This window comes from Artemia franciscana, chromosome 2 (assembly GCF_032884065.1).
Source record: "Artemia franciscana chromosome 2, ASM3288406v1, whole genome shotgun sequence".
Lineage (NCBI taxonomy): Eukaryota > Metazoa > Arthropoda > Branchiopoda > Anostraca > Artemiidae > Artemia > Artemia franciscana.
The window spans coordinates 45,281,037-45,422,893 of NC_088864.1; the positions used below are offsets into that span (position 1 = coordinate 45,281,037).

At 35.2% G+C, this 141,857-nt stretch overlaps 2 protein-coding genes across 3 annotated transcripts; one reads left to right on the forward strand and one right to left on the reverse strand.

Moving 5' to 3' along the window:
• Nucleotides 1-36,358: 36,358 nt before the first annotated feature.
• On the forward strand, nucleotides 36,359-112,090 carry LOC136042612 (E3 ubiquitin-protein ligase TRIM33-like). Of its 2 annotated transcripts, none has more exons than XM_065727586.1 (13): nucleotides 36,359-36,458; nucleotides 46,427-46,568; nucleotides 52,156-52,866; nucleotides 57,923-58,461; nucleotides 62,498-62,607; nucleotides 65,551-65,729; nucleotides 85,345-85,661; nucleotides 96,337-96,559; nucleotides 98,695-99,605; nucleotides 101,695-101,929; nucleotides 103,212-103,358; nucleotides 108,080-108,258; nucleotides 111,320-112,090. In XM_065727586.1, exons 2-13 carry the CDS (start codon nucleotides 46,494-46,496, stop codon nucleotides 111,387-111,389), a joined length of 3,696 nt encoding a protein of 1,231 aa, XP_065583658.1. In that variant the 5' UTR covers nucleotides 36,359-36,458; nucleotides 46,427-46,493; the 3' UTR covers nucleotides 111,390-112,090. The 2 variants fall into 2 exon arrangements, with proteins under 2 accessions (XP_065583658.1, XP_065583653.1); XM_065727581.1 differs by having other exon boundaries at nucleotides 36,363-36,458; nucleotides 46,427-46,598.
• LOC136042626 (sodium- and chloride-dependent glycine transporter 2-like) lies at nucleotides 72,143-74,129 on the reverse strand. The gene has a single exon (XM_065727594.1). It carries the CDS (start codon nucleotides 74,057-74,059, stop codon nucleotides 72,260-72,262), a length of 1,800 nt encoding a protein of 599 aa, XP_065583666.1. The 5' UTR covers nucleotides 74,060-74,129; the 3' UTR covers nucleotides 72,143-72,259.
• Nucleotides 112,091-141,857: the final 29,767 nt, after the last annotated feature.

Sequence of the window (141,857 nt, forward strand, 5' to 3'; positions counted from 1 at the left end):
TGAAAACTTTTTTGAATAAGTTTTGCAGCTATTTTTACTAGTCAAAATCAAGGTTATTATACATTTTTAATTCTTATGTGCTTATTGTTTTTATTTTATTTCTTCATTCTCTTGTCTCTTTTCATATTTTTCATTCTTATGTGGAATCTTTGTTTATTATATTTTAGTGTTAGTCTGATAAAAAATGAAATAACTCTACATTGCATAACATTTAATGTCGGGCATTTTTTAGTAGGGAAATCCCTTTATTTTCATTTGAAATAGAGCATGTGTGGACATCTTTTTTTTAGTAGTAGATGATTTAAAATTGTGAAAGCGAAGTATTTATTTTTAAAAACTAATTAAAGTGAAATGAAAGACAAATAGTAGTGGTTAACCTTTTAATTAAGACTGGTATTCTCCGTCTTAATTAAAGGTTTTAGCCATTAATATATTTTCATTTTGTTATAAGTATAAATGAATAGGAAGCTTGGTCTAAGAAGTTTATATATCTCTAAATGAAGGCAGAGACTGGGATCTCAATGTTAATGTTTACATCCAAGACTTCCATTTAGATGTTTTGATATCTTCCGACTGCCACATTCTACGGCCACCTATAGTGGCCGGTTGCTACATTGAACTAGAAACAAAGTTAAAATGATCTCAAGTTGTCTCAAATCTGTTCCTTTGCCATGAATTCCATTATGTAATCAATTATCTTCAAGACTTAGATTTGGTAGTTTGGATTTTTACCACCTCCTATGGCCAACTGGTGTGGTCTGATATGGCATTTAAATATAACCATGATTAAATTGAAGCCAAGTTGTCAACAAATCTATTCACCTAACCACCTACCAGTTCTTATGACCAACCGGTGTGGCGTGATGCGGCACTTAACTAGAACTCTAGTTACACTGATGCCAAATTGTCAATAAATCTATTCCCTTAGACTAACGTTTTGGGTTGATGTTCACCACCTACCATTCCTGTTGCCACCCATTCTGGCCTGCTGCTACCTAAAACTGGAACTATAGTTAAATTCAAGTATTCAGAAAATATATTCCCTTAGTCAAATATCTAGTTGTTTCTCTGTGTATTTGTGTCCAGTTACATGATTGATTTTAGTCATGTTTCTTTGAAAAAAAAGAAAAAGAAAAAAATTACGTAAGAAGGCTTTCATATTGGTTGTGTAAAGCTAATTGATCGCCTATTGACGTTATTTTGCGTAATTTGTGGCGGAGTAGACCCAAGTGTATTGAGGCCCAAGCCGTAAAGGTCCATTGCCACCACATCTTAGAAGGCTGGGCTTCCCAATTCATACCACCCCGTCACACACCAGGAATTGAGATTGCCATCACTGGGAATAGAACCCTCATCCTGAAGGACATAGGATAGCATGTTCTGTGTGGTTGGTATCCATTTGGTTGGGATGGTTCTAGTCTATTGACGTTAGTATTAAAATGATAAATAACTTCTAATGATAAATAATTTCCTTCAAGACCTTCTCTCGACCGTCCTCAGTGCACAAAAGTAAATAAACAGTAAAGAGAATACACCAATGACATTCCTAAGGACAAATTGAAACGAATTAACGCTTAATTAAAAGAGGCCCTCTCAAAACAACGGTGATATTTTATTATTGTTGCTTTTGTTTTGTCTTCTGTAAATGAAGGATTTGACAAATATTTCTCTGTCTTTTTTGTTATAACGAGTTTTTAATAAATAAATAATTATTTGGAGATATTTATATGAAAATTTCTTTCCATTATAATTGATATTTATAGGCGGCGGAAATGCTCAAAATCTAACACCAATGGTACAGCCATCCTTTCAGATGATGCAAAGTGGAACACCATCAAGGAATTGTATCCAGCCGATGGTAGAGTCTCAGACACGATCAATGTATGTATAGCCCATATCTCTTGCTCTTCCACCTCACATTACAAATCAACTTCCTCATGTCTGGTCACCACCTCCTTTGACAATTGGTCATCAGTCACCCTCCCTCTACCCAGTAAGATCTAATTTCTAAATATGTTAAATTTTGTACAATTCGACTAAGAATATAGGATATAATTGTGGACATACGTCATTGTTTATAAGTGTTCTTATCATTTCTGTGGTTTTTATGGCACTTGGTATTAACCAAATGACATATAGCGATCGCTAATTCTGTCGGTCTGTCTGTCTGTTCCGGTTTTGCTACTTTAGGCACTTCCAGGTAAGCTAGGACGATGAAAATTGGCAGGCGTATCAGGGACCGGACTAGATTAAATTAGAAATAGTCGTTTTCCCGATTTGACAATCTGGGCGGGGAGTGGGGGGCTGATTAATTCGGAAAAATAGAAAAATGAACTATTTTTAACTTACGAACGGGTGATGAGATCTTAATGAAATTTGATATTTGGAAGGATACTGTGTCTCAGAGCTCTTATTTTAAATCCCAACCAGATCTGGTGACATTGGGAGGAGTTGGAGAGGGGGAACCTAAAATCTTGGAAAACGCTTAGAGTGGAAGGATCGGGATGAAACTTGATGGGAAAAATAACCAGAAGTCCTAGATAAGTGATTGACATAACCAGAACGGATCTGCTCTTTTTGGGGGAGTTAATTCTGAAAAATTAGAAAGAATGAGGTATTTTTAACTTACGAAGGAGTGATCGGATCTTAATGAAATTTGAAGTTTGGAAGGATATCGTGTCTCAGAGCTCTTATTTTAAATCCCGACCCGATCCGGTGACATTGGGGAGAGTTGGTGGGGGGAACCTAAAATCTTGGAAAACGCTTAGAGTGGAGGGATCGGGATGAAACTTGACGGGAAAAATAAGCACAAGTCCTGGATATGTGATTGACATAACCGGAACGGATCCACGCTCTTTGGAGGAGTCGGGGGGGGAGGGTTAGTTCTGAAAATTAGAAAAAATGAGATATGTTTAACTTACGAAGGAGAGATCGGATCTTAATGAAATTTGATGTTTGGAAGGATATCATGTCTCAGAGCTCTTATTTTAAATCCCGACAAGATCTGATGACATTGGGGGGAGTTGGTGGGGGGAACCTAAAATCTTGGAGAACGCTTACAGTGGAGGGATCAGGATGATACTAGGTGGTAAAAATAATCATAAGTCCTAGATACGTGATTGACATAACCAGAACAGGTCTGCTCTCTTCGGGGGAGTTGGAGGGAGAAGGGTTAATTCTGAAAAAAGAGGTATTTTTAACTTACGAAGGAGGGATCGGACCTTAATGAAATTTGATGTTTGGAAGGATATCGTGCCTCGGAGCTCTTATTTTAAATCCCGACCGTATCTGGTAACATTGGAGGGAGTTGGGAAGACCTAAAATCTTGGAAAACGCTTAGAGTGGGGGGATCGGAATGAAACATGATGGGAAAAATATTTGTAAGTCCTAGATACGTGATTGACATAACCAGAACGGATCCGCTCTCTTTGGGGGAGTTGGGGGGAGGAGGGTTAATTCTGAAAAAAAGAGGTATTTTTAACTTACGAAGGAGTGATGGGGATCTTAATGAAATTTGATGATTGGAACGATATTGTGCCTTGGAACTCTTACTTTAAATCCCGACCAGATCTGGTGATATTGGGGGGAGTTGGGGGGACCTAAAATCTTGAAAAACGCTTAGAGTGGAGGGATCGGAATGAGACTTGATGGGAAAAATATTTATAAGTCCTGGATACGTGATTGAGATAACCAGAACGAATCCGCTCTCTTTGGGTGAGTTTGGGGGAGGGGGGGTTAATTCTGAAAAATTAGAAAAATGAGGTATTTTTAACTTACGGAAGAGTGATCGGATGTTAATGAAATTTGATGTTTGGAAGGATATAATGTCTCAAAGCTCTTATTTAAAATCTCGACCGGACCCGGTAATGGGAGAGTTGGGGGGGGGGCTAAAATCTTGGAAAATGCTTAGAGTGGAGGGATCGGGATGAAACTTGGTAGAAAAAATAAGCACAAGTCCTAGATACGGCACTGACATAACCGGAACGGATCTACTCTCTTTGGGGGAGTTGGGGGAGGGTTAATTCTAAAAAAAAAAAAATGACGTATTTTTAAATTACGAAAGAGTGATCGTATCTTAATGAAATTTCATATTTAGAAGGACCTCGAAACTCAGATCTCTTATTTTAAATCCCGACTGGATACAGTGTCATTAGGGGGGGGGGGCAGAAACATTGGAAAACGCTTAAATCCCGACCAGATCCGGTGATATTGATGTTAGTTGGAGGGGGAAACCGGAATTCTTTGAAAACGTGAAAATCGAGGCATCTTACGAATGTGTGATCGAATCTTAATGAATTTTGATATTTAGAAGGACCTCGTGACTCACAGCTCTTATTTTAAATCCCGACCGACATTAAGCCTCTGATTTTCCTTTTAAAGCAATCTATTGATATTTTGAATTTTGCTAGAGCTTATACCATATGAGTTCTTGGCTCTTCCGACCTCGTCACAAGTGCCATATGAGCTCTTAACTCTTGTTTTTTTTTTTGTGACTTTAAGACTCAGAAACCTCGATGCTTTTATTATAATCCAGCTTCTAAATTCCGGTCTGGTTTAAGTATTGAAGTGCACAAACACAAGAACACAATCTGGGAACAACTATACTTGAATGAATAGCCATTCTTGTATGAACAACTATCCTTGTATGACAGCCAATGGTGCTAATTCAACCAATTTAAATGTTGGGTTGAGGGGACAAAATGTAAAAATCTGGGAACAACTATACTTGAATGAATAGCCATTCTTGTATGAACAACTATCCCTGTATGAACAACCATCCTTTTATGACAGCCAATGGTGCCTATTCAACCAGTTTAAATGTTGGGTTGTGGGAACAAAATGTATTAAATCTAGGAACAACTATAGTTTTAATAACAACTATCATTATATGAACAACCATCCTGGTATGAACAACCATCCTTGTTTGAACAATTGTTTGAACTTGTACGAACAATTATCCTTAAATGACGGCTAGTGGCGCCAATTCAACTAACTGAAATGCTGGATTTAAGGGACTAAATGTATTAAATCTTGAAGGGGGAAGGCAATTTGTCTATTTTTCCGTTTTTTTCAACAGAATGCCAAAAAAATTTTTTTTTTTTTTTTTTTTTTAATCTGAGGGGTGGAAGATGACCTTCTCATAGAACAGTACAGAAAGATCTACCATCCTATGGGAATGTATCTACCATCTTTGCAAATATTCTTTTTTTTCACTACTACAAGCCTTGGAAAGCTCAATACTTAGGTACATTTCAATTTAGCAAACTTTCAAATAATTTGGTTTAAGATACCATGGCATACTCTAACCCATCTTCTAAAATAACTTGAAATTTGACTTTTACTAATTTATTTACTACACTGTGTTTTTTTCTTTAATACTGAATTCCTTTTTTTTAATTTTGTGGATTGGAAATTCTTGAAAATGTTGATTTGCTTTATTCAATTATGGCATCTTTGGCTGTTTATGTTCTGTTAGACTACAAGGGCTTCTTCGAAATCACCACCTTTAGACATACAGATCTATCAATATGTTGCAATGTCTGCAAAAAAATATAGGTAAGTTAGAGAAGGACATGGATAATTTGTAACATTTTTTTCTTAAAATGTTAAATGCTGACTTTCAAACAGTTCGTGGTAACGAACTGTAGTAAGGAGCGACCCGGCTCAATAGTAACCAAAACTCTAAAAAATGGAATTTTGATGCCAAAAGCTACATCAAAAGAATCGCATTTTAATGCTGATTTTGAATATATAAGTTCCATCAAGTTTAGACTTACCCATCAAAAGTTACGAGCCTGAGAAAATTTGCGTAATTTTAGAAAATAGGGGGAAACACCCCCTAAAAGTCATAGAATCGTAACAAAAATCACACCATCAGATTCAGCGTATCAGAGAACCCTATTGTAGAAGTTTCAAGCTCCTATCTACAAAAATGTGGAATTTTGTATTTTTTGCCAGAAGACAGATCACGGATGCGTGTTTATTTGTTTGTTTGTTTTGTTTTTTTTCCCAGGGGTGATCGTATCGACCCAGTTGTCCTATAATATTGCAAGAAAACTCATTCTAATGGAAATGAACAGTTCTAGTGCCCTTTTAAAGTGACAAAAAAATTAGAGGGCACCTAGGCCCCCTCCCACACTAATTATTTTCCCAAAGTCACCAACTCAAAATTCTGAGATAGCCATTTTATTCAGCGTAGTCGAAAAACCTTATAACTATGTCTTTGGGGACGACTTACTCACCCACAGTCCCCGTGGGAGGGGCTACAAGTTACAAACTTTGACCAGTGCTTACATATAGTAATAGTTAATGGGAAGTGTACAGGCGTTTTCAGGCAAATTTTTTGTTTGGGGGGAGGGGTTGAGAAGAGGGGGATATGCTGGGGGAACTTTCCATCGAGGAATTTGTCACGGGGGAAGAAAATTTCCATGAACGGAGCGCAGGATTTACTAGCATTATTAAAAAAAATGAAAAAATAAATACGAAAAAGTTTTTTTCAGCTGGAACTAAGGAGCAGCATTAAACCTTAAAACGAACAAAAATTATTACCCATATAAGGGGTATCACCTCCTCCCAATACCTCGCTCTTTACGCGAGCGAGCAAAGCATTTTTAGTAATTTCAACTATTTATTCTACGGCTTTTGTGATTCAGGGGTCATTCTTAATGAATTGGGACAAAATTTAAGCTTTAATGTAAAGAGCAAGGTACTGACGAAGGGACGAACCCCCTCATATATGTAATAAAAACATAAGAATACAAAAGTTCTTTACGTAAGCTAAATTATAAGTTACGTATATCTTTTACTTGTAAAAAGATTCGTAAAAAAATAAAAGTTCTAGTTGCCTTTTTAATTAACCAAAAAATCGGAGGGCAACTAGGCTTCCTCTCCTGCTCTTTTTCACTCAAAACCATTCGATCAAAATTATGAGAAAGCCATTTGGCCAAAAAAAATATATGCAAATTTCGTTTTAATTCTCTGCGGAGAGCCAAAATCAAAACATGCATTGATTCAAAAACGTTCAGAAATTAAATAAAAAAAAAAACAAGTTTTTTTTTACCTGAAAGGAAGGAGCGACATTAAAACTTAAAACGAACGGAAATTACATTGTATATGAAAGGGGCTGCTTCCTCATCAACACCACGCTCTTTACGCTAAAGTTTTTTGCTGTTTTAAAAAAAAGAGTTGAGAGAAAGAGTCCAACTTTAGCGTAAAGAGCTCAATACTTACCCATATAAGGGGCTCACCTCCTCCCAATACCTCGCTCTTTACACTAAAGCATTTTTAGTAATTTCAACTATTTATTCTACGGCTTTTGTGATTCATTGATGAGGAAGCAGCCCCTTTCATATACGAAGTAATTTCTGTTCGTTATAAGTTTTAATGTCGCTCTTTACTTTCAGTTAAAAAACTATTTTTTATTTAATTTCTTACTGGCTCAAGGCATTTTTCAACACTATCTTGAGCATTTTACGCTCTAAAATGTCATCAACATCTAAAGCATCATTTTCTAACTCATCCAACCGATCCTTCTGGTATAACAGTAATACTAATTACTAAGAAATAAAAACAATATAAACTGTACTGATTCATTTTGAAAAACAAAATTAATAATAATAATAATAAAAAATAATAATACATAAAAAAATAAGAACAATCTAAGCGACATCTTGCAACGACCATAGACGACGGGGGAAAGCATCACTCGCAAGGCGTATATAAATACGACCTTGATCGGACCACACTTGTTTATTTCCGTATTTTTCACGTGCTAAGTTCAGAATGTCCCGTCTCTGCTTTGTTAAGTTTTCTGATACAAATACATCTGTGTGCGCCAACTTCGACTTAAGCTTAAAAACTTTCTGGGTAATTTCTTTCGACTGGAATTTGACTAGGACTGGAGCTATGGCATCTTGACGAGTTGTAGAACTATTTAGTTTAAATCTTCTCACTTCCACAATATCACCATCAGATACTCCAGATATTTCCATTTTATTGCAAATCACATCCCCAATTACTGACCTGAGGTCACTACTTGGAGGCTGTTTGATACCGTTGAAAAGAAGACTGTCTAGCCTATCTAGGCTAGACATATCTAGTTTTTGCTCTGCAGTCTTAATTCTCTCCTCAAGAAATATTATCTGATTTCTTAGAAATTTCAGCTCGTTACTGAGGGCTAGGAATTTCGGTTCAAACTCAACAATCAAAGTTGAGTAAACCTCACTGACGATAGTTGAGCTCTTAGCTTTTATGGCATTCAAAGTGTCACTGGATAGAGACTGCCTACCAGCGGATAAACTTCAATCATTAATGAGCCCAACCTTGCACCTCTAACATTTTTTTCCACTTTGCATATTTTCTCATTCTCTTTTTAAGTCGCTCTGTCAAAAATATTTCCAAATTAAATAATAAATGTTTCATTCGCAAAACCCTGCATTTGACAAAATTTGGCAATTTGCCAATAGTTTTTCATCTAGCTTCTTGTCTATTTTTCAGCAAAATTTTCCATCAGACTTTGGATTCTGTTCTGTGGCGGAAATGCGAGTAATAATAGCCGACGATACCGCTATAGTTTGTTGCCCAGGAATTGGAATTTTAGTTTTTAGCTTATCTTTGCAAAGTTCTATATAAATGTTTGGTTGATGGATAAACTCCTCAAATGCTCTTTTTACACCCTTGCTAGTAGATTTCATAGCTTCAGCCTTATTTGCCTTAAACTGCATAAGCTGTGACTCGAGAACAAACTGGGTGTCATGAGACTTATAGCAAAAAAACAGATACTTAAAGGTTCTTGACTTTGAGTTCACAGTCTTTGGATCCAAAACCTCAATAATACGAACTGGCCAATCAGGGAATCCTCGAAACTTTGCTAGAGCCGTAGCTCAAATTTATCAAGTGTAATTTACAATCGTTGCCAACAAAACCTCGTACCTGTTAGAGGGGCAGGCCCACGTCAGAAGTGACAATCGCCGTTTGACAGGGGGCCAAGTGAAACGCAGAACTTGCTAACTGATTTCTTCACCATATCCTCAAAAAAATCCTAATATCCGAGCATCCAAAATACTCATGCCAATAATTACACGTCACTAATTATAAGAGCTCGCGAAATACAACTGCATTGAGTGAATGCTAGATCTGAACAAAATAGGCTAAAAAGTCCTTTGGCCAGAAGAGAATATCCAATTTCGTTTATAAACCCATTTCACTCCACTTGGCTAGTAAACAGACCCAAAAATGCAGCTGTAATTTAGCTTCAATTGTCAATGTACCTTATGCTTGTAGTCAGCACGCCAGTAAACCAAAACAATTTTTTTCTATTATTTCTAGCTTGATATCCCGAAATCCAAATCTCCAATTTCCTTTACATATTTTTATCCTTCCTGTATAATAAACTTAGGATTTTCGGAACGATTATTTTTACATAAAAATTACTCCAAGCAGCAGTTTAGATACTGTCCCCTTCCGCTCCTATAACCATAAAAGTTTTAAAGTCAATTGCATCACTTGCATTTTACTGAAAACTTTTTGTATTTTGAACAGTTGTCTTTCAAAACATCAACTATAAATAAAAAAAATCACTATAATAATCAAGATGAATGAAAAGAACTAATGAAAATAAACTTAATATTTAATATATAAGGATATTAATCATTGGAAACTCAGCAATTCAAGATTTTCTTTTTTACTTTCATTAAAGCACAAATGACATAACAGGCTTTAGAGATTCTGCGGTTAGAGGAGGAGGAAGGGGACAGTAGCTAAACTCCATCTTGAAGTAATTTTACTCATTTTAAATTTGGCTTGAATATTCAATTTAGCTTTCACTCTTTTTAAGATTTATTTATTCATCTATATCAGTATCTATTATTTTTATGTTTGATATGATTAGTTGTTTTAATTTCTTTTTGTTTTGGATTTCATTTATTCTTTAATTGTAATGCATTGTCTTTTCAAGTTTGAATTGCTATTGGATTTTTCAGCTGATCTTAAGTTTGATATGGCTCTTTGCTTTTCTTTTTAAAAACTTCTTTTTGGGATTGTTTTTTTTTTTTTACTTTAATTTCTGTTTGGTTTTTGATAGCCAAAGTTTGCTATTGGTTAATATAATGAATATTTCCCCAGTTTTCATATCTTTGCCTTAAAAATTAAAATATTCTATGCTAATTTAGTAGGGCTAATTAGTGTATTTTTTGTTAATTTCAATAGCCATATAAACATTCCCTGGAGGGGAACGTTTATTCCCTTTTTTTGTGTGTTGTTCAACAGAGAACCAAAAATTAAAGACAAATAATCAATATAAAAAAAATACAACAATCAAACAGTTTGTGCTAACAAACTGTAGTAAGGAGCAACCGGGCTCAATAGTAACCAAAACTCTAAAAAAATGGAATTTTGATACCAATAGTTACATAAAAAGAATTGCATTTTTATGCTGAATTTATATAAATATAAGTTTCATGAAGTTTAGTCTTACCCACCAAAAGTTACGATCCTGAGAAAATTTGCTTTGCCTTATTTTAGAAAATAGGGGTAACGCCCCCTAAAATTCATTGAATGTTAACAAAAATCACACCATCAGATTCGGCGTATCAGATAATCCTGCTGTAGAAGTTTCAAGCTCCTCTCTACAAAAAATTTTAATTTCGTATCATTTGCCAGAAGACAGATCACAGATACATGTTTATTGGTTTTTTTGTCCTTTCTTCCCAGAGGTGATTGTATTGACCCGGTGATCCTAGAATGTCATGAGAGGGCTCATTCTAACGGAAATTAAAAGTTCTAGTGCTCTTTTTAAGTGGCCAACGAAATTGGAGGGCGCCTAGGAGCCCTCCTATGCTCTTTTTTCCCAAAGTCACCGGCTCAAAATTCTGAGATAGCCATTTTGTTCAGCATAGTCAAAAACCCTAAAATAATGTCTTTCAGGACAAATTAATCCCCCACAGTCCCCAGGAAAGGGGCTGCAAGTTACAAACTTTGACCATTGTTTACATATAGTAAGGGTTATTGGGAAGTAAACAGAAGTTTTCAGGGGGACTTTTTTTGTGTTGAGGGGGGGGGCGGGGTGGAAGTGGGTCAGGGGCTAAGTGGGAGGATCTTTCCATGGAGGAATTTATCACAAGGGAAGAAAATTTCCATGAAGGGGCTGCAGGATTTTCTAGCATTATTAAAAAAAAAACACAAAAAACAATGAGGAAAAAAAATCCAGCAGGAAGTAAGGAGGAGCATTAAAAACTAAAGCCAGCAGAAATTATTACATATATAAAGGGATCTGTCTCCTCCATAATACCTTGCTCTTTGCACTAAATTATTTTTAGTAATTTCAACTATTTATTATATGGCCTTTGTGATTCAGGGGTCATTCTTAAAGAATTGGGACAAAATTAAAACATTAGTGTAAAGAGCCAGGTATTGACGAGGGGGTGAACCCCCTCATATACATAATAAGAATATACAAATATAGAAGTTCGTTACGAAAGTTTATTTGTAAGTTATACATATTTATTACTAATAAAAACGTTTGTAAAAAAAAAAATTCTACTCACCTTTTTAGGTAACCAAAAATTGGAGGGAAACTAGGCCACCTCCTCCACCTCTTTTTATCAAAAGTGTCCAATCAAAATTATGAGACAGCCATTTAGCCAAAATAAAAACATGGATTAATTCATAAACGTTCAAAAATTTAAAAAAGTTTTTTCAACTGAAAGTAAAGAGCAACATTAAAACTTAAAACCAAGAGAAATTATTCCATATATGAAAGGGGTTGTCCCCTCCTCTACGCCTCACTCTTTACGCTAAAGTTTTCTATTGTTTTAAAAAGTAGAGTTGTGCAAAAGAGTCAAACTTTAGTGCAAAGAGCAAGGCACTGAGGAGAGGACAACCCTTTTCATATACAGAATAATTTCTGTTTGTTTTAAGTTTTAATGTTGCTCCTTACTTTTAGTTGAAAAAACCTGTTTGTTTTTTTATTTCATACAAAGAATTACTATTTGCATCTATTCCAAAAATAATAGATCTATTCAAAATTATTAGTTGTCACGAAAAATAAACTTGTTTCATCTAGTTGTGTTGCAAGAGCAACACTTTGGTTTTGTCCCGTTTTTTGTTTTTCCTACGCTGCCAATGTCGGCTTATTCCTGGAAACTGGTAAGGGTCTAACCTGTGTGGTTTTTATGGAAAGTGTGGACCTCAGGCCGGATTGATGAATATGGCATTACATTTTGGAAAGCTCTGCGGAACTCTTGCCTGGGGCCAAAAAGGATGGTTTTTGTTTGTCCACAAGCCAGAGCCTATGGTGTGCGAAGTGAAGTGGAGTTATGTAGCCTATGTCAGAGAGGAGTATCTAGAGTTGTGCAGCCAAGCTTTCGTTTCATCAAACCATGTTTCTGCTTTCGAGTGGAAAGCTCTGTTCTAGCAGGCAAGCAGGCAGGCACCATTTTCAAATTGAAGATGGACTAAAATATGTAAGTGTTAAATATATGCGGCAGTTACCCGGCCCCACAGCCACTATATCTTCTTTGAGTGATTTTCCCATGGGTCTGAAAGTGCTGTAATGATTTTTGCTGGGTTTATCATTTGTTTTTTTCAGACTTGGGATTGAGGTAGAGAAATGTTATCAGTTGTACCTCTTAAACTTTAAAAGTTCTCTCATTGCTAAAGAAATTGGAGCTTATCCTTTGCTCCTTTCTAAGTAGTGATGTTAGAAAGTTGGCCTACAGCAAAAAAATCAACTTTTGAACTAAGACTGATAGAATATTTTTATGGCAATTGATAGCTCCTGATGAGCTGATCAAAGTATATGTCATCCATTTTTTGATACAAAAATTTCTTCATGAGATATACTAGTTTGAAAGTTTCAAGGGGTTGACAACTTCAGTAGTAGGGTACACACTGAAACCAAAAATAAGCCGATACCAATTGCGAGACATGTAGGGGACTTGTACGGAAAGGTCAGCTGTTAGCTCATAATCATCTTCGGCAGTAATGGGTTTGCAAATTCTGCTATTTGGTGTGCCTATTATTTGTTTCCAGTATATTTGATGATAAGACCAAGTTGATTCCAGTGGTAAGACATGTAGGGGACTTGTAAGTAATAATCGTCTGTTAGGCTACAATCTTCTTTAGTGAAGAGGGGTTTGTAACTTTTGCTAGTTGGTGTAGCCTACCCATACTCACTGAAAACCTAGAATTAAGTGTTTACACAATGGGTACAAACAATAACATAAAACAACAAGGCAGTTTCGTAATAATTAACAGAGTGTCATCTATGGTATTTTGATCCTGAAAAGTTAGGGATAGCTTTATAATATCAACTAGATTATATAAGATATTGTTCCAAGTCTTGATCTGTCAAGATGTCTATGATTCCAATAGGAAACATATCTCCCTACGTAAACCAGGCAGACACTCAGTACCATACCTAGAGAATAACAGCTCAGTCTCTTCCTCCGCCTCCAGAAAAGCTAACCTTCTGAATAAGCAGTTTGCCTCAGTGTTTTCTAAGGATGACCTCCAATCAGCCCTCCCACCAGCAGAACATGCTCACACTCCCTTCCCAGTGTTACACTCACCAATCACAGTCAAAGAAGTAACCAAACAGCTTAAGGAACTTGATGCCAACAAATCGACTGGACATGATGGTCTGAGTCCACGACTGCTGAAGGAACTAAGTCCTGCTATTTCAGTGCCCCTGGTAAAATTATTTAACTTGTTGCTAACACAAGGGAAGCTTCCAAGGGATAATAGTCATTCCAATTCATAAGAAGGGTAGCAAAACTTCAGCAGCAAACTATAGACCTATCAGCCTTACCTGTGTGGCATGCAAGGTCATGGAGAGAATTGTGAACAAACGCATCATTAACCATCTTCATGCTAACTCACTCATCAGCAGCAGCCAGCATGGTTTTCGTTCTAAGAGATCAGTGGATACAAACCTTCTTGAGTCTTACGGTCTTGTAACTGACCTAGAAAGAAGGAGTACCAGTGGATATAATCCTGCAGGATCTAGCCAAAGCTTTTGACAAAGTTTGTCACCCCTACCTCATTCACAGGCAATGCACCCTGTCTCTTAGTCCAAAAGTGATCAGTTGGATCAAGGATTTTCTTAGGGACAGAATGCAGCAAGTGAAAGTGACCAATGGACCAAACAGTCATGCACTCTTTGATGAAGTCAAAGTCACCAGCAGGGTCCCCCAGGGCAGTGTCCTGGGCCCTACCCTGTTCAATATATATGTAAATGAGCTAGCTCTTTTCACCTGTAAGAAAACCACTCTCTATGCAGATGATTCAAAAGTCATAGGTCCTGCCAATACACCTTCTGCCTGCCAATCCCTCCAAACTGATCTCAACCACATGTGCTCCTGGGTCAAAAGATGGTTGCTGGAATTCAATGCTGAAAAATACAAGGTCATACACCTAATGACCCAAAACCCTGGAAGTCACCACATACTGGAGCATGCTCAGGAGAAGCAAAACCTTGGAGTTATTGTAGACTCCCAGTTGAAATCCAGCTCCCACTCACAGAAGATCTCAGCCAATGCTAGCAGAACCCTAGGTATCATTAAACACAGCATTACCAGCAGAAGTAGACATGTAATCACCAAGCTCTACAAAGGACTTGTGAGACCATGTTTGGAGGTGGGGACCATCCTGGCCACCCCTCAATTCAAAAAGGATAAGGTAGTACTTGAGCAAATCCGACAAAGGGCCACTAAGCTGATTGCCAGTATGGAAAACAAGCCCTACTGTGAACAGCTGAAGAAACTCAACCTCCCCCCTTTAGTCTACAGGCGAAAACGTGGGGATATGATCCAGGCACATAAAATCCTCTCTACCAATCAAGAAAATGAGCTCCTGGAGATTGACCCCTCCCACATAACACAAGGGCACCCAAAACAAATATGCAAACTTCATGCAAGGACTGGACCAAGACACAGCTTCTTCTTGAACCAGATTGTGAACCTCTGGAACAACCTCAAGGAGAACACTGTTTCTGCTGAATCAACAGATGTATTCAAATGCTGTCTGGATGCTGAGTGGAGTGACAAACCATGGAGATTTGACTGGGATGCACCGGAATCTTCCACCAGAATCTAATCAACCATGTATGCAACTGTCATCACAAGGAGTGTTTCAACAGGATCAAAAGTCCTTATTTCACTCCAAGCTGTGATTTAAGGTAATTGAAAAGGATAAAGGTCAACTGGCTGCAAAGTCAATTTAGTCCCTTCTTTTGATATTCTTTTGTTATTGTTGTTTTTTCAACGCTGAGGAATAGCCTTTGATCATCTGATTACTGATTGCATTCTTCTTTGAACATAACATTTTAAAAGCTTTGATAGGCTGACAACTTCAGTGTTTAACTGACAGCAAAGAAACAAAACCAAAGTGTTGCTCTTACAACACTTTATTTGGTGAAGCCGGACAAAGGTTGCTGCAACACTTCACATTGCTCAGGCAATGTAGGTCTAGTTTTTATTTTGAAGCCAAGATGTTATATATTTTTCTTTTAGCACAAGCTAGACCATGACAAATACAAGAGCGCCATCTATTTCAAAACAAAGATAACTTTTGAAGATTTGAAACATAGAATAACAATCTGGTGTCTTTCTTGCCATTGATAGCATTGTGCAGTCTGCATGCAATAGAATTTACTTGTAGCATTCTGTTTTGGACATTTTGCTAAACAGCTTAAATTCTTTGTACAAAATATTCTCTTCAATGGGGGCTGTTTACCTTGTATACAAAATGCTGCTAAAAATTATGCTCATATTCTGTTTTAGTTTTGTCTGACATCTACATTTTTTATTAATAAATAAGAGAATATAAGACAAAAGTAAGAGAATACATATTTTGTTTTGTGAGCAAATGATCTGAAAATCTATTTCACAAACGATATCCAAATTAATAACAAACAAATTAAGAATGAAAAAAAAAATATGTCTAATCTATGAAATTTAAAGCAGTTCATGGTTTCTTCATACTTACAGCACCATGTTTTATACCCCTTTCTAGATGCCTAAAATTTCAACCCCCTCCCCATTAGTATTTTAACATATTATCCCTCCTCCTACAGAGAAATGCAATAGGCAAGTCTGGGTTTAACTTGGCATTTACAAACTACCTTAAAACAATGCCAAATTTTGAATCAGACATAAACTAAAGTACTCACAATCCAAATTCAAAAGAGATCTAAACCCTAGAAAATTTACTTGGGTAATAAATCTAAATTTTGGCAGATGTATGGTGAAAGTGACTGCATACAAAATGGTCTTCTCAAGGAAATCAAGAAAGAGAGCATTTGCCCATAGCAATATCCTTTAATTATATCCAGGTTCAACTCTTGAAGTTTGGAAATTTTTATCTGAAGGTACTCTTAGCACTTATTTAAAACTTTACTGTTAAAAAAATTAACAGAATGAAATAATTATTCTGAATATTAGACAAGCAGTCTAAACTGGAAACTATACTGCAAAGTAGCATAGTTTCCAGTTTAGAGCACTTAGAAATGCTAATTCTAGAAGTGCATACATTTCTGGTTGACCCTCCCCCTCAATGGGGCAAGCTTAACTTGCTAATTCCAGTACTCCAGTACTAATTCCAGTCATCACTGGTAATTTCTGTATAGTAGGAAGTGGGAAGATAATTAAAAAACTCACACATCCATTGATGTTAATATTCACTTTCACTTTCGAGTTCAAACTAGTCAGCTATTTGAAGAAAACAAACATTCAATTTTGCTTATATATAACAGTACCTATAGAGTGAAGTAAATTAGTCCATGAGCCCCACAGGCAGCAAGGTGAGGTCTGTATTCTGATTGGTAGAATGTTAGTTGATGTTTATGACCTATTTTTTGTTTGCTCTTTCAGGCTTCAAGCCAAATAATTATTCAATAAATATAGAATACAGACTTCACCCTGTTGCCCACAAGGCTCATGGACTAATTTGCTTTGCTTTATAGGTAATGTTACCTCAGTATTCAACCCAATTTGTTTCACCAAGGCCTTCCCATAGCCAAAGTATCTTTTCAAACAAATTGGATCTCAAACTGAAAAAACTGTATAATCTCTATTCTATTGGAAGGCATTTCTTCAAATCAATAGAAAATAAACATAATATTTAACTAATTGCTCTAATTCACCAGTTCACTGGCTAGCTTCAACTAAAAAATGGAAGTGGATGATTAGCATCAGTGGATGCATAAGTTTTTTTTAATTATCTTTTGACTTGCTACTATACAGAAATTACCACTGATGACTGGAAATAGTAATTAAAATATAATTTCATTCATACTGTACAACCTCAACATTTCCCTTGGCTTCACAACCCTGCCCACTTTAGGCATTTTTTGTTTGTTGAAGGGGGGAATTTAGAAAGCTAAATAATGGATGTTAGAAAGCTAAAAAATGGATGTGCTTCTAGAATTAGCATTTCTAAGTGCTGTAAACTGGAAACTATGCTGCTTTGTGACAAAACTAAACATTTACTCAACAAAAAATAACTGTTTAAGGGACCCAAATGAAATTTTGAAAGAGATAATCTACAATTAGATTGTGAATTTTGCCAAACTTTGCCTTGAGGGGGAACTTATTAAGGATTATAGGTAAATTTATAGTTGACATCATAATTTAGCTCAGAAAAAATCATTATATCAATTGATAGATTAGGTTGGCTATAATCTTTCATAATGCAATAATCACTTATGAGGAAATTGTACATAGAGCCCTTAAAGGGCTAAAAGGAACCAAAATATGTAACAAATATAATATGATGTAGCAAAAAGTAACAGTTGTAACAAAAAGCTTAAAGTGGTAATTATTAGGCTATATTTGCTAGTGTTAGCCTAATAATAAATGCTGGTGTGAAAACAAATTTGCACAAAAATTAAAATGAGCCAGAAACCTGTCAAAATGACATCACTTTTCTGCTATGATGTTATTTTCAAGGGGTTTCAGGTTCTTTTAAAGAATCCAGCAAATTTGGTTTCAAAAAAAATTTAATTATTAGGACTAAGCAAAATGATAATCACCATTCCTGAATCAGCGATAAATGCCATTTTTTTTTATCACTGCAGCTGTTTCTTCCACCAAGAAGGAATTATTGAATTAGCTTATGACAGGACATAAACCAGCATCAAGTGATGCAGGCTATTCACTTTTAGCCTATGTAAATTATGTTGTAAACTACAAATTTAGCCTGATAAACTAATAATTTCCAAGAAAAATCATAGTGAAAAAGGTAAAATTCAAGTTTAGTGACTTCTTGCTATCTTGGAAAGGGGTTAGGAAAATGAAAAATTCAGGGATGGGTCTACAGGCTAAAGTATATTGCAGGAAGGTATTTTAAAGTACCCAACTCTACTCCTTCTTCAACTAGAGGGCCCTGAAATTTGCCTACATGATAGGTCTAATTTTTGACCAAACAACATTTTACCTTAATTTTCAGTTACCAGTTGCTTTTTCTCTGCCCTTAGTTATGAAAATGCAATTAGGCTACTGTTATTTGAGTAGAATTTTTAGCCATATCTGACCCATATCAATGTTCTTTTTCATGAGCAAAGTTGTGAAGCTGAAAGCAGTTTTGCTGTACTTCATTCAAGCAGATGATTTATTTTGCAAGCTTTCACTTATATAATACACATATTTTAAAAGGTCAGGACCCTCTAGAGGGAGAGGGAGAGGCGGTAGGTACTTCAAAATATCTTCCCAGGACATACTTCAGCCTGTAGACCCATCCCTGAAGGTTTCATTTTCCTAACCTTGCCTAACCCCTTTCTGAAATAGCAATAAGTCACTAAACTAGAATTTTATCATGAAAAATTTTAGGCATTGACTTTATGATATCTTGATTCATGACAAGATCCCAATAAAACTGGACTAGGCGGTCATAGCCTATATTGTATCCAATTTTTACACTGGGCTAGTCTATACACACAAAACAAAACTTCTAACTAGCCAGACCTTGCAATCAAGGCTGCCAAAATTTTTTTAAGGAGTGTGTCATATTTTTTCCGAAAATGTGCTTTTTGTGTCATCTCAGACTCCATAATGTGTCACAAAATGTGTCATTTTTTTGCTACAAGTGGTATCAAATTTAATTTTCAAATCTTTATTTAGAGTTTTGAATATATAATCTTTTCCAAATCAGTTCAAAAAGGAGTAAACTTAACCTTAAACTATTATCTTGGAATCGAGCCGTTTTTATGACGTCATGAAAGTAATAGGAATTATTGGGTTAAATCAATGTTACACGATGTGAATGTGTGTCTGGCAGCCAACGAGGAAAGTTTACATTTATAAAAGTTTTAGATACAATCAATTCCGACAGTAAATTAAAGACTTTTTGCATGAAGTCGTAATCGTAATCGGCTAAGCTTTAGTTGACACCCTTCGAAAATGGAAAAATATAAGACCACAGTAGGTGCGTTAAGCTTTTTTAGTTTGCGGGCATAAAACTTGTCCGAGACCTGGATTTAATCGAGAAGAAATTCGTAAAAATGAAGTTTAACGCCTGAACATACTTCCTTTTGTTTTAACATGCTTTGTGCCTATTTTTCTTCTCTTGTACAGTATGTCACTATGCCCTCATTAAAGCTTAGCTTGAACCAACAATACTACTAAGTCGTCTTCCTGTCTTAATGGTTACAATCGCAATTCTAATGGACCTAGAGGCCGAGGAAAAATGTAAGCCAAAATCAATCGCATACCTGTACTAAAAATTACAGATGAATATCAGATATATAAGCACTGAACAACTTGGTAGCCTCTTACACACAGACCCCCTCTCCAGAAATTCAAGTATATTCGACCCTGGTTATGTCTAGGGCTCATTGGTCTCTTCTTCTTTTTCCTTATACCAGGCCATAAAATTCTTCCACATATCGGAAGGAATTTCCTAGTCGTGCATGGTTCTTGAGATACAAGAGACCAGCTGCTTTGCATGCACCAGTGAGTATATCGTGTCGAGAAGTAGACTGTTCCTGAGTTTAGTTTTTATATTTAATAGAACTGGAAATTGACCTTCTGCAGCTGCACTGGAATGCGGAAGATCACACAGATTTAGTATGAAAAGGGACAGTTTTTTCGAACTGTGGCTTGCCTTGAGAATTTTTTGTATTCAATATTGTCTTCCAAAAGATCGAAGGAGACATTTCAGTTCCCATGGTTCTGATAATCTCATCCCTGTGCTCACTCATCAAGATCCACTGAGTCTCTATTACATTCCTTAACCTTTCCACTTCACCTTCATGTTTCCCAAGTAAGCTGCTGAACCGACCGGTCAGTCCCACTAGAGTGTCAACTTTTCCGCTCAAAGCAGTCACTGGGTCTAAAAGAGCCAGAGCTTTTAAAGTGGGATCAGAATTATCAATTCATTTCCTCATTTGTTTGATAGCTTCTACAAGGAAGCTCAGACGGTTCAACCTAAACTGTTTGAGATCATTCGATGGTATTACATCCTTATATTGTATATTATGCTATATATTATGGGCATGCACGTGTATTTCGGTATTTGGACCAAAAGAAATCTCGGAGATTTCCTTGAAACAACCGAGATCATGGGTATGACAAAAGCATCATCATTCTCTAAGATGTCAATTTTGACATAAGAGTTCATGATAGACTTCATGGTTGCCCTTGAGCTGGAAAGGAGTTTGTGAATGCGAGTGTCACTACTCTGGAAATCCACATTCAGGCAATTGATCTTGCTGACCTTTTTCATCATTTTTAAGTAAAACAAGGTAAGGTTAGAATGAAGTAATCTTGTTTGAAAATAGAAGTATGTTCAGTTAGAAATTTTGAAGCTATATGTATTTACTCAATATGTAAGCCATTCAACTAGCTTCAATCAAGTATTTTTGTCATATTTGTTGGTGCCTTTTTAAGCCAGATGGATTATTCTGAAGGAAAGACTTCTCTGAAAATTTGTAATCTTGTCCGAGGTGGGATACCCCTCCTTTACTCTTAAAAATGTGAGTTGCTGCTTATGCATACAACTTTGGTAAACTGCCCGCTGTTTACTTTTTACTATTCAAGGACGTACCAGTTGGCTACATCACATAGTTCAGACATTCAACGTGCATTTTGATTTGAAATTTCCACCTATGGCTGTTTTCTTCTCATGGTTTAAATTCTAAATATGATGATGGCATATGTTCTGTATTCCACACTGTTTGTGTACTACTGTCACCGTTAGATAGTGCTATTCCCATTTGTAGCTTTTCTGGAGGTAGAAAAATTAAATTTTACTTTTCTTTTATTACCATTTAAAAAACAAGACTTGGATGACAAAATTGTGTCATTTGTTTTTGAAAAATGTGTCATTTTCGTCGATTGTGTCATTTTTGATGGAAAAATGTGTCATTTGCGTCGATTGTGTCATCATTAAGACTGAATGTGTCATTGTGTCACGCAACATCAAATTGTGTCATTTTGACACAAAATGTGTCAATTTGGCAGCCTAGCTTGCAATTAATCATAAATATCTAACTTTTCTTTCTTCATTGATCTAGAATCTTTACAATCGGACATAAGGGAAACGGGTATTGCAAACCCAATATAAGATTATTCTATTAGATTTTTCATATTTTTAATATGTTGATGATTGTGAAGAAGGAATGTTTATTTTTTAAGATTTATAAATGATTATAGATGGTATGCTGATCAATATTTCGAATTTTCCTTTTGGGTATATAAGTTAGCTCCAGCCAACTAGACTGCCAAATTGACACATTTTGTGTCAAAATGACACAACTTGATGTTGCGTGACACAATGGCACATTCGGTCGAAATGATGACACAATCGACGAAAATGACACATTTTTCAAAAAAAATGACACGATTTGGTCATCCGTGTTTTTTAAATGGTAATAAAAGAAAAGTAAAATTCCAGTTTCTACCTCCAGAAAAGCTACAAATTAACGGAGGGGAATAACACTACCTAACGGTGGCAGCAGTACACAAACAGTGCAGAATACAGAACAGATGTCATCACCATAATTAAAATTTAAACCACGAGAAGAAAACAGCCATAGGTGGAAATTTCAAATCAAAATACACGTTGAATATCTGAACTTAATTGGCTGCTTGATTGAGCATATGATGTAGCCAACTGGTACGTACTTTATAGTAAAAAGTAAACAGCGTGCAGTTTACCAACGCTGTATGCATAAGCAGCAACTCACATTTTTAAAAGTACAGGAGGGGTGTCCCACCTCGGACAAGATGACAAATTTCCAGATAAGTCTTTCCATCAGAATAATCCATCTTGCTTAAAAAGGCACCAACAAATATGACAAAAATAATAGATTGAAACTAATTGAAAGGCTTATATATTGAGTAAATAAATATAGCTTTAAAATTTCTAACTGAACATACATCTATTTCCAAACAAGATAACTTCTTTCTAACCTTACCTTCTTTCACCTAAAAATGATGAAAAAGGTCAACAAGATCAATTGCTTGAATTTGGAGTTCCAGAGCACTGACACTCCCATTCACAAACTCCTTTCAGCTCAAGGGCAACCATGAAGTTTATTGTCAAAACTGACATCTTAGAGAATGATGATGCTTTTGTCATACCCATGATCTCAGGCTGTTTCAAGGAAATCTCCGAGATTTCTTTTGGCCCAAATACCGAAATACACGTTCTGAAATACAAGGATGTGATATCCTCAAATGATCTCAAACAGTTTAGGTTGAACTGCCCAAACTTCCTTGTAGAAGTTATCAAACAATTGAGGAAATTAATTGATCATTCTGATCCCACTTTAAAAGCTCCCAGTCACCCAGTGACCACTTTGAGCAGAAAAGTTGACACTCTTGTGGGACTGACTGGTCGGCTCAGCAGATTACTTGGGAAACATGAAGGTTAAGTGGAAAGGTCAAGGAACGTAATAGAGACTCAGTGGATGTTGATGAGTGAGCACAGGGATGAGATTATCAGAACCATGGGAACCGAAATGTGTCCTTCGATCTTTTGGAAGACCTTATTGAGTACGAAAGATGCTCAAGGCAAGGCACAGTTGAAAGAGCTGTCCCTTTGCATGCTAAATCTGTGTGCTCTTCCGCATTCCAGTGCAGCTGCAGAACGTCAATTTTCAGCTCTATCAAATATAAAAACGAAGCTCAGAAACAGTCTACTTCTCGACACGATAGACTCCCTGATGCATGCAAAGCAGCTGGTCTCTCGTACCTCAGTAACGGCGCACAACTTCGAAATTCCTTCTGATATGCGGAAGAATTTTATGGCCTGGAACAAGGAGAAAGAAGAAGAGACCAATGAGCCCTAGATATAGCCAGGGTCGAATATACTTGAAGTTCAGGGGAGAGGGGCTGGTGTGTGAGAGTTTACCAAGTTGTTCAGTGCTTATATATCTGATATTCATCTGTATTTTGTAGTGCAAATATGCGATTGATTTTGGCTTACATTTTTCCTCGGCCTCTAGGTCAATTAGAAGTACGATTATGACCATTAAGAAAGGAAGACGGCTTAGTAGTATTGTTGGTTTAAGCTAAGCTTCAATGAGGGCCCAATGAACCACAGACAAGTTGATAGGCATATAGTTGGAACTGTTTTTGCTGGGTACTAAGATCCGATTGCCGAGTAAAGTGACATACTGTACAAGAGAAGAAAAGTAGTGACAAAGCATGTTCAAACAAAAAGAAGCGTGTTCAGGCGTTATACTTCATTTTTACAAATTTCTTCTCGATTGAATCCAGGTCTCGGACAAGTTTTATGCTCGCAAACTAAAAAGCTCAAACGCACCTACTGTGGTCTTGTATTTTTCCATTTTCGAAGGTTTCAACTAAAGCTTAGCCGATTACGATTACGAAGTCATGCGAAAAGTCTTTAATTTACTGTGGGAATTGATTTTCCCATAAAACTTTTATAAATGTAAACTTGCCTCGTTGGCCGCCCAGACACAAATAGTGTTTAACATTAATCTAACCGAATGTTCCTATTACTTTCATGACGTCATAAAAACGTCTCGGTCCCAAGATAATAGTTTAAGGTTCAGTTTACTCCTTTTTGGACGGATTTGGAAAAGATTATGTATTCAAAACTCTAAATAAAGATTTGACAATTAAATATGGTACCACTTGTAGCAAAAAATATGACACATTTTGTGACACAATATGGAATCTGAGATGACACAAAAAGCACATCTTTGGAAAAAATATGACACACTCCTTAAAAAAAATTTGACAGCCCTGCCAGCCAAGAGAAGACGGTTAATCAATCATCATCATCATCAAGTTAGCTCTAACAGATTAAACCAGATTTAAATAATAGTAAGAGCCGTTTCCTAACCCACGGTGGATTTTGGAAGTTCAGGTATTATTCAGTCCATTTTGTTTTTAATGAAAACAAAATATTTTGGCTCAGCTTTTCTGCTAGTTCTTTTTATTCTGCAAGGTGACAAGTCGGAAGGTAAGCATTTTTATTACCAAATAAAATAAAAGTAGGCCTAATATGATTACAGCACACTGTTTTCTTTTACATATGGAAGCTGGTAATCTTTGGACCTAAACTTAAAATTAAAAAAAAACAATTCCTTAGATAATTTCTTTATTTTAAGGCAACTATATTCTTTTTTTTTTTACAAACGCTTTTGGTACGAACCCCAAATAAAGTGGTTAGAAGATAAGCAACAGCGAGAATTTCAAGCGACAGGAGAATCAAAATCTGTTAAAAATTGAAGAAAAGAAGAAATGATTGTCTAGTTAGCAGGGATGCAAAAGCGATTATCAGAACATGTAAAAAATGAAAGTGAGGAGCAAAGAATTTTGCCTTAAGAGGACAAATGAAAGCAATAATGATACGAGTTCACTACGAAAATTAGTAATTATGACGCCACAGGCCCCTTAGGGCCCAAACCCGCTGTGCTGATCTCTGTTTCATGGTCTTTCAGTTAGGACGTGCAAGGTAGGGTGGAGGAAAACCCTTCTTGGCTTTCGCACATCTTTTCTGCTTAGTTTTTCCACATTTCTTCAGGTACCCATTTAGAGCAGGGTTGATTCCGGCTTAGCTTACAGCCTACTAACTCCCTACTAACTTTGGCTTAGCCTACTAACTCCCGTCCCGTCCCAAACCAAATATTGGCCTACTCTAATATAGCCTACTCTAAATCTGATGCACTCATTTTTAAAGCCTGTCCCTAGAAGATATTTGTCAAGCATTTTGATTCAAAAGGGAATGAAATTAAAAAAAAATTAAAGTAAGGAGCAATATTAAAACTTAAACGAACAAAAAGTATTGCTAATGTAAGGGTGGGCTGTCCCCTCCTCAATTCCTCGCTCTTTACGCTAAAATATGACTTTTGTCCTAATTATTTAAGAATGACTCCTGAAATACACGGTCCGTTTGATAAAAATTTTGATCAAAAAAAGCTTTGGCGTAAGAACCTTTTGTATGTTTTTCTCTGTATGTCTCTCTCTCTCTCTCTCTCTCTCTCTCTCTCTCTCTCTCTCTCTCTCTCTCTCTCTCTCTCTCTCTCTCTCTCTCTCTCTCTCTCTCTCTCTCTCTCTCTCTCTCTCTCTCTCTCTCTCTCTCTCTCTCTCTCTCTCTCTCTCTCTCTCTTTCTGTGACGGTGTTTCTGTTCGTCACTCCTTCAGAACTAATTACCCTATGTATTTAGCTGACAGTTTAATGAGAGCTGGGGTATTTTGACATTAAAATGCACTGTTTTGAAGCATCTCCCTCCTTAGCACGAAATAATCAGAAATCCCCATTGTAGAAGTTTAAGTACCTTTTTAAGTTTAAAAAATTTGTACACTGCTTACAAATAGTATTTGTTATTGGGAATCATATGGATATTTTTTGCAGGGAATATTTGGTGGGAATAAAATTTTTTGAAAGATCAAACAGTTCGTGGTAACGAACTGTAGTAAGGAGTGACCTGGCTCAATAGTAACCGAAACTCTAAAAAACGGAATTTTGATACCAATATTTACATCAAAAGAAGCGCATTTTAGTGCTGATCTCAAATATATAAGTTTCATCAAGTTTAGTATTACCCATCAGAAGTAGCTCAGTTGGTAGCCCGTATTGGTAAAGCGTCATGGTCGGGTCTACTTAGTGTTATCCATCAAAAGTTACGAGCCTGAGAAAATTTGCCTTATTTAGAAAATAGGGGGAACATCCCATAAAAGTCATAGAATCTTGACAAAAATCACAGCATCAGATCCAGCGTATCAGAGAACCCTATTGTAGAAGTTTCAAGCCATATCTACAAAAATGTGGAATTTCGTACTTTTTGCCAGAAAGCGGATCACGGATGCGTGTTTATTTTTTACTTTTTTTTTCGGTGTTCGTATCAAACCAGTGGTCCTAGAATGTCGCAAAAAGGCTTATTCAAACGAAAACTAAAAGCTATAATACCCTTTTTAAGTGACCAAAAATTGGAGGGCACCTTTGCCCCCTCCCATGCTCATTTTCCCCCAAAGTCACCGAATCAAAATTTTGAAATAGCCATTCTGTTCAGCTTAGTCAAAAACCTAACTATGTCTTTGGGGACGACTTCATCCCCCACAGTCCCCGGGGAAGGAGCTGCAAGGTACAAACTTTGACCATTGTTTACATACAGTAATGGTTATTATGAAGTGTACAGACGTTTTCAGGGGTATTTTTCACGTTGGGTCCGGGTGTATCGGGGGAGGGGGTTTACGCGGGAGGATATTTCCATAGAGGAATTTATCACGAGGGAAGATAATTTCCATGAAGGTGGCGCAGGATTTTCTAGCATTATTTAAAAAAAAATGAGAAAGTAAATAATTTTTTTCAGCTGGAAGTAACGAGCAGCATTAAAACTTAAAACGAACAGAAAATATTGCGTATATAAGGGAGTCCTCATATATAATATAATTGTCCAGAGGAAATTTTCAGCAAATAAGATTTTTCCCATGAAAAATACGATTAATATTCACCAAGATGCTTCTTGTTATTGCATAGATAGATAGATAGTTAAGTTTATTTAAAAAGCCCAAGGGCATCCGCTAAATCGTAACCTTCTCACAGTTGTTTTGTTATCGCATATTTGAACACACTTCAGAACATGAAAACCCAACTTCAAATCAAACACTTAAGTTCTTAATAAAATTATCAAAAGAAAAAATTTATGTGGGAGCATATTTTCATTGGGGGGGATTTCCCGAAAATATTTGCTGCGCCTTGGAATCCCTTGTGACCTTAAAAAGGATCACAAATTAAGTGAAAACAGTACAAATATAAAGTATTAAGTACAAATATAAGTGTGCTAAAGGAGTTGGCAATTTTTGAGGTGGAATCGTAGCCTATGCAAAAAAATTCTGGAAGGAATCCACAACTAGAATTTTTTTTCTGAATGGTCCAATCAAAATTTTGAGATAGCATCCTACTTTCTATGGCTGTAATGAAAGAAAGGTTAAGATTGCTAGAGCACGCTTTGTGGAAGAAGGATGACAGATTACCGACGATTGTCCTTTTTGGCGAGCCATCTAGGGCTAAGCAGAAATCTGGTCATCCACGGTTGGGGTGGAAGGATGTCAAAAAGAAAGCTAAATGAAATGGGAGTTATCTAGGAGAGTGTAAAGAGGGAAGCTTTGAATAGATTGGGATGGAAGAGGACCGAGCTTAGCCGTGTTGGCCTCAGGCGGAATGGTGCTGCGGTAATTTGTTATTAGTATAAGTATTATTTTGTTCATAATAGCTGAAAGGACAAACAATTATGCCTTTCGAGATACCACGATCCTCCTGGGAATAGGTCTAAGTTTAAAATTTGCCCGTTGCTTACGGGAAGTATACAAACTTTTTTTGAGTGGGTGAGTATTTTCTGCTAGTGAAATTTTTCACGGGGATAATTCCCCCTGGGAAATAAGTTTCTAGGGGGTAAATTTCTCATGAGAAATTTTACGCCAGGAGAATTCGCTAGAATTCTTATACAAAGTCTTACCGTAAAGAGCGGGGCGTTGAGGGAGGGACAATCCCTTACATATACAGAATATTTTTTATTCTTTTTAAGTTTTAAAACTTAAAAGAAAGATATACTATCTACCACAAGTTGTCGACCCAGCTCTTAATAGGTTTTATTTCTCGTTTGAATCTCTTTAATTGCATCTTCAAGATAGATCATTGGCAGGTGGTCAGAATTCCTTGATGTGGCTGAATTAGCGCAATGGATGTTTCCTAAATTTGTGTAGATATTTGTTATATGGTTTTAAGATATATTAAATTTGTTTTGAGCATCTGAAATTCATTCATGTAAGCATCTTCACCTCAAAGCAACGCAGTCTTCAAATGACAGCTAGATTTTTCAATTTGAACAGGGGCAGATCCAAGGAGGACACGGGGGCGCACCCCCCATGACATGGTGTTGGATTTGTGGTTGGGACTGCTTGCTCTGGTTTGGGTCTAGACGAAAGTAATTTTTCTTTGTAATTGATTTTTAATAGTTTAGTTTTTCATATATTTTTCCATATTAAGACTGTTTCTTTTTGCAAACAAGTTTGAAACAAGATTTAAGTCACTTTGTGCGGTCTTTGTTAGATTTTACTATTGTCGTATACCACCAAAAAGTATTTAATTAAATTTAGATTTATCAACGAAATCTGTCCGTATTCAAACAGTTCGTGGCAACGAACTGTAGTAAGGAGCGACCCGGCTCAATAGTAACCAAAACTCTAAAAAATGGAGTTTTGATAATTTCAAATCCATCAAAAGTTACGAGCCAAAGAAAATTTCCCTAATTTTAGAAAGTCGGGGGAAACACCCCCTAAAAGTCATACGATCTTAACGAAAATCACACCATCAGATTCCGTGTATCAGAGAACCCTATTGTAGAAGTTCCAAGCTCCTATCTACGAAAACGTGGAATTTTGTATTTTTTGCCAGAAGGCAGATCACTGATGCTTGTTTATTTGTTTGTTTGTTCTTTTGTTTGTTTGTTTTTTTCCCAGGGGTGATTGTATCGACCCAGTGGTCCTAGAATCTTGCGGGAGGGCTCATTCTAACGGAAAAGAAAAGTTCTAGTGCCCTTTCTAAGTGACCAAAAAATCTGAGGGCACTTAGGCCCCCTCCCACGCTAATTATTTTCCCAAAGTCAACAGATAGAAATTCTGAGATAGCCATTTTATTCAGCGTAATGGAAAAACCTTATGACTATGTCTTTGGGGACGACTTATTCCCCCACAGTCCCCGTGGGAGGGGCTACAAGTTACAAACTTTGACCAGTGCTTACATATAGTGATGGTTATTGGGAAGTGTACAGACGTTTTCAGGAGGATTTTTTAGTTGGGGGAGGGGTTGACAAGAGGGGGATATGTTGCGGGAACTTTCCATCGAGGAATTTGTCATGGGGGAAGAAAATTTCCATGAAGGGAGCGCAGGATTTTCTAGCATTAATTAAAAAAAAATTTAAAAAAAATGAAAAGTTTTTTAGTTGGAAGTAAGGAGCAGCATTAAAGCTTAAAACGAACAGAAATTATTACGCATATGATGGGCTCACCTCCTCCTAATACCCCGCTCTTTACGCTAAATTATTTTTAGTGATTTAAATTATTTATTCCACGGCTTTTGTGATTCAGGGGTCATTCTTAACGAATTGGGACAAAGTTTAATCTTTAATGTAAAGAACGAGGTATTGACGAAGGTGTGAACCCCTCATATATGTAATAAAAACATGAGATTACAAAAGTGCGTTACGTAAGCTAATTTATAAGTTACGTTTATCTTTTACTAATAAAAACATTCGTAAAAATTAAAAGTTGTAGTTGCTTTTTTAAGTAACCAAAAAATCGCAGGGCAACTAGGCTTCCTCCACCGTTCCCTTTTTTCTCAAAATCATTCAATCAAAACTATGAGAAAGCCATTTAGCCAAACAAAAAGTTGCAAATTTCGTGTTAATTATTCCTCTGCGGAGAGCCAAAATCAAAACCTACATTGATTCAAAAACGTTCAGAAATTAAATAAAAAAAAACAAGTTTTTTTTAGCTGAAAGTAAGGAGCGACATTAAAACTTAAAACGAACAGAAATTACTTCTTATATGAAAGGGGCTGCTTCCTCATCAACGCCCCGCTCTTTACGCTACAGTTTTTTATTTTTTTAAAATTCAGAGTTGAGAGAAAGAGTCAAACTTTAGCGTAAAGAGCGGGGCGTTGATGAGGAAGCAGCCCCTTTCATATACGAAGTAATTTCTGTTCGTTTTAAGTTTTAATGTCGCTCCTTCCTTTCAGCTAAAAAAAACTTGTTTTTTTATTTAATACCGCAAAAGTCAACTGCACTTCTTTAGGCTGTCAAAATGATATTTCAGGATTGTGCTATCACAACAGGAGTGAAAAGCAACATATTTACTTCTTTTACTTTCAAAAATTTGTTTGCGAGTCTTGCTATGGAACTGAGGCAAAGAAATTCATAGGCCTATCATTACTTTTTTGGCAGTTTGTTTTGGTTTTTTGGGTTTACTTTTTTTTGCAAAGAGGAGTGCCTTTTACAATATAGTCTAATTGTTTTTTAGGGGATTTGTATAATAGAAAGTAAATGTAAGAGAAGTGCAAACATTATTAATTTAAGTTTTGGATTTTTGTTAGGAAATGGTGGCCACTTTACTGCCTATTTTTATCCAATTAAAGCTCTGAATTATATGACATATCACCTCCTCTGCTCTTCCTAAGACTTTAAAATAAAGGCGAAACTCTTTAGCACTTTAGACCTTTTCCACTACCTAGCTACAAAGCATAATTGTCAAGATTCCTTTGAAAACTTTCAAAAAGTTTACATTGAAAAACTTTGGGGCGGTTTTTAGGCAACAAAGTTTCAAATCTCACGGGCTAGAAACTGGGCTAGAAACGGGCTAGAAACTCTTTGGGCTAGAAACTGAATTCGGTTGAAACAGAAAATAAAAAACCTGTTTGTTGTATCTATTTTTTCATTTACCTTCTTTGGAGTTTTTGACTACAAAACAATTATTATGTGTGTCTTGGACTCTGGTTAGCCTTTTTTCGTTTGTAGGTACCCCTCCTTATAGCTTCATCGCCATTCCTTGAAAGTAAAATTATGTAGACTTTTTAACGTCCCAATAAAGATAATAAAGACACAAAATACACTGACACCTTTTTTGTGAACATTCACGCTATGCATGCATCCTTATTACAAAGTCAGATTGAAAAGTTAACGAAAAATATAATGAAATTTCGCATTGTAAATATTATCGAATCTCAACAAAAGTAGCCAAGCAGACTGGGTGAATTCGATAGTTTGAAAATTTCAATCAAGGAGAAGGGTTTCACAGTCAGACAGAAATTCAGATAATGCAGTGTAGCTTAATTATAATTTTACAAAGAGCTGCTCATAAGGTCGGTAGATTCCAGGGAGAAATTAATTCCAGCGCTTCTAACCCAACTCAAGTACAAACAAAACAAGCCAAATTAAAGTCAAAAATTTGATCAAAGTAGGCAATCCCGCAGTCACTTGCTTTTTCTTATTTTAGTTATTAGAGGATGTTTTCCTGGGGACGGAATATGCTGTCAAATCTTTGTTCCATCAAATCTAAGCTTCAGAGGTTTAATAATCCGACGTATAAGTTTAAGGAAAGCGACAAATCAAGTGACATCGAAGAAGCGAGAGTTTTTTAGCTATTGGATGAAATCTTTGACATTTCCTAACATCTAAATTGTCAACAAATTGTCAAGTGTCAACATCTAAATTGGATATTGCATGGACATTATTAATCCAGTAAGTTTTTTGTGAAGAAAATCAAAATTTCGCAATAGGGATTATAGTGACGCATAAGTATGAATCAGTAGTGCTCTTTGACCAGTTTGACTGGTTTTTCCCAGTAAAGGATAATGGATAACAGAGAGTATGTGCATTGCCCGGTAATGAACTTTTTGCAAAACAACTGGGAAGAAGGTATTGAAGAAGCTACTATTATTCAACACGCAATAGACTTTTTTGAATGCGGTGTTATTGCTGATGCGAAAAGCGAATTTTGGGCGAAGGTTGCGCCAAATGATAATTGCCCCCGGCGCATCGGTGCGAAAGCTTCTGTGAACAATGTGAAGGATATTCTTGATTTTATTAAGAAACTGGACTCTGAGGAGGTATCAACTCCGATTTATGTGATCAAGTCTCCAACCGAGGTCCCGGTTTTGCCCGCAGTTGCGTATTCTAGGCTGTCAACAAAGGTGAATCGCGTGGAACAACTACTCAAGGTTGTTGCCACCAAGCTGGATGCTTATGAACTGGATTACCCGCAACTGCCGAAACCTGCAATTCCCGACTCGCATGCTACTATTGTTGTGTCGAACCTTCCATCTACCATTTCGGACCCAATAAAACGAAAAGATCTGATAGATCAGATCGATGGACACGAATCAATCACTAGCATTCGCCCTGTTCGTGACAAACTGTTTATCAATATAGATAAGTCAGTTGCTGAAGATTTCCGCTTATCGGTGACTAGTGCGTTTACTGGCTCTTCTGCGAAAGTTCTAACCAAGAAGTTTTACGGACTCCTGAAGGGAATCCCGCCTGATTTTGAACTGTCCCACCTGATATCATGCCCTGGTGTTTCTGGTGCCTCTAGGCTAGGGAAATCGCTTGCAGTAAAACTTGAATTCTCTGATGCAACATCAAGAGTCGAAGCATTTAGATATGGTCTCAAAGTTGGATACGAAATCCTAAGTGTTTATGAGTTCAAAGCGATTCCCCGGTGCTGTAACAATTGCCGATCCCCTGACCATCTCCAGTCGTCTTGTCCCAGTGTTACACCAAAATGTGCGCGATGTGCCGGTCCTCATGTTTCAGATAGAGACTCGCCTTGCAATTTGTCACCTAAGTGCGCAAACTGTGGAGGTGATCATGTTTCGTTTAGCCTCACTTGCCCTAAATTGAAAGCAATTGTCAGTCGCAAGTTACCGAAAACAAACTAATGTCTGAATCAGTATCACTCGTGTCCTTCAATATTAATGGGACAAAAAACAAGGACCTGACCATTGATGAACTGTACAGTAAGTTTGACATTGTATGCTTTCAGGAATATCTTTTGACCGCAACGAGTGTTAATTTCCTGCGCCGCAGTTCCGCCCACTTTGTTTTCACAACAAATGCTAAATCTACTTTTGGAAGGCCTTCTAGGGGCTTAGCATGTATTATAAAACAAAAGCTCAGCTTTCTGTCCCCGTCATGCTATTTCTCTGATGAACATTTATTGGCTATAAGACTTGGTAAAACCGTATTGATAAACACTTACCTGCCTCACGATGGGAAGAATATGACATCGCTTAATAAATTCTCCAAAGCATGCTCTAGTTTGAAAACTCTCCTTCAAAGTATAAGCAAAAATAGGTACGAATTTATTATTATTGGAGATATGAACACTGATGTAAAACGTGATTCTGCTCGTACTGTGAACCTACTTGATTGTCTCCCTGATTACAGAATAATTGCGAAGGATCTACCCTTCTCGTATGTGCATAATTCCGGCAGCTTATCGGATATTGATCACGTGATTTGTTCCCCGTTCATTACATCTTCAACAGTGCATGTCCACGAAGATGAGCAAGATATTGATCACCTTCCTTTATCGCTATGCTTTTCGATTAGAAAAGATAGTACTGACCAGGCTTGTGCTCCTGCCTCTAAATGGTTTGTGCGGAGTAATTGGAAAAATGTTAATATGCCATTATATATTTCAACCCTGGCCATTCTCCTTGGTTCTTTACGTGTACCTTTTCATCTACTCCAGCTGAGTGTTAGTCCTACTAAAAGTAATTACGATCTGAATCATTATTGCAACCAAATTGTGTGGTGTTTAAAACGCGCTGAGGAGGTTGCTGTCCCTCAAGAGCGAGTGAGGAAAAGTACAAGGAAACCAATCTGGTCGTGTGACCCTGAGCTGAAAAGTGTGAAAAATAAAGCCAAATTGTGGCTGCGTATATGGGTTGCTAACGGTCGACCATTAGCTGGGAATCTGTTTGAAATAAAACAAAAAACTAAGCGTGAGTTTAAGAAATGTCTGCGATCGAGCCGTTACAAAGGGTTAGAATATCCTACCAATAAGAAAGAATGGGACAAAGTGATTAATTCAGCTAATTTAAATAACTCGGCAAATCCTAATTGCCCCATTACGCCTTTTGCATGGTCTGACCACTATTCAGTTATATTTTCCAAATTGAATTATGCAGTGCACGCGCTTTATTCGAAACTGCTTGATTTGGTTCTCCGCCTTCCCTGACTCAGGCACAAGTTATTCCCGTTTCAGTTGACGCTGTAATTGCATCTGTTAAGAAATTGAAATCAAGTTCTCTTGATATTGACGGTATCAGTGCTTGTCATCTAAAAATAAATTGCCCGTCTTTGTTTTTCCATTTACAGTTGTTTTTCCAAATGTGCCTTTGTTGTTCCCTCGTTCCTGACAGCTTTTTGTGTGGAACTGTCACTTCTGTGCTTAAACGAGGTAAGACTCCTTTGGATTGTTCTTCTTACAGGCCTATCACGGTTGCTTGTAATTTTAGTAAAATCCTTGAACACATCCTACTTCCTTTCATAAGTATGAATGCTAATTTCGGGGAGAATCAGTTTGGTTTTCGGTCTGGCATCGGGTGCCAGCACGCTCACCGTGCTCTTGCTTTCCTTCTTAAAGATGCTTCGGCTAAAGGGTATGGTCTTCATATTTGTGCTCTTGATCTTTCTAAGGCTTTTGATAGTGTTGTACATAGTCAGGCTCTTTACTCTCTTTATAGTCACGGTATTAACCTTTCAGTTATTTTTCTTCTAAAGTTTTCGTATAGTAATTCTTATCTTCGAATTAAAAACTAATGGTGCCCTTTCATCTTCTAATGTTCTTGTTCGTTGGGGCGTACGGCAGGGTGGAGTGTTATCTCCTAGTATTTTCAAATTTTGTATCTCTGGTATTCTTGAGAATATTTCTTCTATGTGTTTTGTTGGTTTGAGTGATATTTCTTACTTTGCTTATGCTGATGACATTCTTCTAATTAGCCGGTCTAAACTCAGTCTATCGCAGATGGTTCATAAAGTTTCTTCTTCTTTTACTAAAATCGGTCTTTCGCTTAATGTTGATAAATGTGAGTATCTTTCTTTCAATGTTCCCTCTTCTCCTAGGCCTCTAATTTTTCAAAATTTTTCTATCCCTCATGTAGATTCGATCCGGTGGTTGGGTATTACACTTACAAAAAATCTTAAAACTCTTCGGGAGCGTGCTGTCTGGGATGCTAGAGTGAAAATCCAGATTGGTTACTCTAAAATTGTAGCCAATCGAGGGAAATACAATCGTATTGCCCTTGGTAAGCTTTATTCTACTTTTTCCGATCATTCTGTTCTTTACCTTTCTGGGCTTTACCCTATATTTAAGAAAAAAGACATTAGCGATATTCGATCCTCTTATTTCCGTTTCTGTAAATTTCTTCTCTATCTTCCTCCGTGGTATAAGAATCGAAAGATAATCAAAAAGTTCCATCTTCCGAACATTACTGAGAAGCTGACTGATCTACACAAAAAGCTCTCAGAAACGGCGTATCGGCGTTTGTCGCCTCACCACGGTCTGATCCGTTTGTATGATTAATGTCTATTGTTGACTCTCGTTTTTTTTTGTTATTTGTTTTTTATTTGTTATTTGTTTTCCGTTGTTCTTCAAGTTTTTACTCCACTATTTATCTTTTTGATGTAAGTGGGTTAGAAATAAATATTATTATTATTATTATTATTTGATATTTCCTAAGTTCAAACTTATTTTAACATTGAATAACAATAAATTTTTCTGTAATTGTGGTTTCAGTCTGGTTTTATTTTACTCTAGGTTTTGAATATAATTTACTGAAAGCCATACAGTAGGAATAAAGATCATTCTCAGACTTCTAGAAAAAACATCGCCACTTAGTGGGCAGTACCTATTATCATTTATCGACCCTGAGCCTATGAGGGATATTTAGCTGGTAAATTCACCAGTGGTATGCTAAAAGTTTGAAACAAAACAATGCAGAGCTAGATATTCTGTTAGCTACTAGAAATTCTATTAAGTTTACAAAACACAGTCTTTCAATAAGATCATGGTATACTTGCAACAAAATGAGTGTGCAAAGGACAATTCAACTTTTTGTTTCAGTAAAGAACTAGTGAATTTTTCGATGGTATGCTTGGAGGGGTGGTAATTTTTCTTCGTTTACAGGGCTCTTATTTTGCTTTTGACCTACATATGTACCGTACTTGATATTGCAATTGTATTTTTTGGTCATTTTTTGGTCAACAGTCCTATCAATAGGGCATAATATTATTATAATATCGTTCACGATCTTTGGGCAACTTATTACGCCGATCTTGGCTATAAGTTCTGCTGAAAACGTGCCGAGTATGCACCTATTTACTATTAAAAATTTGGTAACACATCAGCAGCAATATTTGAAAATTCTAAATGAGCAATACTTTGAAATCTTATCCTTTAGCATCGAAGATTTCCGAGAAACGATAAGTAAGAAACCTGCATACACTGCCCTATATTTTTAAAAATTTACCCTGGTACAATTCTGAACAGTGCCTGATGGGCATGTCATGTTTTTTCAGTAGCCCAGTAAAGTTGGCTGAAACTTCCAGAGCCTGAATTATGACTGGGAAGGCCTTTTGAAATGTCTACCTTTTATCTTCCTTTCAAGGGTACTGGCAGTTGGTGGACTGAAGATCCTACTGGAGTATTCTAGACAAAGTGCAATATGAGGGACTTCTGCTATCTCACAAAGTAGTAGAGTTTAAAGAAAGTTTTGGGAATGAATTCAAAGCTAAAACTATTCATTAAAAATATTGGTGAATTTGCTATTGACAGTATAATTTAGTTATTAAGAAATAGGATTTATCATCTAATGCCTTTTTATCCTCTTTCATTATTTGATAATTGATTCTGGGGAAATTACATTTGTAGTCCTTAAAAGACTACAAGAGCTCAAAGCTCATAATAAAAAACCAGCTCTTAAATGCATTTGAAAAGCTGGTTAGTGACAAAAATTGACCTTTGTAGCTCATTCAGCAATATCAATTATTATTTCAATTAGTCTTAGCATTAAAATCTTGTTATTTAAACAATTTCCCAGAAATTTCTTTAAATGAGCTAGAAACTCTTCAAAATGACAGTTTTGCTGTGACATCAATTTTGGAGGATTTCAGGATCCTTTCAAAATATTTGCAAATTTGTTATTACAAATGATATTTTACTATTAAGGTTAATATACTTATATTCTTAACATTGAGGTACAGACCCATGCAAATATTAAACATGTCAATTTGTAACTACTTGCATGTATATTGACCACATAGGGTTATTTATTTGTTGATTGTATTATGAGTATGCTATATTGACTGAAACCTCATGCCAATGAGGTTTGTAATTCTAATTGACCCTCAAATCTTGAACAAGCTCCTGAAATTAGTATGTTTTTTTATTGGGGGGGGGGCTGTATTTTGTAGCACCATTTGTATGGTTTCTTTTGAACTCATTACTATAGCAACAAAGGAACAGGCAAAGCACCAATCTATTACCCATCATCACCAACATGAATATATTATCCCAACCCCCTCCTGTGAGCCAAGATATAGCCTTAAGCTGTGTTCAAAGTTACTGATATTGTTTTTTGATGACAAGATAAAGCCACTGATGATAAGAAAAATGCCAAAAAGCCAACCAACAAAGGAAACAACAGTTTTCTATAAAGGCTATGGCTATATTGGATCACATTTGTGAAGGGATCTAGGATACAGTATTATTGCAGTAGTGGCCACTACATATGGGAGTAGTTTTGAATTGGAATCTAAGGGTCTTATTGTTTTGCTATCATATGTCTTTTCCAGAAAGCAGGTCAAAGCAATAATAAATCATAGGAAAGTCATTGAAAACCATATAATAAAAACAGACTGCCAATGAATATATAGCCATCATTCAGTTATCAAGCTTATAAGTTAGCTATAGTGCAGAAACCTCTTATTTAATTTATATTTGAAATGGAAGTTCTGTTTTCTCTTGCCCCCCCCCCTTGTATATGTAGATATAGTCAAAGCAGGTTGGCGAATGGTCTTTTTTAGGCCTACTGATTGAAGAGAACTGTTAACCAAAGTAAGAGGGATGTATACATGAATATTTCTTGGGCAGGACCCTAATATAAATGCAAAAAAATGATAGTTTAGATAAAAAGTATGCAGGAATTTCTGGAAAACTTTAGGATTTCAGGCCTCAGGTCAATCAAGATTTCTGTTTCCAGGTTCTGAAGTCAATAGCATCTGTACAGTCTTTGTAAAGAGCCTTGGGAATAAAAACATGACCAAACTGGATTGAATACTCTTTACAAAAAGGATTCATTTCAGTAAAAAAAAAGAAAGATATAAAGAAAAAAAATACTGCTGTTAGACTGATAAGACTGCTTTTTGGCTGCAACATTTCATAATCTCCAAAATTTGTTCAGTCTCAAATAGTCTTGATACTTACAATGTGTTTGGACAGGGCCAGGTAGTCAATAATAAAGACATAACATTTAGAAGCTTGGTTGTATCAGCAATAAGTGCCTAAAACTGGCCAAAATACTTTTCCCAGTTGCCTGAAACTTACAAGGCATTTAGACAGGACCAATGGAGGTCTCTTTTGATCAGTATATAAAAACAATTAGTTTAGTTCATGTAAATTTCTAAAAACATTAAATTCTTCTCTTTTTGGCTTGAAACTTATGTGGTATGATCTGTGATGTCAGAAGTAAGTTCAAGTTTGTTTTGTGGCAAATTGTCTTACAACTTACTGAGTGTCAGCAATGGACAAAATATCTCTTTCAAAATGTTTTGAAAAAGTCAGTTGTTGTGTATTGATTTGCCAAACCCCAAAATGGGACAAACATTATTTTTCTTCAGTCATTTTCATTTATGGGATATGGCTCAGTCAATAAGACTGGTCCAAGAGAAAGTTAACAAAGATAACAAATTCTGGAGCAAAATTTTGGCTGTATTGATTTGTAGCAAGATAAAGTTGAATATTCTTCTTAGCTAATTAGCTTGAAAACTACAAAAAACTGAACATAAATGAGAACATGGGAACCTTAATAGAACAACAAGTCAAGAAACAAATAAGTTTGAATTTTTTGTGATATTCAAATTCTTCATTTTATCTAAAGACAGCAAAGCAGAATTCTTTTTTATAAATCATATAATCATGCATCAATTAAAAAAAAAAAACAACTAACAGTTCTGACAAATCAGTACAGGAAACAATTCTTTTGATAAATAATGGAAAAAGATCAAATGTATATTCAAGGGCTTCTACTAGCCAAGGGTTGAAACAGCCTCAGTGCTAGACTGAACATTATAATATTAAATCCATATAATTAAAAATCCTCCTCCCCATCTGCCCCATGCAAAAAAATAATAGTTAAAAAGTATTACACATAACTACAGATGATCAAAAATTTTGACAAAATGTCAAAATTTTATAATTTTGAAAATCTATGTTGCATTCCAATATTTTTGGTAAAACGAAACTGACAATTCAGCATTATAAAACTCTACCAGTACTTTGATAATCAACCTTCATTGAAGCTCTGTTAATTAATGCAAATTAAACAAAAAGATTCCAATAAGTTTTTCAATTAAAAGTAAAGAGCCATAATATAACCTGAAATGACCCAAAATAAAGCTATATAAAAAGTCAAACTTAATATGAACAGAAATTGCTATGATTGAATAAATGTAATATAAAACAAATATCAATTAAATGAATAATTACATCAAAAAATAAATATAATAGATACTACTTTGGATGAATAGATTTAATCCATCAGGTCCAAGCATTAAAATGAAAGTCAGTTCTTGTCACAAATAAGACATTGACTGCCTGCCTTTTTAACCCATCAAATGCCAGAGCATTGTTTGGGTATGTATTTATCATAATAAATCAACTACAAATTAATTAATCTGATAAACATTGAATTTTTATCAAAACTTGTTTTTTCTTTTCATTGAATTTAACTTAAAGCCATATTAAATAAACTGGTAAATGATTTATGTGTTCATCACTCATTAAATTGTCATAAAAGCAAATATAGGAATACAAAAAAAACAACTATGGCTCAGGTTCAGAGTCAGACCAAATGATTAGCAAAAATTATTCAGCTGCTAATCTTCTGTCCTCTGTTTTTTGTGGTTTATATTATTTGGGTTCAAAATCTGCCTTACCCTTTTTATTATAGCTCCTCTTTTCTAGCTGTTCCAATAGAAATTGCTCTATTGAGTGAACCAAAAGACCAATATTGTTTATATTATTGTTTTATCACTGTGACTAAGCCCTCCGACTACTGAACTGTCTTACTTGATTGAAATCTATCATGATCTGAAATCTGATTTAGGAAAGGCAAAACTGATGGTCAGTGAAACTAAGAGCTCTTATATATTTTCCTTCCTAAAGGGTAACAACCACTCTTCTCATAATTCCATACTGCCAACAAAGAAAACTGTAAAAATACTTGGGATACTTTTGGCTGATGATTTAAGATAGAATTTGCACGTTGACTATCTGACTAAAAAGGCACGCACCTTGCTTTTATATTCATTTTCCAACCTAAAAAGATTTGTTATGCCAACTGAGGTTTTAAAGTCTATATACTGCAGCTATGTTAGACCTTCTCTTGAGTATGCATTGCCTGCTTGGTATCCAGGATTGACAAAAGATCAAACAGATAGACTTGAGACAATAAAAAAAAGAACTGTAAAAATTATACTTGGAGAAAACTACTCAACATATGAGGATGCACTGAAACAACTCAATTTGGACTCACTTGATAGTCGTAGACATGGCTTAACATATAGATTTGGACTAAATTGTTTGAATTCCCCAACTCATTTTCATCTACTACCCAACCTTGAGAGCCCCCTCCCCAACTGAAGGACTGGTTACTAGACTCCAACAAATATAAAAGAATTGTCCACAGTTACTGACTTGCTCAGCCTATAGTACTGAGAGATATCCTAAATCATTTGTCCAATATTGAACCCATCATTTTAACAGTATTGACATGACTAATATTTAATGTTTGATTAATATAATGTTTGATTGAATTTTCCTGTGAGTGTTTTTGAAGGTACAATTTATTTTTGTCATGACATGCTAATGCTAGCTCCAGCTATTGTAGTGAATAAATATATTCTATTCTATAATATTCCTTGCTTTTTGTAATTTGTTCACTGATTTTATCTTTGTATGCTTTTAAAGCAACTGATTCTAACTGACTATTTTTCAGTATGGCAGTTGAGCAGTAACCACAAGCTCCATTTCTAATATCTTTCACAATTGGTGCAGTTTTAATAGGTTGTTTGTTTCTAGCTGCTCTGTGAAAGTACATGCTTGTTATTCTATTGCTTCTTTCATATATCCAGTTTTTATTGGATGATTTTGCTTGGTGGTTTGCAGTTTTACTACAGAATTTCTTCATTATATTTGTTGGACTGTGATTGAATTTGTTTTTCTGTATATTGGCATGCCACTGTGGACAAGCTTGCACCATCAATTCAGGGATGATACAACCATTCCTTTGGCCTGCTAATTTACTTGCCTCTGCAAAACTTGGCAGCTACTGACATGTATTTTTTGGCAAGGTTTGTTGTTACATTGTTAAGGAACAAATCTGCTTTCTTGCACACATTCTCTACCCCATCTCTCACATCCTGGAGAATCTGTGCTGGAAAGTTGTACCAACAATCTATATATATAAAAACGAGACCAGGCAGTCCTTTGCAAGTCAGTCGACACAGTTTTGGAACCAAATGAAGTGGTTAATTATCCATCTGAATTTTTAAATTCAATAGATCTTTCAGGGTTTCCACCACACCTGCTACAACTAAAAATAGGCGTACCAATAATACTTTTAAGAAATATCAACCCACCAAAGCTTTGCAATGGCACGCGACTTGCCGTAAAAAAAAACAATGGAAAACCTAATAGAGGCCACAATCTTGACAGGGCCTTTTGAGGGCAAGGCTGTTCTTATTCCTTGCATTCCCATGATTCCAATGGATCTGCCTTTTCAATTTAAAAGATTGCAATTCCCAATTCGATTAGCGTTTGCAATCACCATTAACAAAGCTCAAGGTCAATCATAAGAAAAATGTGGTATAGATCTTAATACTGATTGTTTTTCCCATGGACAATTGTATGTTGCATGTTCGAGGGTCGGTAAACCTGACAATCTATTTATATGCAGCGATGAATTGGACAGCGAAGAATGTTGTATATTCGCAAGTTTTACGCAGTTAATTTGTATTGCATCTATCTATCTATCTATCTATCTATATAAAAACGAGTTGTGTGTATGTTTGTTTGTTTGTAAAAAGAACGTTTGCATATGACGTCATTGTTAGTGCATACGGCTTTGTATATGCACAGACAATGGGAAAGCCAAAAATGTTGTATATTCGCAATTTTTACGTAGTTTAACTCCTGCAGACGAAATGAATGCTTGCCTGAAAAATTCTAATTTATGGGCACACGTAAAAATATTGAAATTAACTACAAATATGTGTGTCCGATTGCAAAACGATGACTCTGGTCAAACATTTTCAGATCAATTGCTGGCAATTGGAAACGGAAAGCTCCCAGTAGTGGCAAAGCCAAAAATGTTGTATATTCGCAATTTTTACGTAGTTTGAAACACATATATAAATCTATCTATATTCACAGGTGGGACACAGGGACACAACTACAATGGCGCGTAACTAATATGGCGCGTAACGACTTACGCGCGCGGGGGGGCTTGGGGGGGCGCGAAGTGCCCCACCAACTAGGTGTTGGGGTGAATAATTTGGGAAGAATAAGCACAAGTTATAGACACGAGATTGACATAATAGGTACGGATCCATTCTCTTTGAGGGAGCTGCGGGTTGTTAATTTGAAAAAATCAAAAAAATTGAGGTATTTTTAACTTAAGAATGGGTGACTGGATCTTAATTATCATGTCTATAACTTGTGCTTATTCTTCCCATCAGGTTTCATCCCAATCTATGTATAATACCAATCTATGGTTAATACCAAGTGCCATAAAAATTCCAAACAGTTACAACCCAGCTGAAAATTTTCCTGAACAATATCCCCAGAACAGCTCCAAATGTATAATTGAGTTGGCAAGTTCTTTTTTCTTTTTTTTATTATTATTATTTAGACCATGGTTGCCTTCATTGTTTTGATCAAATACATTGTCGGTTTTAGGCCTTGATAGGGGGGGGGGGGGGCAGTACTTATCTGCTTTATTTTTACACTACTGGGGTGTACCTCTCCCCTGATCATGAGGTCTAAAACTGCTACTTATCAAATACAAGACGAAATTCTTAATCTGAATAATCAAATTGCTTATAATATATGTACTTACTGTATTTCTATTAGATAAAATCCGTCATTTGTTGATCTTTTCTCTCCTAGTCACTTTTGTGGGATTCTCTCAGCAATCAAACTCAAATTAAAAATGTGTCTGACCCGTCTTAGCCTTGTGTATGTTTCCAGCCAGGGGTATAAAGTAGAGTTATGCAGAACAGTAGAAATAAAGTAAAAATGTAATTTGTTTCATAATTAGATTTAAAATTGACAACTCGGAATAGAAAGCTGAAAAGCTAGGAATATACTAAATAAAAAAAAAGCTACAGTTTAAAATTAATTTCGACTTTGTCACTGTTATACATGCCCAACAAGAGTCTAAATTTTGAAAAGTGTAAAAAATTTGACAAAATGAGAATTTTCAATCCAGCCGACTAATTTTAAAAGTTTTTTTTTTAATTTGTGGTACTGATGATTTTTTCAAATTTTTCGTTTTTTATGCTCCAGACCTTTTTCATAAAAAGCTACCAAGTTTCACTTTTAGATTTTTTTTCTATTTCCTGGGAATTAAAGCAGAAAAAACGAAATGGCCAAATTTTAGATTCTTCATCAAAGATCTCTTGTGCAAAAATTTATTTTACTGACATGTCAGGTCAGAAAGCAAGATCTTTTTTCTTAGCATAGGAAAATTAATATTGCAATGGATTTAGGGAGATTAACCTTTAGGTTATTGAAAGTAGTAATTGTTTTTCCTGATTCAGCTACAAATGGTGATTTTTTCTCAATAGTCAGTTGTTTTAAAAACAGTTTTTTGCAACTTTTGGGTGCTATGGACTGATTTATCATTTGGGTTCTGTTAGGGGCTTAAAATGTAACTTCCCTCAGAAGCAATTGTGAAATTGGATGAAGAAAGGAATCAAGTAATTTATTCACTTTCATCTTAGCTAAATTGTGTTGTCGGCTACAAATTTTTCCAAAAATGTTTAAGCTCCCTGCCAATCTTTACTTCTTTCCTACTTGTAAGGCTTAAAAATTCAAGGCCATAGCTAAAATGACAGGTCTACTCTGTAATAACTTTACAAAACAAGCTTTTTAAAATGTGATTTGAATCTTGACTCTTTTTAAAAGAGTCAAATCCAGTCAAAATTTTTAGATAGCCATTTTGCTTGAAATAGTCCACATATCATATAACAATGCCTCCAGGTTGATACCACCCTCTAAAGCCTAGAGGCAAGGGTTATAAGCTATACCCTGGGAGCATATAAGGTTCAGATGGAATAATTGGCTGTATAGACTTGAAGAAAGCTCTTTTTATTAGAAACTGACAGTTGTAGTTCTCTTTTTATGAGTCAGGAGTGATCAGAGGGCATTGACTCCCATCCCTTCCCCAAATGCATCCAATCAAAATTGTAAAGATAGCCATTTATTCAAATTTGTCCAAAGATCGAATAACAATGTCTCCAGGATTGGCCCAACCCTGTAGGGCCTGGGTCATGGGTTGCAAGTTGTAACCTAGGAGCGTATAAGGCTTTTATTGAAGGGGTGGGTGTATAAATTTTGAGTGGGCTTGTTTGATTTGAAGTTGAAAGTCTTAGTTCCCTTTCTAAAAGTCAAAAGTGATCTAAGGGTAATTAGCCCCCCTCATGTCCTCTTTCCCCAAATGAATATGTAACATCACTTGCTACAGGATGGAAAATCCTTCAATTGCTCCAAGTTGCAATTTGATGCTTTTTTTATTCCCTTTCATAATTTGATAATTGTTTCTGGCGAAAATTATATTTTGAGCCCTTAAAGGACAACAAAGGCTCAAAACAGCCCATAGCAATCATAAGCTTAAAAATAAGTCTTAAAAAACTGGCTAGGCAGAAACAATTGTGATATGTAGCTGATTCAGCAATGATAATTATAATTTTAATTAGCCTTAAAAATAAAATCTTGTTCTCAAAACAAATTTCAAAAAAAATTTAAGATGAGCCAGAAACTCTCCAGAAATGACATCAGTTTTGCTGTTATGTCATTTTGAGGAATTTCAGGATCTTTTAAAATTCCTGCAAATTTGTTTTCAAAATAAGATTTTACTAAAGACTTTTGAAAATAGTACCTACTATTCCTGATTCAGTTACAAATGTTGATTTTTTCTCATAGCTACTTGTTTTGAGAAACAAATTTTAAAACTTTTGGTTTCTATGGCCTGTTTTACCGTTTGGGTCGGTAAGGAAGTACCGTTTGGGTCGGTAAGGAAGTAAGGAAGGAAGATTATTCAATCCGGCAGTGTACATGGCACAGTATTACCAGTGCCACTACTGGCCTCTCCTATAGTATGGTATTGCTTCTGAACAATTACATGAATTCTATGAGTTCTTCCTGCACTGATATTATAGCCAGTGTGGTTATGACAATTTTACTACCTGTGGGAGGGGGGAGTAAGTGCCACATAATTTGAGCCGAGGTGCCATGACCTGTGTCACCACTAATAAACATATATCTGGTGGAGGGGGGTAGTGGGTCCTCTGGTGGATACTACAATGACAATAATTCTCAATACTCTCTTTTTAACCCTACCAGGGTTCAGGGAAAATAATCTAATACGGTTAAAGAAGATATAATACTTATATTTCCAATATCCACTCCAAAAGTCTTATCTATTATCAACGCTGAACGTCAACAAACAACATATGCCTATGTAAGGCAAGGTTGCCTCCATTATGTGATGGCCTGAAAGAATGTATTAAGATTCCAAATTGAACTTGCTTTATGCTTAAATTATATTTATCTAGATAAAAATAAAACTTCAAACCAATTTCTTCACTCTTTCAAAATTAATACATTGAAAATAGGCTAGCCTCTCTGAGTTTTAAACTTGTAATTAAAATTACATTGTACATAAATCTATGTCAAAAAGAAAAGGGAAAATTCATCTGATAAAAAGGGGCATAACAAACTCCCCACACCCTAACAAACACCAATATATATTTAATTATCAGACTGCGTTTCATTAGATCTTTTCATTAATCTTGGTTAATATGAAGATTTTATACCTCATCCGTGATCGAATTTGAGATTACAAAACTATTGCAATAGATTCTGTTTTCATTTGTTTTTTCGTTTCTTTACAGACAAGCTTAAGTATAATACTGGATTTTTTGCCATTCATAAAAGTAGTAGTAAGCCAATTTAGCCAACATGGAAAGTGACGAGGAAATTGAAATCATTTATTCGAAAACTTCAGATCCCTCAGCAGATAGTCGTATAACCAAAGTAAGTTCAACACCTGAACCGCCTAAAAATGTAAGCATTCTTTTTTTTCTTCAGTTCGTGTTGTTACTATATTTATGTAAAAAGATTTTCCCCGCCATTTTAAAATGTGGCCAGGGTTGTATCCAGGGGGAGGGGTTGCAAGATCCCTCCCCCTGGAAGTTTTTCCAACTAAAAAATGGTAACAAAAACTTTTAAAAGAAATTTGTTCGGTTTTGAATAAGTTTTTGCTCCCCGAGCAAAAATGCCTCTAGACTTACTTACTTTTGACTTAAAGCTCTTGTTCGGCAATGTCGTTAGCGTAGAGGGAACCAGACGTCAGTGCCCTTACTCGTTTCCAGATTACTTTGTCTGGAGCGAGGGTTGGAGCTTCATTGAGGTCAAGGTTTCTGGTAGTGAGTCGACCGTGTATGACGTCCACCCATCTTCTTCGTGGTCTACCTCTGGGGTGTTTCCAGCCGTTTGTAGTTAAATCCAAGTCGAAAATTAGTCGGGTAGATGTTTGAATGGGGAGGCAAAGTAGGTGACAATACTAACGCAGTGAGTGAGACTCAACCTGATGAATCCCCCCAAACAAATACTTAGTTTGTATTCAATCCAGAACTTATAAATACTTATTTAGAACTTATAAAAAAAGAGAAGGAAAGCAAAACTGAGTTCAATCTCAATGCTTCCTTCTGTGTACCGGTAAAAACTGTTAGAGAATTATGGATCATCTTTATTCAGTTTATTTATTCCAATAAGTGTTGCTTCTTTTACTTTTACCTCTCTCCCAGTATTTATTTTCTTATTTAGTACTTTTTTATTTCTTTTGATTTGTAATTTATAATTTTTCAAAAATACCAATTTCGAGTTTCCATATTGTGAGTTTTAGTTCCTGTGAGATTTGATTTTTACAATTTTCTCACTGTGTATGTACGTAGAGCTTTGTCTAATAACTAGGCTGAAACAGAGATAGATATAGGAACTCATGTCTCAGAGCTCTTATTTTAAATCCCGACCAGATCTGGTGACATTGGGGGAAGTTGGAGGGGGAAACCGGACATCTTGGAAAACGCTTAGAGTAGAAAGATTGGGATGAAACGTGATGGGTAGCAAGTGTCGTAGATACGTGATTGGCGTAACCGGACTGGATCCGCTCTCTTTGGGGAGCTAGAGGGGTCCAGTGCTTTAGCGAGTTCGGTGCTTCTGGACATGCTAGGACGAGGAGAATTGGTAGGCATCTCAGGGACCTCAACAGATTGACTTTATAAAGTCGTTTTCCCCGGTTCGACCTTCTAGGATGCTGAAGGGAGAGGAAAAATAAGAAAAAATGAGGTATTTTTAACTTATGAATGGGTGATCGGATCTTAATGAATTTTGATATTTAAAAGGATCTCGCGTCTCAGAGCTCTTATTTTAAATCCCGACCAGTATTAAGCCTCTGATTTTCCTTTTAAATCAATCTATTGGTTCTTAGAATTTTACTAGAGCTCATGTCATATGAGCTCTTGGCTCTTGGCTCTTCCGACCTCATCACAAGTGTCATATGAGCTCTTAGCTCTTATTTTTAACTGGGACAATGTGATCCCTATGGGGTGCACATCCAAAAGCAGGTATGTGTGAATCATGTCACAAAAAAAACCACAGCCTGTTGCAGTGAAGTACCTTGATGGAAAGCAAATTTCCACATCAAAACGTTGATCCCACCATGCCAGAATAAGCGCTGCTAGCCTATCATAATTTGTGGGCCCATAATGACATGCAAGAACTAGAAAAAATATTTTCGGATTAAGCCTTTGCAAGATGACAAAAGCCTGTGGAATCAGAACGTGGAGGAATCCCATCCGCTCTAAGGTACATAAATCTTCTGATCATCAGATGGGAGGGAGACATAAGGCAAATAAAAAAGAGAGAAATATTGCCTTTCTCAAAGAAGATTTAGATAACGGCCCAAATTATAATAAGCCAAATATTAATTTTGAGGAGATGGATGTGGCAAAGAGGGCTTATGCGGGAGAAAAATTAAACTTGGATGAGGCTAGACAGTAACAAGTTTAAGTTTACAAAGAAACCGTAGCGTGAACGACAAGTGACAACTGGATCTACGAAAGAACCTTTAGAATAACCAGTACCCTATTTCATATAATAGCCAACCGAAAAGACAGCAACCAAACGGCACCCATTGTCAGAGATATTTGGAATGGTAAAGGCTGTTTCAAGTCAAAAGTTACGGTAAAGGGGCGTAAGTAGAGCCTGTTGCCTTTGAAGCTTACCAAAAAATGCATGGTGTTCCAATTGTAATAGGAAACAGTTTGGGTCTTATTATCCACCCAGTGCATCAGTATCTCGGAACCTCTCTTAAGGGTCTTTTACCCAATGGTACACCCATATTGAGGATTTTTCTTCTGCTTCTAGCCTTTGTTTTAAAAAGAGCAATAAATATTATTCCCAGTTTCAGGGACTGCCTGAAATAGCTAACTGTAATGAATGCTATTTAATTGTATATAATAACGAAATTAATTGGGAAGTTGTTGTTTCTAAATCAAGATAATTTTGGTCTAGAATATTCCCCGAACTTGAATGGTTTTTTAACGAGTGTCTTCTACCGGAAATTCTAAATTCTTGCCTGATCAGAAATATGCCCTTGCGCGAGCCTTTTGACGTTGTTATACGAAAGATTCCGATGAAACCTATTTACAAGGGGAGTAAGTCGTGTCTAAGAAGGCAAAGTATTTTGAAGAAATTTCAAGTTCCTAGTCAGCCAATCCCAAGCGCCAAATTTGTTTCTACCTCTGATTATGATGGGATTTGAAGCATTTGTTGATCTTCAGATGAATCTGGATAAAAATGTTTGGTGAAACCATTTATATTTGTATAGAAGCGTTTTAAATTGTTTTTAATGTATTTTTATGAAATAATCAAATTTTCTTCGCTTTAATATATTAACAGTTATATCCTGCTTTGATCTGCTTTCTATTATAAATTGATCGGAATCTACTAATCCGCATAAAAATTTTAACATTGAAGCCCCTCCCTCTTATTTCAGTAAGAATCAATTTCTTTTTTTCTAGCAGCGTTTTTTTAACAAGCAATAAATCTTATAATGAGAAAACTAAAAATAGCTTGAAATAGCTTACTTTTTTTGTTTAGATAAAAATTTATTTTATTGTTGGTATGGTGTGTTTGAAAGAAGCAAAAAACAATTTCTATTATATTATATCAGTATGCATTGTGAATAATCATACAATCTTATAAAACAGAGTTGTAAAAAATGGTAGACTTATAGTTGTTAATCTTCTTATGAATATTTTTTCTGTTTGCAAATAATTACAAATTTTATTTTTGAAGTTTGCCAGTATTTATTTTAGCTAAAATAGACATAATTTTTTTTTATTAGACAATAAGCAGGCCATTTCTTTTCAGTTTTACTGAAATAATATCATTCTTTCTGTTGATTAAATAAAAAAAAACTAATTTTTTTTAGCTGAAAGTAAGGAGCGACATTAAAACTTAAAACGAACAGAAATTACTCCGTATATGAAATGGGTTGTCCCCTCCGCAATCCCTCGCTCTTTACGCTAAAGCTTTTAATTGTTTTAAAAAGTAGAATTGTAGCAAAAAGTCAAACTTTAGCGTAAAGAGCGAGGGATTGCAGAGGGGACAACCCATTTCATATACGGAGTAATTTCTGTTCGTTTTAAGTTTTAATGTCGCTCCTTACTTTCAGCTAAAAAAATTAGTTTTTTTTTATTTAATTTCTGAACGTTTTTGAATTAATGCATGTTTGGTTTTGGCTCTCCGCACATAAATTATTAAAATGAAATTTGCATATTAATTCTTTTTTTGTCTAAATGGCTTTCTCTTAGTTTTGATCAGACGATTTTGAGAAATAAGGGGTGAGGAAGGAGGCCTAGTTGCCCTGTAATTTTTCGGTTACTTAAAAAGGCAACTAGAACTTTTAATTTTAACGAACGTTTTTATTAGTAAAAAATATGCGTAACTTAAGAATTAACTTACGTAACAAACTTTCATAGCCTTATATTTTTATTATGTATACGAGGGGGTTTGTACCCTCGTTAATACCTCGCTCTTTACACTAAATCGTAAGTTTTGTCCCAATTCTTTAAGAATAACCCCTGAATCAGAAAGGCCGTAGAATAAATAGTTGAAATTACTGAAAATACTTTAGCATAAAGAGCAAGGTATTTATCTCCTCCTAAATACCTCGCTCTTTATGCTAAAGTATTTTTAGAACCCCTCATATGCGTAATAATCTCTGTTCGTTTTAAGTTTCAATGCTACTTCTTCCTTTCATTTGAAAAAACGTTTTCATGTTTATTTTTCATTGTTTTCTTATAGTAATGCTAGAGAATCCTGCGCCCTTTTCATTGAATTTTTCTTCCCCCATGACAGATTCCTCCAAGGAAAGATCCTCCAACATAGCCCCCTCTCCTCAGCCCCACCCCCAAACAAAATAAAATCCCCCTGAAAACGTCTGTACACTTCCCAAAAACCATTACTATATGTAAACACTGGTCAAAATTTGTAACTTGCAGCCCCTCCCCCAGGGATTGTGGGGGAGTAAGTCATCCCCAAAGACATAGTTATTATGGTTTTCGACTATGTTGAGCAAAATGGCTATCTCAAAATTTTGATCTGTTGACTTTGGGAAAAAAATGAGCGTGGGAGGGGGCCTAGATGCCCTCCAATTTTTTGGTCACTTAAAAAGGGCACTAGAACTTTTCATTTCCATTAGAATGAGCCCTCTTGCGACATTCTAGGACCACTTGGTCGATACGATGACCCCTGGGAAAAAAAAACAAACAAACAAACAAATAAACACGCACCCGTGATTTGTCTTCTGGCAAAAAATACAAAATTCCACATTTTTGTAGATAGGAGCTTGAAACTTCTACAGTTGGGTTCTCTGATACGCTGAATCTGATGGTGTCATTTTCGTTAAGATCCTACGACTTTTAGGGGGTGTTTCCCCCTATTTTCCTAAATAAGGCAAATTTTCTCAGGCTCTTAACTTTTGATGGGTAAGACTAAACTTGATGAAACTTATATATTTAAAATCAGCATTAAAATGCGATCCTTTTGATGTAGCTATTGATATTAAAATTCAATTTTTTTGAGTTTTGGTTACTATTGAGCCGGGTCGCTCCTTACTACAGTTCGTTACCACGAACTGTTTGAAAGTTGCCGTTGCTTTACAACTGATTGCCATAGTTGAAGTTTAGCTAAAAAGAATCACGTGGCTTAACGCTGTGATTAGTTTGTCAGAGGAATAGCACTAGTGTATTTTTTAATGCATTAAGAATGCAAAATTAATTAAGAATGCAAAATTAATTAATGCAAAGAGCTTTGATGTGAATCGATTGTTAAAGCGACTCTATGAGTAGAAGTCTTGGACTTTTGTCTGCGTGATATTCTTGGGTCTTAAACAATGTTTCCTTAAAAGTGAACTACAGTAACCCCAAGCTCTTTCCTTGGGAAGCACTTTTACTAGTACTAATTTAAACTGGTCTGCCATATTGACCATTGTCTAAGTCGTTTATTTTAACTAGCATTTGACCATATTATTTGCATATCTGAAATATTTTAGGCCGAGAATGTGGAAACAGATTGTAGTAATGAAAAAGAAAACGAAAAAATTCATGAAGAAGTAAATGAAGAAGTTGGTGAAGAAGAAAATTGTGCTGAATCAACTAAATCAGATGATACTCAGCCTTTTGTGGGTCGTAAGGACACACCTGAACCAAGTGATTTAGACAGCACTGGTGACTCCCCAAGTGAAATTGAAGATCAGAGCCCTATACAAAGTCCTGTCGCCCTGCCATCTGACAATGAAGAAGATCAGAGCCGTATGCAAAGCCCTGTTGCCGTTCAGTCTAACAGTGAAGAAGAAGAAGAACTAAGTAACGCTAGTGTCGAATCAAATAATAGTCTTGACGGTGAGATTGTGGCAATTGAACATTTGAACGAAAAATCAGATTTACCTGACTATTTTTCAAAATGTGTTTTTTGTGACTGTGATATGACACAGAGCGAAAAAATGCCAATGATATTAAGATGTCTTCATTCGATATGCTGTGCTTGTTTTGAAAATCAATCCGAGAATATGAACCGAATTTTGTGCAAAGAATGTAACGTATCTTCTAGCCGTTCAAATTTAATTGAAAATAGGATACTTGCAGAGAGGGCTCGTCGAACCAATGGCAAGGATAAGATTTGTATGTCGTGCACTGAAAAAAAGGTTGTGGCTGCATTTCATTGTAGCAATTGTGACCATTGGCTTTGTCATAGCTGTTTGCCCGTAAGTTTTTTCTTTGTTTCAACGTCGACAAACACCAAAGACAAGAAAAGCAATAGGGAATTTCTCAAGACATTGGGAAACAAATTAGATTGAATATTTCGGCCCTATGTCCAAGGGCTGTCCTCAGCAATGAATTTTCTTGTTTCATCTACAACTTATTTATCAGTCCTGGTTGAACTTTGTTGAGGTAAGGATGCCAGGACTGTTTTGAAAAATTTTTCATTTTAGTTTTATTGATTTTATCCTGTTGTAAGTTTTTTCTTCTTATATATTTTTGTATTGCTGAGGACGGCCCTTGGACATAGGGTAGAAATATTGATTCTAATTTGTTTCCCACTGTCTTGATAAATTGATAAATTCCCTATTGTTCTTCTTGTTTTTGGTGTTCGTGATGGATAGTTAGTGTGGTCCTCGTCGCTATTTTCAACGTCGAAAAAATGTTCTCTGTGCATAGGTGTGTAGATGTTTATAAAAATAATTCACAGGTTTTCATTATCTTTTAGCATGTTTCTCTTAGTCCCCAAGAAAAAAACGTCATACTGGTAAACCATGTCAATGGCAGTAAAAGTCTCATTTCCAAATTTGTTGAAGAGTAATAATAATATAATAAAATTTCTTTGTTTTTTTTTTGTGTCTGTTGAAGGTTATTTCCAATATGAGTATTCTTAAATGCAGAAAAAAAGTTCCACTGAATTTTAAAACACGGTTTAAAGTTGTTTTAAAGAAAAAGCAGCTAAAAATGGGAGAAAAAATACACCAATTTATCCGTGGGTTACCGAGAGTTTACTCAGATGTATTAATAAGAAGAACAAGCTTTGGGCTGAATACCATAACCGACCAAGTATAGCTAGCCTAGAAATCTATGAATCTTATAAGAAATGCCTCCAATCAATTCTCAGAAAGGCCAAAAGAGAATATTTTAATACAAAACTAGCTGAAAGTGGTAAGGATGGAAGGAAAGTATGGAAGACAATTAATTCATTGTTACGACCCAATAACCAAAAACCTGAACTACCCTCCAAAATTACTGTTGATGGGAAAACTTTTACTGAGCAAACCGAAGTTGCGAAAGCACTTTGCACTTTCTTCGCCAGCATTGGAGAGAAAACGGCGAACACAGTAACACCCCAAGCAAAATCCTACAAGGATTTTCTAGGTCCAGTGTGTGTTAAGTCAATGGCAGTCATTTCCGTAACTTCCCTTGACATCTAAATGATTGTCGAAAACTTGAGAGGTACATCTGCGTCCGGATTCGACCGCGTTCACATGAAAGTGTTGCTGTCTGTATTACAACCGTTAACACATTTGATAAACCTCTCATTGCGGAAGAGGGTATTTCCATCACTCCTCAAGAAAGCACGAATGGTACCTCTCCATAAAGGTGGCCCTCAAGATGACCCATCTAACTTTTGACCCATCTCAATTCTCTCGGTATTTTCCAAAGTCTTTGAAAAACCAATGAAGAATCAACTTTACTCTTTCCTCAAAGCGACAACCAACGACAATTTGGATTCAGACCAGGACATTCAACTGAAGATGCGCTGACGTCACTGAGCTTATTTATCAACAAAGCTCTTGACCTGGGACTTATGCCAGCTGCTATTTTACTTGATATCAAAAAAGCATTCGACAGTACGGATCATGGAATTCTACTAGGTAAACTAGAACAAATCGGCGTTAGAGGAGAGGCACTGAAATGGTTCCAGTCCTACCTTAGCAATCGGCGCATGTACATAGGAGAAGATCCGTTGAACGATATCGTGGTATATTTCGGTGTGCCACAGGAATCGATCCTAGGTCCACTGTTATTTCTGATTCATGTGAATGACCTAAGTCGCGTTCTGAACCCAAATTTCAGGACCTCATGGTGTTGCTAACTCTGCTGCGATGAAGACACTTTAAACAATGACAACGACTCTAGTGAGCTGCTGGCATTCGCCGACGATACTACAATGGCTTCCTGTGACTCTGGCATGACGTCACTCGAAAGAAAACTAGAGATTGTCTTAGAAGAAACTTACGTCTGGATGGATGCAAATCGATTCGTAATAAATGTCGACAAATCGTGTGTGCTATTCTTTTCAAGGATTGGAACTATTCATCCAGAAATAATTGGAATTACGACTTCTAGAGGAATGATGAGGCGGCCTGAAACGGGTTTTGCGAGGTATCTAGATGTACTCCTGGACGAAAAGCTCTCCTTTCTAAACCACATCCAGGCTGTGGAGCTGAAACTCTCACAATCTTGGCATCATCAGGAAATTGAAGCACATATTTCCTCAAAAAACCCTTCGTCTGCTTTATAACGGACTTCTGAAACATCACCTGGAGTATTGTGCATAATTTGGCAGTCAACCTTCAAATCACACCTGAAGAGACTTGACTCAACCCACAAGAATGCATTGAAAATTGTTGGAAATGTAGACGACTGTCTGTCCCTTGGTTCCCTTTACCGTCTGTCGTGCTCAGATTTTGTTTTTACATTTTTATCCGGCTTACTTCCATCTCCCTTCCACAATCTGTTTCGGTTGATATCTGAACAGCATAATCGAAACACGCGCTCTGCATTTGACCTTCAAGTGAGACAAACTCCAACAGTATGTCCAGCTTGTTCCCCGGATGTAGCATGTGCTAAAGTGTGGTCTTTCAAAAATAACTTAAATAAATATTTAGTTAAAAGTCAATAAATGAAAGATAAAAAAAGATAAATTAAATTAGATAAAGTTTAGATTTTTTAGTTTATTTAGGTGAGGTGGTTGTACGTCCGGGGAGGGAGGGAGGAACCCTATGGTTAAGATTAAAAAAAATACATATATAATGAGGAGGCGTGTTGTTGTGTCGAAGAGTGAAGTGGGAGCCGTACTGCGTGTTAGGGAAGAATCTTTTATGTTTATGGGTCTCAACGTGGGTTTTGTCATAGAGCAGTGTACTTTAAGTTTAGTTATTTCCTTTTTTTAATTAAACCCTATTGAACCTTAACCTTAAAGTCAAATTTTCTGCTCTATCAAAACTATTTTATCTCTTAAAGAAACTTTGCTCTTTTCACCCCTTGTTTGATGCTATTTTTAGTTATAAAATTTAAGGTGTTTATCTTGAATTGAAATCGAATCGGCAACTCGACAATTGAAGGAAGGCTTTACAGTATGACTGTTTCTTTTGCTGAGTTTTTGTGCTTTGGTGTCTTCAATCGGTACAAAAATAAATTTTTCCAATAAAAGTAAAGGTTTAATTTAAAGCTCAGAACAGGGAGAAATTTATCAAACCTAAAATGAGCTGATATTAAAGAAGAAAGTATAAACAAACAAAAATTGCAATGAAGTCAAAGCCAAATTTTAACGAACAGAAAGTACCACAAATAGGGGTGATGTTGCCACCTTTCAAACATCCTAAAGGCCTAGAACGTAATTTCTCCTTCTTTGGAAACTAAATGGATTGCGTAATTCAAGAGCTCAGTATAGCCAATATTTTACTTGTATTTAAAGAAATAAGTTTAAGATGCAAAATGTTCACAAGTAAAATTTTTCTTCTCACCTCCCTCCCTTGGAAGGCTCGATTGTCTTTTTCACTTTATCAGAAGCCTAAAATACCTAGGACAAGAAAATAAATGCATATATCTCCTGCCTAGGCCCATCTTATCTGAAAGCTGCCATGTTAAAAAAAAGGGTCTTTTAATTGTCTCAAGATTATAAAGCTTTATGGTCAGTGCCCTAATTTCGTCAGTACAGCCAAATGGAATAAGCGAAGTATATAAATAAAACATAGTTATACTGTAAACGCTTTTTGTGTATAAAAGGTCAAACATTAAGGGGATTCAATACTCCAAAGGATCATTCTATCTCTTCCATTAGAAACGTTTTTAGTTTGTGGGGTCAAATTATTGAGAATTTATTGGGTGGTTCTACCATAACTTGTAGTGCTTGGTAAAAGATCTGAATAAATGACGAAAAACTAAAAGGCGACACCTTCTTACCCAGCAATCTTTATAAAAACCATTTAAGTTCTCCTGTTTTGTGCCAGGGATAGAGATATTCAGTGTCAATAAAACCTGCATCATCAGAAAGTATTATTTTTCCAGTAAACAGATCAGAATTTTTTTTAACTTCAGGAAAGGGCAGTCCCTGAAAATTTCCTAGCATAGGCTAATTGCTTGGAAGACTAAAGAAAATATCATTTGAGCATTTTGGCAGCTTTGGAAGTTCCCTCTGGTGTTACTCGCTTGGGTTGAAAATCCTGCTGAAAACCTTTGGGCTTAAATTACATTGCTCTCCTAGACGGAAGGCGTGTCACTTGGCTGTAAACGCAGTCATAACCCTCTTTTTTATATTTTGTATAATTTGTTTTAATCGCCACCTCAACAATGGAGCTGAACAGATCCAACACATTGGACCTTATTCTCTCTGAAGTGAAAATTATGGCAATTAAGATTTTTGAGACACACAATTTCATTATCTTTTCAATCAAACTTCATAGTGAAACCACATATTCGCAGTAGCTCTTGCTAGTCCCCTGGGAGACTTGCATTTCTAGTAGCTATAAAGAATTATCCCTCAGTGGCGTTGGGTGGAGTGGCAAAATGAAATTTCAAAACGCATGGGGGGATTAAATTTGTCGTTTTTTCAAAGAAAATGCCTATAAAAGGTATTTTTCACTTGGAATGTTCCCCGAAAGATGTTTTTTTAAAATTCAGGGGGGGAACTCCCTCCCCATTGACGATACTGTTTCCCCTTATAATTTGATTCCCCTTCTCATAAACAATTTAATTAAGAATTGAAAATGGGGCATTCCCATCTTCCTCTTTTGATACATTTTTATTGATTTTTTTTCTTGAAGTAAACAAGGAGGCATCCCTCTCTGTATGTTCCTGATGGTCTCCATGGAATGCTACTTTTTTTTAAATTAAATTTCTTCCATTTTAATTTGGTCTTAATATATGGAACATTCAAAAATGCAAAACTTCTTATGCTTTGTTTGTCTAAAATATCATTGAGTCAGCGTTTCTTCTTAAGCGATATGACATAAATAACATGATTGTGTTTACAGTATTCTTTTTTTATAGGCTCACTTATCTGAGGGATTGCATACGTTAATGAACGCAGAAATAGCCCCTCCGTCGTTTCAAACTGTATGCAGTAAACACAATAACCAAGGACTAGATATATTTTGTGAGGTCTGTAAAGACGTTTTTTGTGCTAGTTGTATGTTTGCAGAACACAAAGATCATTGTCACAAATCAGCTGAAACTGTACATAGTGCTGGTAAAGAGCAACTGAAATTGGACCTGCAATCAATGGCCGAAAAAGAAACATTTATCAAAAACTGCATACAGAAGCTAGAATCTCACGTGAAAGCTTTAGGAGAATCAGTTATTGCAGCCGAAAAAGACTGTAAAGCCTTTGAGGAAAAGCTTATTGAGGCTTCTAAGAGTCGATGCAGGGATATTTTGGATAACTTAAATTCTTGGCGTGAAGAAAATATCAAGCTGTATGAGGAGAAGAGAGAAACTCTTCTTGCTGTTAATAAGTCTGTAAAAAATGGAGTTACCTTTGGAGAGTTAGTTCTGGATGCATCATATCGGACTGCTCTTTACTCTAAACAGTGAGTCCTTGTTGTTTTTTGACTTATTAATACCATTGTATCTGGGCGGTTAAACTCTGGCACTAGTATTTACATCTTTGGGTTTTTCCCCGTATAGAATATGACTGTTTTTTCATCCTTACTATAATGTATTTGTTGTAATTGGGTTTCTAGACTGAAGGACTTTTGTTTTTTTACAATTATACAATTGAGCAAACACTAGATCTTTTAAGGTCGATTTTTCCTTTGAAATATGGACTTGACATAAATAGCGACGGAGACAAGACTGCTTTTCTATCACAAACATCAAAAACAAGAAGAGGAATAGGGGATTTCTCAAGACAGTCTCGCAAAATCAACGATAATTTACCATGTGATAATCCCGATAAGCCCCAAAACATTATTTACTTCCCACATATCCCAAAAATCACTAGGGATCTTAAAAAAGTATGCACACAAAATAATCCGTAAGTTGTATTTACCAATAATTTGAAAATCATAATCTCCTAAATTTTGGTAAAGATTAAACTCCAGCTACTCGCCAAAGAGGTATCTATCAAATACCATATGACTGTGTCAAATTCTATATAGGGAGAACTTACCAGAATTTCGAGAAAAGTCTGCAACAGCATAAAGATGGTATTACCAAAGCTCTAAATTCTAATATTGCTTCTGTTTCTTTTAAGTCTGCTTTAAGCAGCCATGTTTTTGAAAATCCAAGCCACAAAATACTTTTTGAAGAATCCGCCCATATTAGCAATGATCTAGGCATAAAGCAAGTAGTTCGAGAAGCAATTGAAATCATACTTAAGATTAATAATGATACTTCCTTAAATAGGGACTTGGGAGAATATTCACTAAATGCTCTATACACAAATTTAATTAAAAATGACCTTACGAAGTATTATATAAAACCAATAGATATTAACACAGGACGTGTCACAAATAGACCTATGAGATCAGTAGCCAAAAAAGCAAGGTTGCTTTTGGGCGACAAGCTTGCTGCTTGTCCCTGTAAAAAAACACCCAGCAACTGAAACGTCGATTCGACGCCCTATGCGCCAGCAATGGCTCTGGAGGATCTTTATCCTTATTATGTTGAAAGAAAGATTATATAGAAAGTAATGATAGAAAAATTAAGATAGCTAGGCCATGTTTTATGGATGAAGAACGGTAGCCATATCTGATAGCTGTTTTTCACTCTACTAGCCCATAAAATGTACCTAGTGGCAATTTAGATGGTGCCATTTTTGAACGAATACAACAATATGCTCAGATGAACGCAAAACTTCATCTAAAAAAATCCCTAATTATTTTCTCCGAATTTGTACGAGTTAAAACTTCATTGCCATTTATTAACTTCTTTAACCAAGGATAATAATTTGTAGACTGAGCAAATATAATAAATGTTTACTTTTTACAACTTAGTTCTAACTTATAGACACGCAACCACGTTTCAATAGTTGTCGTGTCCACAGCCATGTACCCAATAATTTGTTTTTAGACCTATAAGAGGCTTTAAATGCTCTTTCAGTAGGTTTCAGAAACTTTTTATGGCACTTGGTATTTACCAAGTGACGTATAGCGATCGCAATTTCTGTCGGTCTGTCCTGGTTTTTGCTAGTTTGGGCACTTCCTGATAGGTTAGGACAATGAAATTTGGCAGGTGTATCAGTAACCGGACCAGATTAAATTTTAAAAAATAGTCGTTTCCCCAATTCGACCATCTGGGGGGCTGTGGGGGGATCGTTAGTTTAGAAAAATTGGAAAACATTAGGAATTTTTAACTTACGAATGGGTGATCGGGTGTTACTAAATTTGATATTTAGAAGAATATCGTGTATCAGAGCTCTTATTTTAAATCCCGACCGGATCCGGTGACATTGGGGGGAGTTGGAGGGGGAAACCTGAAATCTTGGAAAACACTTAATGTGGAGGGATCGGGATGAAACTTGGTGCGAAAAATAGGCACAAGTCCTAGATACTTGATTGACATAACCAGAACGGATCCGCCCTCTTTGGGGGAGTTGGGGGGAGGGGGTAATTCGGAAAATTAGAAGAAATGAGATATTTTTAACCTATGAACGAGTGATTGGATCTTTGGGGGAGTTGGGGGGGATGGGGCTGGAAATCTAGGAAAACGCTTAGAGCAGAGAGATCAGGATGAAACTTGATGGGATTAAAAAGCACAAGTCCTAGATACGGGATTGACATAACCGGACCGAATCTGCTCTCTTTGGAGGAGTTGGGGGGATGTTAGTTCGGAAAAATTAGAAAAATAGAGATATTTTTACCTTATGAACGGGTGACCAGATCTTTTAGAAATTTGATATTTAGAAGGAATTCATGTCTCAGAGCTGTAATTTTAAATCCTGACCAGATTTGGTTACATTGAGGGAGTTGAAGGGGGAAACAGTAGAGAAAGCGGAAATCATGGAAAAGGCTTAGAGTGGAGAGATCGGGATGAAACTTGGTGGATAGAATCAGCAAATGTCGTAGATACGTGATTGACGTAACCTGACTGGATCCGCTCTCTTTGGGGGAGTTAGGGGGCTCCAGTGCTTTGGCAAGTTCGGTGCTTCTGGACGTTCTAGGACGATAATCGATAGGTGTGTCAGGGACCTGAGCAAATTGACTTGATAAAGTTGTTTTCCCTGGTTCGACCATCTGGGGGGCTGAAGGGAGAGGAAAAATTAGAAAAATAAGTATTTTTATCTTACGAATTGGTGATCGGATCTTAAAGAATTTGATATTTAGATGGACCTCGTGTCTCAGAGCTCATATTTTAAATCCTGACCGGTATTATGCCTCTGATTTCGTTTTAAATCAGTTTTTTGATTCTTGTAAATTTGCTAGAGCTCATACCATATGAGCTCTTGGCTCTTCCGATCTCGTCATAGGTGCCATACTCTTAGCTCTTGTTTTGATAATATTTCGACCCTTTTTTGGCTGAAATGAAGTTTCGCAAGCCAAAATGAAAGAAGCTGACATTTTCTGTGGTATAGTCTCTTTAGTCACTTAAAAAGGGCACTAGATCTAAATTTTCATTCAGATGAACCCTTTTGTAATAACCAAGAACAAATGGTTCGGTAGAATCACCCCTGGTAAAAACCTGCCACTTTTGCATTACTCTAGAAAAATAGGAAATGTCATATTTTGTAGATAATGATTTTAGGGTTTTCACATAGATTTTTATTTCGATTAACTGTCGTCAAATTTTTATTATGATTTTACCCATATCAAAAATTAATTTTAGGTGTATAATTCCCATGGTTTTCAAAGGAAACTTCGAACAAATCTTTTCGTAGCAAATTCTACCCACCCAGTCCCTACTTTCTATTTGAGGTTTCAGGCACCAACGCCTGAGATTTAGGACCACTGATTTGATACAATGAACCCAAGGGGAAAGAAATATAGATGTGCATCTGTGATCATTCTTCTAAAAAAAAATCAGGAATTTTGTAGATAAGGGGTTTTGAAACCTATGAAATCGGGCTCTGTTATATGCTGAATTTGGCGGTGTAATTTTAATATAGACCAGTTTCTTTTTTGTGTGTTTTTTACTCCTTTTCGGGAAATTAAGTAATATTCCTCAGGTTAGACCCTTTAGTCGGTAATTTTTAACTTAATGAATTTTACATAATTAGAATCATTATAAAAGTATATTAATTTGATGTATGTACTGTTGTCAAAACGTCATTTTTAGAGTTTTTATTGTTATTGTAACAATCAATTCTTACTTACAGTTTGTTGCTGTTAATTGTTTGGTATTGAAACTAGTCAACTAAAGTGTTTGATAAATAAAGTAGTCATTAAAATCATGCTTATTGATAGTTCCCGAAAAATAATTATGGTTAAAATGTTCTATAGGATACAGGAATCTCATGTGTGACTTGGAATGCCCCATAAGTTTTATATTTCTATTTATTTTTTCGTGTTTTTTGGGCTTGGGGTCACGTTATCATACCAGGGTAAGATAAATCCTTAAGACAATACATCGTAAACATCAAGGCAATTTATACAGTTCGTGCTTTTGATTTCATTTGTTTATTTGTAGATTCCTTGAAAATCAGTTTTCTGAATTGAAGGTAATGCGAGTAGAAGAGCCTTCTGACTCAGTACCGGAAGTCAAAGTTGTGCCAAAAAATCTTGAGCAGTTTTTGGAAGGTATGGTCTCTCATTTTTAAATCCTTTAATTTTACCGATACACAAAACACTACATTTCTTATCAAATATGAAATAAGAAGGATAAAAGCGAAATTATTAAACTACTTAGAACTCTAGACTATTACAAACAAATAGTTTTACCGTTACAAAGTGTCTAGTAAAACCTTTCTTCAAACAAGTTTAAGTGAAAACAAAGCTTCTTCCTTTCAGATTTTTTTTTTTACCGAAAGTTCAATTCTTTTTACATATTTCTTGTCTTGTAAATATAAAATAAAATGCTTGAATGAAATTCTACTAATATCTTTAGAAAAAAATTCATAAAAATTAGTTTTTGGTATGTCCCCTCCCCTGATAATGGGACCTGGAATGGGGCAACATTTTTTTTCGAGCAGCTCGAAACTTGTATTCAGGTATGAAAAAAGTTCCCAAGCTGCCAGTAGCAGAATTAGACAGGATTCCAGAAGCTGCTGAAGCTTTAATTGCACAACTTGTGTTATGGCAGCTTTTCTTTGAGTAAAAAAGTATTTTTATATGTAAAAATCGTATTTTCAGACAAAATATGCCAACTAATTTGAAAACTGCAAGCAGCATTGCTACTTTGCTACCCCACTTTTGCTACTTTGCTACCCCACTTTTGCACGGCGGCTTGTATCTTTAAGTCCTTGGGCCAAGAGAATCCCAATGCACAAAAGAAAATATATTGGTCAAGGGCAAAAAAATAACATTTTTATTTTTCGAATGGTTTGAAATTTACATATGTCAGTTTCTGGATTAACGGGACGATAATAAAAAATAGATTGGAGGAAGCATATTAAGTTGTTCAAAAATATATTTTGGCCTCTAAACATCATCTAAATATTCGATTGGTATAATCCCTATATCTGGGAATACTTTTTCTGAACATATTGAAACATAAAATCGTAAATTCTGGGCAAAATGGACCCCATTATGCAACAGACATTTTAGTTTGGGTATATGCCTTTTCTCTTCCTTAACGGGGTTCGAAAAAGACCCTAAAACGTTCAAGAATCATTTTCTGGACAAAATGCACTATATTTTTTTTCGGGCCGGGTGGGGGGGTCGGAAAAAGGGTCGTAAAACTTCTCAACATTGTTCAGCTTTGTAATTTACCAAAGTAAGTCAGTGGGACATGGGGAACCTAGTGCAAAAAAGTGTTGGGCCAAATGTAGCCCAAAAAAAGACTAAAAATCTTCTTTTTTGTCCGACTGCAGCTTAGAAAAGTCACTGATGGGGTTTTTCAATCCCTTTAAAGTCATGTTTCGACATGACTAAGAAAACCTTATTGAAGACGAAAACCTGTTGGAAAGTTAGACTCTCTCGATTCACTTTATCACAAAATAAGAACAATATTTTTCTGCGTCTGTCCTATGAAAAAAAGGTAAAAAAAAAACTTTGCTATCCAAGCGCAGATTGGGGAATGAATGTGGTCTTTTCTCAATATCTTTTATGGGGATATGGTACCTACAAACTTATTGCTCGATTTTCAATATCTGTCTCTTGTCGGTAAATTGCTCAGAGGACGAAGCTTCAATTAGTGACTTCTCTTGAAGACTTAGTTATGAACAATCGATAATTTGATTTGTGTCTCTTGTCAAATTTGAAAAGTTGACATTTTCAAATCAGCAGGTTTGTCTGTACGAATACATTGCACCTTGACAGAAGAAAAAAAAAGTACGGAGTTTTGATTGAACCAGTAATTTTATCAAATGAAGAAAATTTTATGAAGGTCTTAAAGTGTTATTGGTTATACCAGAAAACTTTAAATTTATCCAATAAATTTTAGCCACGTCTTTTCAATTTTCAAAATTTCTGCGAAAAAAAAGGAATATTGGAAATATTTGTCCAACATTCCGGAAAAATATTGGTTTTTGTCACCGTTAACCTCGCACGACTGGCTAGGTGTTGCGGACACTTAGCAATTACATTCCCTTAATGGTCATTACGTAATTATATCGTTGGTCCAGAGAACTTGCGGTCAAACAAAGTCCCCTGAAACTTCTGAATTTCTGATGCCAGGTGAGGTGGGAAAATGCCTCGTCCTGCTCCAAGGCCAAAGAAGGTTTTTTACAACCCAAAGATACTTACAGACCCTCTGAATTTTATAGATTTATTGTTGTTTTCGTTGTAGAAGGAATAGACTTCAGTCAAGGTCACTATTCTTCTTATATAGTAAACTAGGGATCTGAAGCCTTTTAAACCTTATTTCAGCCCCTTCTCCGTATCATAATATTTTGGAAGTCGATGCCAATGTTGAATAAATAGGGCGTAAGGAAATGCCATTTTTGGTGCTAGCTTTGAAGGGTCACTGGAGGTTTTTTTTTTCGTCTTACCATAGTAAGATGCTAGGTAACGCTGCAGCAATGTATACATCATGACATTATACCGGAACAACTTGTCGGATTTTACTCAAACTTGGTGGGAAATAACTTTTTTTTTTCAAGTCTCAGCTAATCCTTAGATCTGGAAAATTGGATGGAGGGGTAAACCCATGTAATCAAGACATGTACTGGAATGAGTGGAATTCAACAAAAGCTGTCATATGGAGAAACCTAATTTCAACTTTGTCTTTTTCGGGGTTGTAACTCGAACCTACTTCTGAAGGGAAAAAGGGTGTTTTAATTCTATCCTTTTGTACATCTGCCTGAAGGGGCAGTCGGATCTCAATCAAGCTTTATGAGAAGTAAAGGTAAGGGTCCTAGTCTTGTCTGTGGGAGTGTCCTAGTAGGGCCTGTCTTTACAGAAGGGACCATCCATGTTTGTAATCAGGACATTTACCTGAATTGCTGTTAGATTTCTGCTAAATGTGGTGAAAAGTGAGAATGAATTTCAATGTAGTTGGTCTAGAATTATTCCTTCCTCTCCAAGAATATCGTTTTAAAATCTATATATCCAGTGAAATAACAAGTTTTAATATTTTTGTAGATATTAATGCTGTTGGGAAAATTGAATCGTCATCCTGCAATTCTTCGACTGCTGAAGATCTATTTGAAGGTGAACCAGTTAGCGAAATTTCGGCTAGTTCAACTCCAGTTCGAGGTCATGGAGTTTTGAATTTCAGAACCTCTCTCAACCCGTCTTCTCGGCCTCTATTTCCTGACCATGTAAGTTTCATTTTTTGTAGTGTTGTGCCTGGTGTAAGTGTGCGAGGGGGAGGTCTCGGGGGTGACTACAGCCTACCATTCTCCTCTCCCCTGAAATCTCGAATGGTGTACGACTTCTTTCCTAATTTTTAATTTAATTTATTTGGGCACCTTTTTACAGAAAAAAAAACTAAAACATAAAAACGACGGTGCATAACTTAACAAAAAGACAAAAAAAAAGCATTTAAATTATCAAGATAGTAATAAAAACACACAAGTGTAGTTTAATAGTAGAGAATGAAACTATTCCAACTCAATTATAAATGAAACAGAAGGACTATACCACAGGTGACCTACTGTTTCTTTTATATTTTGCACGACGTTTTGAAACTTTGGTTTCTAAGTGTGCTTATCCGTCAACCAGCCAAAATGCATCTTAGACGACAAAGCTGTGTAGTAGACTATTTGTGACTGCCGTTGAAAATTTGAGGAGATTTGACAGGAGCAGTATTTTCTAACGAATCCTCCCGAAAAATGTTTTGACATTTCAGCCCTCCTTTAAAGCCATCAAATGGTCATTAGGGTTGCAGCTACAGTTGCAACTTAGTAAGAAGGAACCACTTACACTTGTTTGCCTTCTTGAATGCTAGCATAACACTGGAACATCAGAGAGAGCTGTTTAAAGGCTCATTTGAAAGAAAATTCCTATGTCTGCTTGCTTTTATAAGAACCAAAACAATGTTAGAAATAAGGTAAAGTTTTAGTTAAAAACTGCATGTTCATAAACACGATAATGAAAGACATAATCGTAGGTTACAACCATAAATGACGTTTTAGCAAAACTATATGATGAAGTTTGTTGCAATGATTATATGTATCAATATAAACGAATGACAATTCAATTCACCGTTACAGTTAAAGTTGGTCGTTTTCAAACCGTGTTAATTTCATTCTCTAGCGGGGCATTGGAAAGACATAAGAGAGCTGTTCAAGGGTTAATTTGAAAAGAAATGCTGTATCAACGTCTCTTCATTAATAAAAACTAATGTTTAAAATAAAATGAAATTTTTGCTGACGTTTTTTATGCGCATTCTGCAGGGCTACGAGGAAAGTGATGAAACTTGTGATGAACTGTGTGAGGAAGTGATGAAAAAGATAACTGTGTGAGGAAGGGATAACTGTGAAGGACACAGGATAACTGTGTGAACTGTGTGAGGAAGTGATGAAAGAGGAGTGAGAAAGTGATGGTAAAAAGATACACTTGTCTGTAACGAGCACTTTGCCTTGTTACAAACATTGTCGCAATACCTTCACTTTCATGACAATGGATGCGTTTCAGAAGACAGTTATATGGGGTAGTAAATGAATATTTGTTAGTGTTTTATGCTCCAATATTAAAGATACAAAAAAAAAGGAAATTAATGGTCGATTTTTAGTATATATCCAAAATGTAGTATACATTCAAAAATAAATTGTTTGTGTTTTGCTTATCAAGAGCAAGGTGTAAAATAATAATTTTAGAATGAAAATAATAGCATATAATGAGTTACAATTAATGATAATCAACGTTTGTACTCAATTCATGTTCCTGTCAATGGTGCAACTCCGTACAAAAAGCTGCATGAACCACACCCAAAAGTAATCACTTATTTAAAAAAAAGTACAAAAAAGGCTATAGAAAACAACTTTAATCACTTTTACAGCGTGGTGGAATTTACCTAGGACGCCTAAGCAAATCGTGTTCTTCAAGTATATTAAGACAATTTTTTTTAACTGGAATTTACTTTGAAAAACTTACAATCAGAAACCAAAATTACGAACTCCATGTTAAAACTAATTTCTTTAATTTTTCTCATTCAAGTTCTCTCAATTGAACAAGCACAGTATCCATTCTCTAGTGGACAAGCACAGTATCCGTCGAGGGTCTATCTTTGCTACAATAGTGAACAAACCTATTGACTTTTCGTCTATATAAAATGGCAAGCCCAGCAGAAGTAAAAAAGATAAAAATATACCTGGCTGTTATCATCGTTCCTTTGTTACTATTTTCTTTTATCATAACTATTTTAAAACGATTTTAAAGTTATAAATGTGCTATTTTAAGCTATTTCCAAAATAAGATAAATTTTCTCAGGGTCATAATAGTACCATTTACAATTTTTTTCTAGTGGTTTTGCTTGGTTACAATTATTGAATTGCTCCAATATTTCCGTGTCTGATAGTTTTGGAATATTTCCAGCTTAGGTGTAGATTATGGACTTTTTGTTGTAAAAAAAAACTTGTCTGTATTTTGGATGTATTGCGCTGGTTTTCGTAACTAGCTGATAATCTCGGCTATTTATATATTCTCTAATCCACTGCATTACTCTAGTAGCTTCAGCAACTGTTCTTGAAACTGTAAACAGTTTCCAACGTCTTTCCTCTACTAGTGTTGAAATCACCTAGTGTTACATTTTATGTTGCTCGGTAGTAACTGGACTTTTTTCTCATTTATTTTGACAAGCATTGACTGTGATGTCAAATCAAGTGTCATATGTTACTACACGAAAATTACAGTCGATGGTTCTGTTAAGTTGCTTAATCGTTGTTCCAGTGGTAGCTGCGACCTAGTAAGAGGTGAATACCTCTTACTAGTAACAAAAACAATAGTCCAAAATTCCCTAGAAGGGTGTCAGGTCGAAACACAATATACACCATTAGAACCGCCTTGTCCAAGAACTATAAAGGAAACCCGTAGTCCCTTGGCTTGAACAACAATGAAGATCTTTTGGCTCGAAAAACAAGGAAAGTGGTTGCAATCACGATATTCCGTGTTGAAAACATTTTTTTTTCTCCTCGGCTAGCGGACACTCGAATATAATGGAGATCCGTTCAAATGCCCCTTTTTAAAGGAAATTGTTTCAAATTTTTTTCCTGCTCTGCCATTTTTAGTATTAATTTTTAGCTTAGTTTCAAAACCTTTTTTAAAATGTCTGGCCTTGACTAACACTTCAGATTGGATCATTTTTAGTGGTGATTAAATCTGGAATTTTCTATAGTATTGACCAGCAAACGTAGAAGGAGCTAAATCAAGCGATCAAAATTATAGAAAAAGATTCAGCTTCAGAAGAAGAAATTCCGCGAAGTGGTGCGTCTGTTTTAATCTGTTTTAAGGTTTTCGAATTACTTTAATCCATTGTCAAAATATATTGAAATATTTGTGCAATTACCAATTTTTTACATTTTAAACAATTTGATAAAATTGAAAGAGCTTCAATTTTTTCGAATACTTATTCAAATTTTTTTTTCATTTTTTATTTTGTTTCTTTTTTATTTTCTTTTTAATTTTTTTTTAGTTTTTATTTTTTCTTTCTTTTTTTTATTTTTTAGTCTTTTTTATTTTTTTATTTTTTATTTTTTCCTTTTTTAGTTTTTTTCTTTTTATTTATTTTCTTTTTTTTAGTTTTTTAATTTTTTAGTCTTTTAGTTGTTCTTTTTTTTCTTTTTTTAGATTTTTGATGTTTTTTACTCTTTCTTTTATTTTAGTTTTTTTTTTGGTTTCTTCTTTTTTAATTTGTGTTCTTTCTTAGTTTCTTCTTCTTTTTTTCTTTTTTTATTTATTTTTTTTATCCTTTTTTCTTTTTAGTTTTTTAGTTTTTTACCTTTTAAAGTTTTTTTCCTCCTTTTTAGTTTTCTTTTTCTTCTTTTTTTTAGTTTTTCTCCTTTGTTGGTTTTTCTTTTTTTTTAGTTTCTTCATTTTTTAGTTTTCTTTTTTAGTTTTTTTTTAATTTTTTGTTTTTTCTTTTTTTTTTTCTTTTTTAGTTTTTTTCTTTTTTAGTCTTTTTCTTTTTTATACTTTTCTTTTTTTTCTTTTTTAGTTTTTTAGCTTTTTTAGTTTTTTAGCTTTTTTATTTTTAGTTTTTTACCTTTTTTTTATTTTTTTAAGTTTTTCTTTTTAGGTTTTTCTTTTTTTCGTTTTTTTCTTTCTTAGTTTTTTCTCTTCTTTTAGTCGTTTTTATTATTTTTTATTCCACGTGATTTACGTGAGTAAATCACGTTTCCTTCTTGTAAGTGCTTCGCCATAAATATACCACTACCCGCCAATTATGCTTTTGCTTTATAGACTTTCCGAGCCATTTCTTTATCAGTAAACTTCAGTATGACTGGAGCAAATTTGTTTATCAAGCTTTCAGATTGGTTGCTCATTCCGATTCTGTAAACGGCCGCCATATCAGAAGTTGTTACGCTGGGTAGGTTAACCTTGTCAGATAAAAGGCGAATCATGGTGGTTTAGAGGTCGAAGTTAGGCTGCTGCCTTAATCCATAAAATAACAAGCTATCCAGTAACAAATCCTTGTCAAAATCATCTAGTTTTTCCTCCAATTTTTTAATTCGTTCTTCTAGATTTTCTATCTGGTTTCTTAATATCTTTAGTGAGTTCTCAATTTTCAAAAATTTCGGATTGTATTCAACCGGTATCGCATCATGGATTTGCGTAACAATACTATCTACCGATTCCTTCATCGTATTTTTGTCCTTTAGCCTTTCCACAACTTTTGAGTTTATGCTCTCCATTAGTTCATTTTTTGCTCTCTCTAACTCAGATTCAGTTGCCGCGATTCTGTCTTGTAAATCTGAAGTAGCTACAGACATTGCTGCAGTAGGCGGTTTTTGGGCTCCGGTATTTATTCCCTGGTAAGTTTTTGACTTAGACTCGTTCAAAAACTTAGACTTGTAGACATCTGGTGAACTAGAAAGTTCGGCGAATGCTTTCTTTACAGCTTAACTACGATTTACATTAGTATTTGTATGGTACGTCGATAGATTTGACTCAAGAAGTCGATACTCTTCGTGGGTACCATAGCAAAACACGAAGTATGTTGACTTTCCTTTATTATCCTCCTTTCCAGCAACTTTATTTAATTTAGTCTCATCAATTTTTCTTTATATTCGTTTGAAAATATTATATGCTAATGTTCTTTGAATTTGACTTGTTATTTCATTGCCTGCTATTGCACTATCTTTGCATAGATCACACTTCGAGCACATAGATATATAGTTTAAAACAGTCGTTGTCAACAATTAGTTTTAGGCTTGCATTATACTTGAGCACTAGCTTCTCTGGAGATTTTAGTCGCTCATATCAGTTACATTGCGAAGTTATAACTCTTACTCGTTATAACACTTACATTGCGAATAAATCTAATTTGTCGCTTTCATGACAACACACGCTTAAGTTTTCGATGATTTTCGATGATTAGTGCTTATCTCATAGTTCAGATAATCGTCCTTTTGAGCATTCTATGCTACGACAACCTTATAATGAACATACACTTTTTTTTAGGCCATTCGTGCTCATTTTTGCACTGCTGTCTACAAACTAACTCACGCTCCAAGAAAAACATAGTTTTTCACTCCGAGTACCTGTTTAAGGCGGTCGCCTATTAATTCTGTAGAGAGTTGAGGGTTCAATGACTGTATCTATTGGTACACCATCAACGACACAAACTCATAAACATAAACTCTAGAAATACTTCTTTTGACAAGAATAAAGCAAGTATTTTTTTCAAAAGTTGTTATATTAAAGAACGAATAGAGGTTGCTGCAGTCCTGTGGTGGCGCAGTGGGTTAGACCTTAGCTTGGTAGTACGGGATCCAGAGATCGAATCATGCTGCAGCAATGCACTGCAGGGCCGACGCAGGGACCTTAGTAGTCAAGAAGCGTCGTTAATCTGATACAATAGAATTGAGGTTGCAGCAGGAGTGGCAACCTAGTAAGAGACGATCACGTCCCATAGCAAGTAAGTAATAGCCCGGAACTCCTGAATATAGTTTCATATCGAAACGCAAAGTACACTATTAAAAGCACCGTGGCCGAAACTCCAATAAAGGAAATTACAGTCCCTTGGCTTGAACAACAAGGAAAATCCGTTTGCTTTAAAAACAAGAACCATGGCTGCAACCAAGATATTGTGTATTGACAGCATCTTCATTTCCTTTTTTTTTTCTCTGCAGCTAACTTTGCAATCTAACATCATAGAGAACTATATAACATCATATATTTAATAGCTCATTTTAAAGGAAATTGTCACATAGTCGCTTTTGTAAATAACAGAAAATTATATTTAAAATAAAAATTGTTAGATTTTGACATCTTTTCAAAATCTAACCCTCTCGTTAGTTCGTACAACCATCTATTTTCTAGAATACGGCCAGGGGAAAAGGAAAAATAGTAAATGAAAAAAACGTCTCTCCTTATTCAATGCCCTTCTGCTGCTTAAAATCTGAACTGATCCTTTTATGTGAAATTGTTTTTTTTATCAAGAAATTCTGATGAAAGTGAAATTTAAAACGGACAAAAATTAAACTAACATCCATGTAACTTCATTCTCTAATGAGCATGTATTGTTAATCATGGTAGTAGCATGGCAGATTCTGTTGTTTGGTTGCCCAGTTTTACCGATTTTCCCTCCGCCAATTATAAAGTTATAAAGTACATAAAGTTATAAAATACTCCGCCAATTATAAAGTACTGGGTTATGTACTAGTGTGTATATAGGATATGGGGTATATTAGGTTACATCAGCTTCAGCTCTAATCCTGTTAAGAGCAGGACCCCAGTCTGGTGTCGGCTTAATTAGACAATCAATTCTTTGACGCAAAGAACCTTTAGCCTTAGAAATCTTTATTATTGCAACGATAGGAATGAGCGAAATCGGAACTGCAGATATAACCCAGCCAATAGCGTTGACAAATCCAGGGAAAATGATATCACCGTATGATGAAGGTTTAAAGTTGATTGTGCAAAAAATGAATAGACCAATTATAACAACAGGAGTTATATATTTCCACATGAAAGACCAGAGTCCATACGTAGGAGGATACCGTTTTAACATAAGCTTAATATCATTCAAAAATCTATCGACGCCATACAGGTAGTGGATGACAAAGATTTCACATAACCCGACTATCAAAGCAGAAAAAGTTGACGCATGATTATCCAGCAGTTGAAGTACATAAATGCCATTCCTGGTGCACATGGTCAAACCAAGGAGAAACATAACACACGAGGCTCCAAGGACCACCCATTTACGATTTCGTTCACAAAGTTTGTCGGGCCAGGAATCAACAATTGCTGTGACAACAGTTTCCAAAAGGGTAAATTGAGTACCGAGACCCAAGGTGAGGAGCATGACAAAGAACAAGATGGACCATATAGGAGCAACAGGTAAACGTGAAACAGCTTCAGGATAAGCAATGAACGCTAGACCAGCACCTTCAGTGGCAACACTTTCAACAGGTTTTCCAAGCTCATGGGCCATAAATCCCATGATACCAAATATCACAAAACCTGCGAAAAATGCAGTGAGAATGTTACCAGTTGCCACAATCAAAGAGTCTCTAAAGCAATTGTTGTGGAACCTGTTATAGCTAGCCAGTGTGATCAGACCTCCAAAACATGGCGACAGGGCAAAGAAAATCTGCGTTGCAGCATCAACCCAGACCTTAGCTTCCGTTAGCCTCTCCCACTTGGGGATTAGGTAAAACATGATCCCATCCACGTATCCTGGCAAAGTCGCTGCTCTGATCAACAGTATGAATATGACTACGTATGGGAAGATGGCAGTAAAATACACAGCCTTACCAAAACTTTTTACTCCTTTGAGTAGAGCAAAAAAGACTATAATCCATCCAAGAAGCAGACACAGCGCTAACTGCCATCTTATTCCACCGATATCTTCAATTCCGTCGCTTATTCCCAGAACACTGTGGTGGAAATATTCATCAGCTGGCATTTTGGAAGCATTGGCTGCAGCTTTCAAAGAATCCCACAGTTCAGGAGAGCTCTCGTTTTGTAACAGACAATGACCAGTTGTGTTAAGAAGGCCTCCAAGAACGGTGCAATTCTTTCCATTGAATCTGGCACAAGCTGGAGTATTCCAATCATTATTGCAGTGTGACCATGGCAACTCACTCGTGAAAGAGGCAAATAAGTAATAAAACGACCAGCCAACAATAACATTGTAGTAGATTGCCACCAAAAATGATATTGTAAACATAGCATACCCGATACCTTGGAAGAGAGGACAAATTTTCCATATTGTAATTGGTCCTTCACTGGCATATTGTCCAAAAGCAATTTCCATGAAAAACATCGGTAATCCGACTAGTAGATACATGATTATGTACGGAATCAAAAAAGCACCACCTCCATTCCGATAGCAAAGGTACGGGAACCTCCAAATCGTTCCAAGACCGACAGCATATGAGATGCATGACATAATAAATTCAACTTTATTTGACCAATTGCCTCTCTCTTTGTTTTCATCAACAATTTCAGTCTCCGACTTGTTATTTTCTATAATGACCATTTCTTATTCAAATTTATTTAAGTCTCTTTTCTAACTCAACTTATCAGTGAGAGAGTTAAGAAACGTTTAAGAAAGAAGAATGAAAAAAAAAAATGAATTTAACTTAGGGACTTCTGAGTTTTCCTACCCTGAAATATTTTTGTATCTTTTCAAAATGCAACCCTCTCATTAGTTCCTACGAAAATTTTTCTTGGATATGGCGAGTTGATAAGGAAACGTAATAAATGGAAGATACTTCGCTCTTTATCCAATAATAAATTTTCGGCCTGCTGCTTAAATTTTTAACTGAGCCATTTATGTGAAACTATTATTATTATTTTTTCTTTTTTTTAACGAAGATTTTCTGATGAAACGGAGATGAAGTACAATTTAAAACGAACAAACGTAGAACGAACAGTCATGTTATTTCATTATTCTAATGAGCATATATTGCTAATTATGGCAGCAGCATCTGCTGCAAACTTGTAAAAACAAAGTGCCGCCAATAGTAACCGGAGATGTAAAAATGTGATTTATAAATTTCGCTGATTCAGTTTTAAGCTGATTCATCATGGTGCCTATTTATTTGGTCCAGTGTTAGCAACAAAACTTTATTTTAAAAACTGTTTTATGTGAATTTCGAATAATATAAGAGTCACCTATCAAAAATGGTTTTAAATCAAAATAAAAACTGTACCATTATAATCATCGTCGTCTTGATTGCAGTGATAGGTTCTACCGAGCAAAAAACGAACAACGGCCAGTAGTAGCCACAAACTCAAATATTTGTTATAAGGAGACACTGGCTAGTGAGAAAAAAATGGCATTTATGGCTGATTCCGGAATGGTGACTATTGCTTCGATTATATTTAATAGTAAAATGTTTATTTTGAAGACCAATTTTTGACAAAAACCACATCTTCGTATCCAAGATAATATAACACACGAATCTTTTGAAAATGACTTTTCGGGGGTATGATGTCATATTTGAGTGATTCCGCTGTCTGACTCCCTTTGGGTGCTAGATTCCATGGATTCGTATCTTCCATAATTTAAAAAATTATGTTTAAACATGTATGCAGGAGGCTGTCAAATCAAGAGATTAAAATTTTAAATTTTTCTAGAAGACGACCCAAAAATGTAAATTCACAATTATTGAAAATGGTGCGATATTTCTAGAACAACAACCTGGATGATCAAATGTCGAGAACTCTATGGGACATAATTCAATCTGATTGACAAAATTCAATCAGAACAATTAGTGTCGAATTCAATGTCAGTATACCAAAATCAATTGAAGAAATTGGCAAATGCTTGCGAATTTTCAAGGATAAGAACAGTTATAAATAAATAATAGAAGAAATTTTTATAAGGATGACCGGGCTAAATGTATAATTGTCTTTCAGTCTATAGAACCTTAATATTCACTGACCGATTTGGATATTTAGGTTGTTATATGGCCAGTTAAATAATACTTTTGAGCCGTATGATTTTTTTTTTCGTTAGCTCGAAAAGGGAGCTATACTGAATCACCCTCGCCTGTGATTGAGACATACTATTGTTTTGAGTTTGGTCTGAACTGACTGGCTGATTGTAGACAAACTGACCGAAATTTCGTTTGGGATTGTGGATATTCTGTTGCTGTTATTTTGTATAGGAAATACTAATCTCTTTTGGTTAAAAGATTTTTGTAAATAAAACTAGCTGTTGGGGTAGTGCTTCGCGCAACCCCAACACCTAGTTGGTGTTGTCAAGCCCCCCCCCCCCCGCGCGCGTAAGTCGTTACGTGCTTTATTAGTTACGCGCCATTGTAGTTGTGTTCCTGTGTCCCACCTGTGAATATAGATATATATATATATATCTACTAGCTGTTGGGGTGGCGCTTCGCGCCACCCCAACACCTAGTTGGTGGGGGCGCTTCGCGCCCCCCCCCAAGCCCCCCCGCGCGCGTAAGTCGTTACGCGCCATTGTAGTTGTGTCCCTATGTCCCACCTGTGAATATAGATATATATATTATATATATGTTTTTAACTACGTAAAACTTGCGAATATACAACATTCTTTGCTGTCCCATTGTCTGTGCATATAAATAGATTGTCAGGTTTACCGACTCTTGAACATGCAACATATAATGGTCCATGGGAAAACAATCCATATTCAGATCTATACCTCATGATTCTAATGATTGCCCTTGAGCTTTGTTGATGGTGATTGCTAATCGACCATTCCCTGTCCCGGTGTCCCGGTCGTCATTTATATCCCCCTGTGCCCCCCGGCGTCCCCGTTGTAGTTGTGTCCCTGTGTCCCGGTCGTCATTTATATTTTTTACTTATGTCCTGGTCATTATGGCTTATGTATGGTCATTTATATTCCCTGTGTCCCGGTCGTCATTTGTATCCCGGTGTCCCGGTCTGTATATACATTCGTTTTTTAGTTTTGTTTTTCTCCTTTATTTTTTTCCTTTTTTATTCTGTTTCTTTTTTAGTTTATTTAGATTTTTAGATTTTTTAGTTTTTTTATTAGTTTTTAGTTTTTTTTTTCTTTTTAGTTTTTTTGTAGTTTTTACCTTCTTTTTAGTTTTTTTAGTTTTCTTTTTTACTTATGTCCTGGTCGTCATTTATACTCCCTGTGTCCCGGTGCTTTGTTGATTGCTAATCGAACATTCCTTTTGTCCCGGTCGCTTTCTCTTTGAGTGTCGTCATTTATTTTTTTCTTTTTTAGTTCTTACCTTTTTTAGTTTTTTTTAGTTTTTTAGATGAAAATTTTTTTTTAGTTTTTTTCCTTTTTTTCTTTTTTGTTTTTTATTGGTTTTTACGTTTTTTTTTTAGCTTTTTTAGTTTTTTTTCGTTTTTTCTTTTTACTTTTTTTTTAGTTTTTATCTTTTTTATTTTTTTTTATTTTTATTCTTAATTTTATTAGTTTTCTTTTTCTCTTCTATTTTTCAGTTTTTTCCTTTCTTTTAGTTTTTTTTTTAGTTTTTAGTTTTTTTAGTTTTTTACCTTTTTTTAGTTTTTTTAGTTTTTTTTAGTTTTTTAGCCTTTTTATTTTTTTTTATTAGTTTTTAGTTTTTTTTTGTAGTTTTTGCCTTTTTTTAGTTTTTTCAGTTTTTTTTTAGTTTTTTACCTTTTTTAGCCTAACCAGGATTTGAACCTGGGACCTTCATTCTCCGTTCTGACACCCTCTCTCACCGAGTGACTACTCCAGCATGTTCATTTTGGTGTTTTAAATGGTATATTATTAACCAAATTAATGTGTTTTACAATATACTAAGCATCGTCATAACAAAAATGACGACAACTAATTTCATGACGTCAGCCGACACAGAAACATGACGTCACCTGATCCACAGACAGACAACTTATTTTTATATATATAGATAGATAGATAGATTTTTGAATCTACCAGTTTTTTATTCTTTAAGAAATTCAATCTCTTTTAATACTGTTGTATTTTCAAAGATATTTGATTATTCAAGCAAGCCGTAATAGGCAGACAACTTATTTTTATATATATAGATAGATAGATTTTTGAAGCTACCAGTTTTTTATTCTTTAAGAAATTCAATCTCTTTTAATACTGTTGTCTTTTCAAAGATATTTGATTATTCAAGCAAGCCGTAACAGACAGACAACTTATTTTTATATATATAGATAGATAGATAGATAGATAGATTTTTGAAGCTACCAGTTTTTTATTCTTTAAGAAATTCAATCTCTTTTAATACTGTGTCTTTTCAAAGATATTTGATTATTCAAGCAAGCCGTAACAGACAGACAACTTATTTTTATATATATAGATAGATAGATAGATAGATTTTTGAAGCTACCAGTTTTTTATTCTTTAAGAAATTTAATCTCTTTTAATACTGTTGTCTTTTCAAAGATATTTGATTATTCAAGCAAGCCGTAACAGACAGACAACTTATTTTTATATATATAGATATATATAGATAGATAGATTTTTGAAGCTACCAGTTTTTTATTCTTTAAGAAATTCAATCTCTTTTAATACAGTTGTCTTTTCAAGCAAGCCGTAACAGACAGACAACTTATTTCTATATAGATAGATAGATAGATAGATTTTTGAAGCTACCAGTTTTTTATTCTTTAAGAAATTCAATCTCTTTTAATACTGTTGTCTTTTCAAAGATATTTGATTATTCAAGCAAGCCGTAACAGACAGACAACTTATTTTTATATAGATAGATAGATTTTTGAAGCTACCAGTTTTTTATTCTTTAAGAAATTTAATCTCTTTTAATACTGTTGTCTTTTCAAAGATATTTGATTATTCAAGCAAGCCGTAACAGACAGACAACTTATTTTTATATATATGGATGGATAGATAGATTTTTGAAGCTACCAGTTTTTTATTCTTTAAGAAATTCAATCTCTTTTAATACTGTTGTCTTTTCAAAGATATTTGATTATTCAAGCAAGCCGTAACAGACAGACAACTTATTTTTATATATATAGATAGATAGATAGATTTTTGAAGCTACCAGTTTTTTATTCTTTAAGAAATTCAATCTCTTTTAATACTGTTGTCTTTTCAAAGATATTTGATTATTCAAGCAAGCCGTAATAGACAGACAACTTATTTTATATATATATAGATGGATAGATTTTTGAAGCTACCAGTTTTTTATTCTTTAAGAAATTCAATCCCTTTTAATACTGTTGTCTTTTCAAAGATATTTGATTATTCAAGCAAGCCGTAACAGACAGACAACTTATTTTTATATATATAGATAGATAGATTTTTGAAGCTACCAGTTTTTTATTCTTTAAGAAATTCAATCTCTTTTAATACTGTTGTCTTTTCAAAGATATTTGATTATTCAAGCAAGCCGTAACAGACAGACAACTTATTTTTATATATATTGATATATATAAAAATAAGTTGTCTGTGGATGTGTCTGTCAGGTGACGTCATGTTTGTGTGTTGACTGACGTCATGAAGTTAGTTGTCGTCATTTTTGTTATGACGGTGACGTCATTATAGATATTTAAGACATGCGTTCACGTAGAAATCTATTAATGTTTAACTTTAAAATGACTGATGAGCTTACAATGGCAACAGCCGAGGAAGATGCTCAAAGAGTCTATGCCAAAAAACTTGCTGCTGATAGAGAAAGTCAGAAAAGAAAGCGTGCCGAGGAATCAAAAGAACAGCAAGGAAACAGGCTTGAGGCTGATAGAGGAAGAAAGAACAGAAAGTGTGCCGAGGAACTACCAGAGCAACGCGAAAGCAGACTTGCCGCTAAAAGAGAAAGTGAAAAAAGAAGGCGTGCCGAGGAACTACCAGAGCACCATGAAACCAAACTTGCTGCTAAAAGAGAAATCCGGCAAAAGTTGAAATCACTGATAAACTAAATAGTAAAACTTGAAGTGTTTGGGTCAGTGCGATGCTGGATGTACTCAGTGGAATGGCAAAAACGAGGTTTGCCACACGCACATATACTAATCTGGCTACATAAAAAAATTACTTCGAACGAAATTGATGATGTGATTTCCGCTGAAATACCTGATGAAAATGTCGATAAGGGGTTACATGATATTATTGTAAAAAATATGATACATGGACCTTGCGGTGCACTGAACGAAAATTCACCATACATGGCCAAAGGAAGGTGCACAAAGCAATATCCTCGACTTTTAGTATCCAACACAATTACTGGCAATGATGGTTACCCACAATATACAAGAAGATCTACTGAAGATGGCGGTAAAACAGCAATAATAAAGAAGCGTAACGGTACCACCATCGAAGTAGATAACCAGTGGGTTGTTCCATATTCTCCATTATTATCAAAAACATTTAATGCACACATAATCGTTGAATACTGTAACTCCGTAAAGGCAATCAAATACATATGTAAATACGTCAACAAAGGCAGTGACATGGCAGTTTTTGGCTTGCAGTCCGAAATCAAAGATATCGACGAAATCGTACAATATCAGGCTGGAAGATACATAAGCAGTAATGAGGCTGTTTGGCGAATTCTTTCATTTCCGATACATGAACGTAGTCCAGCTGTTGTTCACTTAGCGGTACATTTACAGAATGGTCAACGTGTTTATTTCTCGGAAACCAACGTGCAACAAAGAGCCCTGAATCCACCGGATACAAAGTTAACCGCTTTCTTTTCGCTTTGCAAAAATGATTCTTTTGCAAAAAAAATGCTGTATACTGAAGTGCCTTCGTATTACACGTGGAATACTAAAAATAAAGTATTTGAACGTCGAAAACAGGGTAAGTCAGTCGACGGCCAACCTACCATCTTCAAAGATACCACGATAGGAAGACTCTACACCGTTCACCCCAATCAACATGAATGCTTCTTTCTACGCCTGGTTTTGGTGAATGTACCCGGTCCGACATCCTTTGAGTATTTGAGAACTGTAAACGGTACTATACTTGACACTTACCGTAGTGCATGCCAAGCTCTGAATTTATTGGAGAATGACCAGCACTGGGATAACTGCATCAATGACGCGTGCGAAACGTCAACCCCAAGCCAAATTCGTGCATTGTTTGGCATCATTTTAACAACTTGCTCTCCATCAGCTCCTACAAAGTTATGGGAAAAATATAAGTCAAAAATATCCGAAGATATACTCCATCGAAAACAGTTAGAGACGTCAGATATGACTTTTGATTTTACATCAGAAATTTATAACTACACTTTAGTTATTATAGATTTGTGCGTACGTATGGCAAACAAACCTCTTCAGGATTTGGGAATGCCTTCACCTAACCGTATCGCTGCTGTTTCGACATGTGTAGAATTGGATCGTGAACAAAGTTACAGTACGAGTGATCTATTGTCGTATGTACAAAATAACATTTCCAAGTTAACGTCGGAACAAAAAGACATTTATGATACGATAATGCATTGTGTCGATAACAGCGTTGGAGAAATTATCTTTTCGGATGCGCCAGGAGGTACTGGTAAAACGTTTGTGATAAAACTGATTCTGGCATCAATTCGATCAAAAAATGATATAGCGTTGGCAATTGCGTCGTCCGGAAATGCCGCAACATTGCTGCCTGGTGGAAGAACTGCTCATTCCGCTTTGAAATTGCCTCTGAATTTGCATTCTACAGAAACTCCCACGTGCAATATTTCCAAATCATCTGGGATGGGTAAAGTATTGCAGCAATGCAAACTTATTATTTGGGATGAGTGCACAATGGCACACAAAAAATCGCTCGAGGCTCTGGATCAATGCTTGAAAGATTTGCGAGGGAAGTCGAAACCCTTTGGCAGCACATTAATATTGCTTGCGGGAGATTTCAGGCAAACATTACCTATAATACCTAGATCAACTCCTGTAGACGAAATGAATGCTTGCCTGAAAAATTCTAATTTATGGGCACACGTAAAAACATCAAAAATTAACTACAAATATGCGTGTCCGATTGCAAAACGATGACTCTGGTCAAACATTTTCAGATCAATTGCTGGCAATTGGAAACGGAAAGCTCCCAGTAGACTCAGTTTCAGGACGTATACAACTACCTCCTGATTTCTGTAATTTAGTGACGTCCAAAAATAAATTGATTGAAAAAGTAATTCCGAATATTCTAAAAAATTATAAAAATAATAAATGGCTAAGTGAAAGAGCGATTCTCGCACCCAAAAATATAGATGTCCACGAAATCAACAATATTGTTTTGACCAAGATTCGAGACCAGGCAGTCCTTTACAAGTCAGTCGACACAGTTTTGGAACCAAATGAAGCGGTTAATTATCCATCTGAATTTTTAAATTCCGTGGATCTTTCAGGGTTTCCACCACACGTGCTACAACTAAAAATAGGCGTACCAATAATACTTTTAAGAAATATCAACCCACCAAAGCTTTGCAATGGCACGCTACTTGCCGTAAAAAAAAAACAATGGAAAACCTAATAGAGGCCACAATCTTGACAGGGCCTTTTGAGGGTGAGGCTGTTCTTATTCCTCGCATTCCCATGATTCCAACGGATCTGCCTTTTCAATTTAAAAGATTGCAATTCCCAATTCGATTAGCATTTGCAATCACCATTAACAAAGCTCAAGGTCAATCATTAGAAAAATGTGGTATAGATCTTAATACTGATTGTTTTTCCCATGGACAATTGTACGTTGCATGTTCGAGGGTCGGTAAACCTGACAATCTATTTATATGCAGCGACAATTGGACAGCGAAGAATGTTGTATATTCGCAAGGTTTACGCAGTTAATTTGTATTGTATCTATCTATGTATCTATCTATATAAAAACGAGTTGTGTGTATGCATGTTTGTTTGTTTGTAAAAAGAGCGTTTGCATATGATGTCATTATTAGTACATACTGCTTTGTATATGCACAGACAATGGGAAAGCCAAGAATGTTGTATATTCGCAATTTTTACGTAGTTTGAAACACATATATAAATCTATCTATATTCACAGGTGGGACACAGGGACACAACTACAATGGCACGTAACTAATATGGCGCGTAACGGCTTACGCGTGCGGGGGGGCTTGGGGGATGCGAAACGCCCCACCAACCAGGTGTTGGGGTGGTGCGAAGCGCCACGCCAACAGCTAGTATATATATATATATATATATATATATATATATATATATATATATATATATATATATATGTTTTTAACTACGTAAAAGTTGCGAATATACAACATTCTTGGCTGTCCCATTGTCTGTGCATATACAAAGCCCTATATACTTATAATGACGTCATATGCAAACGCTCTTTTTACAAACAAACATGCATACATACAACTCATATTTATATAGATAGATATACATATACAATACAAATTAACTACGTAAAAATTGCGAATATACAACATTCTTTGCTGTCCCATTGTCGGTGCATATAAATACATTGTCTGGTTTACCGACCCTTGAACATGCAACGTACAATTTTCCATGGGAAAAACAATCTGTATTAAAATCTATACCGCATTTTTCTGATGATTGACCTTGAGTTTTTTTTATGGTGATTGCAAATGCTAATCGAATTGGGAATTGCAATCTTTTAAATTGAAAAGGCAGATCCGTTGGAATCATGGGAATGCGAGGAATAAGAACAGCCTCACCCTCAAAAGGCCCTGTCAAGATTGTGCCTCTATTACGTTTTCCTTTTTTTTTCTTTTTTTTTTTTACTGATTTTCGATTTGGGCACCAAACGACGTCATTTGGAAGTTTGATAAAAACAAATAAAAAAAAACGCTTAGATTCTGACGTAGTTCCAGTAAGCAAAATCTTCAATGGCTCTGGGGGTGCAGCCAGTTGAGAAAGTTTAACTTTTCCTGAGGCGCAACACATTCCCATTGTTTCACCATTAAATTTCAAGGCCTTGCAGTAGGGACAAACTTTAGACATAGTCCCGATTTGAACACATCTACTATAATCATCGACTGGGCTGTACCTGAATGCCATGCGATAATTTTCACGTTGCTCTTGTGATTCCTCGGCACGCTTTCTTTTGGCATTATCTCTTGAAGCCGCAAGCCTGTTTTCACGTTTCATTTTCAGTTTTGATACGTTTTGACTCTCGCTGTCCAGGTGGATTTTCATCTAACTGCGCGGTTTTGCGTTCTTTAGCCGCAAGCCTTTTGGCATTAAAACCTTTGAGCAGATTCCTCGGCTGTTTCTTCTGCCATTGTAGGATTTATACTAAAATTTATCTTTGAATTAACTATTTGAGCAGCTTCCTCGGCTGTTTCTTCTGTCATTTTAAGATCTATACTAAAAATTCCTCTTCACGTGCCAAGCTTGCTAAAGCTCAACAATTTATAATAAACCTCAACATTTTAAGTATCTGTTTTAAGGTTTTCGAATTACTTTAATCTATTGTCAAAATATTTCGAAATATTTATGCAATTCCCAGTTTTTACTGGGAATTTCGGCTGTTTCTTCTGTCATCTTAAGATCTATACTAAAAATTCCTCTTCACGTGCCAAGCTTGCTAAAGCTCAACAATTTATAATAAACCTCAAGGCGATATGTATTTCATAGTGACGAAAGACAAGCCAAGGTAAAACAAACCAAACAACTTGAAAACGACGTTGAAAGGACTATCGTTTCCCAGTTGCAATATCTTTTCCACAAAAATAATAATTTAGTGCTTCTGTTCAAAACAGCAATCGAATTGATGCCTATTGATATGCAACTATCAACGAAGTGCCAATCGTTATGGTCAGTGATCAGTTCTTATTTCGAGATAATATTGTTTATAGGCGAAACAATCAGTTGACAAGAATTGCTTAATTTTATCGATTCTACGATGACATTACGTTTTTATTAAACTCATCGATGCTACAATGCCCTACAATATCCTATCAATTTTTGGGATGGAGCCGACGGCTATCACTTTAATATTAAATTGATAAATCCAGCCACTAAAAAAGAAATTGATAAGAAATGCAGCGCAATGAAATATTATGCCTATATATATTAATGATTCGTCATTTATTACACATATATATAATCCATCCTGGGATTAGATACAACAGCTTTTACATCCTGGACAATCGCCGGTTCATAGACATGACATTACGGCCCGTGTCTTCCGGCAATAGTTGCTCTCCTTCATCTTTTACAGAGTTATGGGAGAAATACAAATCGCAAATGGCCGAGAATATACTCCACCCAATACGGCTAGAAAGGTGAGATATGACCTTGGACTTTACAACAGAAATTTATAACTGCACTTTAGTTATGATTGAAGATTTGTGCTTATCTATTGCAAACAAACTTCTCAAGCATTTGGGAATGCCTTCACCTAATCGTACTGCTTCTATTTTTACATGTGTAGAATGGGATCGTGAACAAAGTTACAATATAAGGAACAAAGTTACACCAGCTAGGTGATGGTGTGGCGCGTAACAACGTACGCGGGGGGGGGGACGTGAAGGGCCCCCACCAACAGCCAGTTGTAAATAATAATATCAATGTTGTTTGTATCTCTTTACAATACTGCATACATTTAGTAAATTATTTATTAACCAGGAGTGAAGACTGTCGTCGGACAACAGGCAGAAAAAAACATAGCGTATGATTTTTTGCGAGGCCAATTCCCCCCCCCCAGCACAAAATTTGCAGTTGCCTTTATGCTGTCTAACAGCATCCTCGGAGGATTCCTTCCCCTGCAGAAATACACGTTTTTTCCATTTCTTTTTTTGTGCTGTCAAGTCGACTGTGTAAAATCCTGGACTGTCTAAAGGTATTCCAATCCCAGGACATATGGATATTTAGTATTTTTTTGCAGTGCCATCTCCTTAAAGTTTTTTTTTACTTTTTCAGCTGCTCAGCTCCCTTGTAGAGAAGTTGAAAACGTTTTCATCAATAATGGGTAATCCGAAAACTTTGCCTGACTTATCGGACAAACAAAAAACTATTCTTCAGTTGTTTCCATTTTTTGCGAAAAAAATGCTGTTTGAAATTGCATCAGTACTGGAGTCTCTGTGTGATTATCCAGCAAGCAATGACCGTAGTCAAATGTCGAGAATGGCTAAATGTGTTAACGTTATGTCTGGTTATGGAAACCGAAATCACCTTGAAGAGGAGATGAAATCTCTAGCTGAAGATCTAAGGAAAATTGGACTTTGGGATAAGCTCGGGTAAGTTTTTGTGGAATTTTTTTGTGTATTCAGAATTGTAGATTAGGGTCAATAAAATTTATAGTACCTGCTATAAATGAAAATATTTAAAGTAAGAAGTGCCTATTTTCAGTGCCTATAAAATTACAATATCGCGCAGTTTATGAATTAAAATTATAAAGCAATTTACGGGTTCTTAGCCAAGTTATATCTCTCGCACCAGAGAAGCATATTATAATGTAATAGTTCATTTTAAGTACCAAAGACAATATAAATGTTTTTTTTTTTTACTTTTTAATTATTATTTATTGGCTCAGTTAGAAATTTTCTTAATCATATATGTCTTAAAAAAGGAAGCCTGGGAATGAGTTTTTTGATAGTAAAGACCTCCAGTTTTAGTACTCAGTGGGCACCAAGTTCTGTTTCAATGTTTGCAAGTGAAAGATATCGTCAAATTGATGGAATTGATTTCTCTTTTTTTTTCTTTTTTTTTTTAATGCAATGCAGGCAATGGCAATATTGCCAAGCATGTCAATGCCGGCAATGCTTGGCCAAGCATGGCAATGCAGTCCACCAAAACTTTACACAGAACTAAGATGGGGGCAAAAGATATTTTCATTTTGATGTCCTTGGCACTTTAAATCATGCTAGTTTTACTAGAATAAGCTTTCCGGGATAAACTATGGTGGGATCTCTGGACAAATTTCCTTTAATATCCTACAAAAAGTATTTGAGTTGGATAATGTTTTGGAAAATTCTCAAGCTGATACTTGAGCTGATCTTTAAAAGTTCTGTTCACATGGCTCTACATTTAAATTATCGAAGAAAGTTTTTCCGGGAAGGTATTTTTGTCTTAAATATTCATTGCAGCAATAAGATTTTGTCTAAGGCCACTATTATTAGGCTTGTTCCTCCGTACCACTTTCACCGCTTTTTTCATGGCTTCCTTCCTTAAAGATCCACTTTCTTTAAACCTTTTCATCTAAAATTTCTGCATGGCATTCGAAAAGGTTTTTTTTTGTCTGGACGCTGCTGCATTGCCAAAAACATTTTTTTTTTGGCAGCCTTGCATTTTTCATCCATAAAACGTGATCTTACGATCCGAACCTTCTGATTTTCACAACGGATTTGCACCGCGTTTTAGCACTGCCTAGTGTTTGATGCACAATCGATTAAACAAGTACCTGGGACTAATCATAAACGATCCTTCTGGAACGCATCTAATACTTTTCCCCAAATTATCAGTGTTTGGATGAACGACCTATTTAGACTAAAATGTAACTTGATTCGATTTTATTATCAAACGCCTTATATGGTCATGCCGATCAGCGGCAGTTCTTATCATCATAAAATATAAAGCATTTAACACATAAAAATCACAGTCATAGCAATCGTCATATAAATTTAATATCTATCTTCTATCTATATATACAAAAATGTAGTGTCTGTCTGTCTGTTACACTATCTTTATCGTTACACTGTCTGTCTGTCACTAAGTATGACGTCAAAATAAAAAAACTAATTAAAAAAACTTAAAAGAATTAAAAACTATCTTTTATAAAAAAAACGGAAAAAGATAAAAAAATAAAAGAAAAATAAAAAAGGAAAAAAACTAAAGAACTATCTTCTATAAAGAAAAGGAAAGAAAAACTGAAAAATAGAAAAAAAACTAAAAAAGAAAATTTAAAAAAAATATGAAAAAACTAAAAAAGAAAAAACTAAAAAAAGAAGAACTAAGAAAGGAGAAAAAACTAAAAATAAAAAAGAAATGAAAAGAAGAAAAAAAAATTAAAAAAACTATAAAGAAAAAAAGAATGACAACTAAAAAAAAAATTAAAAAAAATAAAGGAAAAAATAAAAAAAGAAAAAAAAACTATAAAGAAAAAATAAAAAAATAAAAAAAAATAAGAAAGACAAGAACTAAAGAAAAAGAAAAAAAATTAAAAAAGGAAAAAAACAAAAAAATGAAAAAACTAAAAAAGAAAAAAAAACTAAAAAAAGGAAAAACTGAAAAAAGGAAAAAATGAAAAGAAAAAACTAAGCACAATGGCAATCATTTAAAGAAACAAAAAAAATGAGGTTTCAGTTCTTTTTCATTTTCTCTACCACTCTATCTTAATCAAGTATTCAAAAAAATTGAGGCTCTTTCAATTTTATTAAATTGCTTAAAATGTAAAAAACTGGTATTTGCACAAATATTTTAATATATTTTGACAATGGATTAAGATAATTCGAAAACCTTAAAACAGAAACCCAAAAGTTTGAAGTTTATTTGAAATTGTTGAACTTTAGAATGTTTGGTGCTCAAAGAAAATTTGTCCCTGTGTCAATTAATATCAAAAAGAAATTATCCTAGAATGTTACCAAAAATTGAACACCAGGACGAAACACTGGAGCAATATAAAACCAGGCTTGCGGTTTAAAGAGAAAGGGCAAGATTAGGAATCTGCAATTTACGTCAACGAAGGCGTGTCGAGGAACCACGAGAGCAACGCGAAACCAGACTTGCAGTTGAGAGAGAAAGCAAAAAAAAGAAGGCGTGTCGAGTAACTACCAGACTAACGCGAAGCCAGGCTTGCAGCTGATAGAGAAGGTAAAAAAGGCGTGTTGATGAAGCCCAGTCGATGATTATAGCTTGAGTAGATGTCTTCAAATTCGGATTACGTCTGAAATTTGTCCCTATTGCAAGGCCTTGAAACTTAATAGTGAAACAATTGGAATGTGTTGCGCTTCAGGAAAAGTTGACTTCCTCAACTGGCTGCACCACCAGAGCCATTAAAGACTTAGCTTACTGGAACTACGTCAGAATTTAAGCGTTTTTTTTTTTATTAAACATCAGAAAATATAACTCATGTTTCCAAATGATGTCGTTTGGTTCCCAATTTGAAAATCAAGATCAATTTATGCCTACTTTTAAAGTAAAACGGCAAATTTATCATAGAGCAGGGTCCCCTTTACCATTCTCAGGTAAGAATCATAAATTTTTACAACTGTACTTCATCAGTGATAGCAATTCTGAATTGAATGCACGTTGCGAAATTTCTCCCGGCGTTGAAAGGACTATCATTTCCCAATTGCAACATCTTTTCCACGAAAATAATGATTTAGTGCGCCCGTTCAAAACAGCAGTCGGTTTGATGCCTACTGATACGCATAAAATTGTTATTTCCGCTGGCAAAACGCCTACTGGCGAACATGTGCGTAGATACAATGCTCCAACTATCGACGAAGGGACAATCGTTATGGTCTGTGATCAGTTTTTAACCTCCAGATATTACTCTTCATAAGAAAAACGCTCAGCTTGTAAGAATTGCTGAAACTCATCGATGCTACGATGCCTAACAACATCCTAACTTTTTTTGGGATGGAGCCGACGGCTATCACTTTATAATAAATTGATAGATCCATCCACTAACAAACAAACGGATAAGAAATGCAGCGCAATGAATTATTATTCCTATAGACTAATGATTCGTCACAATGAAGATGATTTTATTTTAAAATGCCGTCAATTGTTTCACCAATACATCGTTGATATGTATGCAAAGATTGAATCAGAACGTTTGCTATTTATCCGTCTGAATCAGACCAAGCTCCGCTCTGAACGATACATTCATTTGCGAGATGCAGTTGTAAATGACGGTAATACCACTAACGTTGGAAGATTAACGATTTTACCTTCGTCATATGCTGGCAGTCCCCGTCATATGCATGAATATGCTCAAAATGCTTTTGCGTATGTTCTTCTCTATGGTCGTCCAGATTTATTTATTACATATACATGTAATCAATCTTGGGACGAGATACAGCAGATTTTACTTCAAGGACAATCGGTGGTTCATAGACATGACATTACGGCCCGTGTCTTCCGGCAAAAGTTGAAATCACTGAAAAACTACATAGTAAAACTTAAAATGTTTGAGTCAGTACGATGCTGGATGTACTCAGTGGAATGGCAAAAACGAGGATTGCCAAACGCACATATACTAATCTGGCTACATGATAAAATACTTCTCATGAAATTGAGGGTATGATTTTTGCTGAAATACCTGATGAAAATGTCGATAAGTGCTTATAGGATATTGCGGTAAAAAATATCTTACACGGACCTTGCCGTGCACTGAATGAAAAATCACCATGCATGGCTAAGGGAAGGTGCACAAAGCAATATCCTCGACTTTAAGTACCCAACACAATTATTGGCAATGATGGTTACCCACAATATAGAAGAAGATCTACTGAAGATGGCGGTAAAACAGCAATAATAAAGAAGCATAACCGTACCACCATCGAAGTAGATAACCAGTGGCTTGTTCCATATTCACCTTTATTATCAAAAACATTTAATGCACACATAAACGTTGAATACCGTAACTCTGTAAAGGCAATCAATTACATATGTAAATACGTCAACAAAGGCAGCGACATGGCAGTTTTTGGCTTGCAGTCCGAAATCAGTGATATCGATGAAATCGTACAATATCAGGCTGGAAGATACATAAGCAGTAATGAAGCTGTTTAGCGAATTCTTTCATTTCCGAACGTAGTCCGTAGTCCATACATGAACGAAGTCCAGCTGTTGTTCACTTTGCGGTACATTTACAGAATGGTCAACGTGTTTATTTTTCGGAATCTAACGTGCAACAAAGAGCCCTGAATCCACCGGATACAACGTTACCTGCTTTCTTTTCGTTTCAAAATAATTGAAATTGAATAATCAAATAATTATTTTGCAAAAAAAAACTGCTGTATACTGAAGTGCCTTCGTATTACATGTGGAATGCTAAAAATAAATCATTTGAACGTCTAAAACAGGGTAAGTCAGTCGACGGCCAACCTACCATCTTCAAAGATACCACGATAGGAAGACTCTACACAATTCACCCCAGTCAACATGAATGCTTCTTTCTCCGCCTGCTTTTGATGAATGTGCCCGGTCCGACGTCCTTTGAGTATTTGAGAACTGTGTAAATGGTTCTATACATGACACTTACCGTAGTGCATGCCAAGCTCTGAATTTATTGGAGAATGACCAACACTGGGATAACTGCATCAGTAACGCGTGCGAAACGTCAACTCCAAGTCCAATTCATGCATTGTTTAGAATCATACTAACATCTTGTTCTCCTTCAGCTCCTACAGAGTTATGGGAGAAATATAAATCGAAAATGGCCGAGGATATACTCCATCGAAAACGGTTAGAGACGTCAGATATGACCTTTGATTTTACATCAGAAATTTATAACTACACTTTCGTTATTATTGAAGATTTGTGCTTATGTATGGCAAACAAACCTCTTCAGGATTTGGGAATGCCTTCACCTAATCGTAACGTTGCTGTTTCGACATGTGTAGAATTGGATCGTGAACAAAGTTGCAACACGACTGATTAAAAATAATATTTTAAGCTAGCGTCTGAGAAAAAAGACATTTATGATAAGATAATGCATTGTGTCGATAACAACGTCGGAGAAATCTTCTTTTTGGATGCGCCAGGAGGTACTGGTAAAACGTTTGTGATAAAATTGATTCTGGTATCAATTCAATCAAAAAATTACATAGCGTTTTCAATTGGGTCGTCCGGAATAGCCTCAACGTTGCTGCCTGGTGGGTGAACTGCTCATTCCGCTTTGAAATTAACCCTGAAATTGCATTCTACAGAAACTCCCACGTGCAATATTTTCGAATCATCTGGGATGGGTAAAGTATTGCAGCAATGCAAACTTATTATTTGGGACGAGTGCACAATGGCACACAAAAAATCGCTCGAGGCTCTGGAGCGATCATTGCGGGATTTGCGCGGAAATTCGAAACCCTTTGGCAGCACATTAATATTGCTTGCGGGAGATTTCAGGCAAACATTACCTATAATACCTAGATCAATCCCTGCGGACGAATTGAATGCTTGCCTGGAAAATTCTAATTTATGGGCACACGTAAAGACATTAAAATTAACTATAAATATGCGTGTCCGATTGCAAAACGATGACTCTGGTGAAATATTTCCTGATCAATTGCTGGCAACTGGAAACGGAAAGCTCCCAGTAGACTCAATTTCAGGACGTATACAACTGCGTGCTGAATTCTGTAATTTAGTGACGTCCAATAAATGAATTGGTTGAAAAGGTATTTCCGAATATTCTAACCAATTATAAAAATCATAAATGGCTAAGTGAACGAGCGATTCTGGCAGCCTAGAATAAAAACATCCACGAAACCAACAATATTATTTTGACCCAGATTCGAGACCAGGCAGTCATTTACAAGTCGACACAGTTTTGGAACCAAATGAAGCGGCTAATTATCCACCTGCATTTTTAAATTCCCTAGATCTCCCAGGGTTTCCACCACACGTGCTACAACTAGAAATAGGCGTACCAATAATACTGTTACGAAATATTAACCTACCAAAGCTTTGCAATGGCACGCGACTTGCCGTAAAAAAAAAAAAAAAAAAAAAAAAAAAAAAAAAAAAAAAAAAAAAAAAAAAAAAATGGAAAACGTAATAGAGACAACAATCTTGACAGGGTCTTTTGAGGGTGAGACGTTTCTTATTCCTCGTATTCCCATGATTCCAACGGATCTGCCTTTTCAATATAAAGATTGCAATTCCCAATTCGATTAGCATTTGCAATCAAAATGCGGTATAGATCTTAATACAGGTTGTTTTTTCCCATGGACAATTGTACGTTGCATGTTCCAGGGTCGGTAAACCTGACAATCTATTTATATGCACAGACAATGGGACAGCGAAGAATGTTGTATATTCGCAAGTTTTACGTAGTTAATTTATAGGGTACTAGCTGTTGGTGTGGCGCTTCGAGCCCCCCAAGCTCCCCCGCGCGCGTAAGTCGTCACGTGCCATATTAGTTACGTGCCATTGTAGTTGTGTCCCTTTGTCCCACCTGTGAACATATATATATATATATATATATATATATATATATATATATATATATATATATATATATATATATATATGTGTGTGTGTGTGTGTGTGTGTGTATGTGTGTGTGTGTGTGTTTTTAACTACCTAAAACTTGCGAATATATACAACTTTCTTCGCTGTCCCATTTTCTTTACATATAAATAGATTGACAGGTTTACCGACCCGTGAACATGTAACATATAATTGTCCATGGGAAAACAATCCGTATTAAAATCTATACCGCATTTTTCTAATGGTTGCCCTTGAGCTTTATTGATGGTGATTGCTAATCGAATATTCCCTGTGTCCCCGTCGTCATTTATATATCCCCCTGTGCCCTTCCGGCGTCCCCGTTGTAATCGTGGCCCTGTGTCCTGGTCGTCATTTATATTCCCTGTGTCCCGGTGTTTCGGTCTGTAATTTCTCTTTGAGTGTCCCGGTCGTCATTTATTTTCCTTATGTCCCGGTCTGTAACGTCATAAAGTCTTCAATGGTTCTGGTGGTGCAGCCAGTTGAGGAAGTTTAACTTTTCCTGAGGCGCAACACATTCCCATTGTTTCACCATTAAATTTCAAGGCCTTGCAATAGGGAAAATTTTTAGACATAGTCCCGATTTGAACACATCTACTCAAGCTATAATCATCGACTTGGCTGTACCTGAATGCCAGGCGATAATTTTGACTTTGCTCTTGTGATTCCAACGGCATCCAATTTCACCTGGCCCCTAACCTAACCACCGGGGGTCCCTAGCGAGCGATTCCTCCCAGCAGGCGCTTATTACGTAATGGATTTTGTTTATTTCCAGGTTTTACGTAATAGGACTTGTTAGAGTTCGCTAGTCAAGCAGGAATCCTCGGTCATAACTCAGGGGGGCACATACATGAGTGTTACGTAATAACGGTGAACATTTGGGTGTTACGTAATGACAATGTATGCTTGGTATGCTACAAAATATTTTAAGAGCTTTTATTTTCGTTCAATGCGTTTTTATTTATTTTTCACAGGGAAAATTAATCAACTAAAGACTTCTGTCCACAGTAAGACTCGAAAAGGATTCCCCCTCAATAGAATGGTATGCTAGATAGCTGGACCAAGGAAGTCTTTCTAACATTTTGATTCGGCTAATAAATTTTACATGATAACCTATTGCAAGCAAGGAGAGCCCCTGTTGGGGCATGCTAGAATGATTTAATTAATTGCCTGTTCCCATATGGCTGCAACAATTGACACGTAGGCGGAAAAATCGATTGCTAGAAACGTGAAGTAAAGCATAAATAAAACTTTACCTCTAATTCAGAAAAAGAAGAACAGCAAAAGCAGCAGCTAATCGCTGAAATGTCGTCGAACAAAGAAATGATAAAGACTCTTGTGGAGACTTTGAAAGAGAAAAAGGAAGGATTCGGGAATAAGGAAAAAGCAACTGATCTGATACTTCAAGAAGCAAGGAATCGACTGCAGAAAGGAATTTAGAAGAACAATATTGTAGAAATCCAGCTTGTTCAGGCAATGCTAGATGGATCATTAGCACTCCGCGATGAGCCATAAAAAAATCCGCAGATCTTGAAAGCACGCGGATGGGAATCCAGAAGAAGAAGCAGCTGCTCATAACTAGTCTTTTGAAACAGTCAGAAAAGTGAGAAATGTGTTTCATCCAGTTTCAGTTTTTTTTACTTTTATATTTTTTTACGTATATATCTGAAATAAAAATACAGGATCAAGATTAAAAATGGAAAGGAAGATTGGAAGGTTATGTGGAAGGACAAATCTGCTCTATAATCCTTCTGGAATGTGATGAAATTCCGGGGGATTTATTTTTTTAGTATCCCTGGCCTCTGATCCTAGCTATCAAAGGGCAAAGCCTATAGTACATCTATAGGTTTGGTAGTAACGCTTGTAGGTCCCTAAAAGTCCCTTTTTCGGTTCCAAAATGTTCCTAAAAGTTTCTTTTTCGGTTCCAAAAAGTCCCCAAGTCCCTATTTTCGTGCTGCCAAAACTGTGGCAGCCCTGATAACAAACTGGGGAAATAGTAACGCAATCTATTATTCTTATGTTTACAACTATGAGTACCAGAGACACCTGTTTTGTCTGGTAAACGATCCGAAAAAGGAGGTTGAGGATGAGGAGTTCTATGGACAATTTCTGGGGGTGGGGGCTGGGGTTTATCAGATTTAGAAGGGATGGGGTACTATGGATCGGCTCAAGAAAAATATGACTACTAGTAGGGTGACCAGAAGGAGGTACCAGGGAATTTCGACTCTAAAGGTTAGGAGTACTAACATCCCTGTACACCATATCATATTGAGAGCTTGACAGAAGGGGGGGGGGCAAATTAATTGGAAGTGAACATCTATACTTTGAGGGGACTCTAAGGAAAAGCGACGGCGGGGGTACTCTCGAAAAGAAGCTGAGAGCTGCTAATTGGAGAGGAAAGGGTTAAACCAGTGTTTCTTGTGCCAGCGCCAGTTTCCACCGTGACTTCATTTTTGGTTCATTCAATAAAAAAGATCACTAGATTGATTTCGATCACGACTGAAATGAAAGACCGAACTAGGCCTAGGGGTATGAGCAAACTTGCAACAACTTTGAAAACAAGTTAGATCTGCATATAACTGGATATGGTCAAAATTATAATCATCATTTTTACAATTTTCGACAATGGATTGCTTGCAAATGTATAAGAAATGGCACTTCTTCCAGTGTTTATAATAACCTTCAGCGAAAATTTTGCAAACTATAATTGCTTTGTTAAGTAACTTTATTTTCCCAGCCTTGTTGTGATTCGCAATATCCCGAAAACTACGCGAACTATTTAAATCAAAAGCCGGTGGGCTACTCAACACTTTGGCTCAGCTGATAAATTTACAATTAATTTTAGCACTATGACTATAAGAATAACTTTTACGAAGAGTTAAATTGCTTGAGTTATATGCATATCCTAAATTATATTTGTCTCCTAGTTTGCACTTCCCTGTCAAAATCGTGTAAACACATTTGTCTGCTTTGGAAAAAGGGTCATTGCCGTTAGGCAGTGGGACAAACTTGCTCACATCAGATCTATTTTTAACATTTGTAATACAGTGTTAAAATATTGGCGTAGTTTAAGGGGTGATATCGATGGTAGCACTTTTAATTGACAGTGGCTTTGCTTGCCCAGGGAAAGGGAGTTTAAGATTGTTTATTCTCTCACGTTCGTGTTTCAGACACGCAATTTCGTGGTCTTTACCACATATTTCTAGTTTAAGATCAGATACCTCTTAATTGGCTGGGACTTCTCAACTGGGATAACTGGTGATGGATGAGAGCTAGGGTAATAGGTGCAATAGTTCCAACATCGTCAAGTAGCATTTTATAACCTAGCTAATACTATTAGCATTTAACATGTATTGAAATAAAGGTAGATTCGCCCAGTACTGGCTATCTGTAATAATATCCACAGTTCTCAAGGGGATTCTCAATCAAGTAGCAAAGCTAAAATAATCCACTTATTCAAATTTAAATCCTTTAGTATACTGAATTAATTATCATCAATATACTAGGTGTATATCGGGAAGAGACTATAATTTTTGCCAATTAAAAAGTGGTTAAATCCAAAAAGAGGTCTTTAAACAATGAACTCTAAATCAAGACTGATTCAGAGTTGGAATGACTCTTAGTTAGAATTAAATCTTCAATTAGGTAACTTGCTAACCTCTTTTTTGGGTCGAGACTTGGGTTTCCAAAGTTTGTTTTATACATTTTATGTTGCTTTCAATGGTGTTTTTATTTCAGATTTTTAGTCGCTATCCCGTCGACAGTGTCAGAACCAATCACAGACCAGACGAGTAATTCTGTAAATCCTGAAAGCACATCAAATAGAACAACAGGGCATGTTCCCAGTATGACTAAAAGCTCCGGAACTCAGTTAGATTCTATAGGAAATGGTTTTGTATTGCCTCCTCGACCGGAACTTCAGGCTTTCTCTAGAGATGCCAATGGGAATCCCAGAATACAGGTTTTTGTTTTTTTTTTTTTTTTCAGTATATATGTGAATGTGAGAATGCTTTGGAGTACCTCTTATATCAGAGCTAACACCGGAAATAGTGACATCATGGGAAACAGAGAACTAGAATCTCAAGCTGTTGTTTTTTAGATTGTTTTATGTCTTCTTATGCGTCCATTGATGTATATCTAATTCATGTTAAAGTATATTTTGGCTTTCGCATCTCTCGCTGGTGGCTACTGATACTTGGATAACTGATACTACGGATAACTTTGACTTTAACCTGAACAAATTGAAACTGACATGATTCTAACTTCATGGATATATTGATTGGTTTATCTTTTGGGTTTATGTAAAGAATTCCACACTTGATGAATATAGAGATTCTATATTTTGAGTGTTTAATTGTGTCATATTTGCGTTCAATAATTGTGTGATGAAAGAGTGACTTTTGTCCAAGTTTAATTGTTTAAAAAACAATAATAGAGTTTTCCTGGATTGTAGTCTGTCAATTTTAACCAGTCCAGTACCAACCATCAGCCAATCCCAACTATCGACACTATATCCATTAGTAGAGAACTTTTGTTCAAGTTTATGGAGGATAAATTTTAATCAAAATATTTGTCTAAGATTAAGGACTTTCAAAGTACTGAGGATATAATCTTAGACATGCACGATTTAAAACAGCTCTGCAATCTTGAAACAGGTCTAGGCTGTTTAAACCTCTTGTTAAACAGGACGGGTAACGATGGGACAGAAAATAAATGAAAGAATGAAGGTAACAATGGAAGGTGGCATGATAATGCTTGCATGATTGGAGAGAAGGGAATGAACTGTAAGGACGATGACCATTATGTTGAAAAGAAGCATAATAAATTGATTCTACTGATACTAATTTTATTTTATTAGCACATTTCCTTTGATGCGGTCATTTACTGGAAGTTTAACATTTTCCATTAAAATAGGAAAATCAATGCATTTTTCACCAAAGATACAAAAAAAACATATTTCAAAATCTAGGCTTGGCGAAGCCAAAACCATATCCCTCTCCCTATCCCCCAATTCAAATATTTTCTATACTGCAGAAGACTGCGAAAAAAAAAACTGTAGAAGCTCTTGAATTGATTTATTTTATTTTGAAATCTTGATTCATCAAGTTACATAGTATGAGATGACTATTTACAAAGTCCTTAGGTTTTTCTCTCTTTCTTTTCTTTTTGACAAAAAAAGGAAAAGTTACTTGTTAGATTAGTAAGGATTAGGAAAGTTAAGATTAATGAGGTTCACTTAAAATGTTTTTGCGTGTTCTCATTCCCTACCTCATCAGAAGACGAAGAGATCGTCTGTGTGGCAACAGTTCTCCCTTCGACTTTTTACGACCGAAAAGTGTTATAAGACTTATTGATGTACGTTATGTTTTTTTTTTTTTTTTTTTTTTTTTTTTTTTTTTTTTTTTTTTTTTTTTTTTTTTTTTTTTTTTTTTTAACGGCACAGTGTGGCAACTGGTGGAACTCTGCGCCTGACTTGTAAACTTTATAATTATGTTACAAGAAACATAAAATTATAGAAAATCCGGGTCTTCTGGTGTAAATAGGTATAAATTTCATTTTTATGGCCTTGGCACTTTAACTTTTAGATTAATTGATCAAGGGATGTAGTAACACTTTTGAAAAAGAATGTGTAAATTTAGATAAATTTCTGATTATTTAGATATAAAACGTTGCTCTTTATTTCCACACAAAGAAAAAATATTTTAAAAATTCAATTCAACTGTGTAGAAAGAAGTTGATAACCCTGTTTAAAACGCCATTGGCCTATCTTCGAATTTTCTATTATTATTATTATTATTATTTTTACTGTAAATAATCCTTGTATAAAACATGGAACTTTTTTGAAAAAAATAGAACAGATTAAAACAGTTGCATCTTCTGATACTGGTCCTTTTATGGAAAGTTTATTCTATATTGATCGTAATATCGGTGTGTAATTTCACCAGAATTTACATTCTCCGTTCTATGATTCAATATTTAATTCTATAATAATACGATATATGCTATTTTATTTGTTTAGGAACAGGACAAAAAGCAATTTAAATTTTTGCACGTAACTAGGCATCTGCTACTTTTTTTTATTTATTTTATTTTCAGGTTGTATATGCACCAACAATTCGACCAACAATGCAGAGGTCTTTCAGCCAACCTCCAGTCATTAGTCCTAACTCAAATCCTCAAGTGCAGCTTCACCTTGAAGCTCTCACAGGATATAGAAACACGCAACATTTGGATAACCGTCTTATCGTGAGCCCTGTCCGGGGTATACCTGTGAGTCACAGTACTGGCGTAAAACAGGGGTCCTTGATTAATACTGAGCATTCAAGACCTGTGCTGATCAACCACTGCGGAGGACGACAAATGTCTCATGGTGCCTACGGAATGGAGCAAAGAAAAGAGCCTACTCGCTCTTCTGCGGGTGTGCAGTTATCTTCGAGTTATTCCGTTTCTTCTAACCGTTCTGCACTACAGCACACAGATTCACCTTTATCCAGCCAGAGACACAATAATTCAGTTGACCATTGTTACACGGCGTCAAATACTAATTATCAAATCCCAATGACTGCAATTCCTTCTGAGGTTCTCAGTGACTTGTCTGCCATCCCTGGCGATCCTGTCGAATCCTCTACCAGCCAGAGAAAGAGTTGGTTCAAGGTTCCAGATGACCCACCGACTCCAGCCCCAGCTAATGCAAACCTTGAACTAGAAAAATGTTTCAGGATTTATGTGCCACCCAAAGTGCACCCTAGTGCCAATCAAACTGTTAAAGAGACGGTTTTACAAACTGCTAAAAAAGATGAAATTGCTACTAGTAATAAAGTTTCTAGTCCTGTTACAAATGATAGAATAGAAGGTGGGATTGGTGTTGCCCCGCCCTCGGAAGGTCTACCTACCTCCACCTCCGAGCAAGCCACAGGTAGTAGTACCAGTGAGATTCCAGGCACAGAAGAGTACTGCAAAATATGCCACGATGGCGGGGAGCTTATATTCTGTGACTTCTGTCCAAGGTGACTTTTGCTCTGTTTTCCCTTTGACTTATTCTAAAATGTAAAAATACTTCGGCTGTGCAAGCATCAATGTACTTGTGTCACAAGAACAACGATGAATAAAAGACAGCTGCTAATTCAGTTCTTGCAGCTGCTCTACATAGATTCTGTATCGAATCTTATTTTTCTTCATTTTGAACTTTTGTTCATTAATTTTATCGTTTTTCTAACTTTATGGTGTCACACAGCTGTAAATAAGCACTGTGATGGCGCAGTAGGTTTCATCTCTGCTTGATAATATGAACAGGAGAATTTGAGCTCAGCTGTAGCAACACAACTAACGTTTTTGAGTTTCAAAGGTCTAAAGCTGAACTCTGCTGTTCGTCTTGTTCTTGCGTAGTGCAGTTAATAGTAAAGCAACTGATGTTTGGTTGACCGTATTTGACTAAACGGAACATTTTATTTTAGGATAACACCAATAACGATCAGCAAAACGGGTGCACTAGAATTTTATCTGAAATTCAAGAAAAAAATATGAATGTTATATGTATGATTAAAATTGTTAGACGTTAACAAGTTCTGTTAACGTAGATAGAATAGATAGATTTGAAAGGACTGCAAGTTTTGTTCAGGTACTTAACCTCGTAAAATGTTTCATTTTAACAGCTATTTCTACATATACGAAGCTTAATGAAACAGTAGAAGTAAAAAAAAAAAAGGTAAAGGACACAGTATAAATTGTTCGGACCAGATCAGTGGTACTGAATCTCGGCAATGGTGGGTTGGGGGCTAACCATCCTGTTCTTTCACATATCCCTCCGGTTTACCTTCCCAGGATTTCTCCAGGTACCGATTTAAATCTTTATCGACTTTGGCTGAGCATACAGAGTCTTGCCACTGATCCCCGTTCCAAACCAACTAATCAGCGGCAGAATGGTTGGCTCTATCAGATTCATGACTAAACTCATATGTCGCAATAATCCGTATCTGTCCATCACAATTATCACCATAATCGTCTTTCCACCTCGTGTTCTATTAAAGCTACTGGGTCACTGGTTTTTGACCCCCTGGCTTAGAATATTCTTTCCTTTGTCCCCAGTCTTTCCATTTTATCTTACTGAAAACCCAGCCAATTTCACTAAAATTATCTGAATTATTAGCAGATGCACAGGCATGATTATGTTGTGGAATAACACTTCTGATTTTGCAGCTCTTTATGGGGATCAGCAATCTGTAGTTCCAAAGTGGTAAGAGCTGGAAACTTGAAATTTTTTGTGGGTGTGGAAATAGTGAAATTGGACGGAAAAGTTCCAGCGAAGTTTTTAAATTTGTCCCTAGTTTTCATTTTTTTTTTTTTTTTTTTTTTTTTTTTTTTTTTTTTTTTTTTTTTTTTTTTTTTTTTTTTTTTTGTGTGTGTGTGTACATCATGCTGATACAAAACTTTCCTAGCTGGGTAAATAAACTTTTTCATACTATATTATATCGTACTCCCTGCTCAACATCAAATAATCTCTCTCATAACGGAAAACAAAATTCCAGATCTCGAAAAGATTTATTAGAAATAATTCAGGAGAAGTCAATCTTGAATGCTGAATTCCCGTTTTTTGGCTTGTTTTCTGAATTTTCTTATTTAATGCCTAATGTATTTTAATTAATAGAAAGTACGCTGGATGACATGAAGTTTTTTATGTACGAATTCGCTTCAGTCACTTAGAAATAATTTCGAAATATACCATGACGCACCTAATTCTTCGATGTCGTATTGTAACTTTTTTTCTATACAAGGTAGAATTTTTTTTTAACGAGGACGTAAACGTAAGAAGTTAAAATACATTGAACTTCTTCCGTTAAAGCTCTCGTATTACGTTTCGACTTACGGTTACGTTAACGTAAGATCTTACGAAGGATTATTGAGCCTTACGGATTCCAGTGTGAACAGGAAAACGGAACGCCAAAACTCTAAATGTGAAGGAACCTTAATAAGGCACTGACTACGATGAAGCAGAGAATATATTGGTTTTGATTGACGTTGGCCATCACTCAAATAGTTGATTATATTAAACCTCGTTTTCTCAATCAGTAGTAGTATAAAAATCTTCTTTTTTTTTAGCATGTACCACCTAACCTGCCACATACCAGAAATCAAACACATTACTGAATCTGAAAAGTGGCAATGCAATAAATGTATAGACTTGGACGTGTTAGAAAGACGGCTGAAGCGGAGCAGGCGTGGAAGAGGAATGATTCCCAGGTTGAGGGCCGTGGCGATCAAACTTCTTTTCCATCTTCATTATGATTGGGAATTAAGCAGGCACTTTAGAATGTATTTCGAAGGACTTTGCAAGGTTAGGTCCTTCTTTTCCTTTACTAGTCCCTATAAAGTGTCGGCTCAATACCGGAGGCTCCTATTGTGTTAACTGTGCATAGCTTAAGCAAAGAAAGCTGGAATAGTTGGATTATTAGTTAATACGTTGAAGTGGTTATTGAAAACTTAGTTTTGGTGAAAGTAAAGAACTCAGCAAAGATCATTTATCTCTACTCCATGTCGTCTTACGTTACATATTTCCAGTATTTAACCGAGTCTCTGATTGGTAAAGAAAGAACCACACATAATTATGCATATCAAAGTAGTTTATGAGCACATTTATGCCCAGGATACTTCACCATTGCGAAGCCAGCTTCACGCATTCTAAAATACTCTAAAATTGTATTTTTGATCGATTTCTTCAGTTTTGTTTTATGTCAGCAAGACCTTTAGTCTAGTTTTAGGGAAGTTATTGTCCCATTCTATCTGCTTCTGTTAGATCTCTGTTTACATAGTACGAATCAGAGGTGTTTTAATTTCCTGTTATTTATTTCAAGATTCCATACCTCAAAATCTTTTTCAGTGTTCATATTCCAAGTGGAATATTGGTAGGGATGTGAAAATCGTTTCCCTGGAAGGTTTTGGTATACACGTGTACTTTACTGCTTTGACACACACAAAAACAGTAGCCTTTTCTCGGACCAGTGGCAATCCTGGTCAGTTCAGTTTTTTCCAAAAGATCAAAATTACCGAGAATAAAAGCTTCTATGGCATACGGGGATATGGTCTATTTTTTTCTTTTTTTAAACTTCCTGACCTATCATTTAATTTACTATGGGTTCTTGTACCTCGTATTATGTGTTTACTCGAATTGTATCTATTCACTTGACCTTTTTGTTGCAGTTAATATTGAAAATATCTCTGTAACTTGAATATTTCAAACGAAGAAATTGGAAACGAAGATCGATTTACAGCAATCAGAATCTAGCAAACTGGAATTTGAAATGCATTCTATTGTTTCCTCTTCCTAATCTTCTTTTTCTCTCTCGCATTCTCTCTCTCTCTCTCTCTCTGTCTCTCCCTCTCCACTTCTAGAAACGTATTAGAAAACAATCATTTGACAAAGTAAACTCAGTCCTTTTTGTTACTTGGAACCAACTTTGATCGTGCTTTAGGCGCATTTACCTTGTAAACTCGAAACTATGTTACTGCAAGCTGACTTCAGTGTTTCAGTAGTAGTTTTTAACTCAAAAGTTTATATCTCTAATATTCGAGGTGTCTTTTTTTTTCTATGTTAATCATTTTTTTTTTTTTTTTTTTAGTTTCCATTATTCACAGAAGAAACAGATGACGAATTCAGAAATCTAGACTCCATAAAACACCAGTTTCTGTCAAAAAATATTAAGTCTTTCAAGAAGTTTGTAAGACTTGTCAGGAAAATGTTTAACAATGCCAGAATACTGAATGAAGTAAGTTTAGGACTCTTTCTTTTAGCGAGTTTGGTTTAGTTCTGTTTTTACTCGAAGCCTATATTTTCCTGTGCGTCGCCCGATTCATCTCTTTGAATTACGTATATATATATATATATATATATATATATATATATATATATATATATATATATATATATATATATATATATATATATATATATATATATATATATATATATAGTCTGATGATCGGAACTTCTTGGGAGGGTGTAAAGAGGGAGACCTTGAATAGATTAGGTTGGAGGAGGAGCGTGCGTAGCTGTGTTGGCCTCAGGCGGCTTGGTGCTGCAGTGAGTTGTTAGTAGTAGTAGTGGTAGTTTCTGGTCGTTTTGAGTTTGAATTTTAACAGGAATTTGTATGTGCTGATCTTAAGTTTAAAATGGCATTTACTTTTCTTTGAAAAATTATTGTTTGGAATTTTTTTTTTATTTAATTTTTTGTTCCTTTTTGATTGCAATATTTAATTGCTTCCATAAGATCCATGTATGCCCCCAGGGCCTAACTTGCAACGCCTGTTCCCGGGTCCTGGGGGAGTTTTCGTTATCTCATGTTCGAACTATTTTTTAAAATAGTTTCGGTTAGGGAAAAAAGGCGTACGGGGCTTGTTGGTTGTGGATCTCTTTTGACTCTTAAAAAGTGAACTAGAACTTTCAATTTCCAATCAAATGAACCCTATATGAAGTTTATACGAGCATCCCTTCCATAAGAACCATATATGCCCCCAGGCACAACTTATGAACGACTCCCCCCGGGTCCTGGGGTGTTGTGTCGATACCAGAGTTTTTGTTATCTGACCTTTTAATTATTTTTAATCAAATAGGTGTCTCAAAATTTTTATCTAATGTATTTGGGGAAAAGGGGGGTAGTAGACTAGCTGTCCTCCGATCACTTTTGATGCTTAAAAAGAGAACTGGAACTTCCAATTTCCAATCAAATGAGAGCCTTCTATGAAGTTTATACGAGCATCCTTTTTATAAGAACCTTATTTGCTTCCAGGGCGTAACTTGCAACGCCAGCTCCTAGACTCTGGGGGCTTTGCGACACAGGAAATTTTGTTATCTGACCTTTAAACTATTTTAACAAAATGGCTATATCAAAATTTTTGTCTGATGCATTTTGGAAAAAAGAACTCAGAGGGGGGGGGCTAGTTGCTTTCTGAGCTCTTTTGACTCTAAAAAGTTAACTAGAATTTCAATTTCCAAAAAAATGAGGCCTCTGAATTTTGTACGAGCATCGCTTCCATAAGAACCATATATACCCCCAGGACATAACTTACAACGCCTGCCCCCGAGCCAGGGGTGGCTGTGTCGACACCATAGTTTTTGTTATCTATCCTTCTAACTATTTTGAACAAAATTTAACAAAAACTCGTTGAGGGGGGCTGGTTACCCTCCGATCTCTTTTGAATCTTAAAAAGTGAACTAGAACTTTCACTTTCCAAACAAATGAGCCCTTTGAGAAGTTTATACGAGCATCTCTTCGTAAGAACCATATATACCCCCAGTTATTAACAAATGAATTGACATCATTTTTATACAATCTTGAGAAGAGCTTATGCCAGATTTGCCTCTCACTTAATCGGACTATCTGTCTTTGCTTTTTCTACAATTAGCCATGACTTGATGCCAACAACAATGTATTGTGTAACACAAAAAATTGTGGGTATCAAGCAATGGCTAATTGTAGAAAAAGCCAAGACAGATAGTCTGATTGAGTGAGAGGCAAATCTGGCATAAGTTCTTATTAGGATTGTACAAAAAATGATGTCAGTTTATTTGTTAATAGATAAGTCTATCTAACCTTCTAACTTGGTTGTCTAAACTTTTAACTGTTTTTAACAAAATTGCTATCTCAAAATTTTTATGTGATGCATTTGGGGAAAAATGGTCTGGAGGAGGGGGGTAGTTGCCCTCCAATCTTTTTTGACTCTTAAAAATTGAACTAGAACTTTAACTTTCCAAACAAATTAGCCCTCCGTGAAGTTTATACCGAGTAACTCTTCCATAAGAACCATATATACCCCCAGGGCATAACTTGCAATACCTGCCCCCAAGCGCTGGGGGAATTGTCGACACAGGAAATTTTATTATCTGACCCTTGAACTTTTTTTTAACAAAGTGGCTGTCTAAAAACAAAATTGTTGTATTCGAGGGAAAAGAGGTGTTGGGGGGGGGGGGCTAGCGGCCCACCGATCACTTTTGACTCTTATAAAGTTAACTAAATCTTTGAATTTCCAATCAAATGACCTCTCTGAAGTTTATACAAGCATCCCGTCCATAAGAACCGTATACGCCCCCAGGGTATAACTTACAACGCCTCCCTCCGAGCCATGGGGGCTGTGTCGACACCAAAGTTTTTGCTATCTGGCTTGAACCATTTTAATCAAAATGTCTATTTCAAAATTTAACCTGATTTATTTTGGAAGAAAGACGGGGGGGGGGACTAGCTACCCTCCGATCACTTTTGACTCATGAGAACTAGAACTTTGAATTTCCAATCAAATGAGAGCCCTCTCTTAAGTATATACGAGTATCCTTTCCATAAGAACATTATATGCCTCCAGGGCAAAACTTAAAACGCCTGCTCCTGGGCCCTGGGGGTTTCGCGACAGAGGAAATTTTGTTATCTGACCTTTAGACTTTTTTTCAACAAAATGGCTATCTCAAAATTTTTATCGAACGCATTTGAGGAAAAAAGGGCCTGGGGGAGCTAATTGTCCTCCGATCTCTTTTGACTCTGAAAAGGTGGACTAGAACTTGCAATTCCCAATCGAATGAGTCCTCTCTAAAGTTTATACGAGTATTACTTCCATAAGAATCATATATGCCAGGACATAACTTACAACGTCTGCCCCGGGCCCTGGGGTGCTTTGCCGACACCAGAGTTTTGACCTTTCTAACCTTTGAACTATTTTTAACGAAATTTCTAGCTCAAATTTTTATCTGACACATTTGAGGAAAAAAGGTTTAGTTGTGGGGGGGGGCTATTTGCCGTTTGATCTCTTTTGACTTGGAAAAAGTAAACTAGAACTTTCAATCTCCAATCAAATGGGCCCTCTCCGAAGTTTATAGGTGCGCCCCTTCCATAAGAACTTTATATACCCCAAGGGTATAACTTACAATGCCTGCCCCCTGGGGGGGGGGGGTATCGACCCCGGATTTTTTGTTTAACTGATCTTTAAACTACTTTTAACAAATGGCTACCTAAAAATTTTTATCTGCTGCATTTGAAGAAAAAAGGGCATAGGAAGGGGGGGCTAGCTGCCCTCCGATCTCTTTTGACTCTCAAAAAATGGACTAGGACTTTTAATTCCGAATGAAATGAGCCCTCTCTGGAGTTTATATGAGCATCCCTTCCATATGAACCATATTTGCCCTCGGGGCTTAACTTACAGCGCCTGCACCCGGTTCTTGGGGGGTTGTTTTGACCGAAGGTTTTTTCATATGATCTTGGAGCTATTTGTAACAAAATGGCCTCCTCAAAATTTTTATCAGAGGCATTTGGGGGAAAAGGAGGGGTGGCTAGTTGCCCTCTGATCACTTTTGAATCTTAAAAAGGGTACTAGAACTCTCAATTTTCAATCGAATGTGCTCCCTTTGAAGTTTATTTGACGATTCCTTCCATACTGTGCCTCTAGGAACAAAAAATTAAATATTTTTTTTTTACTAGGGAAAAATTGGAGCCGTATGGCCTTTGCTGTATGCAATGCTATAGCGTTGCCTCTGAAATGAGGAATTGAGTTACAAGGACCGATTTGAATGGAGCTGTGTTGCACGCATGCCAGAAAAAACTAAAGATAAATTTTTTCAATTTCTTTTAAATTTTGAATGCAGAACGTCTTGACATTCATTTTAGGCAAATAGGCTTTGTCTTTCATTTACGACTCAAACTTTAAACAAGTTTTTGGGTATACCCTTAGGAACTTCCGACATTTCCGAATACCCATTTCATGGTTTTCTTTCAGAGTTGCGATTCCTAGAAATAAACTAAAATTGTATAGTACCGACTTCTGTAGGAGGAGGCTGCTACTCTCCTCAGTGTTTCTGCATGTAGGATTATGATAATAATTAGTTTATAAGAGATTGTTTTGTCAATCGGAAAGTTTTTATAAAACAAATGAATACGGTGAGTTGTTAAGTAATCTTTTATTTGCGTTAAACATACAACCTGATAAATGAATCAAACAAGAAGCAGAGTCTGCCCTTGGTGTGGGAAACACTTAACTCCCTCACATAGGTGAGCAAAGTTCCGACCTTGCTTTAAAGCTTTAAAAAGAAGAGAAAGAAGACACTATTTTCTTGAGAGCTTTCTGTAAATGTTATCATATCCAACGGCTAGCTAGCTAATGTAAAAAAATAAAATAAGAAAGGGAAAATCTCAAAATATTAAGATATGTGTAGAAGAAAGGGAGGGAGACAGATAATGGTGGGTGGGTGTACATACAAAATATGGGTGGTAATACTGACCATTGATTTTACCTCCACGGTTTACACATAGTTGCCGCCTTGCTTTTTTGTATCTTTTTGGGGGCAGTTATTAGTAATTTAGTTGTTACGTGTTTGTTTATAAATAAAAATTTGAATTGATAACAAAAAAGAAAGCAAAAAAAGAGAAAGAAAGAAAAAGCTCATACAAAAAAGGCAAAATTTAGAAGCAATAGTAGAACAAAGGTTAGAACGTTGTTTTCTTATTTATAGGCAGGATCTGAGATTTATAATGCGGCATGTCGACTGGAGCAGGAATATTTTGAAAACTATCTACTAGAGCTGGCCCCTAACTATGTGAATGATGATAGCCGAAATGGCTCTCGTATTTCTAGTGTATCTTCAGAAGCCTTCGAGGAAGAAGAAGAGGATGAAGACGATCCTACCTCCAGGTACCATTTTCATTGTTAGTTTCGCTCTCTTGTCGTTGTCATTGGTAGAACAAATACGAAGCGACTTTTGAAATCAAGTTATTAATGTTTGTATCATTATTAGTATTGGCTGTGCAGTGACAATTTTATTTACTTACGTCTATATTGTCTTTGCACCGAACAAATTTGTAATTTAATTGCGCCTTGATAAGTTCGTAAACCATTTTTTTTACCTACAAATGAAAATACGGTGCCTTTTTTATGACCCGGGTGGGGGGGGGGGGGGGTTTAATCAGGTAAGAATCGAGAAAAGAATTTTCGAATCCTTTGCTCTGCAAAATATTAATATTTTTCAACTGTTCCTCTTCTCATAAAGTCTATTATTTTTATGTAGATTTGTGTTTTCTTTGCTTTTCGAACTCCTTTCCTTCGAAACTAAGTCTATCCTATTCCCTTTCCTTTAAAAACCAAGTTTAAAAAAGGGACTCTATTTTTCTTAGAGAAATGTAACATTTCCAACTAAATTATATTAGGGCTTTTATATCTAAGCTTGTATATCTAAGTCTTGTTTTATAAGCTTGTTCAAAAAATTCCCCAAAGCGACACAAGATCGCACAGTCTGCAATTGGAGCCTGTGAAGATGAAGATTGCAAGATCTAATTCTTACCATCATTCGTTCATACCCCGGGTCATCAGGATCTGGAACAAACTACCATTCCCAGTAGAAAAGATGAAATCACTGGAAGCCTTCTCCAAACATAAACATACCATATCTCGAGGCTTTTAACGTAGGACGACTTTAAATGGAAATCGTGCCGCAGTCGATCCGCTCTTCGCCCTGCCATAACATTTTTCTTTTAAAAAGGTGTCAGTTGTATAGAAATTTTGTATTGAGAGGCGTGAGGAATAAAGTTATTTATTTATTTATTTATCTCTCCTAAAGTAATTCTCTTGTTTGATTAAATTTTAAAACATTACTCTAAATTTGAGGTTCCGAAACTTTGAAGTCGCTTAGTCTAGATTGTAGCGGATCTCTGCTGTTTCCAATTGAAATTAAGTTTTAAGATCAAAACAGCTGCCAAAAAGTGGGTGAAAGTTTCTATGTTTCTGTCAGTGGTCGCTAGTATTCCCGTTTAGTCAGTGGACTCAACCACCAAAGTAGATCGTATGCTGACGCATAATTTACCACCGGAGTTTCGTTTATAAATCTCGTTTCGCTTCTATGATTTGATCAACCGACTCCTTTGAACTAACGATAGACTTTCTTGGCCTCGTTATCAAAAATTATTTTTGGGCTAAGACCCCCTCAGCTCCTCTAAGATTCAGGTAGATAATTTTCAAGGTGAGCCTTAAAATATTCTCTATGTGCTTAAACTTTTCTCTTTTTCCAGGATTAAAAAAATGTCCGAAATATAAATCATTTATGTTTTTAGTTTACTTATTTTATTCAATTATGTTTTTAAGTATATTTTAAGCTGTTGCTTTATTTGTTTGTTGAAATATTTTCGTAATTTCGTTTGTTATATTTGTACTCCTCGATCTTGAGTGAAATAAATAAACTTCAATTTAATGAGGCTACACTGATATAAGTTTGACCCGAAAAGATCGATTTTTTCCACAAAGGTCTCCAATTGTAACTACGAAGGTTCTGGTCTGGGTCATAGCCTGTAATTTCAAAGGCTTACTAAGCCAAGATATGTAGAGATAAAAAAAAAATTTCTACTATTCTATAACTATTCTGAACGTATAGTATTAGCAATATATAACTCACTCATTTTTGTTCTAATTGACGATTGGGTTTTTATTCCGATTTACTTTTATCTTGTATTGTTCTTTGTATTGATTTTTCAAAATCAAATGGGATTGATCGTTTACTTTATTTGTCTTTTTGACTTTTTCCTCTTGTTCGTTCTCTTTCTTTCCTAGGCTTACTAGTCTTAATCTTCACTATTTATTTGTTGGCCACAAGTTGTAGGGAACTCGTGTCTCTCTTAAAGGGAGCCTCTTTATTCGCAACCTTTTTTCCTCTTCTTCTTTATCGATTATCTTTCTCTCCAGCCTTTTTTTATTCTCTCTGTACTAATTATCTAATTTTCTAATACAGTCATGATTACTCTCTGTTCTGAATCTGAGGTTTGATTTTTTACAAAGATCTTTTAGAATTTTGTTTGGACTCCAAAATTACGAATGTTGTACAAATCAAATTCACGGGCATAGATCGGGGCTGGAGGTATGGAAAATTCTAATTCATGGGTATAAGATGGAGGCTTTCTTTCAACTAATAACTTGTTTATTTCTTGTATTGCAGTACTCTATGTATTCTGAATGTGGTCAGTATTAAACTCCTCTTTTGTTTCCAAAAAAAATTAAAGTATTGGTTGACCAGTCAATTAATCTTAACGGAGCTATAGATTCTATGCAGTTCCGAATTGTAAAAAATCTCGGCAGTCTGATTGTGTAAAAGAATTTTAATTTTGGCGAAAAATTTGAATGGTTGAAAAGTTGGGAATTTAATGTTATTTCTATTTGATGTTCTCTCCCTCTCCACTCAGAAAATTGGGAAATAACATCAGATATTAAAGAAGAAATTAAGAAATTAGCTGTGTAATCTCTTAGAAGAAAATATTTTCACCTTCTTGAGAAACACAAATGTATACAAGTTGTAAGCTTTTGAATTTTTCCAACAATTCAAAATTATTGACCCTTGATATAAATAAGGTTGTTGGTCCTGTGATGGCCCAGTTGGCTAGATCTTACCTTGGTAATACGTGACCCAGAGATAGAAGCTTGCTATAGCAACATACTGCAGGGCCGACACAGGGACCTTAATTGTCAGGAAGTGTATTTAATCTGATTAATATTGCAATCCAAATCTGATTGTAAATTTAAATCAAAATCCATAACCAGAATGTGAGTAGAAATAAGATCAGTTGCTTACTTTGTTTTAAAACTGCATTTGCAGAAGTTTTTATAGGTGTACCTGTTCTCTTACTTCTTTTTTATTGTTTTTGTTTATGGGGATAAATATGTGTGTTTTCTTTCCATGCTTGTGACTATAATGTAACCTGGTTTTTCCTTGCAGTGGGGATGAATATCCTGGACCGTCATCTGCGAAAAAACGACGTCGGATTCAAATTCTTCCTGAGGATTAAATTGCTGATATTAATAGTTACAGAGTCGTTTCCTGTTTTTCACTGTAATTCGTTTTAATATTTAATCGAGATCTCGTGTGTCTAGTTATTTTATATTAGAAAAATTTGTGTTTTTATATACGAAGGTAATTTAATTCTTTATTTTCTCAAAATTTAAACTAAACTTATTAAAACTAGATTTGAAGTTATAGTCTCTCTTAGATAAGTCAGACATAGTCCACAGCTCGTATATCGCTTTCGTATTTTAAGAGTTGAAATCTTGTACTTAACATGATTCCGAATGTGGGGAAAGGGGGGGGGTGTTAAGTCCTGAAGGACATCTCAGAATTCGAGCTCTTTCCTATAGATATAGATGTATTTTGTCAAGGCTGGTATTAGCTAGCCTTCGGGCTGCAGCTTGGTTTCCGGTATGAACTCTGACGTTCCTCTACATGATCGTCAAGGGGAAAAAAAGATTGATAAAAAAAAACAGGCAATATCTATTTAATGTAGTACTAAATAATCCATAATTCTTATTACAGTTATTTTTCTTTACATTGACTTGATTAAATTGACAGAAACTGTTTCTGTTTAGTTTTTTAGCTTAGTATATTGGGGTACATATATAGAAATTTGTTGCTTTCTTAGAGAGACTATAATTGTAATTTAATTGGAAAACTTATAACCACTTTGCGAAATTATAATTAAAAGATTTTTAGTGACTTGGGATCGCCTGTTATGATGTACATTTTTACTCGTTTGACAAAAAAGTCATAGGTGTCTTGATAATCTAAGCACATTTGAATGTCTTGATAACCTAACGGGAACATAGTTAACAAATTGATGCAACGCGTGATTTTGAGGTACTATGCAAAGAGTATGGGTAACTTATAAGAGCAGAAAATGTCGCTAGTGTCAACAACAAAAAAACATCAACGTCATCTAATGTTTGGTGACATTTGGTATTTTTCAAGCTTCTTAATCGTTATTCCATCATGAACTTAGATCAGACACTTATTATCGCCAATAAGTAGTTTGTTTTTTATTATGACGCTTAAAAAAGTACTAGGTGTCCCCAAACTCTTGATCGTGTTGACAGTTTTTTTATGGTCATCAATTCTCACTCTTTCAAGTTACCCGTACTCTTTAGAATTATGAACATTAATTTGATTGAAAGTTGAAACTAATTTTCTTTTTTTTTATAGGGCATTTTGAAATGTTGCACAAGATTAGCCTTTTAAGGGAACTTCTCTGTTACAATTATCTGAGTTTTTTGCCTTTTGTGTTATTCGCATTAGTGTTAGTACCCTATTTTTACTGCTTGTGTAAAGTAAACAGTATAGGAAAATAATGGGAGAGAAAACGTTGGTGTTCTGATATGGGTTCTATAGGAGTTAGAGCTACTGGCGCGACTGACGGTGTAGCTCAGCTCTGTATGATTATAAAACATTTAAACTAGCTGAATTTTAGGTTTTTAACACCAGAATTTTATCCAAAAGTCGAATTTTCGGGTCCATCCCTAGTTGTTTTTTGAAAGTATCCATATTCTTTTATTTTAAACTATTGCGTATTGAGTACTAACGACGAACAGAGGCTAGTTATATAAAATTTAGACAAATCTATCCATTATGTCCTTTTGGCAAAATTTTGTTCTTTCATCGTTTAGTCCGAAATAAAAAAAAAACCAATGTTTTGATAATTAAACTTACCATTTGGTTAGGTAACTCTGGATCGTTTAGTTAGATTTATTTTCAGTGACGAACTCTCCTCCTTCTCTCTTATCATTTTCCTATTGTTTTTTTTTTTTATTTAAGCACTTTCCTCTTAAAGGAAACTTGTCATTTGCTGAGTTTTCACCTGCTCTTTTAGTATTTGTTTGAAATCACTGCGGTAACCAGTTAGTCAATCACTTCTTATCTCGTTTATTGCAAAGAGTATGGGTACCTCAAAAGAGTGGGAACTGGTGCTAGTGTTAAAACTTTTGACAAGGGTTTGTTGTTGTTTTTTTTTTTTTTTTTTTTTTTTTTTTTTTTTTTTTTTTTTTTTTTTTTTTAGGAACTGACTTCAGGCCCTTACTATTGCGCAAACTTTAGCTTATTGTTATACCGATAGAAAAAGAAAAATGCAAAGAAATGCCCATTGCTAGACGGTGTCGTTGATTTTTTTTTTTTTTTTTTTCTTGGAGGGTAATGTCCGTCTTAACTCTTTATAAGTTACTATACTCTTCAGTTGAGTGATTAGCTAAGTCTTAAAAGATTCTGAAATTTTAAAGCCTTGATATTTGACTTGGTGAATGAATCCAATTGGAGCTTGTAGTCACTACAAAAGATTTTCTTTGTCAGAGATGTTCCGATCTATGCTATATAAGCCGACAAATCTGTGTTTCAGTTCTTTGATGGGGCCGTTCTGGATACAATGCAGAATTAAAGAAGTACATTTAAGGGAATTAGTGTAAAAGACGGTTTTCGAGATGTCTTAATAGTTTTAAAACATCTATCTTATTGGTAATATCTCAAGTATTGACTAGATTATTGCATTTAAATTCGTTTTATTTTTAAAAACTTATATAAAACTTATTATAAAACTTACTTTATAATAAAACTTACTTATTATAAAACTATTATAAAAACTTATAGCTTTTCCAATTGTGTTTCTGTCTGCTAAAGTGACATTGCCAAGTTTTAAAGAAGTGCCAGGAAACAGCAACGAGGTTTGTTTGCCCGATGAATTTTTGCTATAAATTATCAAGTTCTTGAACAAGCTATGGACAGAGCCATTCCTAAGGGGGAGGGGGCAACCGCAGCTGTTGCCCCGGGTGCTGTGACTGGGGAATTGTCCATTTCAATCCAATTTTTCCATTATAGCGCTACTAATTAAGATCGTAGTGAAAGTTTGCCTTATTAAAAGATTAAGATAAACACTTGCTTTCCGTAGAAGGAATTTGGGAATTTGCATCCAAGCTAATTTCTGAAAATATTATTCATCAAAAACTGTTGGCCTGAAAACGATCGTCAGCTGTACTGATCAAAAAGATAGAGATGGACTTTTATGCTAATATCGTTTAAGCGGCATTCGTTTGTGTGTCTAGCCAAAATCTTATATCTAGACACGTCTGGCCAGAAATCAATGTCTAAGCAACTACTGTCCACAAGTAAATTAGGTGCTTGGGTAAACAAGTTATAGCCAAGTATCTAGTTTTAGTCTCTAAAACTCAAAGTCTATGGTTTTCGACTAGAGTCAATTAGAATGTGTCAAGTACTACTATTTTCATAATTCATGTTTACATTTTCAAATTGAAATTAAGTTTTTACTTTTTCATCAATCTCTTTCTTTTTTTTGTCATTTTAAGCAAATATGCAACATCAGACATGATAATGAAGCACGATATGGCAATTGATTGTCGGGTCTCATCCATTAACTAAATTCATACTTTGAGAAAATTTTTGGACATTTGACAGTTGCAAGAGGACACCTTACGCAACTTGGCGTTCAAATTTGAATTCAATTCACGCGTCCTATAATTAAACAAAATGGCATGTGTCTTGTCTGGGATAATAGCAGGATACGTCAACAAATTTGCAAACAGATATTTGGAGTCTATTAGTGGCTTGCACATTAAATATGATTTTAGGAAACGGAAAGGTCAGATTGACCATTTCTGTTGAGGTCTGAAACACTGAAGGATTTAAGTCTTCCAATTTGTGTTAAAGCTAGCCATATATCCCTTCACATTGATTTTCCGTTGAGAAATATATGGTGACGAAAAAGAAAACTGTATATATATGACGTCAACTTACCGGTAAAACCCTGAAAAACTATGCTTATGTGTCTGAAAAAAAATTTATTAGGAGCAATTGAAAAAGAAACTAAAAAACGGGAATTACAATTTTGAAAGTTTTGCCAGTATATGCTCTATTCATTGGTTAGAAATGACGACTGTAATCCATTTGAAACTAAATTTGTAGTTTTAGCTAAGCATTGCAGTTTAGCTGCGAACGGTAGTTGCCTAGACATTGATTTCTTACCAGACGCTTGTCTAGACATGTGATTCTAGTCAGGACGCCGCTATAGGCATAAAATGAATCAAGAGGCGACAAAAAAACTGATCAAAACTTTAGTGACCTTTTTTTTTTCTTTTTTTAGTCTAACTCTTTTCACATATACTTTACGAGTAGTGAGCAAAATGTATTGCTTTGTATATTAAGCCCTTTCTTAAATATGAACTTTTGAATACTCTTTGAACAAGAAACCCAATATGATCAAGGATTTCCAATTAAGAAAATGATTTCTAGAGTTGTAATTATACTCCACCTAATCAATAGGGTGTTCTATTGTTCGTTTCTCAACGGCGGTGTATTCTGCCGACAAAGAAAGTATGCATAGAGGTCGCTTAAAATAGCGCTAATTGGGATCTACAGCATTGCAAGGTATGTGGTATCAGCTCAAGAAAGTCCAGGTTTTGTTACATCAGATAAGAGTAGGAAATCACTTATCTGAGAAGTTTATTGACAATTCAAAGTCTGGATAATTCCTGTATCCTATCCAGCTATCTATCAAGGATCTGCGTAGCTTTATTATATGTTCTTCTTCGGTGTTATAATTCACTTTTGTTTCTTTTGTTACTTTTTAAATAAAAATATGTTCAAGGCAATGAAAGGAAGTACTTTAGAAACAATGTTTTCATAAATGTGTAGTTGGCTTAAAGGAAAACATATCTTAAAATTAGACACTGTCAGTGTCTCAAAAAACTTTTTTTTTTTTACGACAGGCGGATGAAAACAACAGAACATTGGTATGTAGTTTGGCTGAAAATGGCATTTGTTTAGCCACGTAAGTTTTACTAGGTCCCTTCACAATGAAATTTCACTGATACTGTGGTTTCCAATTGGTAGGAAATGAGGTTAGCTGGTTTGGCATTAAATCAGGGTTAAACAGGGTTGTGCCCTACCTCTATTTATATGGATCATTTTGATGGACTTTGTCCAAAGGAGCACAGCAAAAGCAATGGGAGAACACGGAGTCAATTGTAGAAGTAGAGCTCCTAAATTTATATTATGCTAGTGATTTAAGCATCCTAGATGAAAATGAATTAATTTTACAGTTTTTGAGGGTTCAGGATGCAATAGTGGGTTCGAAAATTTATACTAGAACTACGTTGTCTGAGCAACGTGAAGTGTTGCGGCAACCTTTCTCCGGCTTCGCCGAATAACGTGTTGCGAGACCAACACTTTGGTTTTGTTTCTTTGCTATCGGTTAAACGCTGAAGTTGTCAGCCTATCGAAGCTTTTAAAACGTTATGTTCAAAGAAGAACGTGATCAGTAATCACATGATCAAAGGCTATTCCTCAGCGTTGAAAAAACAAACAATAACAAAAGAATAATGAAAGAAGGGACTAAATTGACTTTGCAGCCAGTTGAACTTCATCCCTTTCAATCGTAGACATCGTGACGGATGAAAACTTGGAATAATATCTTATATAATCTAGTTGGTATTATAAAGCTATCCGTAACTTTTCAGGATTAAAATACCATAGGTGACACTAATTATTACGAAACTACCTCATTGTTTTACGTTATCGTTTGTACCTGTTGTGTAAACACTTAATTCTAGGTTACAGTGAGTATGGGTAGGCTACACCAACTAGCAAAAGTTACAAACCCCTCTTCACTGAAGATGATTGTAGCCTAACAGACGATTATTACTTACAAGTCCCCTGCATGTCTTACCACTGGAACCAAATTGGTCTTACCATCAAATACACCGGAAACAAATAATAGGTACACCAACTAGCCAAAGTTGCAAACCCCTTATAGCCGAAGATGATCGTGGTCTAACAGGTGACTGTTGCTTACAAGTCCTCTACTTGTCTCACAATTGGTATCGGCCTATTTTTGGTTTCAGTGTGTACCCTACTATTGAAGTTGTCAACCCCTTGAAACTTTCAAACTTGTATATCTCATGAAGGAATTTTTGTACCAAAAAAATGGATGACATATACTTTAATCAGCTCATCAAGAGCTATCGATTGCCGTCGGAAAAAAAAAGTTCTATCTGTCTTAGTTCAAAAGTTGATTTTTTTTGCCGTAGGCCAACTTTCTAACGTCACCACTTAGAAAGGAGCAAAGGATAAGCTCCAATTTCTTTAGCAATGACAGAACTTTTAAAGTTTAAGAGGTACATCTGATAACATTTCTCTACCTCAATCCCAAGTCCGAAAAAACAAATAATAACCCAGCCGAAATCACGGCAGTACTTTCGGACCTGTGGGAAAATGCCGCTTTTTTGCTTCTGTAAATTTTTCTATTTATTACTCAAAGAAGATATATTGGCTGTGGGGTCGGATAACTGCCGCATATATTTAACACTTACAGATTTTAGTCCATCTTCAATTTGAAAGCGGTGCCTGCTAGAATGGAGCTTTCCATTCGAAAGCAAAAACATGGTTTGATGAAACGAAAGCTTGGCTGCACAACTTCAGATACATCTCTCTGACATAGGCTACATAACTCCACTTCACTTCGCACACCATAGGCTCTGGCTCGTGGACAAGCAAAAACCATCCTTTTTGACCCCAGGCAAGAGTTCTGCAGAGCTTTCCAAAATGTAATGCCGTATTCATCAATCCGGCCTGAAGTCCACACTTTCCGTAAAAACCGCACAGATTAGACCCTTACCAGTTTCCAGGATTAAGCCGACGTCGGTGCCATAAGAAAAAAACGGGACAAAACCAAAGTGTTGCTCTCGCAACACAATTGAGAAGACTAAATCGTTATGATTAAGAATAAGAGAAGCTGAAGAGGTGATGCTGGGCAACGAGAAAATTGATGAAGTGGACATTTTAGGTAGTATTATTAGTAAAGATATTGGATGCAGTAAAGATTTAAAAGTAGAATAACCAAGGCACAAGGTGTGTTTTCACAGTTGTACAAGGTTTGGAAGAGTAGGAAATAGTCTGCGAAGCAAGAGCAGAATATTGGAAGCTATAGTGATGATAGTAGTCAACTATGGCTCTGAAGCATAATTGCTTCGGAGGAAGGTTGAAATGGCTAGGACATGTTCTTCGAAGAGGCTTGGTGCTGCACTAAGTTGCTAAGTAATTTAAACCAATCGGAAAGTTATTTGAAGAATCTGATCGGTTCAAAATAGCGCCAGCTAAATAGTAAAATCAAACAGTTCATTGTAACAAACTGTATGTAAGGAGCGACTTGGCCCAATAGTAACCGCAACTCTAAAAAAGAATTTTGATAGTAATTATTTCCTAAAAAGTTGGCTTTTTATGGTGCTTCCAAATATATATACAATTTGTTAAGTTTAATGCTATCAATAAAAGGCTACGAGTCTGAGAAAATTGGCCTGGTTTTCGAAAAAGAGGCGAAACACCTAAAAGTCAACCATCTTGAATAGTCGTATTGGTAATCAGGTTCATTATATTAGTGAATTCTACTATAAAGAATTCAAGTACATATCTATGAAAACGTAGAAGTTTGTTGTTGTTTTTTCGGGGCTGATCGTGTCGAACCAGTAATCCTTGAAGATTGGGAGAAGGCTCATTCAAATAGGAACTAAAAGTTCTAGTTCCCTTCTTAAGTGACCAAAAAGATTGGAGGGCAACTACCGCCCCCCCCTTCCCATGTTCCTTGTTTCTCCAGAAACATCCGGTCAAAATCTTGACATAACCATGTTCAGTATAGTTGAAAGGTACAATAACTATGTCTCTGGGACTGCTGACAGCCCTGTGGAAAGGGCCGTAACATGTGCAATTTGTCCATTGTTTACCTATAATATTTGTTATTGAAAAGGATATGGATATTTTTCTTGTGGGGGAGGGGGGCTTTCTACGGGAAGGATTGTTCAGGAGAAATTTTACACTGGAGGAATTTTTTGGAATTCTTTTTATTTGTTCATTGCAGATGGAAAAATTACAGCTGAAGTCTTTTCAACTGAAAGTAAGGAGAAGCAGTAAAACTTACAACGAATAAGAATTATTCCTTGCATGAGGGAGCCCTTCTCAATTGCTCGCTCAATGTGTCAAAGTTTTTTATTACTTTGAAAAAACTTTATTCCAATTCAATGGCCCTTGTGTTAGCCAAATTTTAGCGTAAAAAGTGAAGGATTGGGAAGAGGGAAGCCCCCTTCATATGCAGGACATTTTCTGTTCGTCTTAAGCTTTAATATTGCTTTTTATTACATGAAGTTTTTTTCTGCATTGAAGATACACTTGACTGTGAAATTTGGATACATACTACTTGTCTCTCAGTTTTCAGTTTTATTCTGTCGTTCTTTATTTAAAACAAGGAATATTTCTCGTTGGATATTCGTTGAATTGTATTGCTTGTTTTGAAAAAACATCATCGACCTGTAACAATCCATCAGATCCACAAACTGAGCCAGTAATTAATAACAGCAGTCATTTCAATTTATTACAAATATTAGTTGTTTATACGTTTCTAATTCACAAAAATTCCATATAGCATCGTAATAAACATCATAGCATCCATTCAGCCGACAGTTATTTAGAGTAGTAGTTTTAGCTTGAATAGTAGTTTTCTTTGTCTTTCTGTCATCAAAATTCGAAATATCTTCATGAAGAACCATGGTCATGGCCATAGTATTAATTCAGCTGACAGTTATTAGCACTAGAAGTCTTAATTTTATTATATGATCCTACATTTAGCTCTTTGTTTGCTCGGATCGGAGCTCTGGCTTCCTTTGATCCCCTTGTAAATGAATCACGCAATATATCACAGGGATTAGATTATTTCACTTTGATAGGAATTTTACAATTTTTTTCTAGCAACTTTCATGTTTCTTATGCTGTCAACTAGGTAAAAGTAAAAGCATCATATCTTGTCCATTAGATTAGGAATACGTAAAATATATATACATACTACTAAAAGAGCCCTTCCAAAGGGAGGGGGCAGCAGGAACGCCTTTCCTGGTTGCTACGGCGGGTGGGTTGTACCCTTTTATCAAATTTTTCACTTTAATTTGGGTTTTTTGCTTATATTTGAATCGGGAGGGAGGCGCTGTAATTAATTTTTTTTCGGGCATCGCCGTTCCTTAGGAGCGGCTTTGACTGCTATTGCTACTACAAGTACCGCTCATACTACTAGTGGTAATGCCGCTATTAACCTAAGTCAAATGAGTTTAAGTTGATCTAGGTTGTCTAAATGACGTAGATGCAATATATCAGGAACGGAATAGGGCATTTAGTTAAAATTTCCAGGGAAAGTTGACGGACATAAAAAAAAAGCTCCAGAAGAAAAAGAACCTAAAGAATTGGTTGAATATGTTGAAAATACTTTCCAAACTTATGCAAATCCTACACACCTAAACTAAGTGTAATAGCGGATCCACACTGCCATTCAGTAATATACGCTACTAAATGCAGGAATGTAAGTTGCTCTTGAATGTAATTGAATGTTGTTGCTCTAGGAATGTAAGATTGATTAAAAAACCTTCTTCACAAAACAAGTTTTTCAAAGAAAAATAAAGACCGTGTCCGAAAGCTTATTTCACAAAGAATGCTGCATCCAGATGCAGGGTTAATTCTGAATACTCAGTCCGAAAGCTGTTTTCGTCATTTGTTCTTTGAAGCTCAAATCTCTACTCAACAGCAACTCAGTAGTAGGAGAAGAAACAGAAATCAACCATCAGATTGAAAACAGCTTCTATGTAGCTCCTAATCACTTTGCTACTACTGCAAATTAAAGTACTGGACATGTTTTTGCTCTGTCTGATGGAGGAGCAATTTTTCTCTTACAGATAATGCATGCACAATTGTCAAGATTTTGTATAGCTTAGGTCAGACACTGGGTATATCTAGCATTTACCATAGGGTGTGTTCCAGCTGACGGTTTTTCAGTAACTGCAGTAACTGCGCGGTAACTGCCCATTTCCAACTGCGGTAGAGCCAGTGGGAACGGCACAGTAAGCTGACTAGCAGTAGCGTCATTTTCGAATTAAATGCACGTGTTTAAATTTAAGTGACAGTTAAATGCTGATTAGTATAATTTTTTTATTCCTTCTGTTTCATAGCATTTAGAGAGGTTCTAAGCCAACCATGGGCATTTGGCTGTCACAAATGATTTTGCTCAAATGAGCTGGTGAAAAATAAATAGATCACATAGTTTTTCTCTTTTTTTATTATTTGAAGAGTAGAATATCACATAACTAAGCATTCAAATAGCTTGATTGTATCTTAAGCATATACAATCCCTGATGGAGTTTTGTTGATACCTGTCTTAAATTGATTTGTCTAAATAAAATGGGCCTACAGCATTTACAGGATAGTAGTGGGACAACTATAGCAAGTTTTTTTTTTCAATATTCTACTTTTTTTTAAATAATTATTATTCTCTGGTCAAATTTGTGTTCCTTGCTAAGTGGTAGGCACTCTGGACTGGAATGCTTTGTCCAAGGGGTACAGGTTTAATTCCCGGCATTGTCAGTTTATTTTGTTTTGGATAGGGGTTGGTGATATGACTAACCTCAGCTAGAATTGGTCTAACTTTAAATGAGTTCAGATGGAAATCTAGGGACAGTAAGAAGGAAGGGCATGCAAGAGCATAGGCTGACTGGTCCCTAGCTTCCTATTGCACTACCTGGCTAAAGGACCACCAGGTCATTTACTGGCCTACTGACTTAGCCATAGAAACTTTCTTTCAAACCCATTAAATATAAGTAAAAATGAAGAATGCCAGTATGATGGTCCTTCTATTTCCCTGAAATGTGGATGTATGGACAAGAGTGTGGGTCATGAGAGATAGCTTGTGAATGTAATTGGGGTGAATGTTCTGCAAGATTTAAAAAATTTATGACTGTTGCTCAGGTTGGCAACTGAACACAGAAGTATAATTTTGTTATTTGTTTTTCTTTGTGACTATCATGCTTATTTAATGTCCAGTATTTTAAAGTTAATCTTCTTTAATTTGTCTTTAATTGCCATGGCCCTAGGGCTTAAATACAATAAGACCTACTTATATCCATTGATTTTCTATAAATAGATAGTAGCTCTATGTTCCCTAGCTTCAGTAAATTTAAATGTAATTGTGAGACCAGGGATTACAAAGTAGGTGAAAACTTGCAAATGAGCCTCTGGTATCAATAAAAATTTGTAAGAAATGGATATCAATTTAAAGATTAAAAAAATTGTTAGAAAACAAAGAAGACAAATGAATAAACAAAAGTAGCCCCTTTACAAACATTTAATGAATTGTCACAAATATAGGTCACCCTTAAGATTGAAATGAACAAAGCTTCAATTATGAATCCATTTTCCTTTAGACAGACTGAAGGGGCAAACCTCCAAGCTTTGACAAATTCAATCTCACTTTTGGGCATTCTCACCTTTCCTTTTCAAAGGAAACTTTCTTTGGATGTTTCCCACCCAACTAAAAACAACACAGACAGAATCAGGTACAAGTGACCTTCTACTTAGCCTACATACACAAGGGAAAAGCAGGCATCTCTATACTATAATTTACCTCCAACCTGCCTAATGTGCAAATATATAGCCAAAATTATGTAGTTCCAATGTATTCTGTCACCTGTTACCTTTTCCCCCATTCTTGCTTTGTTTACAGTAGCTTCAATTAACAGGGAGTTAAAGGTTGAGGGATAGATTGGCAGAATCAATGGGAAACATGTAACTTCAGCTATAAATATTTTTGGAGGTCATCAAAGGTCAATGCCCTCTAGAGCAAGAATGAGTAGAGATGTGTACTTTGAAATACCTTCCCAGGACATACTTTAGCCTGTAGACCCATCCCTGAAAGTTTCATTTTCCTAACCTAACCCATTTCAGTCATAGCAAGAAGTCAATCAACTAGAATTTTACTGGATAAAATTACCATCCTTTGGAATAGACTCTGAATAGTCTACCCTAGCCTACTTCTTCAATAGGATTAAAGACAGTCTCAGAATAATGATTTGGCAGCCCATAAATCCTCAACTTATCTGTAATACTTCACCTAGGCCTGTTTACAGAGCCTAAAAGGAGTTAATGCTTAAAATGCTACCATGTGGCAATTTAATTGAGCCTCAATGTTACCTGGAAGAAGTCAATCCTTAGAATGATTCCAAATGGCAATTTAAGGTCATAATTATGCCTGGATATGCCAGAAAACATGGAAATCTTTAAATTAAATAATAAGTTTTTCATTGATTTAACCTACTTGCTAATAGATAGCCTACTACTCAGGGTGTCCTTTAATGTTGATCCCAAAATATGGTGATTTACTAACCTGGCTCAGATCCCTCTTTCTTTTGCAAAATCACTGTCCCACCTTCTTCCAAGCAAATAACTTCATATTCCATTACTTCATTCTTGTCCATATTTATTTTTTGTTGAATGAGATTTTTATTGAAGAAGGTGAATTATGTACTTACTGCGCTAACCATTCTTTTGAGCACGGTAAGAAAATCACTTACTGCGGTTACTGCCGGCAGTAACTATTCTCGTTCCCAGTGGGTTGGGCAGTAACCATTTTCCCGCTAGGAACGGAAATAGTAACCATTCGGTTACTACAGTAAGTCCCTGGAACACACCCATAGTCTTTGGTAGGCCTATGCCTAACAATAAGTAAGGCCCAAGACTTTCTTATAATGTCAATCAAGATCGAAGGTCATCACTAGATTCAAGGATCAAATTTTCTCTGGCCCTTGAAATCTAGTTGTCATGCAAATTGGGTGATCATTAGATTTGTAACATAGTGCATATCCACTTATGCGCTAAATATACCTCTGGAGAAAATAAAATGTAAATGTCTCCATAACCATCTAGACCATATCTAGTAGGCTAATAGAACTGAGATTGTCTGTTGCCAAGCTGCTGCTAAGAATCAGAAACACAAAGAATTCAGAATAGAAAACTGTTGTTTTTATAGGCATTGATTATTTAGACCAATAAGATCTGTCATATATTTCACCAACTTTTAGCTGAATTCTTATGTTTTGAATTTGCTTTGCTAAAAAGTTGTCTTAAAAAGTGCCAAGTTTAGAGAGTTATGTTAATATTTTATTGCTGATCAGAACAATTGTCTATAATTCTTTCCATTAAAAGCATTTCAGAGAGTTTATAAGTGCACTATGGGCATATTGCAGTCTCAAATGAGCTTGTGGAAAACAAATAGGAAATATAATTTTTTCTTATTTTGCATTATTTCAAGACTAGAATATCACAAAACTAAGCTTTCATATTGCTTGTTGTATCTTAAGTAAATACAATTCCTGATGGAGTTTTGTTGATACCTGTCTTAAATTTACTTTGTTTAAATAAAATGCATATTGTTTATGGGCAGCAACTATGACTTGAGTTTTTTTTCAATATTTTCTTTTTTCAAACAATTGTTGTTCTGTGGTCACATTTGTGTTCTTTCCTAAGTGGCTGGCTCTCTAGCTTGAGAATCCTTGTCCAAAGGGCACAGGTTTAATTCCTGGCATTACCAGTTTATTTGGTTTGGGACAGGGATCAGTGATGTGACTCTGTCAGCTTGGCTAGAATTGGCCCAACTTTAAAAGGTTACCTAAAGAAATGTGGAGCAGGAAGGGCATGCAAAAGCATAGGATGGCTGGCCCCTAGCTTCCTATTGTACTTCGTGGCTAAAGGAACACCTGGTCCTTTACTGGCCTACTGACTTGGCCATATAAGCTTTCTTTTAAACTTATCAAACATAAGTACAAATCAATTTAAAGATTAAAAAACAATCATTTAGAATTCAAACAAGACAAATAAATAAATAAAAGTATCCCTTTATAACAATTTAATGAATTGTCACAAATTGTAGGTCACTCTTAAGATTGAAATGAACAAAGCTTCAATTATGAATCTGTTTTTTTTAACAGACTGAAGGGGCAAACCTTCAAGCTTTGACAAATTCAATCTTACTTTTGGGCTCTTTTCAATGGGAACTTTCTTTGGATTTTTCTTGACCAACTAAAAACAGTGGGGAAAGCATCAGGTATAAGTGACTTAAGAGACTTCACAACATTTAGAAAAAGCTACATGCAACCTGATCTAAATGAGGATGCTATTGTAGAGTATCAAAGAGAAGTCTATACAGGTATATCCCAAATACAGTAAAGGCATATTACAAAGAACAAGAACAGGTTCATAGAATACCATTGAAGTGGTAAAGAAACAAGAAAATTGCAAAAGTTGAGATTATAGGATTAACAAGAAATTATGAAAATTGCAAGTACAGTACTAGCCTCCTTCAAACAGGACAAATAAGGGGATTCACACCCCAAAGCTCTGACTATTTTCAATCACACCTTTAGGAGCAAAAAAAAAATTAAATACATTTTTTCACATATGTCAAATATGACAGTTGACTCAGGAGTTAAGGGTCAGGGATTCAACACTCTGTGGTGCCACACATGGAAGGACCTTTGCTGTCATAAGCATTGTTAATCCTAGCACACACCCACACTCAAGTATAACATTCAGTAAAATCATAAACATCTTAAACAGCAAAAATAAAAGACTTTTTTTTTATTTTTGATAAAGACACTACAAGGCAAATATCAGGTTCATCAGCATGCTAAATTTGATGAGTCAATGATAAGATTTGTTAAATCTTTTCTGGGATCAAATGTGTTAGCTATAGATAACACAGACATTGCAATATCTATTTGTCCATCCATCTGTTTGATTGAAATTCTGAGACTATGACCCAAAGTCAAAAAAGCTAAGGCTTTTAAGTTTTTTTCATTGACCTTAGGTCAAATAGGGAAACAGGAGGGGGTTCTATAAACAAAAAGTAGAATTTTTTGTTGATTTGCTGAAGTCAGTGAAAGGAGTATAAAAATTTAAATGAAAGATGGAAAAAATGTACATAGCAAAATATCACCAAATTGGATCCTACTAGGATTTATCAGATTTGTTTATTTTAATTTCAAGCATAGGTAAGGTGCTGTCTCTGATATTTGACCAAGTTAAAAAAAAATCCTTTAGACCAAAAAGCTTCAAAATAAATTTGTGTCTGATACACAATATAGTTAAATATATGTAATTAAAGGACAAGCTACCATATTTTTCATCCCTGGGAAATTAGTTTAAAGCCCTGTCCTGATTAGAAGAGGTAGCTCACATCAGGTTACTCAAACATAATTCTAAAGGAGCTAGACCATGGTTAAAATGCTAATACTGCACTGATACTTAGTGAATTATACTGCTATTTCACCTTATTTGCATTGTGATGTTAACCATGGGTTTGCAGCTTTAATGTGATGATTGCTTGAAGACAGGATTATCACCGTATTTAGGGCAGATCAATTTTACTTGAAAGAAAATCACTTGGTAAAATTCTAGTTGATTGATTTCTTGCTATCTCAAAAAGAGGTTATGTTAGGAAAATGAAACTTCCAGGGATGCATCTACAGGCTAAAGAATGTCCTGGGAAGGTATTTTGAAGTGCCTACCTCTACTCCTTCTCTCTCTAGAGGGTCCTGACCTTTGATGACCTTCAAAATATGTGTTATAAAAGTGAAATACTGCAAAATAGATCTTCTGCTTGAATAAAGTACAACAAAATTGTTTTCAGCTTCACAACTTTGCTGAATCCAAATTTATAAGGTTTTAAAGATATGCCAATACATTTCCCAAATTTTGAAAAAAAACAACATTGATATGGCTCAGAATTCTACTCATAACAGGAATTGCATTTTCAGAACTAAAGGCAGAGAAAAAGCAACTGGTAACTAAAAATTAAGATAAAATATTGTTATGTCAAAATTTCAATTTTGACAAACCTGTTAAAACTGTCAAACCTGTCATGTAGGCGAATTTCAGGGCTCTCTAGAGGGAAGAGTGGAGGTGGGTACTCTAGAATTCCTTCCCAGGATATACTTTAGCCTGTAGGCCCACCCCTGAAAGTTTCATTTTCTTAACCTTACCCCTCTGTGAGATAACAAGAAGTCACTCAACTAGAATATTAACAATCACTTTATTAAACAACTATCAACAACTGCTGATACGTTATCACTCTGCTTAGAGATAACCTTTAGCAGGGCATGAGAAATTTCATATTTTCTCTTTGTTTGAAACAGCTTAATTTTTTGCTTCAAGAATAACAAAACAAGAAGTCAATGATCATTGTATTTAGCAGTTATCATAAAATTAAAGCTCTATGATCAAAGAACGAGGTGAAGATCTACATACTTAATGATAATAATCTAAAAGCTGCTGATCACAAATGATTATTTTTTTAACTGAGATATTCTTAGCCACTTACATTGGAAGTTTTTTTTATCACACATTTCTGGAATTTGAAATCTCTCTGGAAACAGACTATTCTTCCTTATGCTTTGGAGCGTGTTCCAGCTGAGACAAAAAGTAACTAAAAGTTACGGAAAAGTTACTAAAAGTAACTTTTTCCGTTCCAGCTGAGGCTATTTAGCAGTTGGAACGACAGAAAAGTTACTTCAAAGTAACTTTTTTAGTAACTTTTGCTAAAGATAGTTAACGAGTATCTTTTAACTGCTTTTGAAGTAACTAAGGTCTTATTCAGATAGAAAAAAATATTACGACCAAGATTTTGATAACATTTGTTTTAGACTCATTTAGTCTGAATTTAGAATAACTTCCTGTGCATAAGTCCTTGTAAATATTGTAGCTAAGGCCACCAACCATAGAGGAAACTCTTAGAATATATTGGAACTGATCTTGAAATAAAAAAAATTAGATACACTCTAGGGGTGTATGAATAGGATATTCTAGGCTAGTTGCATGTTTAAACTTGTTTGTCTTGGGTATAGTTTGAATAACGTAACCTCTTGCCAAGATAGCAAATAGTATCTAAACTAGAATTTTACCACAATTATTTTTTCTGCATTGTTTCCTGATTGATTAAGCTAGCCTAACCTATATCTTAAATTTAACCCACTGTATAAAATTGACCTACATTGTTCACAAAAAGAAAAGCAGAATGCTGCATAAATAACTTAATGCCAAATTCATTTTGGAAAGGTATTAATTTTGCAATAAATCTGTGGGCATTAACCTAGATTTGGTTTAAATATCCTGTTTCTATATTAATTTCAGTGCATTAGTGTCTGAGATAGCATACAGTAGTGTTGATTATTGAAACTTTTTGGCTTAGGCCTATCTTTTTCTTACATTCAGTTGAACTATTAAGGTTAGAATTTTAGACTAGGCTAGTTAGAATTTCCAAATGATGGCCTTTTCACTAAGCTATCTTTAAAAGTATTTGAGCTTACTACATTATTTTTTAATAATGGATCTGCATCAAATGAGAGGGAGTTCCCCTAGATTTGGCAAAATACTTTGGGAATTTTCATTGCAATATCTATATTTTGGTACATCCATCAAAGAACCCCCATTCTCAGATTTTCAAAATACATTCCCTTCCCCCTCCCATTTACAGTTTTGTGAATTAGTGCCATTTGTGAATTACCATAGCAGAAAGACTTTCGTTTTGTCCTGGATTTTGTTTTATTTTATACTTGACTGATTTCAGCTTATTCATAGAAAATTGTAAGGGTTTCATGTCTTCATTTTTATGGAATTTGTTTTTTTATTTACTTGCATAATTTTATAGTATTTGCTCATGAATAGGTTAAACTTGTATCAGATCAAAGGTATAAGCTATATAAAAAATGCCAATTTTTCATGATAATTAAAAATGTTTTCTTGGGCATTAATTTGTGAACACAGAACATTTTGTTGTTTGGGCAATATGATTTTCAGAAACTTGTTTAATAACCAAATCAGGCTCATACTTAGGCCCATGACCTAAACTTAACAAGAGAAAGAAACAGAAACTTGCAGGTAGGATTTAATTTAGAGCAATGTGGATGACATATATTTGAAATATTCAGTTCACCAAGTTTAACCTTTATAAAGCAGAGTAGTCACAACACAGTTTTCAGTTTACTGTATTTGCTTCTAATTAAGTCTAGGCTTTCTTTGAGACCACAGTCCAAGATAAAAATGATTTATTCAAAGCCCAATAAAGGAACAAAATTTTACAGCCTCCATCAAATATTCCAAAATTCATGAAAAATATAGCATAGAGATGGGTGCATAAAAATTCAATGGCTGATTTAGGATTTTTCGGTGAAGGGAAATTTCTCTCTTCTGATGGCTGTTCAAAAACTGTTGTCTTTTGATATGTAGAAAACAAAAATAACTGAACATATAGACTTTGTATGCATTTCTTTCATCTCAAATACTTGATACTTTTCAAAACACTCACTAGTATTGAAACAGATATTATAGAAAATCCTAACATATCAAATAACTTCAAAAATTCAATAGACTATCTCAGCTAGAAACAATTTTAGATTTTACAATTTTACAGCTTTTTTCAAATCTTCATACAATGAACTCTGCCAGTGGTACATCAGAAATGATACAACATTATTTAGTTCTACAGTTGCTTATTGATGAAATAATGGATACTGATGTAGGATCAGATAAAAATGAAGAAAAATGGTGGTAAGTTGTAATATAATATTCAATTTAATCTTGCAAGTTATTATTTTTCTAGACACAATCTTGTATATTCAGGTATGGACAAGTTCCAAAGCTGCCAATAGCACAATTAAATAGAATTCCAAAAGCTGCTGACACTTTAGCAGCAACTGCCAAATAGCATTACTACTTAGCTACCCCATTTTCTATATTGTGGGGTATATGTATAAATGAATGTTGGAGTGGAGACAAGTAATATGTTGACTAATAATTTGTAATTTTTTTTATTACATAGAAACAGTTTTTTAGGACCAAGAAAAAATGATTCTGATTTTATTTAAAAATACATTATTTTGTTTTGCTACAAAGTCATTTATTGATGTAACCTATGATTATGATGTTATTCATCATCTTGTATTCAAAGATGTCATCTTGTATACAATAATTGTGAGTCTTTATTTTGATGTGCATATTTGAAGAAAAAGTTTACCATATGTATAGACCAACTAACCCAATAGGAACATTTTGACTAAATACCTGACAGCCTGTACAACCAACAAGTCTCTTTTTGCTTCCTGGCTTTTGGCTATGGTCTGTTTTATGCTTTCTAATTAGCTAATTTTGTTTTGCTGGTTAAATAGCAGAAATATTCTTTATTTGACTATGTTTTTGAGTTTAGGCTATTTTATGGTTTTCATTTAGTTATTTTCTTTTTTCCCAAGAAAGAATGTTGATTAAATAGCAGAAATAATCATATAGGCTACATCACCTATCACTGTCTTTGTACAATAAACTTCTAATTTCTTGGAATTAATTTTTTCAGGTTTAGCATTAATAAATTTAATCATAGATAACATTGGCCTCCAAAATTACAGTTTTGAAAATTCCGTAAAGTATTTTGCCAAGTTTCATGCTATTTGATATGTTAATTCCAAAAATGGTTCCCACCATTCCCATAATGTCAGGATTTTCTTGAAAAATGCATATGATTTTGAACAAAACCAAATTTGGAAATGGATATAATGCACCCCCCCACCTGCTTCCCCTAATGTGCAAATAAGGTTTTGGAATTTAGGCTAAGAGATTGGTTAGATAAAGAGGAAATACTGAGTCCAGTACAAGTGGGATTCAGATTGACATTCAGCACTATTGACCATATTTTTACTTTGGAAATATTGAGATGGAAAAATGGTTGGCTATTTGTATCTTTTTAGACCTGAGAAGTGCTTTTGATTCAGTAAATAGGAGGTTGTTAATTGAAAGCCTGTTAGAAATAGGCTTGCTGTCTTGTTTTGTAGCAATAATAGCAGCTATGTATAGGAGGGTGAAGTTTGTTGTAAAGGTGATGGGGAAATTTTCTAGACTAGTTATGTCTCATTTGGGTGTGAAACAAGGATGTACTTTATCCCCAAAGCTTTTCTCCTTGTTTGTTAATGATTTAGACAGTTTTATGAAAAAAAATGGAGCCCCATTTGTATCTTTGGATTGGTTTAGGGTATCATGTATATTATTTGTAGATGATATAGTAGTAGTGGTGGTAATTTCAACTATTTATTCCACAGCCTTTCTGATTCAGGGGTCATTCTTAAAGAATTGGGACAAAACTTAAGATTTAGTATAAAAGGTGAGGTATTAACAAGGGGACAAACCCCCTCATATACATAATAAAAAAATATAAGAGTATAAAATTTTGTTATGTAAGTTAATTCTTAAGTTATGTATATTTTTTACTAATAAAAACGTTTGTTAAAAATTAAAAGTTCTAGTTGCTTTTTTAAGTAGCCAAAAGATTGGAGGGCAACTAGGCCTCCTTCCCCACCCCTTATTTCTCAAAATCGTCTGATCAAAACTAAGAGAAAGCCATTTAGCCAAAAAAAAATTAATATGCAAATTTCGTTTTAATAATTTATGTGCGGAGAGCCAAAATCAAAATTGCATTAATTCAAAAATGTTCAGAAATTAAATAAAAAAAACTAGTTTTTTAAACTGAAAGCAAGGAGCAATATTAAAACTTAAAACAAACAGAAATCACTCTGTATATGAAATGGGTTGTCCCCTCTGCAATTCCTTGCTCTTTATGCTAAAGTTTGATTCTTTGCCACAATTCTACTTTTTAAAACAATTAAAAACTTTAGCATAAAGAGTGAGGGATTGCAGAGGGGACAACCCATTTTATATATGGAGTAATTTCTGTTCATTTTAAGTTTTAATATTGCTCCTTACTTTCAGTTTAAAAAGCTAGTTTTCTTTTATTTAATCTTTGTTTAGGGATTAAGCATTGGGAATCATGTTTGAGGAGTTAGCTTGGTAAGAGTTTATTTATGGGTGTTTCTGAATCCATAAAGTGTTTGAAAGTTTGTTTGCTTGTTTAAGTTGTTTGCAAGTTTGTTTGCTTTTTTAAGTTGTCTGGAATTAGGTGCTTGTATAAAGTTGCATGTGTTTGGTATGGCCTGCAGGCTTTTTTGCAAATAAATCTAATCTATGACATTTTGCCTTTTTTTTATCAAATAAATATAATACAGAATTTGTAGAACAGACAGAGAAGTTGAACAAATAGGCAGAACAATAAATGTGTTTTTATTCCCTTCACTGCCTGTGTCAATAGAAAAGCCAGGGATTTACTGTTTTCATTCCCTGGAAATTAATCTTATACCTGGTTCCAAAAGTGAGATTGAATTTGTCAAAGCTTGGAGGTTTATTCCTCCTGTCTGCTTAAAGAAAACAGATGCATAATTGAAGTTTTGTTCATTTCTATCTTACATTTCATGGGGATCCATGGTATTTCTTCCTTTATTAATCTGTCTTGTTTCTTTTCTGCAGGAATTTTTTGTCTCATTTTTAGTAAGATACGAATTTTTATTTACAAATTACTTATACTAGAAGCACATTTTCAAGACTTTGACCTAACTTAGGATTCCTTGTTCTAAAGGCATGATTGAATTTCTTGAAGCTAGAAATTTCTTTTGTGGCAAATTCAATGGTAAATATTTAGTTCACCCTTTTTGCAACTTAATAGTGGTAAAATAGGTAAGATTGTAAATTTTTAGTGACTGCAATATATTTCACCCATTGCTAATTGCAGTAGAAAGGAAAGTCACTGGTAAGGACCCCCAAAGAATTATTTCAGATTATTTTAAAAAGGCTTTACTACCCATAAAGCTGGCATAACTGGAGAAGGGGCTTCTCAGGAATTAATGACTTTAAAAGCTATACATTATACATAAAAATGCACATTCTTATGCAGAAAGGCAGCAAGTTATTTATTACTAATCAACTACAGCAGGTATATATTGCTTTCTTTAACCATCAATAAAGATAAAATGCATGCTGAAAACTGAATGCTCTTTGGAAACTTTCTTTAGACACACTAATTGTGAGATGGATACCAACAAAATTCCAACAGGGTTTGTATTTACTTAAGATTTACAAACAAGCATATTGAATGCTTAATTTTGTGATATCCTAATCTCTAAACAGTAAACTAGATTCCTTACATTTCCTAATAGTTTTCCACCACCTCATTTCAGCAAAATCATTTGTAATGACAATACACCCTTTACTTGGGTCACCTGGCCTTTTCAAAAATGAAAGACAACTGCTGGTAGGCTAAGCTAGTTCTGCTTGAAATTTGCTATATGAGTTAAGGTATCACTGAGATGGATTATGTTTTTTGCCACATTTTTAACTGGATTATGAAGCCCATCTCTAAGTTGAACAAAAGATGAATTTTATCCATCTTTTGTTGGTTTCACAAGGATTTTAGTTGAACTTGAATTCTTGTGAAAATGGCCCCTAAGAAACTTTTCCAAGATATTAAAAACGTCAGGGTGAAAAATGAGTTATTAAGGAGGGGGAAGCTACCCTCATTTATGAATCATTTGTGTGTTAGCCATCATAAAAGTTTTATATTATTGTAGTGATGATAATGATGTTAAGTTACTTAACTAAACATGCTCGTTAACTATCTTTAGCAAAAGTTATTGAAAAAGTTACTTTGAAGTAACTTTTCTGTCGTTCCAGCTGCTAAATAGCTTCAGCTGGAACGGAAAAAGTTACTTTTAGTAACTTTTCCGTAACTTTTAGTTACTTTTTGTCTCAGCTGGAACACGCTCATTATCATCACTACAATAATATAAAACTTTTATGATGGATAACACACAAAAGTTTGAAGACTATGAGCCTTTATGCAGGGAAGAGAATGGAACTGCAATTGTTCAAAGAACCAGTGATGGTAAACAATCTTATTTTGACCTTAAAATGATTTTTAATAAGAAATTCATTGGTAAATTTCAAGCATTAATGTGATCTGCTGGGCATATCTAGAGAAGCTTGGTTGAATAGTTTGTTGGGGGTGAAGTCTTCAGGTCTTGCTGTAGGAACCTTCTAATTAAATTCCTGTAATCCTTGGACAGTTGCTAGCCTATACAAAGTCAGTGGTAAATTGTTTTGTAGAGATGGCATAGCCTAGAGTGAGTAGCCTAATAGGCTAGGTCTAATAGTCCAGAAAAAAACGTATATAGTTCAAAGAAAACTGTGTTACTCTGGAAGCTGATTTAAAACATTCAATGATAATTACTTAAGCTAGCCTTGGCTAGATTGAATCCTGTAATTCATTGAAGTGCTTCAAAAAACTTTGTAGTTTATTGGTAGCCTGTAACAACTTTTTAATATTAATTTTTAGATACATTTGAGCCCTCCTAGCAAAGTTTCTTGTAGGCTACTCCAGGCTTGAAAACCTAAGCTTAGGAGTTTAAGGCCTGGTGTTGCTGTTATTTTGGTTGGGATAAGGGTCAATGGTGTGACTCTGTAAGTTTAGCCACAGAACACCTAGCTATAATGATTAGCCTACCTGGAGAAATTTAGAGGAAAAACTTAAGAAGAATCAAATGTTTTTTGCACTCAAATGAAGAATCAATGTTTTGTAACACTCCCAGCTACAGACATTGAATCAGGATATCACTTGCTGTGCAATGCTGACCATTGGTCAGTATACAATTTTTTTCTTTTTTAAGTAGGCCTAACTTCTTGCTACATTAGAAAATAGGGTCAAAACTAGTAGGCTATGCAATTATGCAAAATAATGTGAAACTCAAACCCTCATGTATTGCTATCAATATAGGAATTAAGAAGAATTCTATACATCAATGCATAACAAGAAATCTAAGCTATGCATCAATATTGTTGTTAGGTACTTGTGTGTTATTCAGAACACACTCAATAAATAAAGTTAGGTTTTATATTCTCTGAGGCCAACCTGACTTTCGTACATAATGATGATAGAAGGTAATAAGCTTACCTAAGCTATGGATGTCAGGTGATTGATTTTTCTTCTAATGATAATTTCGACAGGACTGTAGCTTAGGTAAGCTTATTACCTTCTATCATCATTATAAAGTTAGGTTCTTTTGTGAAACAAAGTATGATGCAATTACATTTAAATTAATATTTATATATAGAGGTGGTTGGGTTAGGTATTTGATATAATGCACAACCCCCCCCCCCCCTTCCCCTAATGTGCAAATAAGGTTTTGGAATTTAGGCTAAGAGATTGGTTAGATAAAGAGGAAATACTGAGTCCAGTACAAGTAGGATTCAGATTGACATTCAGCATTATTGACCATATTTATACTTTGGAAATATTGAGATGGAAAAATGGTTGGCTATTTGTATCTTTTTAGACCTGAGAAGTGCTTTTGATTCAGTAAATAGGAGGTTGTTAATTGAAAGCCTGTTAGAAATAGGCTTGCCATCTTGTTTTGTAGTAATGATAGCAGCTATATATAGGAGGGTGAAGTTTGTTGTAAAGGTGATGGGGAAATTTTCTAGACTAGTTATGTCTCATTTGGGTGTGAAACAAGGATGTACTTTATCCCCAAAGCTTTTCTCCTTGTTTGTTAATGACTTAGACAGTTTTATGAAAAAATAATGGAGCCCCATTTGTATCTTTGGATTGGTTTAGGGTATCATGTATATTATTTGTAGATGATATAGTAGTAGTGGTGGTAATTTCAACTATTTATTCCACAGCCTTTCTGATTCAGGGGTCATTCTTAAAGAATTGGGACAAAACTTAAGATTTAGCATAAAAGGTGAGGTATTAACAAGGGGACAAACCCCCTCATATACATAATAAAAAAATATAAGAGTATAAAAGTTTGTTATGTAAGTTAATTCTTAAGTTATGTATATTTTTTACTAATAAAAACGTTTGTTAAAAATTAAAAGTTCTAGTTGCCTTTTTAAGTAGCCAAAAAATTAGAGGGCAACTAGGCCTTCTTCCCCACCCCTTATTTCTCAAAATTGTCTGATCAAAACTAAGAGAAAGCCGTTTAGCAAAAAAAAAAATTAATATGCAAATTTCATTTTAATAATTTATGTGCAGAGAGCCAAAATCAAAAATGCATTAATTCAGAAATGTTCAGAAATTAAATAAAAAAACTAGTTTTTTAAACTGAAAGTAAGGAGCAATATTAAAACTTAAAACAAACAGAAACTACTCTAAACTTTAGCGTAAAGAGTGAGGGATTGCAGAGGGGACAACCCATTTCATATACAGAGTAATTTCTGTTCATTTTAAGTTTTAATATTGCTCCTTACTTTCAGTTTAAAAAACTAGTTTTTTTTTTCAATTAATCTGTTTAGGGATTAAGCATAGGGAATCATGTTTGAGGAGTTAGCTTGGTAAGAGTTTATTTATGGGTGTTTCTGAATTCATAAAGTGTTTGAAAGTTTGTTTGCTTGTTTAAGTTGTTTGCAAGTTTGTTTGCTTTGTTAAGTTGTTTGGAATTAGGTGCTTGTATAAAGTTGCATGTGTTTGCTATGGCCTGCAGGCTTTTTTGCAAATAAATCTTATCTATGACATTTTGCCTTTTTTTTATCAAATAAATATAATACAGAATTTGTAGAACAGACAGAGAAGTTGAACAAATAGGCAGAACAATAAATGTGTTTTTATTCCCTTTACTGCCTATGTCAATAAAAAAGCCAGGGATTTACTGTTTTCATTCCCTGGAAATTAGTCTTATACCTGGTTCCAAAAGTGAGATTGAATTTGTCTAAGCTTGGAGGTTTATTCCTCCTGTCTGTTTAAAGAAAACAGATGCATAATTGAAGTTTTGTTCATTTCTATCTTACATTTCATGGGCATCCATGGTATTTCTTCCTTTATTAATCTGTCTTGTTTCTTTTCTGCAGGATTTTTTTTGTCTCATTTTTAGTAAGATACAAATTTTTATTTACAAATTACTTATACTAGAAGCACATTTTCAAGACTTTGACCTAACTTAGGATCCCTTGTTCTAAAGGCATGATTGAATTTCTTGAAGCTAGAAATTTCTTTTGTGGCAAATTCAATGGTAAATATTTAGTTCACCCTTTTTGCAACTTAATAGTGGTAAAATAGGCAAGATTGTAAATTTTTAGTGACTGCAATATATTTTACCCATTGCTAATTGCAGTAGAAAGGAAAGTCACTTGTAAGGACCCCCAAAGAATTATTTCAGATTATTTTAAAAAGGCTTTACTACCCATAAAGCTGGCATAACTGGAGAAGGGGCTTCTCAGGAATTAATGACTTTAAAAGCTATACATTATACATAAAAATGCACATTTTTATGCAGAAAGGCAGCAAGTTATTTATTACTAATCAACAACAGCAGGTATATCTATTGCTTTCTTTAACCATCAATAAAGATAAAATGCATGCTGAAAACTTAATGCTCTTTGGAAACGTTCTTTAGATACACTAATTGTGAGATGGATATCAACAAAATTCCAACAGGGTTTGTTTACTTAAGATTTACAAACAAGCATATTGAATGCTTAATTTTGTGATATCCTAATCTCTAAACAGTAAACTAGATTCCTTACATTTCCTAATAGTTTTCCACCAGCTCATTTCAGCAAAATCATTTGTAATGACAATACACCCTTTGCTTTGGTGGCCTGGCCTTTTCAAAAATGAAAGACAACTGCTAGTAGGCTAAGCTAGTTCTGCTTGAAATTTGCTATATGAGTTAAGGTATCACTGAGATGGATTATGTTTTTTGCCGCATTTTTAACTGGATTATGAAGCCCATCTCTAAGTTGAACAAAAGATGAATTTTATCCATCTTTTGTTGGTTTCACAAGGATTTTAGTTGAACTTGTATCCTTGTGAAAATGGCCCCTAAGAAACTTTTACAAGATATTAAAAACTTCAGGGTGAAAAATGAGTTATTAAGGAGGGGGAGGCTACCCTCATTTATGAATCATTTAAGAATTTACTGTAGCTACTAGCCCCTGACAAATATTGGAAACACAAACTTTAGATGTCAAGTATAATAAAACAAAGATGTTATTATCCCTGACATTGCAAGTTGCTCAGAATTACAATGGACACCACCAAACTAAGCATTTATGTTTGCACTAATTTGTTGTAAATACAGAAAAGCAAGTTAATGTTTACATTCCATCAGAAATTTGTAATTTTGCAACAAGCCAACAACTGCATCCATAACCAAAGTGATAAGATGCTTATCAATGCATTTCTGAGGAAAAAAAATATTTGATGGGAGAATTTTCTGCAGGAAAAATTCTCCACAAAGAAGAAATTCTAGCTAGGAAAAGTTATGTGATTTGATTTCTGCTCCACAATACTCTGTTCTTTATGCTACAGTTTGACCTTTTGTTTTAATTTTTTAACTCTTGAAACACAAGGGCCATTTAAATAAAATCAAAAACTTTTAAGTCCTAAAAAACTGTTTCTATGTAATATAAAGAAATAACAAATTATTGGCTTTGGGTGAAACTAATGTTACCAGATAGTACATGAGAAATTGGGCAACATCATTCTTTTCCAAATTGGGTTTTGTTTAAAATAATATGTATTTTTCAAGAAAATCCTGACATTATGGGAATGATGGGAACAATTTTTGGAATTAACATACCAAATAGCATGAAACTTGGCAAAATACTTTACGGAATTTTCAAAACTGTAATTTTGGAGGCCAATGTTATCTATGAGTATATTTATTAATGCCAAACCTGAAAAAATTAATTCCAAGAAATTAGAAGTTTATTGTACAAAGACAGTGATAGGCGATGTAGCCTATATGATTATTTCTGCTATTTAACCAACATTCTTTCTTGGGAAAAAAGAAAATAACTAAATGAAAACCATAAAAAAGCCTAAACTCAAAAACATAGTCAAATAAAGAATATTTCTGCTATTTAACCAGCAAAACAAAATTAGCTAAATAGAAAGCATAAAACAGACCATAGTCAGAAGCCAGGAAGCAAAAAGAGACTTGTTGGTTGTACAGGCTGTCAGGTATTTAGTCAAAATGTTCCTATTGGGTTAGTTGGTCTATACATATGGTAAACTTTTTCTTCAAATATGCACATCAAAATAAAGACTCACAATTATTGTATACAAGATGACATCTTTGTATACAAGATGATGAATAACATCATAATCGCAGATTACAATAATAAATGACTTTGTAGCAAAACAAAATAATGTATTTTTAAATAAAATTAGAATCCTTTTTTCTTGGTCCTAAAAAACTGTTTCTATGTAATAAAAAAATTACAAATTATTAGTCAACATAATACTTGTCTCCACTCCAACATTCATTTATACATATACCCCACAATAGAGAAAATGGGGTAGCTAAGTAGTAATGCTATTTGGCAGTTGCTGCTAAAGTGTCAGCAGCTTTTGGAATTCTATTTAATTGTGATATTGGCAGCTTTGGAACTTGTCCATACCTGAATATACAAGATTGTGTCTAGAAAAATAATAACTTGCAAGATTAAATTGAATATTATAGTACAACTTACCAGCATTTTTATCTGATCCTACATCAGTATCCATTATTTCATCAATAAGCAACTGTAGAACTAAATAATGTTGTGGCATTTCTGATGTACCACTGGCAGAGTTCATTGTATGAAGATTTGAAAAAAGCTGTAAAATTGTAAAATCTAAAATTGTTTCTAGCTGAGATAATCTATTGAATTTTTGAAGTTATTTGATATTTTAGGATTTTGTAAGATATTGAACAGGATTTTAGGATTTCAACAGTTTTTGAACAGCCATCAGAAGAGAGAAATTTCCCTTCACAGAAAAATCCTAAGTCAGCCATTGAATTTGTATGCACCCATCTCTATGCTATATTTTTCATGAATTTTGGAATATTTGATGGAGGCTATAAAATTTTGTTCCTTTATAGGGCTTTGAATAAATCATTTTTATCTTGGACTGTGGTCTCAAAGAAAGCCTAGATTTAATTAGAAGCAAATACAGTAAACCGAAAACTGTGTTGTGACTACTCTGCTTCATAAAGGTTAAACTTGGTGAACTGAATATTTCAAATATATGTCATCCACTTTGCTCTAAATTAAATCCTACCTGCAAGTTTCTGTTTCTTTCTCTTGTTAAGTTTAGGTCATGGGCCTAAGTATGAGCCTGATTTGGTTATTAAACAAGTTTCTGAAAATCATATTGCCCTAACAACAAAATGTTCTGTGTTCACAAATTAATGCCCAAGAAAACATTTTTAATTATCATGAAAAATTGGCATTTTTTATATAGCTTATACCTTTGATCTGATACAAGTTTAACCTATTCATAAGCAAATACTATAAAATTATGCAAATAAATAAAAAAACAAATTCCATAAAAATGAAGACATGAAACCCTTACAATTTTCTATGAATAAGCTGAAATCAGTCAAGTATAAAATAAAACAAAATCCAGGACAAAACCAAAGTCTTTCTGCTATGCTAATTCACAAATGGCACTAATTTACAAAACTGTAAATGGGAGGGGGAAGGGAATGTAGTTTGAAAATCTGAGGAGGGGGGTTCCTTGATGGATGTACCAAAACATATATATTTCAATGAAAATTCCCAAAGTATTTTGCCAAATCTAGGGGAACTCTCTCTCATTTGATGCAGATCCATTATTAAAAAATAATTTAGTAAGCTCAAATAATTTTAAAGATAGCCTAGTGAAAAGGCCATCATTTGGAAATTTTAACTAGCCTAGTCTAAAATTCTAACCTTAATAGTTCAACTGAATGTAAGAAAAAGATAGGCCTAAGCCAAAGAGTTTTAATAATCAATACTACTGTATGCTATCTCAGACACTAATGCACTGAAATTAATATAAAAACAGGATAGCTATTTAAACCAAATCTAGGTTAATGCCCACAGATTTATTGCAAAATTAATACCTTTCCATAATGAATTTGGCACTAAGTTATCTATGCAGCATTCTGCTTTTCTTTTTGTGAACAATGTAGGTCAATTTTATACAGTGGGTTAAATTTAAGATATAGGTTAGGCTAGCTTAATCAATCAGGAAACAATGCAGAAAAAATAATTGTGGTAAAATTCTAGTTTAGATACTTTTTGCTATCTTGGCAAGAGGTTACGTTATTCAAACTATACCCAAGACAAACAAGTTTAAACATGCAACTAGCCTAGAATATCCTATTCATACACCCCTAGAGTGTATCTATTTTTTTTTATTTCAAGATCAGTCCCAAATTATTCTAAAGAGTTTCCTCTACTGGTTGGTGGCCTTAGCTACAATATTTACAAGGAATTATGCACAGGAAGTTATTCTAAATTCAGACTAAATGAGTCTAAAACAAATGTTATCAAAATCTTGGTCGTAATATTTTTTTTCTATCTGAATAAGACCTTAGTTACTTCAAAAGCCGTTCCTGGTGAATGTAAAATTTAAGTAACTTCTCTAGTTACTTGATTTTTCAGCTGGAACACCCTCTTGGTCTTCCTTATGCTTGGATATGGATCGCCACTATCTTTCTTTAGTTTCTTCTGGAAAACCTCAGATAAATGCTGCAATTTCGTAGAATCTTTCGTAGGGTTTTTTGACGTCATAACCCTGCGATAATTACAGATGAAATTCTAGTCCGGACTGAGAATTCTTCGAAGAAGAATTCGTTAATTTCGCATCCAGACGGATGCGAAATTAATTCTGCATACTTGAGCTTTCGGACACGCTCAAAGAGCTCCATTAAGCCAAAAATTAGCAGAAATA

Bases quoted from the DNA above. Each gene is read 5' to 3' on its own strand.
- LOC136042626 (XM_065727594.1), bottom strand. From the start codon at position 74,059: ATGGTCATTATAGAAAATAACAAGTCGGAGACTGAAATTGTTGATGAA.
- LOC136042612 (XM_065727581.1), top strand. From the start codon at position 46,494: ATGGAAAGTGACGAGGAAATTGAAATCATTTATTCGAAAACTTCAGAT. The intron at 46,599-52,155 runs GTAAGCATTCTT...GAAATATTTTAG, and splicing joins CACCTGAACCGCCTAAAAAT to GCCGAGAATGTGGAAACAGA. The intron at 62,608-65,550 runs GTATGGTCTCTC...ATATTTTTGTAG, and splicing joins TCTTGAGCAGTTTTTGGAAG to ATATTAATGCTGTTGGGAAA.